Source organism: Symphodus melops (genome assembly GCF_947650265.1).
Source record: "Symphodus melops genome assembly, chromosome: 23".
Lineage (NCBI taxonomy): Eukaryota > Metazoa > Chordata > Actinopteri > Labriformes > Labridae > Symphodus > Symphodus melops.
Window position 1 is genome coordinate 7,132,894 of NC_136713.1, and position 121,896 is coordinate 7,254,789.

Sequence of the window (121,896 nt, forward strand, 5' to 3'; positions counted from 1 at the left end):
GCTACTGACGACAGCGGGAGGGGATATGGGGGAGAGGAGAAAGGGGTTGGAGGCATCCCAACCCCAAAAAGCAGCTGGTGATTCAACAGTTCCTATTGTCACATTCCATTACATCCCTTTGTCTCTGTTTTTCTCCGCCTCTGTTTCTCCGTGTGTCTCTCCTGTTTTGCTCTAATCAAGTTCTTCCCCTGTCTTCCTCACTTTCACTCAAAAAAAATGGGTGGTCAGCACAAGGCCTTTTTTTCTTTTTCTTTTTTTTCTTTTTTTCCCCGCTGAAGATGTTTTCTCTTTGGCTCCCGTCACACACAACTAATCCGATGCAGCGCTCAAAGACACACAGGGCGAGATGGAGGAGGAAATAAAGAGGTGGAAGTGAGGTTGAAAAACACAACGGGCAAGCAGAGACTAAAGGAGATGTCTTTGTCAGTGAGAGAGAGACATGAGAGGGCCGGCGCGCTAATCATCGATCGGATGATTAAGGCAGATGAGGAGGGCTTTTTCCCCCAGTGAAGGATCTGATTGTTGGTCTCCTCCTGCCTGGTGTCCAGGGAGCACGCCGGCGGCAGCAGCTCAGGATCAATACACTCAATCACGGCTGAGAGGGGCAGCGTCAGTCACGCTGTGCCAGACTATTAGGACCAAGTAGGCAGACAGTGAATAACTCCATGCTTCCCTGGTCCCACCTCACACCTCCAGGGGAGGCGATGTACTGGCTGGCTGGCTGGCTGGAATGTGTGCGTGCGTGTGACTGTGGATGAGTGTGCAGCTTGAAACACCTGCTGTAGTTTTTATTAAAGGAACAGGTCGACATGTGGGAGAAAGTAAAGGAAAAGTGTTATTATTCTGAGAGGTGACTCAAGCAGCAACCTCTGTTGTTTTAAAATGAAGCAATGTTTGTTTTAAGTTCTTTTTTCTCATGTCTGTACAGCACTTCGTCCAAGCTGTGGTTGCTTAAAGTGCTTTATAAATAAAGTTGAGTTGAATTAAGAAATGCAAAACTGTAACATGTTTACAGCCTGGTAAAAACTACTGAAGTCACCTTAGTTGGCTCCTGAACAGTTTCAGAAACCTCAAAGGTTAACGTCTATTATGTTCTATACAGTCTATGATCTTCATTTATGAAGCTACAGTTCAGAGATGGTTATAGTAAAGCTCATTCTTTATTCTTAGTCAAGCTAATCCAACCTGCAGCGACTGGTTGTAGCTTCAAATCATAAAAAAAAAAAAGGAGAAAGTAAGATTGGTATAAGTTCTTTGTGCGTGATGAAAAACAAACCTACAATGAGTCATTGTGAGAATGGACGCAACTTAGGATGCAGATATAAAGACCCTATCTTTCCGAGGACACTGAAGCGTTGCAAACAAACAACAGGTTGAACATTGATAAGAAAGACGCTCCACTATTTGTACAGTAGCTTTCGTCTTATCACAAAATTTCCTTGAGATTCTCAAGTCCCAACACTTGAAAATACAACATTGGAAATCCTTTCTGCTCTCGAGTAACCTATCGAAATAACTAAGTGTGAGTTTTCTAAAAAACATACATGTGCTACTTGGCACATCTTTATCTTTGTACTTGAAAATCTCCTCCTTCTCCTATAGATGACATCATCCCATGTTTCAAGTAAAGGCACCCACAACAATATGAGAAGGGAGACGCGAGGGGGGCACTTTTTAGACAGCTGTGTCCCTGACAGACAATGGATGGCCCAGGTCCATCTGGATGCAGCTGCCCTGGACCAACATGATGTATACATCTTTACTAGCCAACGGGTGCCATCAATCCCTCCTTCACCATGGTGACCGCCGATGACAGCAAGGCGAGATGCACAGCCTCTTTCTAACTATTATCAACCCATCTTAAGATTTCCACTGAGGATGTAAACAAATATATAACTCATTTATGAAAAGATCATTCTTGCACTATATTCTTTGTTAGTTTTTTCCCCTCCTTTTTTTTCCTCAATGTCATATTCAGTCCAAGTGAAACACTCAGACATGAAACACATGAGAATAAAGCGTAGAGGACATGTGGCAAGAAATCCAAAGGGAATTAAAAGAAAAAGCATTCTGTTCTCCAATATTAACTGTGTGACCTTCATTAAACTGAACAGGTGAAGTTAGGGACCGTCTCAAAAGAGTTAGCAAAAGCAAATTGATTTAAAAAAGTTTTTACATCAAAAAAATAAAATAAATCTTTTTATTCACCTACCTGTAAAATAAATGTTGAAGAAAAGTTAGTAGTTTTAAAATTCCCATACTGTATATAAGTTCACGTTGTCTCTATGTTGTAATAAAGCTAGTTGGGGGTTGTACAACACATTTCAAGACAGATGCTTTGTGTTGAACCTTTTATCTTGGTACAATGCATCCATCTACAATGAGCATGATTTCCCCCCCTTCAATTCAACATTATCCTTTAATCATACCCTGCTTTTGAGTTGAGTGTTTGCAGCATTTCTCTCTCTAATCTCCATCTTTGAAAAAAATAAAATAAAATAAAAAAAAATAACAGGCAACCTTGTCAGGCGAGCAGTGGAGATGCAAAGAGGGATTGGAGGAACGGCCTTGCTACAGGACCATTCTGAATATGTTAACAGCGCCGCTTCCCTTGAACTGTCACAACTTGAAAATCCACCGTGTTAAGAGCTTCACATGAATATCTGCCGTTTCCATAGACTTGGCCACAGAGGCTCTTAAAAAGCACTTGTTGTAATACATGACCAATTCCCTGGCAGCGAGTGCAGGGGAGTATTAACATCTCCTCAGCCTGGTTCGGTTTTAATGTGATGGAGATGTTATTAGAGCCATCACGGCCCAAATGAATGGCCAGTGGAAGCGCCACAGCGGGAGAGAGAGAGAGAGGGGGGAACACAGCGACCTTCGCCTTGCCAAGGACAAGGACACTTGTGCTCGTAAAAAGGGGAGGTCCAATTGTTCACAACAGCCATGGCTGCTGAACCAAGCCCAAGAGTCAGGCTTACATGTTCAATTTACACTTAGGGAGCTTGAAAATAACAGAATTTTCTTTTATTGAGAAGTTAAAGCATGCCGCTGCTTATTTATCATATTAGATCAATTTGGTTTTCAAATCTTCAATCCAGCATCTAATAATCACGGGTTTATAAAAGGCTGTTTTTCTTGTATAAATGCAGAAATAAACTGCAGAAATTCCCAGATAAAATGTGTAAAAACACTTTGAATCAATAAGTGATTCATATTTGAAAAGGACATCGGCCCTGATGAATGATTTGCTGATCATTCATAAGCGCATCAAATATAAATAACTATATGAAGGCCTTTGAAATCACATAACCTCATGATGACGGACAGGTGTACGGAGATGTTCATTAGTGCACGGCGCCCTGAGTGAAACTGACGCGGATTTAGCCCTGTAACACGTGCAGCAAAGACTTTCATATATCTGCAGTGCCTTCGATTAATATCGCCGTCGTGCATTGTTGTGCTAAGAAATCCTCGGCGTGACAAGAGGTGCTCTCGTCTTTGAACACTTCTGCTGCCTCCCCCTGCTCCTTTGAAGTATAATTATTTCGCTTTAATTAGAAGCGAATCGTGCTTAGTAAACACAAAAACACGGTCTCTCCAGATTAATAAGGCAGGGTAATGCGTTAGACACGAGGAGGCGCGTTTCAATGGGCTTTGGCTGGGCTCCAACTCGGGCAGGATTCTCATTGTGCGCCGGCTCCCAGGCTTGACGGGCTGACCGGTGACTCGCAGTCTGCACAGGAGGAGAGTGAAGATACAGCAGAGAGGCAGCACAAGCTTTATGTCCAACACTGAATCCTCCTATTGTTTCCGCGCAGAACATGCTGTTCTTTGTTGTCTGCGATTAATAATACATCGGCCATAATCTGTTAGTCAAATAGAGCAGAATTAGGCATGAGGATGAGGCACCTTGTTCAAAACCCTAACTGAGTGTTACATAACTCACGCTGTCACGAAAAATGACTGGAAGGGTCTGCTGAATGCACACTTTCTTCTTCTCCTCTAAACCCCTGCTTTTACCTCATACCTCCAATTCATTCACAGAAGAGGCCTCAGGTTTCATTCGGTGCAATCCTCCAAAATACTTGGTCGCCTGTTCAGCTGAGGAAAACTTTGGTTAGCTGAGCACTGACATAACCCACCTACACATTCGATTTCGTTCATGCCAAATGATCCTGAGATGAACTTAGATTACAGCAAATCTAACAAACGTAACACATTCAATTATGGTATCAAACTGAAAAGATAAAATGCTCTAATATTTACTTGCCAGTTTCAGCAGCAATGCCAAGGGAGGGAGAGGAAAGGGGGGGGGGGGGGGGGGGGGGGGGGGGTGTCGCTCTCCCAGCAACTAATTACTTAAGCAGTTGTCAAAGGTTTGAAGCTCGCTCTTGAATTCCAATGAACACTGTCCATGGACAGCGGTGGTTTTGCATATATTATGAATATTTCAGCTTCTCCCAGTAACCTTGGTGTCGTTTGGCAGATAGGGGCTGGCAGAGAGCCATTTAAAAGCTTCTCTGTTGCAGAAGGGAGGAGACAGGGTATTAAGCCTTATCTATACTTGACATTTCCAAGCATTTGTAATTAATTCATATTGGAAATTCTTCCAACCACCCCCCTCCTTAGTTCTCTAAATTAGCGGCCGTTAACCGTCCGCAGCAAAAGGTAACCGCTATTGTTTCGGGGAACGGACACCTGACACCGCCGTACAATAAAACTTCACATCCAATCAACTTCGATTGGATCGTCCGCGCTTAAATAGCCACACACGTTGGCTGGAAAATTCAAGGTAAGCGGTCAGAACGCAGCGCGAATGCAAATCTCAGAGGTTTAAGATTCAGAGTGTGAATGAAGATGTGCGTGTTAACGCGAAGGGGAAAAAAAGACGGTGGAAGTGCAGACAGATGGGAAAACTATAGACTGTCTGCATGTCACAACTCCTGGCAGGGAGCCAAAGACACAGGTGTGTGTGTGTGTGTGTGTGTGTGTGTGTGTGCATGTGTGTGCGCGTATGAAACATCTAATTAATTTTGATAAAGAAAATACCTTCAATATTTGAGCTATTTCTCCCAATATAAAGCGTCGCATTCTACAAAGTTGTGTAGACCGACTAAACCCAGATGAATGCCTTTCTATCTTCTATTTCTCTGTGTGGGTTTGGAGACTAAAAGGGCTGTGATGAAGAAGCACTTACTTAAGTTGGACCTTCGGGTAGCCTGAACATTCAGCCTTGGAAACAAAACATCTGCAGTTCTTTTCCTCTTCAACTGGCCACTGGCTCCCACTTGTATCCACCTTGAAGAGATAAAAGTGAGGCGCTATAGATAAGCATGTAATCACCATAAATGCGATCGCTTATTTTTTCACATTACATGTTGACAACCACTCGCATCAACTTGGGACTTTTAGGAATCTGGGAAAATAGCAGACGTCAGCTGGGATCGTCATCTGTCAGACGCTGCCGTGATCACATTCCTCATGTTATAATCAAACCACCTTGCATTGATTTAGGCTCCGGAGCCACCAGTTGAGAAGCACCGCTCTAAGACAACCACAAAACTGACCATTGCCAGGTCATTCTCTGTAATTATAACAAACAGCTGCATGTGCCCGACAGTAAGCCTGTTCAAAGTTTGATGCTTCAGAAGGCTTGCTGGCCTGCACTCGCATTACGTAAAAGAAAATGAATTCTTCACATAAGAAAGAGGGAACGTCTTCAAACTCCTCCTGCCTCTGGGATTCAACAAACACCATATTCTTAGTCTTCCTTGATGGGGGGGGGGGGGGGGGGTAATCTCTCTCTAGTAGCGCTGATATTCCCAGGAGCTCAACCTCTTACTTGGAGGTGATGTCAATCCACCGAGATGACTACGCAAGTGTAAAGACTTCAATCTGTGGGCTGAGCCTCAGCTAAAGCCGGACCCATCCACACCATTGTGTCTGCTTTCTAAAAGAGTGAGGGAGTTGGAGCAGTGTGGGGGTTGTGAGTGTGTTTGTGTGAGTGTGTGCGTTTGTTTGTGTGTGCGTGGGGAGAGCGTGCCTGTCCAAGAGGTTGCCAACTGGCATTAGGGGAATTTGAATCAGTGAGGGACCACCGCGGTGGTATCCAGTGGCGTAAGAGGAGTGCGCCCCCCCCCCCCCTACCTCCACCGCTGTGTTCTCTTTCACAAGCCGCCCCTGTCTCCTCCCCCACCCCCCACTCTTGTCCTTCGTTTCTGCCTCTAGCTTTAGCACTTCCTAGTTTAGTTCTGCCTGAGCGCCGAGCAGCTCTCTCACCAATTTAGTGAGTGGCAGGGAAGATGCGGACTGACACCACACTGATTCACAGGAGTGCGAGCGCGCATGTGTGTGTGTGTTAGGTAAAGCGCGTGTCTCGGTTTAGTGCAGGGCTAACAAACTGCACCGATTTAGAGCGTCTAAATCAAGATATACACAAATAAAAGTGTAAGGAAGAAAGGAGGCACACTCGCAGCTGAATGATATCTTGATTTCACCTCTATAATCTTTCTAAAATAATCACCAACGGTTACGACGTGACCCGCGCTTGTCTTTCTTAATTAGTATCCCATTCATGTAAGAGAAAAGAAGACAAAGGAGATTTTCAAAAAAAAAAAAAGGACCAAATCATATCTTCCATCAGCCGCGATGCCATCTCTGTAAATCCTATCTTTTTCAGAGTAAAGAGTGGTGTTTGCACAAGGTCTGTCGCCACGTGAAGCCTGTATGTGTAGAAAAGCTATAGCTCTCTATGAGAAGGCCAGCTCTTAGTCTTCAGGGTGCCATCCTGTGGCAACATCAGAAGAAATGTCAAAGATTTTGAAGGCTTGGTTAAATACGACTGGATTTCTTTGCCTTAAACCTTCAATGACATTTTTGGCTGTCGGAAAGGTCAGCGTGCAGCTCCTGTGAAATGCTAGCTCTTTTGGGGTGAACTTCAATACAGGATAATAAATCCCTTTCTCTATTTTTTTTCCCCCCTTCATACTTCAGCACTGGCCTTGCCACAATAGCCCGTCAACAAGTGAGAAAACATGCGCGGTTTGATGGATATTTTCAGGCGGTCTTTTGTGAGATAAATCGCCTCGTCCTGAAGCAATTATGATTTTTTTCTGAACTCCAGCACATGACAGTATAACTGGGATATTGAAGTCTGACAAGTCACTACACAAACAATACTGAGCATCTGTTTCGTTGACCACATTTACCTTTTGACCAGTGAACCCTGTCATCTGTAAGGGCAAGTGTAGGCTCGACAAATACATCCTCAATTCATTTATTTCAATTGAATTGACACGTGAGCGGCTCGGCTGTCGTTGTTCTAGTTCAGGGTTAACATGCACATTATCCTACATTGTCTTGTGTTGTCGTCTCTTTAGCTTACTTGCTTACAAATGGAGGCTGGTTTGTTGATAGAGCTCTGAATGTTAGCCAACACATTTCTGTTTAAGGTGCGTTGGGCACAGTTTAGCTAAATGGTTTTCAGATTAGATTTCAGATTTTTAATTGTTTTGAAATAAGCTTCATTACATGGTTTAACGTGCAGCGATTTGTTCCCTAGCTTGTTCTTCCGACTGGTTTCTCTATAAAGAGCGGAGCTGACTGGCATCTCCTATGGCTAAAGCCCTTATTATTGAGAAGTGCCACATACAACACCACTTCAAAAATAACTATCCCTTTAAAAAGAGCAGGAAAGTTTAGCATTTGCACCTTGGTTGTCCTTGAGATGGTTTCATGTTAGGAAGTTCAGAGCTTATTGTCTTGTGAGGACAGACCAGTTTATTGCAAATCTAAATAAACGTTTATTGTTGAAATTCAAAGAAATGTTTTACACCCTACAAACAGAAAAGCAGGGGAAGCGAGACGTGTGTCCAGTCACAAGTATCCTCATGTCATTTCACTAGTCAAAAACAGTGGATGGCCTTTGTGTAACTCCAGCGCGAGGGGAAATCTGACATTACTTCACCTTCAACTTCTGGTATGGACAAACACAGTGCTAGTGAAGGAGCCGCATTGTGTTACTATCCACTGAGGTGTAATTAAACATTGATCAAGCAGTCACTGTTGATTAGTCGCAGTTGTTTTCACCGCTGTGGCTTCAACCACTGAGTCACAATCACTGCAAAAGAACATGAACCACATATTATAAAAAAGTCCATTCAGTGAAAAGGAGGAGGAAGACTCTTATTTTTAAAGGTAAATATATTCTATTTATATAGAATTAAGCTCTACAGCCTTAAGCTATGACCACAATTTTCTTACCCCTCACTTTACCAGAAGATTCTGCACTCCACCATCCACAGCGATGCACAATTACTCCTTCAATATGATGCCACACGAAGACGATTTGGAGCGATGGAGAACCTGATGAAAAGCATTGAACAGGAATTAAATCATGTTTTCCACACCATAGGTTCAGAAAATGGTGCTTGAGACACTGGAGAGCCCAGCGGCGGATTCCAATCTGCGGGCTGAAATTGGAAATGAACAGCGGCGCCGTCTCCATTCTGACAGCCTCGTGTCAATAAAAGTCAGCTTCCCTACATTGCTTCCCTTCGCTGACCACAAAGGGACTTTTGTCAGATACAGTGAAGAGCACAGCTAGGACGTCTAATATCTGGCTAACGCGGAAAGAAGAAAAAAAATTGCAAGCAGCAGTTAGATTTTGACGATTAATCTGCACATACTAGTAGACAGTAAGTGACAGATAGAGGAAAAACATTGTCTTTAACACCGCCACCTGTGCCCGTAAGTGCGGTTTTACACAGCAGTGAAATGGTCGATTTGTGCATTCAGAGTGAACAGCACTCACCATTTCACTGTGCAGAGGAGATCATAGAATGTGATTTATGGTTGTGGAGTGAATTATGGAAACACTGACCTTCCCTTTACATCCCATCAAACAGATAACTGGCCAGTAAGTTGCTGTTATGAAAGGAGGAGGGGGAGAACACTGTCACGGCCCGTTTACATGTTTTCTAATGCAGCCAAGTTGGGAATCGGATGAGATTTGTATCAGTCTTTTGCCTTTTATGTATGAATTTACGTCAAAGATTGGGCTGTTGGGAACCTGGAATCTGGCTCCATGTTGGGAGTGTGCCCACATGTTAGCCGCAATGCTACTAGCTCTGGCCTTGGTGTGACATAACGCCATTAAAAAGGTTGTATCTCACATTTTTCTCCCCCAACAGATTGTCGTGACAATACAATCCCTGAGATTTTCTTTCTTTTTTTTTTGGAGGGGGGGGGGGGGGGGGGGACAAACCCCTTCATCTCCCCCACCTTTGTTTGCACTTTCAATTTGCATATCAAAGAAATCCCATCGGGACCTGCTTTGCATATTTACATCTGATTAGTAACTTTAAATGAACATGTCAAAAATGGTCGAGTATTCTTTTTTGAATGTGCGAGGACTACCTAGCTTGTATAATTAGTGCCAGCACATGTAACATTAGCCCAAAAAACAAAACAAGCTGATTTCAAACAGCACAAGAGGCACCTTTTATATTGCCTTTCATTAGGCGTACTCAAATATTCCTGTCTCACCTTGGACCCCAACGCTTGCTAACTGATAACTCCCTGCGAATGATAAAGACAAAAATATGTACTGTATGTTTGTGGTAATATTTCTTTGCAATGACATTAGGTCTTGTAAATCCTATCAGCTTGCTTCTGATGGGAATATTTTTAGATGTACGGAGGAAGAGTTTGAAAAGAGAACGGCTGGGGTTCAAGGTCACTTAGTTCTGTGACAAAAACAATCTGTCTGCTTACCGTCATATAGTTCAAAGTCACAATAGGGTAAAGTGATATTCTGTCTTCTTGCCTGACAGCAGAGTATGTCTCAATGCTGACATGTTATTCCTCTCATTCTAGAGACCAGACGGGAGATCTAAAACCAAATTTAAACATTTTATTTTGCCTGTGTTTTGTCACATGTGGGAGGGACAGACTCAAGGGCCTGTGCTTTCTTATTTCCACAAAGTTGACATGTTTGACGCCTTGTGTGTGTGTGTGTGTGTGTGTGTGTGTGTGTGTACGAGAGTATGCTGGGAAGGTTTGCAACCAAACTTTTCCCCACAATAACTTCTGGAAAAATAAGCTCCTGCAGGCCAGTGTGCACCTTAAAAATCAGCTAACAATGTGATTATTAATTGGGGTCTATTTTGATTCAGTATTCCACGCTGCATATCGTCACGGGTCCTCGGTGGGATAGTGTCTGCGTAGCGGTGTGTTGGGGAGGGGGGGGGGAAGCAGTCTGGAAGGCTGTGCCGTTCGGAGCACAGCTCGCTTACCCGCACATCGGCATACCAATGAGTGGGGTTAAGAAGGCACGGCTCCTCGCGGAGACACCGTTCCTTCGGCAGACCCAATCCGCCAAGTCTCAACGGACCTATTTCCAAAAGCTGCTCCTAATGTGGGCCTGTGTCAATCACCCCCACAGACAGCTCCCCCTACACCCCCCGCTCCTGTCCATATGAAATAGTCATACATTAGGAACCAGGGGAGCGCACCTCGCTGTCTAGGAGTCCTCATGTATTCTAATGCTATTCAAAAAGCTATGGGTAGTTAAGTGGGAGACAGTTTCTGGTTGTTACACCCCACTCTTTGGAAACACTTCCTCCTCTTTTAGGGTTTTCAAAGAGTTTGAATTTCGACATGTAAGATATTCGGCTTTTGTCTCCGTCTTTTGTCTCTGTTTGTTTGTTTATGAAGAGTCATACTGTGCAGGCAAGGAGAGGATTTAACGGAGACGGCGGCGCTCTGTCAGCGGTTGGACGGGGGGCTCGATATTGGATCTCACACTGACATGTTTATGTGACAACATCATTTGACAGCTTTGACACTCCATAGACAAACATCTTCAAAAAGAGTCGGCTGTATGCACGCTCCAAAAATATAGGGATACCTTTTTGCTGCCAAATGTAAACCAAGTTGATGAGCTAATCAACTGAAAACAGATTCAGGAGTCCAGGTGTATTTCAAACAACATTAGGGTTACATTGGCCTTCAACTTAAAATGATGTTCGACTGACTGATAGAAGAAGCAGATGTTTGCAAGCTTTTCTTCGTACTCAGTATAAAAGTAGACGAGTTGACAACAAAGATCAGCAAATAGGATGGAATCACTTCTGCTGTTGTTCGAGTTTGATCAAGGACTACAATTTAGTTTTCTTTGTGGCTGGAAATAATACACATTTTATGATTTTGTAATTTAACCAATTTCAATACCTAAAAACTAATTAGTAATATATCATGATTAATAGAATAATAGTCAGACCAAGAGATTAACTGTTCACTTTATTTACCTGGTAAAGGTTCTTGATAAGTGACAAAAGATACAGGATTAGATTTCCTTTGTCAAAGAACAAAGATAAAATCAGACCCCTTTCTCCACAGAGGGATCTTTGGGTGTCAGTGTCTGGTTTTTTTTGCAGGTTGGAGTTTTATCACTACAACTAAAACATTATCCCACTGCCAGAAGTCGCACTGCGGTGCCACGGAGGCAGCCGCCGCTACGTTCCCCCATGGCCAAGGATCCAATCTCCGCTGGGGTCAAAGTACACAGGGTCCAATAGCACCATGCCTGGCTGAGTGCAGCCCATGCTGGGCCTGAGGTATAGTAGCAAGTCCACGGGACATGAGGTAGGATGAGCAAACCGCAGGGATCCGGGTGGATTTACTCTCCTGCTAGCATCCTTTTTAGCCGGTAGTGGAGCCATTGTGCGCGCTCAACACGTCGTAAGATACACAGAGATAAAGAGCAGGCTAAAGGAGACGAAAGATAAAGGCTGGAGGATGTTGCTCCAACAAGGACACCTTTTTGTTTCTATTTTCAAATTGGCTCTCTTTGATACAGAATTAAAAAAAATAATAATAATAAAGTTCACATTAGAAAAATAAGAACTGAAGGCCATTGAGCAGAAAAATGATCAGCACTTGAGGCTTGAGTTTTTTTAAGTTGTCGTTCAGGGATGTGGAACTTGCCTATGAACTTAATTTAACATATGAAAAGAAGTTGGCTCAATTAATTGTGAAGTTTGCAAGTAGAGAAAGTGGACTTCTTTTAAATAGATTAATTGAAGACAGAAATGTTGAAGGCTATCCACAGAGAACATAATTCTTCTCTGATAATTCATACTGTTTTGACCAGAAGGTACGTTTCAGTGCACTGGCAATGAAATAAAGCATTGAATTAGTGATCATTTATCTTGAAGTGTAGCAAACCTTCCTCAAGACAAGAGCGTTCGAGCATTTCGGATGAAATGGAAGAAGAAGGGTCACAGAAAGATTTTTGAAACGTCCCTTTGAAGAAACTGCTTTGAAAAGTCGCCGCGTTCCGCTGCCAAACGTTTTTGTGCAAACTGCTGCCCGCTCAATTCAACATTTCCAATAGCTGTTTGTTCCCGCTGCTTTTGTGTTCATTTGTTAGAAATCGTCTCACCTTCAACTACACAACTCGCCGTTAAATAAGATGATTTCCACCGAGCGTGTCAGAACTGTATTGCAACCACGAGTTCAGCTGACTTCCCGACCGGCTGAAGAAATTTTACAGAAAATACAACTTGAACTGTTTCAATTAGTTTATCATTACAAGTCTTAAAATATTTCATAACTGTATGCATTTTTTTTTTATATAAAAAAATACATCTTTCACGGCTGTCCCATTATAACGATGTTACATTTTAAACTTTTATACTCATTTTCATTCAGCCCCTAATGGTACAACTTTTTGTAATGTGTGCAGCACTTCCTAAACTCAATTTTAACTGAGAAAACCTTGAGTTTTGATGGATTTATAAAAACCTTACGTTCTTTCTACACATTATTTGAGCCTGTTACCATATGGCATAAAGCCCAATGGAGGAATTCATCATTACTGCCCGCGAAGCCTGATGGTATGTGTGCTTTTAAAATTAATGAGTGAAGCACTCTGACTTTTAGTCCATCTAAAAATTTCATTAAATTTCATTATTCAGCTGTCTCTGTGGCCCTGAATTAATAAACCTCAGGTATCATACCATGAATTCAGATTACATTTGAGACAGAAAGAGACACATTTTCTGCTTTTTCCCTCCCTCTCTTTACAATATCTTCAATACATGCAATTAAAAAGTCAGTTCAAAGCACTTTCTTCCAGGCAGAACTTTGGTCATTGACTTGTAAACAGACGGTGAAGTGAAGTCAGCGTTGTGGCCATTAAGGTGCTATTTTCGGAGCAGTTTGAATCAATCACTCCAACTTAAATCACTCAGCTGCCTGGGAGAAAAACGTCTCTTTGCACCAACACTGACAAATGAAGGGAACGTGTTAAAGATTTGTTTCTATCGTGGCCGAGAGAAATCTGTTTTCTTACAAACGACTGACGTGATATCAGCTCAGTTTCTCTTTACAGGAGTCTCCTAAAACTATTCAAAATGCTCTGTTTAATTCTTGTGACCATAATGGTTGACATGTTAAGAGTTTCACAATGCTTTAAAATAGTCAAAATGATTCATACAAAACGTCCGACGAGCAGCACCCAAAGTGAACTTATATTGTTTAAAATACAATTTTGGCTTCAGCTAATTTTCTTGATTAAAAAGTTTGTTGTTTTTTTTAAACACAAAATATTCATGCAGCTACAACTTTATCAGACATTTGCTTCTCTCTGACGGTTTCTGCAAGAATTCTAAAAACATCCAGCAATAACAAAAATGGACCATTTGCATGGAAGTCCATAAATTCTTTTAAGTTCTCTCACAATTACAATTTCCCGCACGCAGAACCAGTTTGTCAATAGAGGATTCCTGTGGTTCGTGTTTGTTTACCACAGGTGTGAAGGCACCGAGGTTAAAGCTACCTTAAGGCTCCAGAAAGAGCCGGCGCTGGAGGGCGGCGTGAACACCTGTTAATAGAGCGGCCCGGACTTGTTTCCCTTCAGCAAACTCTTCAAAATGAGATCTTGAAAGCAGCAGTGATTCTCCGCGCGTCGTTCTCTGGGCTCTGAACCCTCCACCTTGAAACTCAACGCAGTTATAGGATGTGAAGTGTGTGCAGCACGGCGTAACAAAGAGGATAAGAAAGAGGAAATTTTGTAGGCTATATGCTTTTACTTTGGGCTTCTTAAGACATAAACTCAGGAAACAGCTACAAACAGACTACAGGTGAGAGAAGTCATTTAAGTGCATTCAAAGATTCTCTTTCATCCGCTCCCTCTGGAAGTAAACCACTTCTTTGTTCCTGCTGGCCCAGGATACATTCCTGCTAGCTTGTTGTCTTCTTTATTCTAACTCTTTGTCTTGTTTGAATACAGGCTTAAAACTGACAGAGTGTCTATAGAAGTACATTCATACCAAAACACTGGATAGCAGCTCCGGTTGTGCTTCCATCTTCAGCAGAATAACAAACTAAGTGATACTATTTCAGAGACTTTTGAATTTTTTATGGAGGTATTTTCTTTAATCTTTATACTAAACTTTTACTTTAGTGTTATACCGTCATCTTTCTCTGAAGTAGTATTACTGTCTCAGTTGTCTGTTTTGTTTTCGTCGATTAGGGAGCCTTGAAGTGAAAACAGGCGCTCAGTTTTGCAACTACAACAACATTTGGGCCTCCCACCCTGAGCCTGACATCACAGCAACATGGCTGCTATTGACTGGGAAAGTGATAGCATATTTTTGTAGGCCAACCCGGAAGTAACTTCGCCTATGTCCCCACCAATGTCAAAATCAAACCTCGCCATCGAGGATGCAATAATTGAGATATAATTATCTTGTGTCTTTTCTAACCATCACACATACCAGTATGTTCTTTACCACTTTCATTAATGATGTGAATATGGCCAATCACTTGTCGCATTATTGTATGGAGTGGGATAACTTATTCTTTTTGATTTTATGAAGGGTAAGCAGTATTCACAATGAGTTCTGCAGCTGACCTGATCGACAGGTGTGCGCTGTGTACCGGTTTGTTAAGAGGCTCAAAACCCGCCTCAAGCGCCATCTCTCCGCCTGTAGTTCGGTTGACTGACAGTTAAGGTGCGACTGACACCATCCGTAAAGTTACCAAAGTGACGTTTGGTTTCTACTCATTTATTTAGTGTTGCCTGTTCCTGTTGTATTTCGTACTCACCCTTGTCTCTGTCTTCCAGATCCTGCTCCTCATGTCCATGCCTTGCGTGTCAGCTCTGCGCTGATTAGCCTCACCTGTGCCTCGTTATTCCCTGATTGCCTGTGCACACGTCCCTGTGTCTCCTTCCTCCTGTTGCCAGTTCGTAGTGTGCTCTTGTGTCACCTATTCTAGCATTTTTCCTTGTGAGTTTTTCGAGTGTTTTTGACCTTTTGCCTGCCTTTTCGTTCTGCTTTCTGCCTTCTCCTTTGGCTTGTTTGCCTTTCTGTGTACTGACCTGGATTGTATTAAACTCTGCCTTTACTTGGAATATCCTACTGTTTGAGTCTGAATTTTGGAGTGCTTGTTGTACCTGCTCTTGATAGCGACAGCATTTCAAGCAAGGCGACCGCCAACAATAGGACTCCAAAGCCCGCTGCAGTAACAGATGGATGGCGTCACTCATGCCAAATGCATTGTGGGTAAACTTGTAAAGGTTTATGCAAAACATGGAATCAAAACAGATGTGTTCATGGTTTAACAAGATTGATTGAGAGCGTTTTTACCTACAAACATTACTATGACAAAATTAAGAGAGCGGCTTAGTCATACGACATGTTTGAACTATGGATTATGAAAACGTTAAATTGTTGGGTTTCTCTGATAATATTGGGTTTTTTTAAAGATTCCTTTAGGTTTGTAAGGTTTTAGGAGGAGGTTGTCATCAGGGGTGTTTTTTTTTTCATAACAAAGGGAACTGATTTAAAGTCCCTTGAGAACATATTTATCTGTCAAACTAGCAGCATAAAGATCATCTTTAAGGATTAGAATCATCCTAAAAATATAAAAAAAAGCTGCAGTTCGATTAAAGGGAAAGAGCTGTCAGGAAGATAATGAGTGAACTGTTCAGCAGTTTATTCCTCAATAAAAATGGAAAAAAAATGGATCACAGTGGATAATCCATGTTGTAATTAGTGTTTAATTAGCTAATTCCTCTATAAGAATGAAAGATAGAAACATCAAAATTCTGTTGAAGAGGGCCATGTATGCTGCCAAGAGCAGGACAACCACGGAGACAGCGGAGACAAATGTAACTAATTGTCATATAACCTCAAATTGGGGGGCATGAAAGTGTCTAAATAATGGCAGCTAATTTGCCTTGTATTGTGCTTTCTTGATGGGTTTAAATTGAATGAGTCAGGATCCATTCTGGCGTAATGTGAAAGCCGGGGCCACTGGTTCACACCGGAGACATTCAAGGTCGAGCCACTCCAAATGACGAGGTGACGGAAGGAGGGGGGGGAGTGAAGAGATTTAAAGTAAGGCAGCTGAGTCAATGGACGGGCCCGGGTGCAGATTTGGCAGCGTATTCATGTAACCTTGAATTATTAGTTGTTTTTTTTCCGCATTGAAAGCTTTTCCACGAGAATATATCCTTTTTTTTGTCGCCCACATTAATGGCACAATCAGCCTGAAAAAATTGCAGCCACAAATTATTCATTGTAATCCTCCATTTGAGGACCCTAATGCCTCTAATTGGGCTTTTATGACTTACAAACTGTATCTTCCTCTCTTTTTTTTTTTCCTTTTTTTCCCCCTCTGGCGTTTGTTTTTCTTCCTTCCCGCCACGCTGCGGAGTGACATTGAGCCTCTCCCTGTCGGGGTGCTCTCTTGTCTCACACCAGTGCACATTTTCGCTGTCCCCTCTCCTCCTCCCCCAGACAATGAGCTTTTGACTGAATACATTATCTGAGCTGTTGTTCTGTTTGTTGTTGTTTTAGCATCCAAGAAAAGGAGATGAATTATTAATGATGACAGACAAAAAAGAAAGTGGAGACTGAGAAAAAAAGAAGAAGTAGTATTTGTATTTTAGGAAATGCTGCGGCTCCATCAAGAGGCCTGGAAATAAGCCTGGAAATGTAGCGCTTCATATAGCATCCTATGATAATGAGTTGAAGAGCCACGAATAATCAAATCAAAACTGATCAGACAGATAGTTCATCAACAAGTATTTGGACCACAGTTTAATCAATTGAGTCATTTTTCCAGGTGTTTCCAGCCAGTGAATATTTGCTGCTTCTCTTTGGGGTTTTTTTTTTCACAACATAAATGAAAAATCTTTGTTTGTTTATTGGACGAAATAAGGAATTTAAAGAGGTATTTTTAAATCCTGATGATAAAAATTAAGCATTGCATGAAAAAACAAATTCAATGCCGACCAGCTGAAAAATTGTAGTTGGTAGCTCTGCTGTATAAACCAGGTGCTAGTGAAGGATACTGATTAGTACTGCACCTGCAGCTTTCATGATAGAGTACTTTTATCAGAGGACAGAATAATACCATCAATGTGTCTCATACAGCAGAAAACACAAACACTCATGTGGCATCTTGCATTTCCATCAATGTATTGATCAGATATTGTCATTTATTAGCAGCAGGGAAAAAATCGACTCGTTTCCGTCGAAATCAGCTGCGATGTCGAGCGTGGGATGAAAAGAAAAAGATGGTGATGGATCGTCTTTGCGGGACGACAAAATTGAAATTAAAGAGGAGATAAAGGGATATATAAATGGCGTGATCTGACTGTTGATTGGTTACTTCAATTGATTCTCTTTTAATTTAATCTTCACCCCTGCCTAGATGTATACCTGTTTATTTTAAGATCACGTGTGCTTCGTTCTACTTCATATCCAGATGATACAATCTTCAGAAGCTTCCTTTGTTTCCTCTCTTTAAACCAACATTTTATTTTCACAATTACTTAACAAAGATTATTCATGTGTCCTCTGAAATCATTGTTCCTCCTGCGTTCCCTATTGTTCTTGTTTTCTCCTATTAAAGCCACAAAGTATGAAGTATTTTATTGATACAGTGGAATTACAGCTTGAATCCCAGGCTTTATTTTGAATTACACTAAGTATGGAGCTGTAAGGTCTGTGTTTGACAAATCAAACCAAAACTATGGGCTTCACTGCAGCCCAACAAAGCTCCTTAACTACAACACTGCCCATATAACAAGTTCATTCCAGCTGTTGGGATTAATTAATGGCATGACAAACGGGCTTACATCTCAATATCACCACCAAAGTCGATGCTTTTCTCCAGCTCGCTGTAATGTCACTGATCTGAAGCAGGGATTACTGTGCCCCCTCTTGGTTGTAAATCAGCACTGCATTATCACTCACCGCTCCACAGAGAGATGTCAGGGAGATGCATCTGGCGTGATTGTTTGAGGGATTGAGGTGCGTTACAGTCAAAGTCAAACTCTACTCAGGGCAGAAGAAGAGAAACACATTGTTTCTGCGTTACAGCGTTCGTTTGTTTGGAATCAGTCTGTGAGGATCACGGAAGCAGTCGCTGGTGACAAATTAACTGCAGGGATTGTGTTAGTTTGTCACAGCACTGAATCGAGCATTCATCCCAAACCAGAGCTGCATCCCCCTCCTCCTCCTCCTCCTCCTCCTCCTCTTTATTTCAGGATTCTGCGATGAGAATAAAGACAAATAAGAGATAGCGCTCATCTGTGATCGTTCGCAGAGCAACAGTCTGGCTTTAAACGTCTGTGTTGCTTTTGTCTTCTCCCTTTCACAGGGATTGTGGTCATGGCAGATTTTCTGTCCACCCCTGGGTCTGGTTCTTCTCGAGGTTTCTGCCTTGAACGGAGCTGTTTAAGGACTTCACCACTGGTGGATTATTATTTGGCTGCTTTTAAAAAAACAAATGAAGCAGAGAACAGTTTAGACCTGATCTTTATAGAGAGTCAAGAGAGCACTTAAGTTTTGATTTCTTTATAAATAAGAATTGATTGATTCCAGAGTTGGTTTGAAAATCTTTAAGAGGCAGCCGCAGCAGAAAAGACAGACCAGAGAAATTTAAGAGCATGCAGCTCCTTTTTGGACAGCTATTTCTTTTTTCTTCCTTGCGTTTGTATTTTTAGCGCCTCTTTAAGTCCGTCTTCCCTCAACTGGGGGAAAAAAAAGGCCTGCGTGTTTGGGCGTTTACAGGATCAAAGAAGAGGTAAAATATCATTTCCATAACATTTGAACCAGTTAACCACCAGCACAATGCAGATAAACACTACTGTAAGCGTCTGACAATGCCAATGAGGCAGGAACTCTGTGATTTGCCGCTCCGCCAAAGAGGAGGGAAGCGAGCGCAAACATGGAGGAGGCCAAAGGGTCAACTGTGCTCTCCCTGCATCCCTTTCCAAGCGGAGCCCTCGAGCGCTGGTGGTGTTTTAGGCAAGCGTACCTCACTTTGGGGGAGGCCTGATGGATGCCGTTCCCAAGGTGAATGGAAAGAATAGCATTAAGCTGCACCACACCGCCCGGAGAGAGCTACACCGCTTTGGGTGATTCATCTATTGATTATTTCTACCCAAGCATGGAGGTGCCATGTAAACACACATATATTAGTAGTCTACAATGCACATGTGCGCCCCGGACGCACATGTAGACACGGTGTATCCAGTGAAGCAAGCCCCAGGCCTACTCACTGTTTTATAATCAGATTCCGACTTCTTGCAGCTCGTGGGCATCTTCAAACCAGCGGGTGGATGAATCTGATGGAGAACTAAATAGAGATGAATGAAGAGATGAAGGAATAAATAAATGAGAAATGTGCATTACCGCTATTTGTGTGGGCCTTATTTGGCTATTGATTTAAGACAGTGTGTGTGTGTGTGTGTGTGTGTGTTTTTTTGTACATGTACTTGCAGAAGGTTTTAGTACTTGGGCCAAGAAATAAGATTCTAATTCTGTTTAACAAAAAAGGAGCAGAATTCAAATTTTTCTCAGCAGAATTTTTTTTTTTTTTTTTTTTTTAAAGAGGGATGTTCAGTGATTTTTTTTGTACGCCTTGTGATTCAAAGGAACGTATGAAATTTCAACTTCCATGAGTTTGACGTGAGGGAGCTCATGAAGCCGTTTCTTTTTAGACTAACTGTCGACGTTGTCTCAGGCTTGTGGTCATATATGATCGTGCTCTTCCTGTTTCACTTTGTTTTTCATTGTATGCTCGTGTGCCTCCTGTTCTCGTCTTATGTATCTGTTGTTGTGTTTGATGCATTTTAAAGGCCCACGAGAGCTGCGGCTCTAAATGCTGTTAAAAAAAATGGCAACGGTTGACTTACTCCGTACTTTTCTCTGAACAAATACACAACAGAAATAAGTGACTGGTAGTGGCATGCTCTGCAACAAATTAGGTGAAGGCAAATCCATAATTGAAATGATTGTTAAATAATGCTGAACTACTTAAAGTCTATGTTTGACATGCTTCATTGTTGTTTATATACCGAAGTCTTTCTTTTCCGTACGTTAGCTCCTCATTAGCATTCATTCCCATACAGCCTTTCTTTAGTCTGATTCAATATGGAGTCTCGAACTCTGCTTGTCCATTATTGTCAAAATATTCAAATATTCTCTCCAGTCAAATATCCTGTAAATCTTTCATACATACAATATATAGTATCTTTACTCTGCAGAGTGAACAGAGTGGATCTAGTGCTATTGTCAGTTTGCCTTAATCTCTTATTGATTTAATGCAACATTATTAATTTTATTCTAAGTTGTGTTGTTTTATATTGTACACTAGCAGTGGTAAGATTTAAGGTCTGTGAATAAAAAAAAAACAAACATTATACACATCTTACCTGGCTGTCTTAGATCATTTTTCTGCATGTTTATTTTAAGTATGCAACACAATCGGAGCACTAAACAAAACCCTCTGCTCTTGCATTCATGTCCATGAAGTAACACATGACATCGGTTTGGAAAACAGCTGTGAGCAGGTAGTGTTTGTTCAGGTGTGTATGTTTGCAGTGGTTAGTTTGTTTAAAGCACGGATGGGTTCATGTGACTGAAATGTCCTCCAGGATTTAAAAAAAACACTCTCAGCCCGTCTCCTGAGACTGTAAGCATCCAAACCTCTTCTGTTTTTTTGTTCAAAGGTTCACGTGTGCTGATAGCCTCTGGATTATAAATGTACATGACAGACTAGCATTTCATGTTACACCGGATTATGGATCTGGCGTTCTTTTGTCAGCATAATCAGGAACATCGCCGCTCAGGTTGAAATTCAACCTTTCATTGCTAAAAAAGGATAATGCCAAAGTTGTCACTAACGTTGGATATTATTGCTCGAGGCAGGAGAAGAGCTCCTCTCCTGCATGTTTCTTATTCCACAGACTTTTTTTTCTTTTTGGTTCTCCCTTAGGGGCGGTAATGGCATTCTCCATGACAACGGCAGTGTGACACGGCTGTGCCCTTGAGGGCCGGGCGCCCCCTCTGGGGGGAGCGCCGTGGAAACACGACAGGGTCAAGGGTCACCTCCCATCATCCACCAGCAACCCGTCCTCCTCTCTCTCTCTTTCTCTCTCTCTCACCTCAGGTGGAGAGAGAGAGAGAGAGAGAGAGAGACAGAAAGTCTTAAAGCGAGCCCACTCAGTCCAGGCCTGGCAAACATGGAGCTTTAGCCACAGGCGGTTCTGGCTAGGTCTCTAGCTCCTTGCTGTTCCTCCAAGGCCAGGGCTGGATCAATACATATAGTAGTGCGGATTCTTTTGGCACCCAAGTATAGCTATGCAGTATTGCCCTGAGGTATGGGTCCGTTAAAGACATAAGAGTGTGTGCATGTGAGCAAAGTGGACTGAGTTTATTCAGGAAGGTGTTGAGATGCTTGGCATAAAACTGATGCTTCCAACAAGGATTTTATTTTATTTTTTGCGTTTGTTTGTTTCTGCTTTAAATTCAGGAAATTCACATCTGCAATAATGTAATTTAGTTATTTAAAAATATGTTGCGCTAAGGAAGGCCTTTGGACTAATGAATTAGAATAATTCTTCATGTCAGTTAATTTCTGGTTCTCGAGTAAACACAAAATCATAATTACTGTTTTGTTAAACGTGACACTTGTGATAAATTCAGCTCAACTCATGCAGTGGAAAAGATCTAACAGATGACGTTAAGGGTTTTCATTTAGAAACAATACTCTACTGCCACCTGGTGGCGAGAAAGCATAAGAATCTGAAACGGAGTTCATTCGTTTTACTGCAGACTTCACATTTTACAGCATACAAAAAATGCACCAGGCACAAATATAGAATGAGAGTTATTATGTCTTTTGTTTCAAGCAAAGTTACACAAAAAGAAAAGTTCTGACGTCAGCGGTGTGTCCGCCTTGGCACATCTTGAATGAAAAGCCAAAAGGAAGTAAAGAAAAAACAGGACACTGTCAGTTCAACAATTTATGTCCTGTACATTTGGCGTCTTTGACAAACAGAAGTGTTTATGTTCAACCTGTGAACATTGGGCCAAACGTGAATGCGTCTTGAGAAATAAAGAGACAAGAAATAAAAACAGCAAGTCAACGCTTTGCTTCTCGTCAAGATTGATGCAGCTCTTTTTTTTTTTTTTTTTTTCCTTCCTGGGGGGGGAATTCGTCAGCTGAGCTTTTTTGATTTGAGCTACTTGAAGGTCACGTGCGCAGCCTGGTGTCCTTAATCCACTTTGAACCCTCACCCTAAAACAAAAAAAACGTCCATTCAGAGACGTGGGAGGAAGCCGGTCAGGCACCTGCAGCAGAGAGGAGAGGAAACAAACAAGAATGTTTACATCCAATCTTTCCTCTATAGGCAGGAATCCACAGAACCTTGCATGAACATAAATTCTTTGACAGGCAGACATCCAACATTGAGAAAAATACTTATCACACATACAGTGTCTCCATCTCAGATAGTTTTGTGCTAAAAAAGCCTTAAAAATTCTGGTTTAGTCTGCTGGTTTGCAGCATTCACTAATCATGCGTTTTGTCCTCGGGATACTGTGCATGGTGCAAAAGGCCAAATCAAATGACTTGATACATTTTGAATTTTCTTCATTTTCAAGTCTGCAAACTGAAAGCACATCACTTCAAGTGAAATAAAATAGGATTGCATCAGTAGCCATGATGCTACAGCTGATCTTTGTGTATTAAAATCGGGGGTCAGTGTTCCTCACCGTACTGGTATGTGGACCTGGGCGATGAGGGAAGAGTGCCGTTTGGACCACTGGGCGCCTGAGGGCCTAAACGGTTCCCATGACTCTGGATGCGGGACCTCTGCACCGCCAACGCCACCGCCTGCGCAAACCTGGACGGGACAGCGCCGGTCTCGTCCACGGGTCCCTGCGCAGCTGCGTGCATGTAAGGCGAGGATGGAGTGGGCACACTTTGATGCTCCTCACTGGGTGGATTTATTTGTCCGTTCGAGATGGGATTCGACGGTGAAGAGGAGTTTGTAGCGTCTTTTTTGTCCGCTTCCGAGTCTTCATTGAAGTAAACGGGTGGAGGAGGAGGAGGGAAACAGTCCTCCTCTTCCTCCTCAGCGCCCTCCTCATTGGTGTTTGAACCACAATGGTCTGAGTCGGATCTCATGGACTCGGCACTCGGGCGTAGAAGTAGTTCCCCCTCATCCTCAGGCTCAATCTGAGCTTCACCGGGAAGTTCTTCTGCCGCTTGTTGCACCTCCGACGTCACTTCGGGTGTCTCTTCTTCCACGAGTTCAAAAGTCTCTCCAACCTCAGACGGAGTCGAGCTTTGACGACCCAGATTTTGGTCTAAATCGAGCGGATTTGGAGGAGAGTTACACGTGTCAGAAGCCTCCCGAGAGGAGCGTCCTGGACTCGACGAAGACGTCCTGCGGCCTGCCTCCTCTTTCTCAGCTAGATCCTCGATAACCTCACGAGACGCTGCACTCTGCGGGGCTTCTTCCGACGTCATCTGCTCTGTCACGGCCATTCCTCCATCTGTCGACCTCTGTTTCCTGGATGGAACCACTTTAAACGTGGTCAGCAGCCTCCTCTGAATCGGATCCTCCCATTCAGGCTCAGCGGTGAGGTCAGAGGTTAAAACAGGTCCCAGCGCTACGCAGTCTGCAACGTTATCCGAGCGTCTCTGAGGCATTGGAATAAAGGCGGAGCTACCGTTGGACTTCGGGAACGTGGAAGAGCTACTGAAGCGTTTTATCAGCGCTCCTTTGCTAATAGAGGACGTCAACACTTTGGCGAGAGCGCAGCGGGCTTCCGATAGGTCTCTCCCTCGAAATGAAGGCAGGCGCTCGCCCATGTCGTGGAGATGAGAAAGCGATGGTCGTGAGAAGGATGAGGATGAGCGCGAGTGTGATGGTAGGGGTGAGGAAGATGAGGAGAACGAGAGGGTTACAGAGTCTGACTCGTCACTTTCTCCCAGCTCAGCCGACGGACGCAGGGAGTCAAGAATCCCTGGAGAAACAGGAGAGATTTAGTGGCATGGAAACTGATCGGAGAGGTTTAAAAAAAAAAAAAAAATAAATAAAAAAACTACAAAATTTAAACATCGATCCCAAACATCCAAAAATCCTCTAAACTCAGTTGTTAACTAACTTCTCTCAATGTGATGTTCAAATATTTCTTAAAGAAAAGATCAGGAACTAAAGTTGACATAGTTATTCACTTTTTTTATTCGAATAAGAAAAATGCTGATTAATAAAAGAAAATAAAAACTGAAATAACAAAGAAACCAAATAATAGGGGCCCCAAATCAAACACACACAAAAAAAGGAAAAACATGTATATAAAACAGGCAGAACAGTGAAGCAGGTAAAGAAACAAACACAAACAACAGACAAATATTGAAGTTTAAAAAAAAAAAAAAAAAAAAAAAAAAAAAAAAGATTGCTTGAACCTCGTCAAATGTCAAACAGTTATTTTCATGCCTTTTACGCATTACTTTTGGTTTCTATTCTGAATAAAAAAGGCACCAGAAAAAAGTTCACAAAGTCAAATTATGTTTCAGGAAACAAACATTAAAACGAGATAAAAAACTTGGGACAAGGTGAGAAAGTTACAGGATTCACAGCAGAATACAGGACAAAACAACGAGATAAATAAATAGTGTTGAAGTGCAGCAGGCGACAGGGACACATAGATCCATGAAAAGCCACTAAGACGGGATAGGAGGAAGAAGAGGCCAACGCAGGAGGAGGACGGAGAGGAGGAAGAGGGGCCGATTAAGGAGGAGAGGAAAAAGACAGCAGCAGCAGCAGCAGCAGCCCTTCACTCACTCCCCCCTTCAGGTAACACAGAGTCTGTAAGCAGGGAGGAGAAACAGAAAGCAGCCATTTTCAGTCTACAGGCGGTAAAAACACAACACCGATGTCCTGCGAGGCTGTAAATGTGCTCAGAACTAAACTGCTTCAGACTCTTCTGATGGCAGGAAGCTCTTTTTGCAAAAATCTCCCGCCATGTTGGATGTAGTCCATGCAAAAGAGCAACACATAAATATTTGAAAAGGCAGGCTTTCTTGCATGTGTGAAGGGGGCTTTAAAGGTTACAGGAGCAATCTTAAAGCTAGTTTGGTGGGTTGATTATGTAGAGCGGGAGTACGGGATGCAGAGGAAGGGAGGGGTTGTTTTCCAACGCTAGGAATGATACAGACTCAGCAGATGTTTTAACAGCTAAAGAAAGCACATGGAGTGAATTTAGGAGGCATTTTTTTATATAAGAGGATTCGAACACTTTAATGTTTCTTTTTATGTCGTCTCTGTCCTCTTCTCGCAGTAATAACCTTTGTCTCTTCACAGAATGGTCATTGTCCGTTAAAGTCTATGAAAGCAGATCCAAAAAAAAAAAAAAAGAAAAGAAAAAAGAGCCGTGTGCCAGGTGGTGAAAGCAAATCAGACAGACTAATACAAAGGATGAAAGCTGGGACAATAGAGGGATTTATCTCCTGAGCAGACGAAAGCCAATATGTTCCATGAACGAGGCCCTCCGGGTCACTTTAATTGCCCTGGACAGGGTTAAATTGCTCTGACTGATAAAAGCAGAGTTTTTTTGTGTGCTGGATTTAACTGCTAAATCGCACATTTGATGGTATTCCCTGTGACATTTTAATCTTGATTTAACTTCAATCTCTCTTGACCTCGCACGGCTCCGACTGAAGCCGTGACGATTTGGCAGACACAAGAATTCACCCCACTTTAAGCTCTTTTTGATTTCTATTGATATGCTGTGAAAGGTCGATTGGGATTGTGTCCGAGCGTCTTTCATTTGTTCCTGCGCTTTTATTAACGCTGCATCACTCACCACCACTAGATGGCAACAGAAAGAGGAACAGGCTCAGTTTTGCTGACTAGAAAGGAAAATGTCTCTTTTCGTTGATCATCTCAGAGGACACGATCTTTATCATCTTTATTCAAATGTCTGGCACAGAATCGAGCCTCTCTTCTTCTCAAAGCGTCTTCATCACTAAGTGTAAAGGTTATCAATCATCATGCCTTTTTACCTTTGACCTCGGTGTGTGCCTGCAGCTCCTGGTGGTTGCTTGTACAGGGAGGGGGAGGGGCCCTCCTCTTGGTGCTCCTTAATGTGGACTCTGCAGACCTCTGCAGAGATACAAGATAATGACATCACTGCTAGATGTTTGTCCTCCCTCATTTCCTTCATCAGGGTTGTTAGTCTTTAACATTTAAAAGACACAGAATCGACAATTCCTCATCTTGAATCAGTGCCTGCATTCAATCAGATGATGGTATTCACAGATATCTTTATGTTGGAAGATAGTTATGAACAAATGAGGAAGGAGGACACAAGACAGCGATGGAAAAAAAACAGGGTAAAGGTGGAAATAAAGAAGGAGATCAAAAAGACAGGGAGAGCAGGAGGGGAAAGAAGATTGGAGAAAAAAGTAGTAAGAAGAAAATAATAAGGACGGAAGATTCAATTCACTAAAATGAAGCAAGCAGAAGTAAAGAATAGAAGAAGAAAAAAAATAGGAAAGATGCAAGTGTGATAAATAGAAATGAGGAAGAAGAAACGGGAAGAAGTGGAAAGAATGAACACGCAGCAGAATAAGGTGATTAGAGAAGAAAAAGGAGAAGTGAAAGAAGTCGTCTACACATTGGGAAGCCAATGGAGAAGAAGAGGTGTTTTCCCCACCGGCCCACCTGTGCTCCTCTGAGATGACAGGTGGCGAGGTTGTTGGGGATGCTCTGTGACGCGCCAATAGGAGGCTGGGGGGCGCGTCTCTTCTTGGGCATGTCCGTCGTCAGGGTGTTAAAAGAAGAAGAAGATGCGCTCTGGACATTGGCGCTGACTCCCACTTTGAGGCCAGGAGAAGCCGGGGCACTCACCGTCCCTTCCTGCGACGAGGGAAGCGAACATTTAGGTTCAAGAAAAACATTTTTTCGCATGTACAGAACAATTACTCACATCACATGCTGATTCATCACTGTACCGTTTGAGGCTTTTTCTTCCTCCTTCTGAATAAACTGAGAAAGCCGTTATTCTCCTTCTGCTTCTTCTCCGTCTTTGGAAGGTCTACACCTAGAAAAAAAAAATCACTCTTGATTATCAAATGATCTGACATACAACAAAGGTCGAGGCTGACACTTTGTATTAGCGTGTTTACGCGTTACCTTGTAGCAGAGGCGGTGTGATGACCTCTGCTGGCGTGACAGCTGTTTCAGACAGAGAAGGAGAACAATTAGCATTAATGTCGGAACACAGCGTCTTATTTTTAGATTGGCTTTGTTTACAATAACAAGGAAGAAGATGGGTGTTATGCGTCTTCAGGGACTATTGCAGCTAGCATGGAGTGGACACATGTTTTACTCTCTTGCATTGGCTTAGATGTTTCATAACAGTCTTTTTATTTCGAAGCTTTTACTCGAACGCGTACCAGTTTCCGGCGTCTTCGATCGATGTTGATGCTCGACGGCGGCGTCTTTGGCGAAAACCTCCCTTAAACTGTGGTCGTCTAAACTCTTGGTCAAATCCAGAGGCTCTTTGGACTGCGAGTCTCTCAGCAACACGGTTGTTGCCACCTGAAACTCGCACTTGTCACACACCACGGGCATCAGCAACTCAAGGGGCACTTTGGGATTCACACGCACCACGGCCTTGTGGGACTTATTGTAGTTGATCAACAGACGCACAGAAGGCTACAAAGAGAAACAGACATGTCCTTTTCCTATTAGTTATTGCTTAGATTTTTGTGATGTATAATTGTCCGACAGGTAATAAATAGTGTAGTCAAGAATAAAACTTCGGTTCTCAACTTTTTTTTTTCCTACCTCAGGCATGTACGGCCTCCTGATCTTTTCTTCTGTGCCTTTAGGCTTCAGCACAATCTTCTCGGCTTCCAGTGAGCCGATGGGAGAGTTCGGTTTGAAGCGGATGTTGTTCTTGTTGGGCGAGAGAACCTCGACCGTGTAGTCAGACGGATTCAGGTGGTAACTCGCACAGAGGGTCACCAATAGGTCCATCACTGGTTTGCTATGAAGAGGAGGAAAAGTGAAAGAAAACAAATGACCCTTAAACAGCTGTAAAGTCCCACGGCTTCTAATCGCTGTATGCAGGTGAACCATAAAAGTACAACTTTCTGTGGAGCAAATTAGACCTTTAGCAGAAAATATCTGTTAGCATAGAAGTACTTACATAGCACCTTGCAATACCTCAGTGCACCTTTAATATATTAATGTTCGTTTTGCTCGGACACTTGCACAATATCGATGAAAACACAGCTCCTAGTATCTATGGCTCACCTTCCATGCACCGTGGCGTGCTTCTCCAGTCCACCTGGCAGAACCACGGACAGGGAGTGGTCTCTGTCCAACGGATTCACCTGCTCATCCATCTCACAGAGACTTCAAACCAATGCAGAAGCTTCTCCAGATCAGATGCTGGTCCTGACGTCAGGTAAACCCCCTTAAAAAAAACAGAAACGTTGCATTCAGTCGGTGGGATTATTTGCATGGTGGTGACAAAGCAGGAGCAGAAATAGAGTCAGTGACAGTTATTCCCTCTTGCCAGTGTGAAATGTCTCAGAGCTGCTCAAAATAAATTCATGATCCAGAGATGAAGGCCCCCAGACTACATCTTAAACATCTTTTATACACAGCATGATTAATAAAATATCCAATAAAATATCCTTTTTAGTTAATTTACCTGGAGGATGGAGAAAACAAGATTTTTTTTGTTCCAAAAATATCCATCAGAATTATTTATTATTCAGTGTGAGTAATCCAATTGTTTTGTCCAATTTAACTGTTTTAGCAACTACAATATACTTTGCTATAATGCAGCCTTTTTATTTCTTTACAAATACAGATTTATCTTTATTTATCATCATTACAGTTTGATTTCATCTAACAGCACCGATACACATAAATCTGTAAATGTCACTAATTTGAAAGGCAAGCTTTTTCATTAATCCGCGTTGAAGTCTACAAACATGCCAAACCTCAAGTGGTTGAACCGTGGTTACCTGAAAAGACTCTTCTTCAAACGGGAACCATGTAAAATAAATGTCAAATAAAAAATAAAGCGTTTCCAACATAAAAGCCAAACAGTTTCCAAACTGTCCTTGAAACTTTCATTTAAAGCAGAAACTCCAAATGTTTTTTTTTGTTTGTGTTTGGAAGAAAAAACACTGAGCAACTTCCACTAGTTGACGACGCTGTTTGGGTTTAATTAAATCTCTTCTCCGCCTCCCTCCAGGAATGTCACCTCTCTGTGTATGAACTTTGACCCCGTGTGGTTCAGCCTCTTTAAACAGTTTGATTCAAGTCTACGCCCTCAGTGTATTTCGAGCGAGCAGTTTACTGGAGCGTGCCAACAAAACAGCTGTGCGTATCTGTTCATCAGCACGTGCGTGCGTCGAGGACGCTGCTCCCTTCCGTCAGCGCGTGAGCACAGACGCGCGTTTAGTCACAGAGGTTATTGAGTACAGTGGGAAGCAAATACAAATTTGACGTAAAAAATCGAAAAATAAATAAATTTTCTTTTTTCCTTTTTTTTTTGTTTTGTTTTGGTTTTTTTTGCATATATTAGCTAGTACATAATCAACAAATGTTTCTTGTAATAATGTTTGAATTTATGGTGCCATAATATAATTTAGCATGTATCCACTTTAAAAAAATTTTTTGTTGTGTATGTATTCCTCAAAATAAGCATTATATCTTATATTGTATCTTATGATTATGAATGAATATAAGCTATACATACATATATATATAAATATATATATATAGCAGCAGTTAAGGCAAAAAGATTGTTCTCCATGGTTACAGTTATACCTGAGTACAGCAGCACATGTGTGTTTGGTTTTGCAGTGGAAGAAAGTGCAAAAAGGTATTTTTTCAAGGCTGAGTCTACTGTAGGCCTAAAGTGGTTAGTTTCCATTCATATTGCAAAGACACAACATGTTCACCTCATCCAACTATAATGCAACATAACAAACTACATAAAGCCTCCGAAAACAGTTTCAGCCATGCTGTTCAAGCAGTAATACTTAGTTCTAAATAAGCTTACACTGTTTCTCCTGTAAGAAGGATTAGTGCTCTTAACAGGCCATGTCGCAGCATGCTCCCATATTCAAAAACACTTCAATTGCATCCAATACATACTTGCATCCGTTGTGATTTACACGTACCTCTGTCCACAGATTCGTGCCATTCTCTTTCAGCTCTCTCTTCTGTGTTATTAGGTCGTAGGAGGAGAGAAATTGAGGAAGGCAGAAAAGGGTTCCTTCCCCTGTAATCCCTGTTTAGCAGACTCGCCTACCACACCTACAGGCCCTGCCCAGTCATGTGACATCACTTTGCATGTTTGTGTTTGTGTGGACAGTGTGTATGCTTTGTGGGAAGTGGTGGTGATGAAGGAGGGGTGAATTCACAGCATGGTAACTTTGCGAACCAGTTCTTCTTGAACCATAAAAAATATACCAGGCCTCTAATCCACATAACTCAGCCTCTCAAGAGGATTTTGGTTGAAGTCCAAAAGTAAACGCAGCTGTAATTATTAGACCTTTGAATAGGACTGTTTCGCTCACCTCGAAAGTCCAAACTCTTTTGAATCTGTTCAGCTAACTCCTTCACTCTTCACCCTGCTGAAATACACAAGATCACATCAGTTCTCTCAGATCTCTCAGGCTCTTCAGGTATCTGTGCTAATTCACCGATTTAGTAGGAGTCATTTAGTTCAGTGAAGGGAGTGTGTTTATACAATAAAAACACTTGTCGACTCTCTTTAGTCATTGGCTCTGAATCGGCGGTTCTTGACCCTATAATGGGTCACAATATTCATTGAAGGGGTTGTGAGAGATGGCTAGTAAAATGAGCCTCCCAAAAAGCAAAATAAATGTCTTCCTCATCTACTCTTTTAAAGTCCTTCCCAAAGAAACTAAGTTTATAATAACACAAAAATTCAAAGGCAACATGAAATATGTGGAGTTTGGCGATGTTGAGCATGAACATAGTGAGCCTGGATGTGTTTGAATGTTTGTCCTAGCTGTTAGACCACGATCCTCTATATCATACAAAGCTCTTGATTAATCTGCATACAGAAGGTGAGCCCTAGCACTCAGTTATGTGGGAGTTTTAATCAAATTAAGCACAGGGAACACATGTCCCCGCAAACTGTAATCTTGTAATCTCATTGTGAAGTCTTTCAGCGGACTCTCAATGGGCCTCTGCAGTAAACAGATCACTGTGCTAATGAACTTCTTTTGATGACTAATGGATGAACAGAAAGCCTGTTAGTCACACCATCCAGTCTGTTTTTCTTTATCATCACTTATCATGTTGTGAAATGGAAGCAGGCCCGGAAATCACACTGCAGAGCTTGACAGAGAGAAAAACAGTGTTAACCACGTCAATTTGTTTCTATCTTGTTCCAATGTATGGCAGACTGAGTTAGATCAGACATGTAGCATAATTCTCACCACGGAGTAGCTATGTTTCATAAAATATGACTTGTGAAACTGACAGGCTTCACTTTCTTTCTGTTGAAGGAAATTTAAAAAGTATAGATTTGACATCTCTTGTGCTTGATTCTCCTGTGCTGATATTCAGTACATAATGTGATAATGCTCAAGTCCTTCTTAACATTTCAATATGTAGTCCTTGCTTCTCTGTAGGCGTTCCCAAACTCATTTGTTATGTCTATTTTTCTTAAAAATGTGCAGCATTAGCTAACAAGATTAAAATCAGAGGGGCTTACAGAACAACAAAGGTAAGTGTTGACATGCTACAACCTCATTCTGACATCTCTGTGTTTGAATGTGAGCGTCCACATTTAGCACTCTGCTTCTAATGAAAACCCACGGCAAAGTCTCAACAAGCTGCCAGGAATGACAACTGTGAGCTCATCTTTGGAAACACTGTTCACAACAGGGTAGCTCTTGTATGCAAGGAAGCTCTCTGTGTTTTTATTTGAATTTGAATTCAGCTTGAAAAGAGAAACAGAAAGAAAAAGAGGGCCTCAGATGTCTTCATCTCAGATCGAAGATAGCTGTCAGTTTAGCATGGTATGGGTGGGAATATTGCAAGAACACTGATTCTCAAAACAATTGTGTGTGAAGGCTTCATTTGCTTAAATTTGCATAAAATTACAATGAAAGTCTTATTTATAGTTAAATTACTAATGTTGCACCTTCATATGTTTGAACAAATTACGTTTCCTGTACTAAATAATTCAGGATATTAGACAATTTGATTGCATGGGATGAAACAAATCTCAATAAAGCCTGCATGTAAAAGTGTGTCTAAAGGAGTCGTCACTTGTGTTCACATGGTTGAGCGAAACAGTGTGCCCCCATATGTCAGATTGCCATGCTAAATGCAGCTGAAGGGTGTGTTCATTTTTTTCCTTTTTTGGACTCTGTGAGGAATGTCAGACATTCAAAGGATGGAACTGAAAGGGAAAAAAAACAACATTTTTTTTATTTATCATCTTCTGTTTTTTTTTTTTGTTTTTTTTGGCACCTTGATAGGAAATTGATGAAGTTTTAAATGAGGACATCAAACTAAGTTTTTATGTTCACATGGAGAAGTGAAACTCCATGCACCTATGTGAGAGTGTCATGCAACATGGAGCTGAAGGGTGTGTCTCTGTCAGCTGCAGACAGACCCTGGAGGGATGGAGTTTCCCTTTTTTTTCATTTCCAAACAGAATCTACCAACCTATTGAAATCAAGGGTTAGGGTTCAAACAATGCACTTTAATTTAAGTTCATTGTTTGTCCATCTTTGTCAAACCGGTCATATTCATTTGGGAGCTCCACTTTACTCTCAAATACAGAGGAAAACAAACATTGTCTCTTAATGAAGTTATTATGCAACCGAGTGGAGCTGTTATGCCATAGACTGTCCAGCAGGTGGCATAAATTCACAAGAGAAATGCAAGGCGAGTGATGTTTAAGCTTATATCTCCACCTCAACGTCCTTACAACTTGACACCTTCCTGACACCTCTGTCTCCGCCCCACCTTCAGCAAAAAAATCGTCAGTTGTCTATAAATTAAACTTTTGGTGATAAAAATAGCTGTAACTGCAGTCTTTAACCATTTGACACAATTAATGGGCTGCAAGAAGTTGACAATATATTTTTTTATGATGCATTTATGTAAATGGAAATAATCACATTGGCCAAAATGAACATGACCCAGCCCTTTAAAACTTATTTAAAATTTATTAGCAGTATAAATAGCTGGTTACCTCGTGACTAATAGATTTATGTATCATTTCACATTATTTTCGTCACTTCTGACATCATATGTAACAACAGGTTGCCGTTGCTCTGACTTTGATTTTTTTTTTTCTCCTATTAGTGCACATTCAGGTCATTTTGCGACAGTCACAGCTTTGAGGATCTTCATTCCCAGTCTGTGATGCCTAACCAACCGGAAGCGCGGATTGATTTCTACACGACGAGCGACTAAGGGCGGCTAAAAATCAAAGGAGCGTTTCTTAAATGATAATCCACCAACCCTTGGATTCAAGAAACAGAGATCAGTGGTTTATTCAAGTGAAATTGACAGTGCTATCCGCTTAAATAGAAGGATTATTCTTTCGGAGATGGGAGCTACCTTCAGGGTCCACACCTGCTGGGCACCGTAATTTGTGGTGAGTATCTAGATCTTTAAAAAAGGCTCTCAGCCTATGTCACGCTTCAAGTTACTTCAACTGTTTACAAGTCAGTATGAAATTGAGCTAGATCAATTGTTTGTCGACTATTAATACATATATGGACGGAAAACTAAGATACACGCAGGTCTACTCGTATTTTGAATGTATATATTTTTTATTCATTAAAGGTGTTCTTCCGCGATTTTTGCGTGTGACACGCCCATCATTTAAAAGTCCCCCCCTTTCCTTATATTGTTTTAATCACGAAGAAATCGATAAAACAATATCAACCTCCCGACTTACTGGGAGGAAAGCCCCCTGTAGCTGCAGGCCCCTTTGGTGTGAACATGTCTCCTCCATGCATGATAAGCCTTAGGAGGTTTATGTCATTGCCTATAAAAGCTACAAACCGAAGTAGAGAAAACAAGGGTCTATGTTAATTGTTGGTTGCTCTCTCTGTAGGTGAAATGATTGCAGGCAATAGACACATCTGACAAGGACACGCCCAGACTCATTCATGGTAGCCTATTGTAAACATGAGCTGAGCTGAATATCCTACACTCCTGTTTATCTTGTGCTGTACAGTAGTAGAGAATATGAAAGTTTGGAGAAAGAAAAAGTTTAGTTTCAACAGAGAATTGTGAAATGAGCTGTTCATGAGCTGCTTGTTCCCTTTGGAGCCGTTTCAACCACAGTTCACGGACCCCCAGGTGGCCCTCGGACCCTAGTTTGTTCAGCTCTTGGTTTCCAGGGGGTTCTGATGGGAGCTTGTCGCCTTTGAAAGCATCAACCTCGGTCGCTCTCTCATCGGCGTCTCCTCCGTTCTCGTTTTTTCTATCTTGTTTTTGGTGTCGCCATAACGCCGGTGGCATTTCTTCTTCTTCTTCAGAGGAGGAGGAGAAGGAGAAGGAGAAGGGGAAGACAATATGGCTGCGGCTAATTCGACAATCTCTCTCCCGTGTCATATTCAGAAAGTGTCGTTTTTCGGAGTCCAGGAGATAATAACGAGGAGACATCATCAACATGGCGACAGCTGCGGCCGTCCCCTCTGCTCGTTTCGAAACCGCGACAATTAAGGTATCGTCTGGCACGCGCTCAATTTATTTTTCATTTTAATTAGCCTTAACAAGCACATACTTTCATGCAAGTCTCTCTCTGTTGTTCAGAATTGTATATAAAATCAATACAATGGTGGTAAGATAATAAAGGGTACTATTAGAAATGTCTGCTACATTTAGCCTGTAACAGGTATGCTACCAAAGGTGAAAACGTCCTTTAAGTACTTAAATGTCGTGATACTCGGCAGCATACTTGAAAATAACCTACATTTGTTGTTTTTTGTAGCTAAATAACTCAAAAGCATTTTTTTTCCCTGATGCTGTCAGTACCATGAAGAGCAGCGCCCTTTTTGACACGACGTCCGCTGACATTTTAGTCATTCCGAGAAAAAAAAAAAAAGTGTATAGCTGAAGCGAGCAGAGAGCAAATGTGCAGCTCAAGAAGCCTCCACAGGTGCTGCTTTTTTGTTGTTTGACTAAAATATGTCACACAATGAGACGGGTTCCCACTTGCTTGTTTGTTCTTTGGGGTCAGCTGCTCTCTCTCTCTCTCTCTCTCGATGTTTAGCACCATAGACAGCGAAACATCTGTGCATGGGAAAAATAGAGCAAGTGTTTAGCTCAAGGGCACTCAATGCATTGATGCCGATATGACAAGTGCCCTTTAAAGGACGGGTTTGCAGATTCCCATTAGGCTAGGTAAATTGGAAACAGCTGTTGGGAGCTGTAGTTTTCTAGAGTTTGATTTAGCTTTGTGCTCTCCCAGACAAATTCATTTCTGTGCCCTTGGTGATTAGATACTAAGAATAGACTTTTTTTTTTTTTTTTTTTTTTTTTTTTTTACTTTAACAAATAATAACGTCATTGTAGTTTTTATGCACTTGCACAAAGATTTGGGTATATTCTATCCATTTCCAAAAGTTTTAGGTAGGGAAAAAATAGCAGCATTTAGCAGCTTTTACACCATCTTTGACTTTTTCTGTTGTTTTTTTTGTTGTTTTTTTTTAACTGATATGACTTTTAATGTACTTAGAATATTGGTTTAATATGGAAACATGGCATGCTTTACTAGGTAGACAATAAAGTAATATGCATTCTATCCCCTGAAAAAATACATTTTCCGTTGATTATTGGCTGATTGATATAGCTTTCGGGCTTCAACAGAAAACTCTTGATCCAGTAGATTGTTTTTAATCCATATGCTTTACTGAAAGCTGTCCGTGTTTGAACAAGCTTACTTCTGATTCTTATACCTTGTGATTCCTTCTTGTGCCAGCACACATAAGTGCAGAGCTGTCTGCTATCCCTGCATGTTTCCACTCTGTCATATTACATGTGACTCCAGGGATGACCACATTGATAGCTGGGCTCAGAGAAGGGTGTGGGTGATAGACCTACAGGGGTCGAGATCAGGCCCTCACAATAACGCCACCACTGACAAGCAAATCATGCCAGACCAGCTGTCACTGTCAGGCCACATGTCACAACTCTGGGTCCCGTGGCAGTCTTTAAGACACAAGCAGATGTGTTTCACGAGATGCCCCGATGAGAGAGGCTGTAATTAATTCCCAGTTTATGCCGGATGAGTTCTAAAAAAACACAATATTTACTGGCTCCTTCTAATAAGCCTGCACTCCAGTGTTAATGGATGCTCTGCTTAGCTGATCAGTGATTAGGAGCCATTTGACTCGTGTTTTCATCCACTTCTATTCTGAGAAATGATTGAAATTGAACATTTTATTCTGTGCATAATGGCATAAGAATACAATTGTTCTCACCATTTCATCAGCAGGCAGAGTTTGTTCAGATGTCGCGCAAATGTAGATGATCCAACTGTCTCGTACTCGAATCTAATAAGTTTTATTTTTCAATAATTACGGCCTTCATTTGCTGCTGTTTGATAAGAAAGCTCAAGAGAGACGGCAAACGCAGGAACAAGAGCCGGATTGACACGCAGCAAAGGCCACAGTGAGATGGAACGTCTCCAAAGGGCGCTGCTGTCCATGGTGCTGAAAGGTAGATCATTCAAGTGAGGGCATTCTTTTCTCTGTTAACCTTTCTCCTGACTCAAGTCTTTTCCTGTGTTAATGCAAAGCTCGACTAACCACCAGATGGCTTTAACATAATATTTATGATGCAGACAGAAAGGCAGTTTCATATCCAACTATAACTCAGACAGTGAAGTGTATTAAGCATGTAAAGCAATAATTCATTCTGCTCAAGTCTACATGTTATAACAAGCCTATATCAGCCTATTGACATTTGAAACAGAAGTTTGAATTTAGTTTTTTAGTACATTGGCAACATGAGAGTTGGACATTTGTGGCATGTCGACCAAGTGGAGCAATGCATAAGCTGCAGGGAGGATCGAAGGCTGGCAGTGCTAGCACTGCTATGATAGCAAGTTAGCCGCACTTGGCCAACCAAATTCCATTTTTACCCGCAGACAATTTATATAGCTTTTGTCCAATTAGACTGTTTTCGTAGTGTTTTCTTACCATTAAGGCTATTCTGTTAATCTAATCTAATCTAGTTTGGTTTAACCGACTCAGGAACATCCCTATAAATGATGTAAGATTTTCCTTCAGGTCACAATCAGCCACAGGTTAAAAGTTCAAAAGAGATTGAAATTAGCTCTCACTCTGCCTTTGCTTTTTTGGAATCGTAACAGTAGTTAGTTTGAGCAGTCTCTGTTCCTCCATTTCTGGTCGAAAGACACATCCCTCTCAGTGTCTGCCAGAGGGGGAAAGCTCCTGTTTTCTGGGCCTGTCCCGAGTCCCTCAAGGATCAGCATCCACCAGACTGCAGAGCTGATAATGGCTCACTGGGGCTTTTATTCAGGAAGGACTTGTTTGTGTTATTTCCTATGGGAGCAGGATGGGCTTGGGGGTGTGACGGTTGGTAGCTGGTTTTTATGGGAAAGCTAGGGTTTGCTACTCAGAAAACAAAACAAAAGGAACATTATTAACAAAAGATCTATTTTGAAAACAGTCTGTTTTAGTAATTTGAAGCTTTTCAGCACTAAAAAGGGAAGTACTTCCTCTCGTTCTCTTGAAACAATGTTCTTCCAGCAGTAAATGGTTCACACAGAACTACAAAGAGGCACATTTGGAGAGATTGTGTTTCCCCCCAGAGAGCCGTGTGCTCGTCTCTTTATCACGCTGACCGTGTCACTCTATGTTGGATATTTGTGCTTGCCTATGAATCAGCTGACCTCTTATTTATGGCCTTACTAAAGCACCCTCAGCGCTACCCGTGAGCTCCCACTGCCTTTGATTGAAGCACCAGCGGACGGCGTGACATGCAGCAGCCTTTATTCTGAAAGGAACACTGAGACGAACTAGACAGGGGTGATCAAACACAGGTGAGACTAACAGTACACAGGTGAGGACAATCAGGGCCAATCAGCAGGAGGGAAACGGACGGAGGCAACACAGGGGACTGCGTCATCTAAATCGTGAAACAAAAGAACTGAAGAGTGTAACAAAACATGAAGAGAAGTGATTACAAAATAAGACTGAACAATAAACACTAGATTGATGGTAAGGCAATACCAAATAAGACAGGAAGCCAGGGAAGACCGAGAAATTAAAGGAAATCTGAACTCTGAAAAAATAAACCAGTCAAGACTAAATCATGACAGGTGCACATTTTAGTGACTCAGAGGCACTTGCATGTGAAATGTGTTTTCTGTTGTGTTATTTTTCCTCCTGCAGCCAGCTCTGTATTTCCTCCTCAGTACTCGTCCACAAAGGGAAATATACCATTGTTCCTCTATAAATAGATAGAAAGGCCGTTCATGGCGCTCAGACTTCTTTATCACTCTATGTAAAAGCTATGGCAATTAAACATGTCTGAGTCACTCGAATGTGGAAGTCACATCAGCAGGCTCGCTCCGTTGGTCCTTGTAGCATTTCAGTAACACCTCCGAGAGTCTGGATTTGATGTCTGGGAATGAATGTGAAGGCTGCAGCAAGACATATTAAAGGTGCCGTGTCAGCCTGATTGGGATTTCTGTATCAATATCTCGCCTTGTTTCATCTCCAACAGTCAAAGAAAACATTATGCCTTCAGGCGTCTTCCATCTGTGATCATTGTGTCTCAAAAATCCACAACTTGTACACATTTATAAAGGAGGTGAATCTTTTTCTGAGTACTGTCTTTGTTTGAACTTGGAAGAAGAGCTACATTTCTGATTAAGAAAATTGAAACTGACTTTTTTTTATCATCATAGGGTCCCCAGCTCACTTTCAGCATGATCTCAGAGGATAACCTCCATAGCTGAATGCATGACCTTGACCCCTGACAACCCGCCCCTCCCCTTTTCGTTGCAGCTCTCTGCCCCAGCTGAGCCCCTCGCTGCCCTCTGAAGGAGCAGGATGACAAGATGGCACAGCTGCTTGTACCGCCCGGACCTGACAGCTTCCGCCCCTTCGTCCCCGAGTCGCTTGCCGCCATCGAGAGGCGCATCGCCGAGGAGGAGGCTCGGAGACCACGGGTGGAGCGCCGCAACGACAACGACGATGAGAATGGGCCCAAGCCCAACAGCGACCTGGAGGCGGGGAAGTCTCTCCCCTTCATCTACGGGGACACCCCTCCCCACCTGGTGTCCACCCCTCTGGAGGACCTGGACACTTACTACAGCAATCAGAAGGTTTGACATTCTCCTTCCCGCTAGATTTAGACAGAGCGGCATCATTAGCATTTAGCATTAACGTGTCACATTGACGCTGTCAGCCAAGTCAGAGCCTTTTCAAAGCACGCGCCAACTGAGGTGTTAAACGCTAATCGGAGATGATGTGCCAGGTGAGCTGCGGCGCCAACGTGTCCTGGCTGGCGTTGACTTTTCCAGCTACACCATGACAACCACAGATCTGAGAAGAGGTCACTTAAGCCTCTCTGCTTCTGTAGCGAACGAAACATTCGCATTGAAGGGTGTCAACAGCAGCGACGATGAAGAAAGGACAGTTTATGTCTCCTCTGGGTGCTACGTCTCTTAAAGGGACAATAAAAAGCATTCCTAACGCATGTTCTCTTGTTTCTCTTTCAGACCTTCATAGTATTGAATCGCGGGAAGGCAATTTTCCGTTTCAACGCCACTCCTGCCTTGTACATCTTAAACCCCTTCAACCCTCTGAGGAGGGTAGCTATTCGAGTTTTAGTACACTCATATCCTTTGACTGCGTGATTTGGATTGAAGGGTTCATCAGACAGGAGGACTGACATGTGCTATGAAGAGAAAATAGGAAGTGTTAGTTTTGATGCTTAATGACAGAAAATTGTGCTGAAAACTCGAAACGTTCCGTGTATTCCTTGACTTTCTCTCTACGATGTTCAGCATGTTGATCATGTTCACCATCCTGACCAACTGTGCTTTCATGACCCTCAGTCATCCCCCAGAATGGGCAAAGAATGTAGAGTAAGTCCCACTTCTTTCTCTCTGTGTGTCTGTGTTAGGTGTGACTGATGCATTTTTGTTTCCTAATATCCTTAATCTCAGCCAAACGTGTAATCAACAAAGAGGAGAAAGGCCTTATCATTTTCTCATGTATCACTCTGATGACATTACTAAGAAGCAAAACTTTTCCTTTAACAGGCCATTCTCCAAATCCAATGTAGAAAATCCAATGAAGGAAGTCTGACACCTTTCCTCTGTGCAATAGAGCAGTAAACCAACCTCTCACCTCACACTTCCTCACCTCCTCTTTTTTTTTTTTTTTGAAACCAGGTACACATTCACAGGGATTTACACCTTCGAGTCTCTTATAAAGATCCTGGCCAGGGGCTTCTGCGTGGGGAAGTTCACTTTCCTCCGGGACCCGTGGAACTGGCTGGATTTCAGTGTTATCTCTATGGCGTAAGTATTGTGACAAACAGAGTTAGGATCGGCTTAACGTGATCTGGCGGAGATGAAGAGGGCGCCAAATGCTTTTAATGCTAATCAGGCTGGCAGCTTGTTACTGAACGTGAGGAGAGGAGCAGGGAGAATGAAGAGCGGGCGGGATAATCTGAGGCTTACGGCCAAAAGTCTCAATTCTAGTCTGTTTTAATGGATGTAAGCCCCTAAAGCATGGAGTTTCACAGCCCGTATTTGTTGCACGCTACTTGAGCTACTTGTCCTCCAACAACGTTTTTTTGTTATTAAATTACAATAAGATGATTGTCTGAAAGATTCCTGTATTTAAACATGCTCTTATCAGAGGTGGTTTAATTCCTCAGATGTGTCTCTCTACACGTTTCATGGATTTCTGTCTGTAGTAACTGTGCATTTGATCCTGCAGGTATATAACAGAGTTTGTAAACCTAGGCAATGTTTCAGCTCTGCGCACGTTCAGAGTATTGCGAGCTTTGAAAACTATCTCAGTTATACCAGGTAAGGCCGCCTGCTGCCAGCACTCCTGCCATTTGTCCTCCGTGTGTGACCGTTTGCCGTTCCCTCCTCTCCCCCTCCCATTCCCCCTCCTGTCCAAATCCTTTTGTCTTGTCCTTTAATGTGTGTGCGTGCCTGATCTGTGTGCGTGCGTGTATGCTCTTTCCAAATACCCGCTCCTCCCTCCCTCCCTCCTCCTCCTCCTCCTCCTCCCTTCCCTTACAGATATGTCACAGAGTTTGTGGACCTGGGCAATGTCTCAGCCCTGCGAACCTTCAGGGTTCTGCGAGCCCTGAAAACTATATCAGTCATCCCAGGTGAGAGAGCCATCCAGGCCCATAGAGTTACCCAAATGCTAACGGCTAACTGGCTAACATCCCAGCCCATCGCCGTCCTCTCATGCTGCCTTCGTCCCAAGGCCAGTAAAAGCTGGAATCTGGCTCCAATCTGCAGAGATTGACAGGATTCGTAGCTTTTAGATGCATCCTTTAAGGCAGAATTCCTTTTGGTTGAAATCTATTCTTGCCTTGGGAGACTTACGGGTAGATTTTGTGCTTGTTTTTTTCCATTTTGCATGAGACATTGCAAAATCTATTTTTCTGGTGGCAAGCGTGTAGGGTTCCTCCTTACCTCGTCTTCCTGTGCATGTCTTTGTTCAGTGTTGTGTGTTTTTTGTTGATTCTGTGATATGTTGAGTGGTGGTCGGGTTTGACACTATTACAAAAACTCACATAGCAAGGTCATCTGGGGAAAGTCATCATTGGCTATTCATTTGAAAGGACCATCTTTTTCCACAACATGTATTACTTTAGTCACATCTGTGCATGTGCAAACAAGCATTTCCAGACACGTTAGACACGACCTTTTCACATTTTCTTACAAACTCATATTCTTAAATGTTCAGCTAATCTATTGTTGTTGATCACACATAATGGGTACAAAAGTAACAATCAGCATTTTCAAAGAAAACTGAAGTAACCTACTGACTTTCTAAATTGCCATCTGCACTTTTGAATATTCTAAAGAGGCTCACCTGAAGTTCTTCTATATTCTGGCGCTCATTTTGCCACAACCCAGCGTGGCTATTTTAGTAGCAACATCGCTAGTTAACATGTAGTTCAAAAAAAACATTTGCACAGAGAAACAAAGTTTTCTCCTGCGCACGATTAGCGGTGATCTGTGTTAGCGTGGTTCCTATATGAAAGCTAACTGTTCATACAAGACACCGCTCACAGATCCGCTGGCTGCTTGCTCCTGTTAGCTTCTTCTTTTAACAAGCTTGCTGCTGTAACTCGATAACAGTAATTATTCTGCAATGTCCCCCCCCCCCCCCCCGAACCTTCACCCTCTCCCCCGTCCAGGCCTGAAGACCATCGTCGGCGCTCTGATCCAGTCGGTCAAAAAGCTGTCAGACGTCATGATCCTCACTGTGTTCTGCCTCAGCGTCTTCGCCCTCATCGGCCTGCAGCTCTTCATGGGTAACCTGAGGCAGAAGTGCGTGCGTGTGCCAATCATCAGCAACGCCACCAACAGCAGCAACCTCACCGACAGCGACTTCACGTTCTTCAACAACGACTTGACGGAGATCAACGCCACCTTTGTCCAGAACTCGGTGGAGAGCGCCTTCAACTGGACGGAGTACATCAGCGACAAGAGTAAGAGGAGCGTCAAAGTGCTTCGTTAAACAGGGTCAGGTTAGCGTCCTGAAGCAGACGCCATAAGTCAGATACTCGCAGCTTTACATGTAGAGGTGGGTCATGGTGGTGGCGGTAGTGGTAGAGCGAGGGAGGTCAGACGTGTGGCGTGCTGTCGTGATGAGAAGTGACAGCAATGGCTGCGAGCCTGGCACATGCTCCATAACAAGGGCCGGTGGGGGGAACGCGGCAAATGTGGCAGATAATCGCCTCAACAATGATAGCCTCCTCTTTTACCCCCTCACTACCCGCCATCATCCTCTCAGAGCCCATCAGTGTGGCATGAGCAGCTCTAAGTGCAGTCTGAGGGTGAGTCACTGACCGTCAGCAGGATGTGGAGGAGACGTGGAGCAGCTTCACGACAAGCTGATGCCAGAGAGAGAGAGAGAGAGAGAGAGAGAGACAGGTTGGATTGGATAGAAGTTATAATTAAATCTGGCATTTAATTGTTATCAATGATTGTTTGTCTGGCAGCCTGTGTAAGAAGGAAAAAAAAAAAAGCAATATTGACGTAATTCACCGGTTTCTCACCATACTGCCATTTTTAGAGCTACAAATGGAAATGTTTTCCTGGTTCGTGAACATTGGTTATGCACTCCTTTTTCAAATGCATTGTGGGATACCTCTAGTCTACTACATAGTGAAAAATACTTTTTGTTCCCAACTCCAAATACAGCAAACATGACATGATTTCAGACACTATTAAAAGTCTTTCCTGTTTCCAGACTTCCAGATTTTATGAGTGACACCCTCCTCTGCACACAAGATGAGGATGTTTCAGGGATATTTATGGCGTTGGTCTCGTCCTGCCTCGGTCTCGATCCCTAACTGTATTTGTCTTGACAACAACACTACCCACCTGTAATTGACAAGTTGCTGAAATCAAACAAGTTTCTTGACGTCCAAAAATTGTCACTCTCTGCTAAGAGAAAACTAAACGTATATGGCGAGAGGTTGAAGACTGAATTTTAGGCGATAAAAGCCAGTTAGTCACAGTAAGTTGGTGAATAACAACAGAGCAGTGGTTGTTTCAGCGATCACCAACAGGATGATGAACACAGCTGGGTGTTATCACAAAAAGAAGGGATCTCTACTTTCCTCCCATTCACACCTGTTGCACTGACCGTTCTCTGTTTCCCCTCTCCTCTAGGTAATTACTATTCCATCCCTGGCCGTAGGGATGCTCTCCTCTGCGGGAATGGAAGTGGCGCCGGGTAAGGCTTGGCATGTTTTATTTATGTGGCCAATTAAACCCTCCACAAAGCTGAGCATCGACAATTAGTGCCGACACTCTCCACCATGTTGAGACATCACGGGGGGGCGTCTAAACTGCTGGTTAACTGTGGGTGCATTTCTTTTAATGTGTTTTAGAAATGATAACACCCTTTTTTGTGTAACCGTCCGATCATCTTCCAACGTAAAAAACAGGATTTGAAAGGCAGCGTCAGAAGGTGACTGGACTTGCCATTACTCCAACATGAGACTGTAAACCACGGCTGCGTTCCAATTCCCTCAACAAGCACCACAGCTCCTTTTGCGCTGTATGTTGTGCCCTGTTTTTTAAGAGGGGGGGAATTGGTCGAGAAGTGGTCATAATGAGGTCCTCCACATGGCACAGAATGCAGGCTTTAAAAAAATCCTGCAAAATATTCAATTATTTTATCAACTTCTGTTTAGGATTATCCATCCTTAGTCTTTGAAACGGCAGTTTAGGCTTGCTGCTGTTAATCCCCTCAGCTGAAACTTGCCCTGTCTTTTGTATTTTTTCAAGATGACGCAGAGCGAGCTGTTTAGTGGTCGTACTTGATTTAAAACTGTCCGTCCCTGTCCCAACTTCTGGAGGCGTCCAGTGGGCTCACTTAACCAAATCCAACTTTTTGTCCCATGACAGGCTGTGTCCAGAGGGCTTTATCTGTGTCAAAGCTGGCAGCAATCCAGACTACGGCTACACCAGCTTCGACACCTTCAGCTGGGCCTTCCTCTCCCTGTTCCGACTCATGACCCAGGACTACTGGGAAAACCTGTACCAGCAGGTTGGTAAAACATTATTTGCATATCTTTCAGTATATTTATAATGTGCTCACAAAGGTTAGTAACACTGATCTACACAAAACGTCAACTCTTGATGCTTTGTAAATACATTAGTCAATTTTAAGCATGGCATGAAAACAGTGTATTTGATAATAAAGCTTTATTTTGACATTTAGTCGGTGAATTCATCCAGGAGCAAACATTCGCCGGTTGTTAAAAAAGGGGTCTTTCGAAAGGGTGCGCCCCTTCTGTAATTATAGACTGAGCCAGTTATGTAAGCTGTTGTTGTGTTTTATTTGGTACTGCAGCATAACAATGCAGCAGCTTCACATGTGCAAAGTTACCAAACAGTGTGAACACTTAACATCGTGTGACTCTCCTGCGCCGTTGTTTCTCTCACACAACAACGTGTTCTCCGCTCGCTGTTTTTTTTTTTTCTTCTTCTCCTGCAGACTCTGCGCGCGGCCGGAAAACCCTACATGGTCTTCTTCGTCCTCGTCATCTTCCTGGGCTCCTTCTACCTGGTCAACCTGATCCTGGCCGTGGTAGCCATGGCGTATGACGAGCAGAACCAGGCCACCATCGAGGAGGCTCAGCAGAAGGAGGAGGAGTTCCAGGCCATGCTGGAGCAGCTGAAGAGGCAGCAGGAGGAGGCACAGGCACGACATTAACCTTCTGTTTCAGCTCAAGTTAGAACTGACTCGTCTGCATCGGAGTAATCGTCTCAAACTTCATTTTTGATTAATTTGTAGGAAGACACAAGGTTCATTGACCAGTCCATTTCAGGTGAAAATGAGTTTAAGGATTTATCTATCTTAGGGGAATCCTCCTCTGCTGCTCCCTCAGGGGTTGTAAATCAACCTTACAAAAAGCAGATAAGCAGGGAGCGTGTGTTTGAATGCAGGATAAATACAGCTCTTTTCAGCTGGGACTGTTTGCTTCATTATCGGCACGTCATCTATTTAAGGCTCGTCATTAAAAGACAGCGATACCTTGTGTGCCTGCAACGCCAACCGCAGGGAAAGTTTACGGCCCCGACATGGCTGAGTGCAATACGTTCTCATTATCACATGAGCTCTACACAAATTGGTCTTATTAGATTCACCAGTGTGTATGGACACAAGGCGATACAAGGGGAAGAACAGAGTCATTGAAAGCCACAGTTGCAGAGGTTCCATGTGTCCCTGTAATGTTTTTAACAATATACTTACAAATGTGTATAAAAGTTGAAGATAATTCACAGGCTGTATTTATTTTCCTTCTAGATTTCAGATAATTGTAAATACAACATCGTCCCATCTCATAGGAAGACGTTGCATCCTTTATTTGTGTTTTCATCCTTACTCTTAATTTCAATAGCTGCCATGCTCAGCCCCGTCAGGCTCGTGCACATTTGGACTGTTGTTTGTTGCTGCAGTGGTTGCCATGACAGGCGGTTAAATCCTCTTGATGGTTACAGTGTTGTATGTTTTTTGGGAATCTTTGAGAGTCGGTTCCATTTGGCGATGATTATTTGGATCTTCTTTTATTCCGAGATGCATTTCCTCAAGATATTAAAGCACACTGAAGTGGAAAAATGAAAACCCTGATACAAAGCAGTGTGTTTTGATACATGTGTGGTGGTTATGTATATTCTGTAGGGGCCTCTTTTTTTTTCATACACACTGATTTGGTGCCTGGCTTCTCAGAGAACAGTTCTCTACTTGTTTTTCAAAAGAAAAAGATGCGTACCTAACCTCAAATCCTCACAGTTTGGCTCTTACTTTAAGTTTATTAAAAATGCAAGAATGTTGTTTTGTTTTGGTTTGCATGAAAACATTCAGGCGTCCATTTTTAGAAGGTGTCTGAGGCTTATTCTGCTGCTGCCAGGCTTTTTCCTCAACTCCAGTCCGCCAGAGCCTTTGAGACGGGCACTGGGTCGCCATGACAACTGTGTTTGTGCTCCCATTGGTTGGCAGGTTGCCGCGGCAGCAGCCACAGAGAGCGGAGAGTACAGCGGGAGAGGCGACCCCACCTCGGAGTCCTCCTCGGGGACGTCAAAGCTGAGCTCCAAAAGTGCAAAGGAGCGACGCAACAGGCGGAAGAAGAGGAAGCAGAGGGAGGAGGAGGAGGAGAGGGGGACCCGAGACAAGTTCCACAAGTCTGAGTCTGAGGGCAGCATCAAAAGATCCAGCTTCCGCTTCTCAATCGATGCCAACAGGCTGTCTTATGAGAAGAGATGCTCCTCACCCAACCAGGTGGACACTTCCTTCCTGATACTGAGGATGTTAGCTGATGGCTCACACCAAACTGATGTTTTACAAAATGTCAGCATGCCATTAAAAAATATACAATTAAAAAAAAAAAGTCAAATCAGTGGAATGAAACTTTGCTTAAGCCTAAACCATTTTGTTGCACTTATAAGATTAAGTTCACCATTGACTCCAACTTCCCCTCGTCTCTGATCCTTATGCTAGGCTAACTGGCGGCGTTGCGTCGACGCCGTAGCTACAGTGGCCGTATGCGCGCCTCCAAAAAACCCTGACTACACGTCGCATTTCTGGTCACAACGGAAATAGTGGCGAAGAAATCAGCTGATTGACATTAGAAAGTAGCGAAAATACATCTCTTCATCCAGGTTCCTCAGAAGGCTAACTGGTGTGTTAAATTCACCCGTTTTCAGCCTCGATTGATTTAGTTGTTGTAGGCACGTCGTCGACGCGACGCAGAAGAATTAACTAGACTAACTGATGATGTTGATTAACAGCGTTCCTGTTTTGCCTCTGATCCTTCCACGAACCCTCACTCCTCTTCTCTCCGTGTATCAGTCTCTCCTCAGTATCCGTGGATCCCTTTTCTCGCCTCGGAGGAACAGCCGCGCCAGCCTGTTCAGCTTCCGAGACCGGGCGCGCGACATGGGCTCCGAGAACGACTTTGCCGATGACGAGCACAGCACCTTCGAGGAGAGCGACAGCCGTCGGGGCTCCCTGTTCCTGCCACGTCGACTCGAAAGACGCTGCAGCGCCGTCAGCCAGACGAGCCTCGGGGCGCCGCGGATCATGCTGCCAGCCAACGGCAAGATGCACTGCGCCGTAGACTGCAACGGTGTGGTGTCGTTGGTCGGTGGAACTTCTGCAACAACTTCTCCTGTAGGTCTCCTGATGCCTGAGGTGACTGTTGGTTTCATGCTTCCTTTTGCCTTCATTTCATTCCCGTCACTTCATCGTCATGTGGCCTAATTAATCATTCATAAGCTATTGTGGCGTATATTCTTTCATCACTGAGTGAAGAGGACATCGTTTCCCCATGGGAAAAAAAGTCAGCGGTGTGTTGCATGTTGGTAGATTTTGTTGTAAATGTTGGCTCATTAAAAAGGTAAGTTTGCCAATGTTTCATGATTCTTTGTCAACAAATCTTGTGAGAACATCATAACCAACACATCTTAAGTTCATCTCTTAACACTTTACCACATTGTTGAGGGAGCTGAGGTTCACTGCCCAAACCTGATTGGTTGAAACTACGGGCTTCGTTCTTATCCTTTCTTTCCTGTAGACTGGTGGAGGAGTGTAAAATGTAATATTCAGTTATTATATTATTATATTATATTCAACTATTGGATTGTTAGAAATCTCAGTCAATAAAGCTGAAAAAGAAAAAAATCGATCCATCTTTATCCACAAACAAAAAACACTTAAACTGTTGGTTTGATCCTTTTCATGGGGTTTGTTGACGTAAGAAAAATCCAGGATATCACCACTCTCATCCTTTTCAAGTGCTGCTCACGCTGCCTCAGGTGTTTTCACATATTCAGTTAAGTTCGAAACATACACCCTGTAGTGCTTTCTGAAATTTTTACATGATTTGTTTTTCACGGTTTTTTTTTTGTTTGTTTTTTTAAAAGGGGACAACGACAGATACTGAGTTTAAGAAGCGCAGGTCAATTTTTCGCAAGCCATCTATGGATTATTTAGACGAACCTGGGAGTAGGCCGAGAGCCATGAGTGTGGCCAGTATCCTCACCAACACTATGGAAGGTAAAGATCAGGTCACAGACTTTAATCCATTTCAAAACGTGAACTAACCTAATTGTTTTTGACATAATGGAATTTGCTAATTGTACTTTTTTTTCAGAGCTTGAAGAATCTAGACAGAAGTGCCCCCCCTGCTGGTATCGATTTGCCAACACCTGCCTGATCTGGGATTGTTGCCCGCAATGGCTGAAAATCAAAGAGGTCGTCTGCACGGTGGTCATGGACCCTTTTGTGGATCTCGCCATCACAATTTGCATCGTCCTCAACACCCTTTTCATGGCCATGGAGCATTACCCCATGACGAAAGAATTCGATAACGTCCTCTCGGTTGGAAACCTGGTAAATATTGTGCTGCTCATGGACTTTGAGTAAATCTCTTAAGGCCAAATGAAGCGTGGACTGAATGTTTTGCCCGTGTTTGTCATTAGGTGTTTACAGGCATTTTCACAGCAGAGATGTGCTTCAAGATCATCGCCCTACATCCGTACTACTACTTCCAGGAGGGCTGGAACATCTTTGATGGCATCATCGTTAGCCTGAGTCTGATGGAGCTCGGTTTGGCCAACGTCGAAGGCCTCTCTGTGCTCAGGTCCTTCAGATTGGTAAGAGCACGTCATTTACCTGCTCTTAAGATGGCACAAGTTGATAAGTGCTCGTACTTCTAGGCTCACAACACGATGGCTTTCTTGATAACACTGATGGCGTTCGCGAGGTAGTGATGTAATAAGAGCTTTTGTGCAATACATGAAAGGCTGCACTGAGAGTCATTGTGGACTTTGGAGCACTGTGTTTTTTTTCTAGTCGCCATATTAGCTTTCTACTGCTGTTAGAAAGTCAGTGATTTATTATTTTGAACCTGTACTCCCAAAGTCTCCCAAGCTGAAGCCACAATACTGAAGCACACTTATAATGTAAATGTTAGCCCTGGCCCTTTGCTGCATGTAATCCCTCGTTCTCTTCTCCAAACATTTCCTGTTTCTCTTCAGCTCTCCTACCTAATGAAATGACCAAAATCTAGGACATTAAATAATGTGTTTGAACTTCTTTTCAAACAGCTGAGGGTCTTCAAGCTAGCCAAGTCCTGGCCCACTTTGAACATGCTGATCAAGATCATTGGGAACTCAGTGGGTGCTCTGGGTAACCTGACTCTGGTGCTGGCCATCATCGTCTTCATCTTCGCCGTGGTGGGCATGCAGCTGTTTGGAAAGAACTACAAGGAGTGTGTGTGCAAGATTTCCGACAAGTGTAAGCTACCACGCTGGCACATGCATGACTTCTTCCACTCCTTCCTCATCGTGTTCCGGGTGCTGTGCGGGGAGTGGATCGAGACCATGTGGGACTGCATGGAGGTGGCTGGACAGTCCATGTGCCTGATTGTCTTCATGATGGTCATGGTCATTGGAAACCTGGTGGTATGGGATTCTTTCCTTCAAATCTTTATATAATTGGACGAGGTATTACCAATACTACATTGGCCTGAAATGCTATATTTCATATGCCATGTCAATGCATTGATTAGTTAGTTCTGTATGTAAAGGTCTGTAAATAGTTTTTTTCCCACCAATATTATGTGATATTTTGTTGTACTGGTATTGGACAGCTACTGGACGTTGTAGTTTATTATAATGTAGCTTGGATTTTAAGTTTTGTACTATTTTATCTGGTTATAAATTCATGTTCGAAATTGGATTTCTATCAATAAGGATTCACTTTCCTTGCCCGATCTACATCTTCCCAGGTTTTAAATCTGTTCCTGGCTCTCTTACTGAGCTCATTCAGCGCCGACAACTTAGCAGCAACCGACGATGACAGCGAAATGAACAACCTGCAGATCGCCGTGGGCCGAATCCAGAGGGGCATCGCGTTCATCAAATCCACCATCCGACAGTTCCTGCGCAGCCTCTGCTTTGGCGGATCCGGTAAGGGCTCCGGTTTGGCAGAGGAGAGCAAACCCCTGGATGAACTGCACAGCAACGGCAAGGGCAACTGCATCTCCAACCACACATCAGTGGAGATCACCAAAGACCCAAGTGGGGTGTACGTAACCGAGGGCAACGGACGGCCTGGAGGAGGGCTGGTGGTCGGGGTCGGGGTTGGTGGGGACACAACAGGGAATTACCAAATGGAGGAATGTGACTACATGTCATTTATTCATAACCCCAGCCTGACAGTCACCGTGCCTATCGCTGTTGGCGAGTCGGACTTCGAGAACGTGAACACGGAAGATTTTAGCAGCGACTCGTCGGATGTTGAGGGCAGCAAAGAGGTAAGATCAAAGAGAGTTGTTCGTAAGAAAATGTTTTGAAGGGTGTACTCACACTGGGAAATCCATACCGTGCCGAAACATGCTTCACCCTTAAAGTCCAGTTTGTTTGCTTAAGCTCGGGACACTTCCTTAACCCCGGGAGCGCTTGGGTCAGTATCCACATAGTCAGTAAAGCAGCTGTCATGCTTTCTGTGTTCTTCTCTGATGCAGACCTCGAACGTGCATCCCTTTTTATTATATTTTAACTTTTATTTTCAAGTCTTGTTAAACTAAGCACGCTTCATAATTACTTCAGTCCTGCTTAAGCACGGAACGGGTGAACTTTGCAGGTGTGAGTGCACCCTCAGTCAGGTTTTATTTTTGTTTATTAATTAGCTCCTTTTTATGCATAAAAGTGAAAACCCAAAGCAAGTCTGTATATGTATGAAAATGTCCAGATTTGGAAAATAATAATGACCTTTTTAGATTTCTTTTTTTTTTTTTTTTTTTGTTCAACAGACAAGCAGTTTAAAACATGATTACATGATGAGGATTGTTTTCTTCATGTTTTGCTACGAAGGGAAACATTGATTGCTGAGTCATCGTATTTAAAACGAAAGAACAGCTCCATTGTTTATTCTCCCAGGACAAATGTCTGGTTTAAGCGTTTGCCAGGCTGACACAGTATTGGGACTCTGCACCCTGGTGATGTCAACCTGACACTGTGGGTGTGGTGCCAATTCTCTGTGATTCAAAACAACCCTGGAGACTATTTCTAGCTCTGGCACCACACGCTCCATATCTGGATCAGGCTGTGCTCTGTCACGTCAGTACATCTCCTCACACCGGGCAGCCAGTGGCTGGTGTATTGTAATAATTGAGCACAGGATATTTGACATTTTTCCTTAACCACTGTGTCACTGAGTGTAATGAAATGACAGATATTAGATGCTAACTTTATGAAACGTATCCCACTCTTCTGCATTGAATTGATAAAGAAATGTGCTTCCAGGGAGCTAAATAGTGAAATCAAACTTGTGTGCTCGCGTTTGGTGTGTTTGACTCACTTTGTTTAACCCCCCCATTTGTTATTGCAGCTGTGTCACAGACGCTCTCAAGGTTTTCAGTGAGAGGAGACTTGTAAGACCACTTTATTGTACCATAGCACTAACCATGAGGACTGCCTATGCCATTTACAGACAAACATGTTTTTTTGTTTTGTTTGTTTGTTTTTTTTTTTCAACGGATTGCCCATTTTCGCTCTTTGCCTGGTCTGCCCTCCGCCCCCTCCCCCCCACACCTCCCTGCCATGCCCTCTTTGATTTTCGCCCTCCCACCTCCCAATACAGCAGCACACTCAATGCTGTAGTCCTCCAGTTTTCCCTTTACCCCTCTCCCCCAACCCTTTCACAACTTATCTCCAAACATCAGGCTGCATTGCAGCTACAAACCATTAGGAATGAGCGACGCCACCTTTCTTCATTGATAGTCAAACTCATCCAACATGGTCTTTGCTTTTGATTTCATTGCTTGGTTTTGACTTGGTTTTGGGACTTGATTCGATTGGCATCCGACACTCTTCATCCAGCTTGAGAATGAAGGAAGAGATGAGGTGGAGGAGGGGAGGAAAAAGAGAGAGATGGGATTGAGGAATGAATTTTGCTGTAGTTTTGACAAAATTCATTTGTCTGGTTCACAGCCCATGCATTCACACATTAAATACTTGGATGTACTTGTTTTCTGTGACACTCAAATAATAGTGGAACGATTAAAGATTCTTTATTTGTTTGCCAGGAGGAAATTGTGAAAGACAAATGAAGCTTTTCTGATTTTTGCAGGGTGGCAAAACAGATGACACATAAGTAGCACTTAGTATTTTACCAGATGTATTTATGATGATGCACTGTGATGCACTCAATATGTCTTAATTTTCTGTAAATATAATGTGCTAAAAGCTATATCCCAAATTACAGTAAATACTACCACATTAGGTGAACTACTGTAACTGATAAGTCCCGAGTGACTAATTATCTGTGTGTTATCAATTTTTGGTCCACTGCAACTATCTTGATTAAAAAAAAATAAAAAAAACGAACTCACCAACAAAATCTACCAGCTAAAACGTTGATAGAATGAGAATAACAGCCTCACAATCCACATCCAGAGGATGTAAAAGTTTTTTTTTGCTGAAGGAGAGAAAGAGAAACCAGACGGAAAACGCTTCTCCAGAAAACGATGTGATTACGAGTAGCATGCTTCCGTCATTCCCATGCCATATTAGCTGGGTCCCACGGCAATCAGAGCTGCTGCACTGTCTAGGATGACATGTTCCTTCATCACACGTCAGGCAGGTCAGACATGAGGCCACATAACACCAGATTAGAAAGAAAACGGACAGAAAGCCTTAAAACAATAATAAAAAACACTATATGCAGATAACATTGTAGTGTATATGCCTGTAAATACAGAGATCTGTGGTCTAAGGGTGTCTAAGGAGCTGTGCTAGGATTCAAAATTCAGAGTTAGCAAGAATAAAAACAAACTGGTAAATGGTAGAATCACTAGTCCTTACATGTGTTTCGCATATTGCTGAGAAGTAGGATCAAACTGGATGAGTTCCACACTCAGTCCGGTGCATGGGACCCAATCAAGCACATTTTGAAAAGTAGGAACAATAAGACCACATGCTGTCTTATTAACAGTGCACAGTACTGGTTTTTTGCTCGTAAGCTAATGTGGTTATCCGTCTACTTCAACACCAACAGAAGAAGCTTGTACACTGCTTTCAAGGAATGGAATTAATGTGTTTTCATGACACTGACAAAAAATGTCCAGCAGTCTTTCTTTGGGTGGGCTCTTCGGGGGAAATGATTATTCAAAGAAGAATTTTTCAATATGGGGATGGATGAAAGATAAATTTGGAGCATTTTTCAGTGGACATGAAAACACTTGAACACACACGTTCTGCTTGGTTCGATTTCGGGCTTGGATTGATAATGCACTGGAATACTGCATGCACTCTTCCTCGAAACTGAGGTAACATCAAACGTACCCACAGAGCACTTTCCGTAATCCCAACCTCCCCGTTCCATGTGCTGCCACATAATCTGATTTGAGCCATAAGATAAAACTAATAACGCCTGTAGGTACATTTGATTGATGCTGCATGTGACGATAAAATGACATTGAAGAGCCCAACTCTGTGAGCTATTCCAGTGCCTAGTCTCCACACTAAGGTATGCAGTTGTGGCACTGGAGTCCATGTGAATGAAGAATCACAACAATAACAAGCTCAGAAGGTTGGCTCCTGTAACCGCTGAGCTTCCGCCACTTCAGGAGTTGCGGTTTAACTTTCTACTCTCATCTTCTTCGTCGCCCACGCAGAAGCTCGACATAGAGCCCAAGCATCCGAGCTCATCGGAGGGGAGCACAGTGGATATTCGCCCCCCAGGAGACGGGGTGGATTCAGTGGAGCTGGAGCCAGAGGAGTCGCTGGACCCAGAGGCCTGCTTCACGGAGGGTGAGGAGGAGGAGGAGGAGGAGGGGGAGGGGGGATTTGGGAAAGTGGGACAAAGCAAGAAAGGTGGGAGTGGAAGTACCTCCCACAGCACATTTGGAGAGGTAGAGTAGATCGCAACTGCGTGTGCTCGGCCCCCAGTTTGTTACACTCACACTTGAGTGACAACAAATTCAATTGCTCAGCAAAAGAGAAAGGGGAATTAGTCTGGGGCATAGTCCTGGCTTATAATGTAACCTGACATCTAGTCTGACGCACCTCCAGAGCAATCCTGAATCTGCAAATACAAACTCAGCCTCATATAGAAAATATAGAAAAACAAATATGCTGAATAAAGAGCTGAGATTTCAAAATACAGTTGTTTTAAAACCTGCACATACAGAGACCTTGCTCTTCTTTTGTCCTTTGCCTTTAGGCTGTGTGAGCAGGTTCCCGTGCTGCCAGATCAACGAGGAGGGAGAACATTTTAAGAATTGGTGGACGCTCAGGAAAACCTGCTTTATCATCGTGGAGCACAACTGGTTCGAGTCCTTCATCATATTTATGATCCTGCTGAGCAGCGGAGCGCTGGTAAGCAGCTGCTTTTGGGTCTTGCTTTAAATCCCATCGGGTCCGGTTTTTTTGCTCTTAACTGATCATTTCATTTTTTCTCCTCTCTGCACAGGCGTTTGAGGACGTTTACATCGAACAGCGGAGGACCATCAAAACAGTGCTGGAGTATGCAGACAAGGTCTTTACCTACATCTTCATCCTGGAAATGCTGTTGAAGTGGGTGGCATACGGCTTTTCCAAGTACTTCACTAACGCCTGGTGCTGGCTCGACTTCCTCATTGTAGACGTATGTATATTCAGCCCTTCCTTCTTGCAGAGAGTTTGAAAAGATGATTGACGCCACACCGTGTCATAAGTGCTCGGGCAGGTTTTTAATCAGCCTTGTGAAGCAGGTGGAAAACAGCGAGCGAAAACAGTATAATGGATCATCCAATGCCAGGTCTACTTGGCACAACTCCACAGCAACTAAACAAAGGAGCTCTGGAGCTAAACAAACACCACAGTTATCCCCATACTACTTCATATTTAATCATGTTTACTTCTTTTTTACACTTTAACTATGTGCAGAATCCTCATTAAAACCTCACTCATCGTCTTCAAACACTCCGACTGGCACTTCTGGAGAGGAGCCTCTCTGATTCTTCACCTTTCACCCTGCTCGTCTCTCTTATCTTCTCCCAGGTGTCTCTGGTCAGTCTGGTGGCCAATGCTCTGGGCTACTCTGAGCTCACAGCCATCAAATCTCTGAGGACGCTGCGAGCCCTCCGGCCCCTGAGGGCCCTGTCTCGGTTTGAGGGTATGAGGGTAAGGACAGATCTGGAACTGCAGCAACGAAGACGCGACTTGCACAATGTGGCTGTTTGTGGGCAAGCTGAAAGCGAGCATGTCTGCATGTTTGAAAAATCGTTGACATCTCTGGTTTAGAATAATCATCCTCTGCATCCTCAGAGATTATGAACTTAGCATTGTAAGCTAAGCGAGGCTGTGCTAAGCTAGCAAGCGCCTGTTTTCAACCTCACATTCATTTATGTTATCCAGCTCTAAGAACTAAAACAGATGAATGTATCGTCTTGTACAGCTGCAATTGAAAATATGCAAAGTTTCTGAAGCTGCGAGCTGCTTTCAGCGACCTCCTAAACAACAAGCAATTGTTAGCTGCGTCATGTTTATTTGAGTTGCCTGTTTAAAGCCACAGAGACACGTGCTAGTCCTCTGCATGGTGTTTTATGCTTCAGTAGGATTTATTTGTACATTTATAGAGCTCTGATCCGTCTGACAGCTGATTGTTGGATGTCAGTTAATGGTTCAAGCTTGTTGTCAGGGCGCATGAATGTAAGTCTGCATGCCGACAACTTCTCTAACGATCGTCTCCACTACTTCTTCTTTCTGCATGAGCTCGCTCACATCGTGTCAGCCGCAGATGACTGTGATTACTCTAGCCTTGTTCTCTGACGTTGCTTGTGTGGTGCCTTCGACCTGTAATTTTTTTCTTTGTTGTGTGTCTTTTTTCATTTACAGTCAAACAAAATGTTGTGACTTCATCCCGCCTCTCTAAGGTTTTTTTCTGTTTTGCTTTTTTACCTATCAAATGTTAGCTTTTTTTCACCTGTCCACCTTCCTCTTTCCAACTGTGATGTTGTTAAATTCTCTTTGTAGATTTTTAATGTATGCAGCCGATATGTATGAAATAATAATGCAGGACTGCATTTTTAAAAAAAATGGCTCTGGAGGCCGTAGCTTTTACAGCTCAATCAACTCAGCACAAGTGATTTAAATGATTGACACCAAAAATCAGGCTGACTATTTTTGGGTGGTGCGCGCTGAGCGTGTGCATGTGCTCCGCCCTCCCCAGGTCGTGGTGAACGCTCTGCTCGGGGCCATCCCCTCCATCATGAACGTGCTGCTGGTCTGCCTCATCTTCTGGCTCATCTTCAGCATCATGGGCGTCAACCTGTTCGCGGGGAAGTACTACTACTGCGTCAACACCACCACAGACGTGATCCTCCCCACCGACATCGTCAACAACAAGTCCGACTGCTTGAACTTAGTCAACGACAGCGCCCGCTGGAAGAATGTCAAGATAAACTTTGACAACGTCGGGGCCGGCTATCTGGCTCTGTTGCAAGTGGTGAGTTTAGTTTCAAAGACAGCAGGCCCGTCCTCGTCGATGTTTGCTTGTACTTTGCTAAATATTTTCAAGGATCAGTCGTTTCATCTGTGAAAAAATGATGACTTTTAAACATGAGGCCACATGAACAGTACAAAAGATATTATTCATGGTCCTTTAGTAACACTAGTGCAGAGTGATGAAGGTTGTTTGGCCCCTTCCACTCCTCACACTAACCCCTCTCATGTCTTCCCAGGCAACATTCAAGGGTTGGATGGACATCATGTATGCAGCCGTGGACTCCAGAAACGTACGTTGATATTCTCACCAATCAGCTCGGCTCTTTTCTGTATGACCATGATCCAGTAAGGTTGTGTCTTGTTGCTCTGTCCTACGCGTTTCCAGCTTGAAGAGCAGCCGGACTATGAGGTGAACCTGTACATGTACCTCTACTTTGTCATCTTCATCATCTTCGGCTCCTTCTTCACCCTCAACCTGTTCATCGGTGTCATCATCGACAACTTCAACCAGCAGAAGAAGAAGATGAGTTGCTTAAAATAACACGTAGTCAATAAAAAAAAAAAAAGTTTCTGTTTCAAAAACAGGTCGATTCCCAGTTATATGGTCCATCCTTCTGTCTGTAATACATGTTGAAGCTGCACTGTGTTGTGTTGTGCAATCCAACACACAACAGGTGCCAGTCCTGTGTCACACCGTGCCAACTACATGTGAAGTCTGGCTACAAAGAGACTGAAGCGTGTTTAGCCAAATCAGACCCACAGCTGCGTTAAAGGAAGTACTCAGCCACAAAATAATGGTTATCTGTAGGTTGGTGCCAAGATTTACTGAGGGGGGGAGGGGGGGGACTTCCTTCACACACATGCAGAGTTACAGTCCAGTCAACCAAGTAGAATTGGCATCACCCTAAAAAGAGAGAGAGGAGGGGGCGAGACACTGTACATCAGTCCGTGTGGCTCAGCAGCCACAGCGTCACACACACAGATGGGTGTTCAGTGTTGACACCAGTCATCCCTCCAGACACGCGTCACGCTCAGTGAGCACCGACTGCGACATGTGAGTCGCAGATGACGTAGCGAGGAGGAGGGATTCGTTTCTTTGACTGCATTGAGTGAAATTTGATCAGTAAACAAGAAGCACCTGATGCGACCTTTTCAAGAGCAGTATTTATCCTCTGACTTCGATCGACGAAGGTGGTTGTAACCAAGTGTTGTTGCCGTGTCTTTACTTTGGAGGTCAGGACATCTTCATGACAGAAGAGCAGAAGAAATACTACAACGCCATGAAGAAGCTTGGCTCCAAGAAACCACAAAAACCGATACCGCGACCAACAGTAAGACTCCCCAAGTGCACAGACCGCAGACTGCACTCAATTTAAGCATTACTAACGGGCCATAAAACACAAGTGTAAAAATAATTGTCCTTTATCCTTGTCTGCCCCCAGAATGCATTTCAAGGCTGCGTGTTTGACTGCATCACAAAGCAGGCCTTCGACATTGTGATCATGATCCTCATCTGCCTCAATATGGTGACGATGATGGTGGAGACGGACGACCAGACGCCGGAAATGGACAAGATCCTCTACCGGATCAACCTGGTGTTCATTGTGCTCTTCACTGGGGAGTGTGTGCTGAAGATGATCTCCCTGCGGCACTATTACTTCACTATCGGTTGGAATATCTTCGACTTTGTGGTGGTGATCTTGTCCATCGTAGGTAAGGGGATCGTCGTCGTTTGTGCAATCCCAGTCGACTTTGAGGGAAGTTGTTTACTGAGCGATGTTTTATCCTTCCAGGTATGTTTCTGTCGGAAGTTATCGAAAAGTACTTTGTGTCTCCAACACTGTTCCGAGTGATCCGTCTTGCCAGGATTGGTCGCATCCTTCGCCTTATCAAAGGTGCCAAAGGCATCCGGACGCTTCTCTTTGCCTTGATGATGTCCCTCCCCGCCCTCTTCAATATCGGCCTCCTCCTCTTCCTGGTCATGTTCATCTATGCCATCTTTGGCATGTCCAACTTTGCCTATGTTAAGCGTGAGGCAGGAATCGACGACATGTTCAATTTCGAGACTTTTGGGAACAGTATGATTTGTTTGTTTCAGATCACCACATCAGCTGGGTGGGACGGTCTGCTGGCGCCGATACTGAACAAAAGAGAACCGGACTGTGACAGCCAAATGGAGCACCCGGGGAATAATTACAAAGGTGACTGTGGCAACCCTTCAGTGGGCATCTTCTTCTTCGTCAGCTACATCATCATCTGTTTCCTCATCGTGGTCAACATGTACATCGCCGTCATCTTGGAGAACTTCAGCGTGGCGACAGAAGAGAGCGCCGAACCACTGAGCGAGGACGACTTTGAGATGTTCTACGAAGTGTGGGAGCGCTTCGATCCCGACGCCACTCAGTTCATGGAGTACAGCAAGCTGTCCGACTTTGCCGACGCCCTCGATCCACCGCTTCGAATGCAAAAGCCGAACATGATCCAACTCATCTCGATGGACCTGCCGATGGTGAGTGGCGAGCGCATCCACTGCCTCGACATCCTGTTCGCCTTCACTAAACGGGTCTTGGGCGAAGGGGGCGAGATGGACGTGCTACGCGGGCAGATGGAAGAGCGCTTCATGGCCTCGAACCCTTCGAAGGTGTCTTACGAACCAATCACCACCACCCTCCGCCGCAAACAGGAAGACATGTCGGCCACAATTATCCAACGAGCCTTCCGTCGCCACATGATCCGCCTGGCCATGAAGAAGGCGTCCGCCCTCTACAAGGAGCGGCTGAAGGAGGGAATCCGCGACCCGGACAAGGACGTGATGGTCATCTGCAAATTCAGCGAGAACTCCACATCGGATAAAACACAGATGACCCCGTCCACAGCGTCCCCGCCCTCTTACAACAGTGTGACCAAATCGCACAAGGACAAATATGAGAACGAGAATAGTGAAAAGGAAAACAAAGGGAAAGACTTGAAAGACCGAAAGAAATAGTCTTTAAAAAAGGGAACAAAATTCAAATAAACCAGAGACATGAAATAAATTTGTTTACAGCTTCAAACAAGGGTAGTTAGACGTACGCTTGTGTGTTGATTGTCCAGAGATGAGAAATGCAATGCCTCATGGGCCTAAAATGGGAGTGTGGTAATGTCTTATGTGAATTCATGGGGTCTCCTCAGAGTAGAAACAAATGGCCCAGCAGACGCTGCCAGAGATTGACTGGAACACAGAAAAGCCTCTCTGCAAAACGCTTGTGATTTTCCTATTGGTTGTTGTTACTATCTGACACACTTGAGTGTACTGTTAAGTTGTCTGTAGCTAGTGCTGCTACTATAAATCCAGTGTCTTGAATTTAACAATTGCTGTATCACTTAACAAGTACTCTGCATTACTAAAGTTTTTTTGTTTTTTTTAAGTTTAAAGTTTAAAGGTTACTTTGTTTTTTAATGAGAACGAATGTTTTCTACTTTATTGTCTCATTATCGTGAGAATGTGTCCGCACTGTTAAAATCACCAAGGGCAGAAGGAGTCAATGCTGGGAACAACTACAGAACTAGTACCACGCAGGGTCAGTGCCAGAATACTTTGTTTTGGTACACTACACCACGGTGAGACAAAAAGCATACTGTAGAAGTGCAACGGACAAACACATTGTATTCACTGGGCTGCCGTCAGTGAATGTTCAAATCTATATTTTGCTTCTGTCTGGATTGCCATTTCCCCTTTTCATCAGAAAAAAAAAGTCTCTGTCCAGAGAAGCTGAATGTATGCAAGGAATGAAAAACATTTAAAGAAGATGTTGACGTTTTTTTTTTTGGGAAACAGTCTTGTTTTTTTTTGCCAAGTGTTATATGAGAAGATTGACACCACTCGAGGTCTGCTATGAAACTATAAGCTGGAGCCTAACGACTGGAAACGCAGAAACCAGCTCGCCCTGCTCTCTCCAAAGTTCCAACAAGGCGGCTGCAAATACACCTCCAGCTTTTAATGACACGAGAACATTAGATAGTGTTCTTTATATCCCAACAATTCAATTCATCTTCTATATGTTGGCCCACAAGGATTTCAGTACTTTTATTGGCTCATCAACATGGTATCTGATGAACAGTCTCCAATAAACAGGTGCTATAATGAATGGCAAATTGTTATATATAAAATGGTCCCTGTCCATTTGTGAAAGAAATATCCGACATGTTTGCTTCTCCAGGTCGTAGCTCCATATTTAGCGAACACACAGACCGGTCAATGGTATTAAACTTCTTATCTACTTCTTGGCAAAAACAGAAAAAAAAAAAGTCTGAGTTATTTTTTTTTTTAACGTCATACATCTCATTTAACCACAGTCATATTGCAGTGTCTCCAAGTCCTATCAAATGTTTTCCTCCCCACATCTTCATCAGGTCCTGTAAAACAACTGAAGTAAAGCAACATACTCAAAAGAAAAAATGTCAATCTTTCTAGATTTCAGTCTAGGACATGACAATATATCCCTTCTAAAGGTTATATTATCACAAATGTTTGTGTGACTTTTCATGTTTCTTGGTTCTGAATCGAGAGGTAAGTGGTTTTTAATGTAGTGCTTTGGTTTTTAAATAATATAGCTATTTGGGCCCACAGTATGCATCACACTTACATTTTATGTAAGAGCACTTTTTATTCTCACTGCTATGTAATACCACATGTGGCGGTCATTCATGTAAGTGTGTGTGTGTGTGTATGAGGGACAGTTAAAGTGTGTGTGTATGTATGTGTATGTCTTATATGTAGATTTGTAAAAACAAAGGAGAGAATGTAGGCGTCTGTGTTTGTGCGAGCGAGTGTTTGCTGTGTGCATCTCGGCTCTGCAGGTTGCTTACATTCCTGAGATTATGAGAAAACATTTTTACTGTAGAAAAGTGCATTTTTTTCAGTCATCGGATTTGTTTTGCATCTTTTCTCGAGCATTTTTTTTTTCTGTTTCTGCAATGTAACGCGTGATGAAACACATGTATGGTCCCCGTTTCTGTAGATTCAAACCACGAAGTAATCAGTAGCCATCTCTCATTGCGCTTGTAGTGTTTTGGTGAACTGCATGCCAGAAGTGACTACTGTCCGCTCTAGGGTCATATGATTTTAAAGCCAAAAGAATAAAGGACATATTTTTTTGTACACGCTTGTTTATTTTTGTTCAGTTTCAGGACCTTTTTTTCCGGCGCTGGTCTGTGAAGTTTTTCTAAGTGGCGCCCGCTTTTGGACGAACCTGAAGTGTGATTGCTTTCCATGAAGATCTGGTTGAACAGGATCATCCATGTGGTTCAAGTACATGTGACACTTAAACTCTGTATCAATTTGCAAAATGTGAGAAGTGAGTTTTTTTTTTGTCATAACCAAAGATGTGGCAACAAAACACAAAATCTAGATTTCCAGAATAAAACGTATTTTGGGAAGCACATTCTGCATAAAGCTGGACTCATTGTGAGGTCAAAAGACATTGTGGAGGGCGGTGAGAGGCTCGACATTTTCTGATGTACAGTAGTTGAAATGGATACTAAACAAGATTAGGTTCTGTTTTAAGCCTCAGGCTAAGGTGTTGTAGATTGGCAGAAAACATTCCCATGGAGTGTGAGGTGAAGCGACACTCATTTTTTGCTTTGTGCTTTTTCTTGCTGGAAAAACAAACTTGACAATTCAAAATTATTTCCTACATAGGCTTCTTTGAGGATTTCCACAGGCCCCCCTGACCATAAGAAAACCAAACCATACCTGAAACCTGAGCAACCTTTTTTTTCCCCTGAGGAAGGCTGCAAGATATGAGAGCTCAAGGGGGAGACGGTAAGTAGACTACTACACATACTCCGATTTGGATGCAGTAAGAGGACAGAGGGAATCCTGGTTAAAAATGAGTCAGAATGATCGTAAATATTTGTCTGTTTGAAAAGCTGTCCTTTCAGCTCTTGTTTGAGAAGAGACAGACAAACATGTTGGATGGAGAGGGTGGTGCTACAGTGGATGAGGAAGGGGAGAAGGATGTGAGAAGCTGAGACCACCCCCACCCAGCAGGCCCCTCAAAACACTGTGCTGCTTCTCCCGTCCTGTTGCCTGGCAACCTATCGTCACAGCTCCACTGCCTCCTGTGATTGATCAGCAGCGTGTCTGAGGTTTTCTTACCCAGAATACCTTGCTTGCCCCACACACACTCACAGAAGCGAGAGATGACCTTGAGTTCCCAATGAAATAGTGTTTATCTGACATGTGCATCAAGGTTAAGGGATCATAAAGGACCAATGGACGTTTGTTTAAAATACCTGCTGCTGAGTACCTGTAAGTAATGAGCCGTTATATTTTTCTATACATGAATAGGCTGGGAAATGAGATAGAAACACAATAGCGTAAAGGCAGTAATATTAACTCAGCAGCACCCTCAAGCGGCCGAAACACGCAACGACCCCCGACCGGTGAGCGCAGGTGAAACAGCCTTGACAAATTATCTCAACAGGAAAGGTGTTATTTGATGTAGAAATGTTCCCAAATACTGTTTTTTATTTATTTTTATTTTATTTTACTAGAAAAAAAACAATTTGATTATTTATTTATATATATATATCTCTGATAGAGAACAGATGTTCCAAGCAAAACCAAAGTCACAATTTGTCCTCAGGCAAAGTACTTATCATGAAATATACTGACGTCTCAAAGAATGATTTAAACCCCTGATGGAAGAGTTAAAAGAAGGATGGATGACATAAGTAAATGGCGCCATCTAATGGTAGAACAGTAGAATACGCTTTGCTTACATTTACGAGTTGTGAATGAAGCATCCACTCCTAAATGTGACCACCAACAAAACAGATACACCTTAAAATGTATATGGAAGTCAAAATCATGTTTTAATAGTGTCTTAAATTAAATTAGAATTCACCCAAAGTTTTGGAGGTACAGAAAAAAAGCTGCTTTAAAACTCATGTCTACAAAATATTTAACGCTGCTAAATGCTCCACTATGGTCAAGCTAGTGGACCTTGCTCTTAACTTTGTCTACAGTTTGAAATGATAGGTAGTGTAGTGCAGGTTTATCAGCAGATGTTTGCAATGACAGATGCTTGCTGTTGATGCCAACAAAGGCAATGGGGTCAGGAACACCAGCTGAACATGCTGAAATGCAACAGGAGCTCCTCTATGAGCTGAGGACTAGAGCTGTACCTCTCTGATTTTCAAACCTGTAGTAATATAAACTGTAGTGTGTCTTAATGTGGCTGATTATATCCGCTTTGAAATATGACCAAAGTGAAGAAATGCTCCAGGGAGTTCAGAAAACAGTTGCTGAAGTGTTTAGAATAAAGACATACTGCTAGTAAGGTCAAACGTTGAACGCACACACACACAAAAAAGAAGCTATTGTAGGAATTTTCTTGACGTGTTTTATCATTGTACAGTCTGTGTTGATCTGGAAACATCTTAGGTCAACTGAACACATGCTATACAGACAGCCATTAAAGAACAGTTAGCAGCAATGTTGAGACACCAACCGGTACAGTGAAAAAAAGTGAAACAACACAAGCACCTCAAAATATGGATTTGTCATAGATGCCAGTCACAGCCACAACACATGCTGTAATGATGAAATACTTTATAACAGGTCATAAATTACACAAATCATGTACAGAAACATTGTTGTTGAGTTTTATTTTGAATCATCTGTATTTTTTTTTAATGCAAACCAATGGCCTTAGAATGGTTCAAAGACAAATGGAGCTAAAATGATTGCGTCTTTCAGCTTTCTGTGTCAAAATCAGACCCATCCTGTCTTTGGAGGTGCACTAAACCAGAATAAATCAAACCGATGGGTTGAACACAATGCTTGAATATAGATTGCCACGTAATAACTGAACCCTCTCAACGTGAAGAATTTGACTCATCAGGTACTCTGTGAGCACGACGAGCTTGTTATGTGACCAGCATCCCCCCGCAGTCCTGGTTGCGTCAGCTCCCTTATTCCCTCACCTGTTTGCTCCAAAGACCCAGTCGGAGCCTCAGTCTGTGAGTCACGACGGTCTGGATTGTTCTGGAGGTCTGTCAAATGCGGCAGTTCTTCGCTTGTACCAGCAGGGGCAGTGTTCCTCTCACGGGTTTCTACATGTGAGCAAGTTTGGAGAGTTAGGGAGTCTGTGGGGTCGGGGAAATGGCAGGGGATGCTCTGCAGCTCTGTTTGGTTGCAGATGTCTGTCTTTATTTTAGATTCTAACACGGCCTCGACTGTGGGGAGTGTTTGGGTGACGCTGGCATTTTCTGTGACAAAATGATGGTTGTCGTTAGCGGAGCTGTCTGTTTGATAATGCATGGAGGGAGAGCTGTGGAAGGGGTTACCGAGACTCAGGAGTGTGTTGTTAGAGTAACTCAGCACAGAGGGAAGTGGAACCGAGTAAGGTGGAGGACCTTGCAAGGAGCAACCCCAGTCTCCCTCGTCATCCTCGTCTTCCTCCCCGTCATCATCCTCATCTTCCTCATCCTCCTCCTCTTCTTCCTCTTCCTCTTCCTCCTCTTGGTCGATTGTTTCTAAGCTGTGTGTGCTGCAGTCCGAAAGCCCACTACAAACACTACTCCCGTCCTCGTCTTCCTCGTACGCCTCATCATCCTCTTCGTCGTCGTCCTCTTCCTCCTCTTCGTCGTCCTCATCGTCGTCCTCCTCTTCATCTAGATGTAATTCTGTGTCGCCTGTGTTCTGGAGGTTCATTATGGGAATGTGCGGCGTGCCACTCATCAGTGGGAACTGCAGGTTCGGCTGCTGCTGCTGCTGCTGCTGCTGCTGCTGGACCAAGGAGGAGTCACCATGGTAACCGTTGCCATTGGTTACAAGCTGCTGCTCCGGCTGCTGCTGATGCTGATGCTGATGCTGCTGCTCCTCCCGGCTCTTCTCCAGCTCCAGCTTCATGATGGTGTGCAGGAAGTGGGTGCGCACTCGGACCGGGTTGAACTCCAGACGTCCCGTGTTGTTGCTGCAGCCTTCTTTGGTGCAGCCGCAAGGGAAGGACATACGGTCCACCTGAGGAAAGAGAATACACGTCACAATGGGTGATGTATGTGTAAAATAATAATACCCCTTTTTGCAGTAGAACGTCACGAAATATGTCATTGATATTAATGCAAGCCTCAAGCAGACATACAGTTGATTTCTCTTCGTCTTCATGTTATCATGAATACATTTCAGTTGCTTTTCAAGATCTCCAATTATTTTTCTCTCTGGGCAACGCTGGTGTTCGCTGGACTTTGCTACTAAAGCAATGCACCAAAAGGCTTGAGGAGCAACGTTTACTGTTTTATGAAGTGCAAGAATTTGCCTTTTAATTGCAAAAAAAAAAAAATGGAATGTTGTCCATCGACTTTTAACACAAGCCTTGCTCGTTAGCAGCTGCCATTAGCAGTTGTCAAAGCTAAAGGATGACTTGAAAAAAAATGTTATGACTAAAAAAAATGGGAATTTGCATTTGCTGGATTTAAGATACTTTTTAATCTATTTTTAAGTTTAGGCAGTACAATAACCAATCACAGTTTGACTTTGACATGTCGCCATAGATTGTCCTTCGATTGGAATCACAGCTTTCAGCAATTAAGACAACAATATGAAGTCTTTCTTCTTTCTGAGCAACAGTTTGATTTGATTGCAGTTGATTTTTTTAGTTTTGCTGCACATAGAAACATTAACAACACTTGAGTATTTTAGATGGGCCTCACCACAGTTCCATTTACCTGGCACTTAATGCCGGCCAGGCTGCAAGCACAGGTCTCCGGGTCGCATATCCCCCGGCAGCGGCACCCACACTCCTCTCGGGACATGCGGAGGGAACGTAGCTCGTTCTTCTCCTCCACGTCGATGCGTCGGACCCCCGAGGAACGCAGGAGTGAGCGCCGCCGTCTGGTCGTCAGAGGCTGCAGGAAGAAGTAATCGTCCACCTCTGTGTTGTCCACGTCCAGGTCGTCTTCGGAGATGTCATCCAGCGTCAGGGTGTCCGCCTCCATGGATGACACAGTGCCATTCTTAGTCAGCTGCAGGGCAGAAAAAAAGTGAGTCAATATAATGATGCATGGTGAATGTATTCCTGCTCAAAAATGAAATCCCTCAGGATGATTATAAAAATGTATTGAGCCATCCGACTGACTTTGAGTTTGATGGCATTGAGTTTCTCCTCTTTAAGATGATCCCTCAGCATATTCCGGTGGCTCTGCTTCTGCTCCATGGCGAACTCTCTGAGGGTGAAGCGCTTGACCCCGCTGTGACGTGGAGACATCCCGAGGGTGCTGCCGCCCTGGGTGGGCACGCTGGTGAAGCCCTGGCGCCTGTTGAAGTAGTAGACGGTCACGCTTTCGAAGTGGACGTTGCGGCCCCGCAGTCGTTTCGACTGCTGCTGGAGAGAGGCTGAGGTTGAGACAGAAAAGATGGAGACTCAGGGTGTTTCTATGTGCAGGAATAAAAAGGAGCGGCAACCAAAGTCCAACAAAGTGAGGAAAAGCTTCATTATAATGTATGATAATGTAAAAGTATTATTTTAATGTTTCATCTTCTCAGTGTTCTGGCTCATTCTAAAACTATAGAGACGTTGTTTATATGTGACCTGAGCTTTTTCCTATTTTAAAAAATAAATAATAAAAACACGAGCTGGAGATGCTGACATGAGCAGTGTTGTAATGTGATCTTACAGTCCAGCAGTCCAGAGGGGACGGGATGGTTGAGACTATCGCTGCTGTTGCCGCTGTCGCTGCAGGAAACGTCGTCGTCAGAGCCCGGCAGGGACAGGTACGGGCTCGGGCCCTCCTCCAGCTTCCTCTTCAGGATCCCACTCATTGTGTGGCACTTCCTACTGGGAGCAAGGGACAGAGTTTAAAGTGGTCTATGTTAGCTTTCATAAATGTGGTGAATAATAGTTATTAGTGTTAATCGCATAGGACTACTCTTTACTCAATGCACGACTTCGTAAAATAAAATCTGACCTTCTTTGTCACGTCAAAGAAAATAATTGTTGCCTATTCGCTAACATGAGGATGTTTTGTCCCCGATGTTAACAAAGTCCCCAGATTGGACCAAATTGTTTTATCAATTTCTTGATTTTCTTCCTTTTTTTCTCAATCGCCTCGGGAGACGATCCATTCTGTTTCAGGTGTGCAAAACAATACAGGCTTGTTTTGTAACAGTGTTCAGCCTTCTGAACATCTGCAGGAATACTTCATTAGCAACAAAGGAGGGTTTTTTTTTTTTTTCCTCCTTGTTGATTTTGTCACATGCATGTGTAAGTAGTGTTTTTCAACCGCAACACAAATCTCAGCTTGCTGTCTTTAGCAGTCAATCCCATCACTGACTGAAAAGTGAGCCTGCTGTTTATCACTTCGTCTGCTACCATCAGCTGTTTCGGGCATCAATAATGACAATGAAGGCATCGTCTGTATTGTCAGTAATGATCTTGTTTGCTTTGTTAAATCATAAAGAGACATCAGTGTTCATTTTTTGTCGGTTTTATAACCAGTAAAAAAAACCTCCTCACTGGAGCTTTAAACATAAAATATTCTACAAAGTACAACAATAAAAATTAAAAAAAAGCTCTGCACGACAAGATTAAACGGGGATTATATTAGAAGTTGCATTTTAATGCTCGTCTCCTCTCAATGACTGTTGCTAAACTTTGCGCTGCTACAAAAGACCCATAAAGAGTTGTGCTCACCATTATTTTGAAAAGCTGATATTTTGTGATCTCACTGGATGCTTTTGTGGGAAATTGAGAAGCACTTCTGATACGCAACAATTTGCACACATGGAGGGATCTGTTGCACACTGTGTTGAACAGCCCTGTTAACAGTAAGTGTAAGCCAGCCCTCGCTTTTCTATCGATACTTACATTTCACATTTTATAAAAAGTGTGGAGTTGAGTGCTTGGACTGCTGGAGGATTACATCATATGCAGCAGAGCTGGATGCTGGGCCAAGCTTCTCCTCTCTTAGGCTTTTGTCTCCTCTCTCCTGCTACCTTCTGCAAAATGACTTCTCCTCTGTCACGTCGTTTGCATTTTATCTTCATCTCCAATCCTTAATCTACTTATTTATCACCCTTATTTCTAATCCTATGTCCTTGTATCCTCCCTTCTCTGTACTATCACTTATATATTTTTTTTGCTCCAGCTCAGTGGTGGAAAAAAACCCCTGTAAAACCAGAGAAATGTGTAGTCGAAGATACATTAAACACACCATTGCATCCTCCAGTGTATGTGATGTCATAGAAGGTGTTGCAGTTTTCCTTGCAGCCAAAAGGGGTTCCTGTGTTTCTCTTTCCCCTAAACGTCCCCAGTCAGGCTTTTTTAACCGGTGCCATTTAGAGCACCAAATCTGCACACACACACACACTTGCTCACGTGTCTGCATTCAGACGCAACCTCCCACTCCCCATGCATGTCCACATCCTTCACACTAAACAGGAGATTTCTTATTGACCAATGTTCATTAGCATCATCCTGTGAGGCCGGCGTTTTTGCATGCACGAGTCCTGCATGTGAGCGTGTTTTTGACCGCCACTGACCTCTTTCCTTGTCTTGCCTTTGGTTTTCCAGGAAGTCCTCGACTCTCTCCTCTGCATCACCAGCAGCGGCCGAACATCCCCATGTGTCGTGATGATGCAGTGAGCGCTGCCATGATGCCCGCTTTCTCCCTCTCTCCCTCTCTCTTTCTCTCTCTCTCTCTCTCTCTCTCTCTCTCTCTCTCTCTCTCCTTCTCCAGCCGCCTCTGGCACTGTTTCACAGCACTGGAGCACCTCTGCCTCTGTCTCTTTCTCCTGCGCTCTTCCTCTGCACCCTCTCGCTGTCAACTCTCTCTCACTGTCTGATTCTCGCCTGCTCTGCACCCCCTCCTCTCTCTCTCTCTCTCTCTCTCTCTCTCTTGCTATTCACAAAGACTTGTTAGCTCGATGCTGCTGCCGGCTGAAGCGCTGGAGCTTGACTGAGGTGAAGCAAGCCCTTGGAGATCATAGGGGGGAAAAAAAGCGTGGGGGGGGGGGTGGGGGTGGGGTGGGGGGGTGTAGATGTGGTGGTGGGTTTGATGGGGTGGGGGTTGGAAAGTGTAGATTCTGCTGTGTGAAGTACCTCTTTTGCACAGTGTGCAGGAGGACTACTAACAAACATATGAGCACTGTTTACAATCATTATTAGAAAAATGAGAAGTTGACACATTGAGTTTCTCCATCTTCTCATAATTTCACATTCATCTGTTGATGTCACATTTTTAACCATTTGGCGTGTATAATTGGCGCTGCTTTTTTTTTTTTTTTTTGCTTTGTGTTCGTTTGATTCGGCTCATTTGACATTTTGATGAATATCTGGGACAATTTGATGAGAGTAAACAGAGACGATGACCGGGAAGTCGTTTATTTTTCACTGTGCCTTTACACAGAGGAAATATGCTGAATTAGGCAAGTTTATGGATATTTACGAAAGGGAAAAATGCTAATAAAATCAGCTAAAAGGGATGAAAAAGGTTTTACACTAGCCAGTAAACTATATAGACTGTATAACTATTGACATAGCCCATCCTAATTTAAAATTGTCTGTTAAAAGTAGTTCGTTTTTTTCTTGTTTTAGCTTTCACATGTATTAGTTTCCTCTATTTTGACAGATATCAGTGTGTTAATTCACAGGATTGTCAGTAAATTGGAAGATAACACATTTGTCAGTCAAAACATTAACAATGGTTTACTTCACTTTGCTATTTAATCATGAATAACGTCCAATAAGAATTAGAATGTTATTCCAGTGAGCCTCCCCTTGATGAAAAAGCTAAAAATAGAATTAACGAAATAAAATATATGATTTAAACCAAATTGTAAATAGTAGATGGAATTTATTAGGAGGAGTATTATCACTATAAAAGCATTTCTTTGGAAATAGTCATTAGCAGCCCAACCCCCACCATCACACCGAGCCCTTAAACATTGTTGCTATAGCAATGCTAGGCACAGAATTTGTCTCTCTTCCTTTTTAAAGCTTGAAAATATTGGAGATACAGCAAGCTAGGACTGTAGCCTTGAGTTTCTAACATACTGCACAGAGAGAGAGAGAGAGAGAGAGAGAGAGAGAGAGAGAGAGAGAGAGAGAGAGAGAGAGAGTGTTGCAGTGCCTCATCTGTTTCCTTTTTCTTTTTTTTTCCAGTCCTGCACAGAGGCATTGGGAAATAAAAAAAAACAGCAACATTGAAAGACAAACAAAGGTATCATTAAAAATCACCTCATTATGTTGTAGTTTCTCAAATAACAGACACGATATATGTATTTGAAAGGTTTTATAAACATGTGGAACATACTGTGCTGCCTCAACATCTGGCACAGATTGTTCTCGTTTCACTTTGTTGAAGGATCTCCTTTTCTGGCTGTTTGCTTTTTGGGATGAAACTACGAAAAGTTGTTCATTAGAATTCTTTTTACGAAAAGTGTCAGCAATTAATAAGAAAATGATGAAATGAAATGTTACGCTTTAAAACGCACGAGTGCTGAAAACAAGTCGCTATCTTCCACTCACGGAGGCTTTTTGGTTTTGCTCTGAATTGCAGTGATTTTTCCTGGCAGAGTTGGAGCGGCACTGTGCTGGAGAGACGGACTGATCCTACCAATCAGCTTCCATGGCAACGGGCCACGAGAGGGAGGGGTGGAAGGTAGGTGGTGGAGTGGTGGGGGGGGTGGGGGGGTGGGCAGAGGGAGTCGGAGGATGAAGAGAGGGAGGAGGAGGGGTCGGGGGGAGGTGGGGGCTGGGATGTGGCAGCTCCTAACGCTGAAACATGAGGGGAAAGCTGGAGGTGGTTTTCACAGCGAGAGACGGAGAGAACAGCGCGTGTACACAGAGAAAAAAAAGAGCAATAGAGCTGAAAAGATAAGCCATTAAAATATGCATCCTTTTAGACCATTCTTGTCTATTTATTTATGCAGGATACTTCATGATTGGAATCAGATAAAAGGAGTATAACTACCAAACGAGCTGCGTTTAATGGGAGTTCTCTCTAAATAGTCTGGACACACCCTTCTTTGTAGGTAAAGGTTTCCAACACAAGAGACCCTGTAAACCCACAGTTCAGCATCTGATAATCAATCAATCAAACTTTATTTGTGTCACACTTTTTATACAAAGATGCATCCCAAAGTGCTTTACATCATAGTAAATAAAACAGCAACAACACAACTCCCTCCCCCCACCCCACAATTCAAAAAGGAAGGTAAAATAAGTTGATTAAAAACAGGTACTGACAGACCCAGGAAACGCTATCAGTAATTCTTCAATGAAGAAACACTGGTGGTTAAAAATGTGTTTAAAGCCACTGAGATAAAATGAGGTTCAGTTAAAAGTCAGACTGAAAACGAAGGTCTTGAGTGTGTGTTTCAAACTGTTTACATGGTGTTCTGCCCTCAGGTCTCCAGGTAAACTGTTCCGACCCTGTAGGTTTTATTTTGGACATTTGGAACAACTAAAAGACCACTTCCAGAAGACCTGAGAGCTCTTGTAGCCTCATAAGTTAAAAGCAAATGGGATAAATAAGGCGGGAGCAAGAGCATTAAAAGCTTTAAATAACCAATAAAAAAATCTTAAAATCAATTTTAAATAAATCTTTAAGCTCACTGTTTTCTGGCTTCTCTGGCTTGTTCAACAAAATGGCTGCCATTCGGATATTAGCGTTGTTCTATTGAGATGTTCAAATGTGTCCAATAAGGGTGGGATTTATAGTTGTTTTTTTTTTTACTGCAGATGTACAAACTCATTACTGAAATAGTTTAGCAAGAGAACTTAAATGAGGTAATTCTGTTGTCTTCTGATATCGTTTCCATCGGTGTGAATGACAAGCAGGAGTGCGAGGCTCTCGCTCTGTGACAACACCCCTCCACTGTAAGTTTGAGCTTCAACTTGAGCCATGAGCCCATCATTAATTCCCATCCCCTGTCCGGCTCGGCTGCCTTGGCGGGTGTAATTGTTTCCCAAGGGATCCAGATAAATGGCTCAGCTGTCTAGCTCCTCCGTGATCCACAGATCCGTGTGTGTGTGTGTGTGTGTGTGTGTGTGTGTGTGTGTGTGTGTGGGGATGATGTGGTGTGAGCGCAAGAGACAGAAAGCGAGAGAGAAGGATGGGCTTCTTCGCCTCAGGGGAACAAATAATAGCCTGTATAACATCACTTTAACTTCGTGGGTTGTATTCAAATCTCAGACGAAGGCACGCTTTTAAACAGCTGATATAATATTTTAAATCAAACAGGAGCCGTTTAATTGTTATTATTTTTTAAATAGAGTTTAATCCTAACAAGGACAACTGCATGCAAGGATGTAGTATATCTTGTCTCCTTTGTAGTCTTAAATGTCTCTTTAATACCAGTCATCTGGTCCAACTACACGAGGCAGATTGCTGTACTTGGCAAGTTGATTTCCCCACCTCTAACTCTCTCTGAAACCATCTTTTCCCATGTGTTAAACGTGGAGATTAAAGGGATACTTCACCCATTTACATGAAGCTGTGTATCATTAGAAACATGGTAGTAGTGTTGAATGGTCGTGAATCCAGCCCTCATTCTGCCCTGAGACTGATACTACCATGTTTCTAATGATACAAAGCTTCATGCAAATGGGTGAAGTATCCCTTTAATGGATTGTCTTTCAGCAGCTGCACTCACCTGGTGTCGCAGGACTAAATCAGACCCCCTCTAATTAGCTTGAAAGGAAAATGAACAGAAGCCTGAGTCATAGATTTAAAAAAACGGTACCCAACGAGAAAGACGCAGAGCTACAAATGTCCTTAATTGTTTGTGAAACACGGTTAAAGACGGTGATTAATTTGTCCCATTTGATGAACAGTTCTCCATCCATTATCCTAATTCTGTTAGAAATTCATCATCCATCAAGTTGAATGAAATTCCAACTAATAGGAAAGTGACTAAGACTTGACAACGCTCTGCGCCTCCACGTAAACCTTCCCCTTGGTTAAAACTGAGCTCTGGGAGAGCATTTCAAAGTGCACATGAAACAGACGTTTTTATAGTTTGCAGCTTCAACGAAAGCTGTCATGAATTTCAATGAGAGCATGACGTCACCCCGTGTAATAAAAAAAAAAATACAAAGTGTGTTTCCATAATATGGCCACCAGAGGGCAGGCTTGGCTAAGTAAACAGATAACAGGCACATGATGGAGGTAATAAAAAGCTAGGGAGCTCCAGTGCCATAAAGGGAACCCTAAAGAGTCTCCTTGTTGGGTTAATACACAAATAAGCTCATCCTAAAGTGCACTTTTATTTTATGTTACCAAACAGTCACTTTAACAGTACAGGCCGTATTAAATGAGTGGTAAACCTATAATGGATGAATTTACTGGTTTACTAGTTGTTTTGTTGTTGTCATCAGACCCCTAAATGTTGCCTTGACCTTACTTTGGAAACCCCATAAAAAGCTATGTATACAAGGCTACCTTGTTATACTGAATGAGATATTTTCCCTATAAAAACCACAAGGTGAATGAGATTTTTTTTTTTTTTAAAGAGTGTCTGCCCAGCGGTCCACTAACGGACCAATGCAACCCTGCAGTTTCTCCACAGTGCATCTACCTTTATATCACACTGCTGCTCCATATTTTACAATGGTTTATTGCTCTCTTTAAAGCATGGGAGTAACGTTGCAGCCAGCTGTGATGAATGTGAACTAGGCGAGACAGTCCAATTTTTTCCTCCTCAGAAGAGGAGGAGATGGTGGAGAGCTGGTCAGGAGAGCAGATGGTATCTCCGTCTGTCTGGTCTGTTTGGAAGAACACTGCAGGCGAAGCCCCAAGTCTAACAAGCCAACGACTCGGGACTGGATGATCTCAGAGCTTCTGCTCCTGCTTTCCATCCCGACAACATCAAGATTTAATCCCTTTCTCTGAAACTGATGCAGTGTCACAGATTCAGCAGACTGTTCTTTGAATGATCTCGTTTGTTACACTGATCTCTCCCACAGCACAAACTATTCATTCCCTAAACACCGAGCATGACAGTGTTGAACCCTGAGGTCTCCACATTTGAACATTGCTTCACCTTAAAAGACTCCTGAGCTCTGTTTTCACCACAATTTGACCAGACCTATTACTACTATTACAATCCTGTGGACCTATCAGGTGACCTGCAGTGATATAATGAAGCTGAGGGAGGAAGTAAACCCCCAGTAACTGGAGTAGTGTAACTGTCATCTGATCCCTGCTGGCTCCTGTTTCTACTCATGTGCCTAGAAAGTGTGCAGGAAGTATTACAGTGTGAGTAAAGAGGAGTACACGACATTAATTTGAATGGCTGTAATAAACACAAGGAATCCTGAGGAGGTTTTGGATAGATGGACGCTGCTGCCTCTCTAGTTTATATTTGATAAACCCAAACAAAATGTGCAATTAACCTATAAGCAATTCAAATTATACCCACACAAAACTAAAATAAAAGCTTCGCAACATTTGAAATGACGCCAAAATGTAAAGGCTCTCTGAGCATATTTAAATGTTTACAGATGTATTTTCTTGCTTCTTTTGATTATTTTAGGAGTTTAAAGATCAGAGTAAAAATGACCAATAGAAGCCAATAGCTGTTTCTCAATAACATCAATTTACCAGTGTAAACGTTACGATTTAGTTGAGGTTATGACACCATTACTTGTCCAGTAAACCTTTTGTTTTACTAACTGGCTCTGGCGCCATTAACGTGCAGAGAGATACATAAACCTCAAGCCTCCACACACTCCTGTGAAAGCCGTTTTAATGAAGGGAATAAATAGCTCAAGTTTCGGAGGTAAGCTGAGGATAAACCACTTGCCAAAAAAAAAAAAAAAAGCAAATTGCTTCTCCTTATCATAAACATTGTGTTTCCATGGGGAGATTTTTCATTTAAGGGAGATAATAAGATGAATCTTTATTGATCCTCGCTGAGAAATTACATCACTGAGGCATCAAGCTAATAGAGAACAGACAAGACGAATAGAGGGACATAAAAACCTAACGCAGAAAATCATTAACCATTAAAAGACCAAACAATGAAGCCGTGAAATACAGTGTTTACAATAACAGGGTGCTGATAAACTAGTCATTGTTCAGGTAATGTGTACGCTGTTAAGTTTAGGGAAGTTAATTTAGAGTGTGCGACTCAAAAGTAATGATAATGAAAAAGCTGCATTAAAAGATATTAGCCGATAGATGCTAAATGCTGCGTATCTCATGGAAACAAACTGTAAGCTCTATCTGTGGGTTGCTTTTTTAAACCGACCTCTTTCATCAGTTCAGATGAATTATTTTGCAACTTGTCCAAACAAGTAATGATCTATTGAGGGAAGCTCGGTCTAAATGTCATCTCTGGCTGAATAAAAGCGGAATAGAGAAATTGCAGCACTCGTTTCAACATAAACAAACCAACAGGGATGAAGTATGTGTGGTGAGCTGTGACACATTTTCCTGGCTGGAGTTTAAAACTGAATCCATGTCAGGACTGTGAGATGTTTTTATATGCTTTTTTTTTCTGTATTTCCAGACATTTTCTTGGGAACCATAAGGACCTTTTGGCTCTGTTAGTAGATACCAAGCTAAACTATGTGAAGTGGAGGTATTTAGAGACTGTCTTTTAATGGTTAGTGGATCATTTGACATCTGTTTTCTTTCTGACTCAGTAGACAAAACAAAATAAGGACATTTACATCGTATCTTGTCTGAGGGTTTTTGTTTCAGTCTGTCCTCCAAATAATGAAGTCTAGAGCCCAAGGCCATGAATTCAGTATGGGAGCCAGCACAGAACCTGCAACATATTTTATTTAACAGAAGCCGACAGAGTTTTTACTCGGGCAAATCTTCACGAGAAAGTCTCTGTGAAGCCCCACCAGGGCTGAAATATTGTCTGCTAGTATTAAAGAAAAGCTGCTCTGGCGCTCTGAGTAAGGGGGTATTATGTTTGCTTTCATACTGAATTCCACTCAGCCCTGCACTTTAAACAGTCTGTGTGAGCTCGTGTGTGTGTGTGTATCTGTTTTCGCCCGTGCAACAAATCAAGATGCATATCACAGAAAATCTTTACTACTCCGTGAATACAGGAAACGTCCTCGGCGTCTCAATTCCCTCTCAAAACTTGACCTTTTGCAGTTGCGGAAATGAAATAACATTGAATAATAAATATCGTCGAAATTCAGAAAGTGCCTCAAAGACATAAAAATTGTATTTTTCCTCATGTAAGTAAGTAACTCGTGCGAGCTGAGTGGCCTTAATGGACACAGGATCCAGCTGAAAGTGACACACGTACCTCTGGCCCTGTCTGAATAATGTATCCGCCGCAAGGATAAATGGAGTGATACCGTGTCCTCTGAAGTACTATCAGATGCATATATCATGACTGCTTGTTCATTAAGACTGGATTATCTAGATCGCTTATCAACTCCTTTCTCTCTCTCCCCTTGTATTGATGTGTCTTTTGTGAATCTGACTGACTGTTTCAGCCTTGTAACTCTGCCGTCTTTGTTTCTACACCATCCTTTAACTAAGCTGTCAGTCTCTCTGGGCTTCCTCTTACACTCAAGTCCATCATTTGACCCCTGCTCCTCTTCTCTTTCTTTTTTTTTTAAGCTCACGAAACATTTTCAATCCCTCTCTCTCTTTCTCCGGAAAAAGCAACAGCACGATAGAGTTTGAATACCTCTTTAAACATGGCAGAATACAAGAGGAAGAGCTGAGGTGTGAGTCAACGTGTTAGTTTCCCTTTTCCGTTGCCAGGTCCAAAAGCAGGAAAAAACCCTCCCTGAGAAAAGCTGGTGTGGCTGGTGAAAAGTGAACAATAATAGCCCTCCCTCATCGTGGCTGCGGGAGAAAGCACAGCAGGGTTAGCTGTTGTGGACCTTCCTTGATTTGTTCTGTTATAATGAGCTTTCCCATCCACCCCAGACCTGGTGTTAAATGCAGGATGGGTGAGGCGCAAAGCTGCTAATCTGTTTCCTGGAAACCGAGCAGATGTTCCCCTGTGACCAGCTGATGGAAGAGCAAAGCAAATATCATCATTTCTGACTTCAGTTAGAAGTGGCTCAATGTTTGGGGGTCCTTCACTTCATAATGCTATGATTCAATAATATCAGTTTTTTAGAAGTTATTTAGAAAAGTAAGTTATTTTAAAGGTGCCTGTAAGCCACATAAATACACTTTATAAAGTCCACATCATGGATAGACTGTACAGTCTTTTGGAGCCTGCCTTAAGTTTTTCAATTCTGCATTGGTTTTATTTTTCAACATTGGAGGTTGCTACTTACTTTATGCACTTATATGTGAATTAGTAAGATGTCAGATATATTTTGTGTAAACAGGAAAGCGACAGATGTCGCTAATATCTCTATGGAGGACAGTGGCCTGAGTAAACCAGCAGTACGCATCTCAGATCAGAACTGAAGCACTCCATGTATTTTCTTTGTATGGATTTGTGTGGAAAATGTTAAAATCCCCTTAAATATCTTCGTTTTGAGTCCTGAGACAGATGCAGAAAACATACAGAACCATTGGTTTGAAACAATATGAAGCTGGGCCTTCCATGTAAAGAAGCATAGGCTCACTCCTTTGGCCTGCTTACACAGCTCATATCTCAATTTGCTTTTCTGAGCCTGCATGCTAGTTTACATAGGCTTCTGTGTATGTAAGAGTAATTACAGGGCACGGCAGAGAGGGAGGAAAAAACTTTCCCTGTGCACTTTTTCTTCTCTCCTCCTCTTTTTTTTTTTTTTCCCAGCCACTCGTCGTGCCTGCGAAACCCAGAGAGTCCTCCAGACTGAAAGAAACCCCAGCAACTTCTGCATCACCATCTTTACCTCTCACTCCCCCCTTTAAAAAAAAAAAAAACTCCAACACTTCCTCACCCCTCCTAAATCCACCTCTTACAATAGACTTCCCCTATAAGCACAAAGCCTGGAGGGAAAAGAGTGGGGAGAGAGATACGGTTTCTGTGCAACAATGGAAATTCAATCAGGAAATGGAGAGGAGGTGGCGAGCGCAGTGTCGGCGACCTCGGGCTGCGTTTCCTGGAGTCCCTGTGGGTCGCAGGTAGAGGCATCTGAAGATCCAGTGATCAGAGAGGACCTGCAGGCTGCTAAGAGGATTGAGAGGTTTCACATCCCACTTGATAGCCTAAAGAGGATGTTTGAGAAGCCTGCCGGGGCAAACACAGTAAGTACTACCCACTGTGCTTTTTATTATTTTACTTTCAGAGTGAAGTGTACTAGTTTTTTTTTTTTTTTGAGCAATGCAATTCCACTTTTCTCGAGGTAAATTGCTGTTGCATAACTGCCATGGTTTGCACTTTGTGCTGGATGTGTCAGAGAGATGGATGGGTTTGATGCAGCTTGCTTTTTAACAAAATCGAAAAAGCTTTTTGCAACCTTCAAAGATACTTGAAATTGTAAAGTAAATAGTGGTGATGCAGATCCTGTTTCCAAGTGGTTAAACTGTCTATTGTGTAGTTTTCACTATTGAAAGCTGTAGTTTGCTGTATGTAGTGACTGTAAAGGACAATATAATGACACTACAAGTAACTTGGATAGAATGAGAACCCAGAGTAAACAAAGCAGAAAGTTCAGTGCTCAGTGTTTGCATTGATTTGATTTGAATGACTCTGGTGAAAAACTGCTGAGGGTAAACGTCTCCTCGCTGGAGAGGAGGGTGGCCCTCTCTTTTCCTGCTTTGTTTTTTTTTTTCCATCCCGGCTGGCTTCTTTGAGAGGAAAAACTAAGTCTGTTGGAAGTGAGGCGAGTCATTATGAGAGAGCCTCCGGTTTACCAAACAGCTCACGATGGGACATAAAGGCCTGAGTGACCTACTTTTTTGAATGCCAAATGTGGTTGTGACATCAGACTAACCCAATGAAAAAATCGATTGGCCAGTGAGCTCAATGCAAGTGCTTGGAAACCCAAGTTGTTGTTTTTTTTATAGGATTCAAACACAGCAAGTGCCAATGCATTATGGGAAATGTAGCTTTCAGTGTGTGCCAGTGCTGACTGATAACCAGCTGTTTCTACGCAGTGCCACTTGGTTGCTGATATTCGACACCCTGTTATTTAAGAACTATTTTAAGGAGCCTCACGGTTCAGAGGGATTTTCAAAATAACCCTCTAATTGGTGTGTCGGCTGTAGCTGGAAGCGGAGCAAAAGTATCTCCATCAGGCCACAGGCAGAAGAGAGGGATCTGTTCGAATCACATCACATCTGGCTCCTGAGATGAAAACAGTTTCCCGATTACTCTGGTTAATGAGCCACATAAATAAAGACAAGAGTCAAAGATGGCATCTTTAGACGGTTCCTTTTCTTTGGAGCACAGCTGGTGAAGCTTGTATGTCCTTATTTTGTCCCCAGGCTCGTGTGTTTGGACACTCGGAGAGATAAGAAGCTCCTCTTTGGTCGGCCACATGTGGAGCGTTACCTGCAGTGTAACCTTATCCATGTTAGGCAAATCAATCTGTGTTTACCTGTTCAGTTCCTTTTCTGATGTGAACGATTCAGCATCCTCGCATGTTGTTTCGGTTCACGTCTGAATCAGATCGTGTCCCTGGTTGTGGAGATTTGTATTCGATCGTCTTGTGAAGGCCGTCTCCTGAACACGAGCGAGCTGTAGGCACGTACCAGCAAGTTAAATAGACACAAACTGTCTTTCATATCTGCCTCCATTAAATTACAAACATGTACTTTTGAAACTTGTTTTCCTGTCTGCAGCCGGCGCGACGAAGAGCCGGGGAAGAAACACGTTCCGAGTGAAGGACAGTGAACACACTTTGACCGTCTGTGTGACATTGAAAATCCTTTCCCACTGCTAACTTTGTGGCTCTTTGTCAACGTCACGTTGTTTCCTCGGTGGCTCCACATAGACGCCAGTCATAGTGTCATCTTTCAGGAGGGCTTTGACGATTGGAAATGTCAGCGCGAGGCCTTTGCTAAATGATTGATGCTGTTGTTTTCGCAGGGAGCACAGTCTCAATCTGCACTTGGTTTCATATCTCTTTGTGAAAGATAACTAGTTTATATTGAGTCCACATTGAAATTTAACGGATACTGCATATTGTTTGTCGACCCATCTCACCTCATAATGACTTAGTTAATCACCACATTTACTTTCCTTCTACTTTCAAATGAAGCCCTCGATTTTGCACCCAGGGGAGAGTATGCTTTTTAGGATTAGGTCTGTGTGTGCATGCTTTCATGAGTGCTTCTAGTCTGTTCCTATCTTCTCCTGAAAAAAACACCAAAAAACAGCCTGTAGTCAGTGTTAATGGAGCATGTGGGCAGTGTTCCCAGATTCCCAGAGAGAGGACAGGAGCAGAGCTGTCTCTGCAGCCGGCTGCTTATAAAACATGACCTCGTCTGCAGCTCGTCTGTAATGCCGAGCTTAATATTTGATGATGCACTGTATTATTTTTTTTCCCCCTGCCCCGTTTCATTTATTTAAACGCCAGCGTTGTCATTGGACGGCGGGCCGTAACAATGACTGATGGATTCCCAGGTGGCCGCTCAACCGAGGCCAAATTCCTCAGCGGTGGGCGAGGACAGTCCGCAGGATGAGCCTCGACTGTGATGTGATGCAATGGTTTATCGTGAGTGCAAAGACCGTGTTTTTTTCCGCCTGTGATCCTCGAGGGACGCTGGCTTGTGTTTACAGCATCTGTCTGACCTTCTGGTCATGACTGTGCGCACGGGGCTGGGCACACACACAGATATGCACATGCGTGTGACAGATCAGAGTCATGCTCGAGCTGCACGGTGCAAACATGCGACAGAGCAGGCCACTCATCGAGAGTGGTGCACATTTGCTCTCTATCACTCTGCAATAGCTCATTAACATGTTTGCACATAAATTAAGCGTTGCATAACTTGCATGTTCCTCATACTCATGACCTCACTTGGCATTCAGCCCGTGTTGTAATGGCAGCTGATGACCAGCAGGTGGCAGCGTGACATCTGTGAGGCTGACGACAGTGCTCCGACGTTCATAACTGGAGAAAGCAAAGTTTATGAGCACTACGGTTAATGATGTGTTCTTAATCAGGAGTTTATCACTGCGAGACAATGACTAATCACCTGGTGTTAATTAGAGTTCATGCTTGATACCTTGAGGTGTCTTTAAATGGCTTTCCTCTTCTTTCTAAGGCTGTCAGATTATCAGGATTTGCATAATTGGAGGGGGTGGGGCAGTATCTAATCCTGATATGTAAGGTACATTTAACACGACACAGAAGAGTTAAAAAGGGATTTCATACTTTGGGATATGAGCTCGTCACGGCGGGTTAACACGTGTACGCCCTCTGAGGTGTCAACAGGAATGTAGACAGGATCTGGAGGAGTGCAGTTTGGGTGGATTTTCATGACTCTGTCCTGTCTGTTTCTACTGGAGGTATTTTTTTTCATTAGCGTCCATAAAAAGTGTTTGACAGATGGTTTATAAGGTAGTATTCAATATACAGTATGGACTAAATGGAGCAATGCATAAGACTTTTCATATAGCTGTTTCTATGGTTACACTTTTCTGCAGCTTTTAAGCCAAGAATGTCATTTTTGTCATGCTGCCATGCTGATAAATGGCACTTAAACATGACAAATGACACGCTGATGGATGTGAATGAGACAGCCTTTTGGCTAATGGTGAACTATTCCCCCCCCCAACAAAAAAAAAAGAAAAATCAATATGCATCGCCGTCCGTCCCTAAACGCACTTAATTAAATCTTAAATGAAGTAAAAGCTACAATGTGTCTGCGATAAATTGATCTGGACTTGATGAGGACACCGACGTTCCCCGTCCCCGTCAAGTCCATTGAGCTCGTAAAAATTCCATTAACTTTTACCAGGCATCTCTTTGGTCTCACTTTCACAGATTCAAATCTTTTAATGGAGCTGGCAGCCGAGCCTTGCCCATGTGTGTGTGTGTGTGTGTGTGTGTGTGTGTGAGACGCTGAAACGATGCTGGTGTGTTGTGTGTGATGACGACTTGTTGCTCTCAGCCTTGGCTCGGAGAGTAGTCGTTCTGTTGCGTCGCCTGCCAAACACAGCTCTGAAACCCCCCCCCGCTTCATCGAACTCATCCGACTCGTTTGCCTACCTGGCGTTTGTTTGTGTGCGGATTTGGCGAGTTGAAACATTCATAAAAGTCAGCTCTGTGTTTCTGTTTGCTGCCTTTTTCGTTCATAGCTCGCTAATGAATGCATACCTCCGAGCTCTTTTCCATACGAATCGCTGCGTGACTCAGACCGTCTCTCCTCTAACACAGTTTGACACCCACGCTGCCACGAGAGCATATGTGTTCAATAATTAGCCAACGACCTCAGGCTTATTTTCCCAATCAGTTATTTATAATGACACGGTGTCACCGCGAGGGCAGCAACACATCATCATCCCTCACGTCCTGGTTGCCATAACAAAAACTCAGGAAGTCCAAAGAAAAGATTTGTGACTTATCTTTTTTGTGGAAGATTTCAATCATCAAACTTTACGACTGCGGCAGCAAAATACATGCAACAACATTTAGAACAATAATGTCTGGTTTAACATGCTAATACTCTACTGCCACTCCAGGAAGTCAAAGCCAACACGTGAAGAAGTTAACAGCCTTCCTTAGACTAAGTCACAGCAGCTACTCGAAGCTAATGCTAGCATTTTCACAGTGATTAGGAACGCTCAAGCTCCTTTCTGTCCTTTTAAAACATTGTATAAACTGGATCCAGGAGAAGCACTGCGCCTCTGTTTTGATCTTCACCTCGTGATCATGAAATCGTGATCGTCTGTGCGCTTGTGCTTTGCATTCTTGGTCGAGATTGGTCTCCGTTGTTTTCGTTTCAGAAAAGGTCTGGAGGTCAAAATCATGGAGTCCACTTTTTTCTTTTAGACACAGCGTCATGCGTACATCACTTGGAAACTTGTGAACATTTGGGGGGGGGGGGGACACATGAACGCACAATTTTCATGGCCGTCTTTGTAAGAACCGCTGAGGCACACAGCGATCCACCGTCCAGGTCGCATTTGGTTTAATATTTGAGCCAGTATGCCCAAGGTGACGCGTAGCCCGTCCACATGCATGATCTCGTGTTACACATTTGCACATTTATAGACTTAAATCCCCCAGAATATCAAGCAGGCATGCAGCGTGTCAGCCGATGTCATTGCCCAGCTTCGGTGTATATTTGGAGAGCCGGATCCCGAGCCACTTTGGAGTCGCCGTGTATAAATAGTAGTGCCTGGTGATGTTGGCGTTGCTCACTGAACATTAAGCGAGACTGATGAAAGAGACTGAAATATGGCTTCACATTCAGCGAGCACACAAGGCCCATTGTGAAAGAGAGGAGTGAGAAAGCAAATGGGCGGAGAAGGCGAGAGAGGAGCGGAAGATGAAGATTGATAGGGAGTGAAAGACCCTCGGAGTGAATCAGCAGGGGCCGTCGAGAGCGAGAAAATCCAAAAATGAGGAGCGAGTTCATATTTTAGCAGGTACGGCAGGTCAGTGTCTGATTAACAAATTATATTCATGTTTCAGTCGTGATTAGCTTCATCGGGGCGCCACTTCACCGATTCTCACACTGACAGTTTCTCTCACCCTCTCCTCAGTTTTCCCACGGCTTTCTCTCCCCGGAGACGAGCACATGTCTGTCGGGGTTCAGCGCTGGTTCAAGGCGCTGGTAATCAGCGGAGGAAGGCCCTGGAATTCAGAATGAGGAGATCTGCTCCAGGCCATGAGATACAGACTCTAAATGTGTCCCATTTGTACACAGGTTATTTCAGGAAACGTTCAGAGTGGATAGATGACGTCAGCGTTAAATACATAACAACGCATGTGAAATCTATGGATGTTTGAATATAAGCTGATGAGCAATAGAAGGCGTAATATCAATCTGAATTTGGCTCCACATCTGCAGCCATATGTGTTTTACAAATGCCATCGTCTCTGGCACAAATGCCTCACATTTTAATTGAGTTACAAAAAAAAACGCTGCACGTATCATCTTCCTCTTTGAAGCTCAGCAAGCAGCTCCAGTCCGCTTTAATGGCTTGCTAATGCTCCAGCAGTCGATACGCGCGGGGAGTTTCTGCCAGCCTTAAAAAAAAACAAAAAACTCCAAATCACTGGACGTCGGTCAAGCTTTAATTTATCTGCCGCTCGCTACATCTGGGTCAAGTTTGTCATTTGCAAATGGAGCCAGTTTGGGCACGCTGAATTAATCTTCTCTCCTCTCAACAGCTTCCACCTTGAAGTGTACCCCGGGCAAGTCGCTTAACCCTGAAGGGATGTAGAGTCAGGAACGAAACCACGTCTGCAAATTGAGAAATATCTCAACTTCGACGTGTGGTTTTTGGGAGCGAGATAGTCTGGTGGTGTTGTGAAGCAGCGTGGGGTCATTGGAGGTGTCTTCATGAAACAACCTAGCGTTTCCGCTTATGAAACATGTGATGTGATTTGCAGGATCGTTTTTTTTTTGTTTTTGTTTTTTTTATAGCGACATCTCGCTAATTTTTCTAGTTTTGCCACATTTTTTGAATGTGTCGTTTTGTGTTTCCAGAGTTTTCCAAAAACTAGACCAAAATAAAAACTCCCCAACACTGAAGAAGAGAGATGAAAAAATAAGGAAGCACCTGATTGACGCTAATAAACAATTTGCAGGTTACATTTGATTTGAATTGGTGTGAGAAATCATTCACACGATATGATAATGGACTTGCTCTCTGACCTGCTGCGTGTAGCTTTAATATTACTCATGCAGGTCGCAGTGCAGCCATTATGTCCTGAGATACAGTATCTAACTCATACCATGCTGATACACTTTCTGTTACAGCTCCCTTCTTGAACCAATCCAAGTCCAAAGATTTTAATGATTTTTTTGTTTGTTTGTTTTTCAAGCAGCTCCATTTCAACCAGATCCAACTTTTCACAGTAAATCTTCCTGACTGAATCATCTCTTTTTGTGAAAAAAAAAAAAAAAAAAGAAAGGGAATAAATATCCATGTGGCCTATAAAGGCCCTTACTGGACTACCCTCTGGCTTTAGCAAAGCTCTCCCATGAGGAGGGCTCGCAATGCTAAAAATAGCAGCAGGTTTAGTCACAACCTCCAGCTGCTCCGGTGAAGCTGAACAGTGACCAGCAGTAGACAGCTGTGTCTGGAAGTCTCACTCTGCAGGGTTTGCTCTACGATGCCTGTTTTGTGGAAAATGTCACATCCAGCCACAAAAAAAAAAGAAAAAAAGAAAAAAAAAGTGAATGTCAAATGTCCATCATGAAAGGTCGTTTGTTTAAATAATAAACTGATATAGCGGTGGGCGATCACACATGCAGATAGATAATAGCACTATGAAGACATGTCTAAGGCAATCTCTGATAGTTTTTTTTCTTTAATGGAAGCTAAAAAATGAAAAGAAAATGTGGGAGAGTGAGGTAGTCAAGTTGTGCTAATGTGCTAATTATATTTTGCTGCAGTACATTCTTGTTGTGCCGTGGCTTCTAAAGCAGCCGCTGTCACAATCTAAAACGGTCAGGGTCAAAACATTCACAGAAGAATATTTCACCCCATGTTTTCCTTTTTCTCCATGGGACAGAAGCTTACAAAATGAAAGTATGAAAGGCAAAAAAAAACAAAAAAAAAAACACTGCAGAGTTCGTCGAGTAGGATTCTGACAGGACAGCACCACAAAATGCAGCTTAGGGAAGCCTCTGACTAGATGTTGCATCATGTACCAAAAAAAAAAAAATAATCCTTTTTTTGCAGCCATACGATGAGGCATGAAAAAAGAAACATGACACAGGTTTACATGTTTTTCCTAAATCTGCGAGGGAGGGAAACAAAGCATGAGCTGTGACCATCGCAGCCATACGTGAGCCTTCAGCTCATACATCATGACGGGTTTCTGCGCTGCAGAGCCTCACTATGGAAATAGCCCATCTGTTGTAGCTCTGTTTGCCTGTCACCATAAATGTGAATCATATATCCTCGTGGGCTTTGTCCTGGCTTTACATAAATCTGCCGACTCTTTCTTGTTTTTGTTTTTGTTGCTGTTCATTTCCTTGGCTTGTCCCTCTGCGTTGCTGCTGTCCGCCTCCTAGCTTTTTTTTTTCGCTCTGTTTGGATGTTTGGCCTTCAGTTAATCCTTTTTGTCCTGGCTGGCCTCTGCAGAGAAACTTACATAGCAGACTCCACCTCCTCCTTTTTTTTTTTTTTTTTTTAGCTCTCCATCATTCTTTCAGCTCATCAGATTTGTTTCCTCCTGTGCGACTCAAAAAAAACCCCTACACATCGCCTCTCTCCATCTGTTCTTCGTCTTTTCCACGCAGACTTATTTTTCTTTGTAACTTCCTTCTTGGCCTCTGGCTCGTCTCTCTCTCTCTCTCTCTCTCTCTCTCTCTCTCTCTCCTCCCTCTCTGTTTCTGGCCCCGTCTTTCTTTTGTGCCAGTATTTGCCCATGAGTGCTTGAAATATTAATGTGTCTCTGTTTGTTCGTAATGAGGACAGTCGATTGAGGATTCAAAACGCAGAAGAAAAAAAAAAAAGGTACATATTTCTGCCGGATTGCAGAAAAATAACGCTTATGGCAACAAGGCACAAAGAAAGAAGCGGCTTCCAAAGAGTACAAAAGAGAGTAAGAAAGCAGTGATGACCTTCAAATGAGAAATGCACATAGTCGCAAAACACCAACAAAAAAAGAGGCGACAGAAGATTAAAACCATTAACTAACATTTGCTCTATACTTCAGGTTTTGTTTTTTCCATACTGTCAACCAATGGAGTTGCACAAAAGTTATATAACTTATCAGTGTTGTGTTAAAGATCTTGCTGATGTTAAATGACGAGCACATGAAGATAAATTATGCTTTTTATTATTTGAATAGTTCAGACATCTTGACTGATGAAAAAAAAGATTCATTCAACAATCCGCAGCTGATTGAAGAGCTTCTCCAAACAAGGACAGCAAGGGAAATAAAAGAGCGGGAGAATACTGAATAATTGGCGTCATTAAATAGTCGGCATGTCGTTCGCAGCTTCTGTTTCTGCATCACCACTTCTTTGTTCTCCAAACCATCAGATGCCACATCTTTGTCCTGGCTTTGTTGTTCTACACTGAAACCTTTTAGCCTCTGACTTTTGAGGACTTTAATAAAGCTGCAGAGCCTTGTTAGTCAGCTGAAGCTGTAGATTTGTGCTCACATACAAATCTGAAAGGTACACCCGTCCGGACGTACCACACACCCCACGGACAATTCCAGAATATTTTTTTAAAAAAAAGTGCTGCTGCAGCTCTGCCGGAGTATTTTTAGTCATGCTGGCAGCGTGGCCCCGGGGCCTGGCGATTGCCGGTCGGTCGGTTCGTTGGCTCAACTCATCGGCCCAGTCTGAGATCTCCTAGATTGGCGAGTATTCCTGTGGCTCACCTTGAAGTTCTGAGGCCATTACGTGTTAACCCTGTCAGCTCCCAAACATAACACCCAGAACTTAAGTTAATGGTTAACTTCTGACCTGCAGAAAAAAGGACATTCCCATTTCCTTCTTGAGACAGTAAAGCCAGTCTCAGCCTTTATTGTGCTAATAAATATGCAAGACACAAAACAGAAGAAGAAAGCATTGTTAGGATTTTACAGCATTTAGCTTCACTTAGCCTGATTGACCTGTTAGCATGGCTGTAGGCTCATCGTGTTCAGTAGGGTGCTTTGATTTGTCTATGAGCTGACACCTGATAAGTTCACAGCAGGTAAAAGGTTGGAGTAAGCATTTTTTTTTTTCCCGCAGCATATTGGTGTTTTGTTTTTTTTCTTCTTGCGCTTTAATGAGTGAAACAGTCTGAAGTCACTTCGCCTGTTGAAAAGTAAAAGATGTGACTCTTTGAGTACAGCCGGCGTTCGAGGATAACGATGACTTCGCACTGCAAGGCGAGCAAACTCAGCAGGAAGAAAAGTTGAATATCAGACTTGTTTGCCAAAAAGGCTTCAAATCAGTCAGCGCTCCCTGCTGAGCTGGATATTATCTTAGTTTGTCTGCAGAGTATAATTGGAGCTTTTTATTCACTACTGTACAGCACAAAGCAATCTGTCACAGGGAACAACACTGAGCTGTAAAGGGAAACTTTAATGTGAAATTCAATTATTATGTCATCATTGAATATTCACTTTCCCTCTGCTCACTATTAATCACCTTCGCACATGGCAGAAAACATAGTCTCTGTGGAAGTTATCCCTGAAGGAGAAGCTGCCTTAAAGAATTAATCCTCATATCCATCTTTTGAAAAAGCCTTTAAGCAGCTGATTAACATGAATATGGAAACGACTGGGTAAACAGGAAGTGCATGTAGGCGGAGGTCAGTCGAACTCTTTGTCTTTTCTCCCAACTGGCTGCTTCCGTCAAGACGACAGTTACCTGGTTTAATGAAGGCAGCTTTAGGGCGTGGCGATGTGTTACCACGTCAACCTGTCAGTCAAGGTACAGGCTCGTCAATGCTTCAGCTTTTTGTCAAGATGTGGTCACTTCTGGACCCCAAAAACAACAAAACCTTGAGGCCCTAAATTGTGTACTTGAGGCTCCGAAGCAGCGAGACTTTTGACTCTCAGAATTCATGATTCAGCTGTTTTTAAAAAATGACCTGATCCAAACCCTTTATTTTCTCTCACTCTCTCTGGTATTCCTGACTGTGTACGTCTTTGCACCCTCACTTCATGTCAGCAGTGCAGAAAAAATCTTTGGCAACATTTTCAACATCAATTTTTGGACTGAGAGATAAAGAGACCGTCCAAGACTCGAGGAAACGATCCACATATTTTTAGCTCAATCGCTTCAATTATTTCTTATTGTTTTCCAAAAACTTTTCTGTTTTTGGCAAGGAGAAACTGTGCGACCTGCTCTGAGCCTTCTTCGTGACCTTTTCCACTTCGGGAACTTCACAACTGGAAACTTGAGGCGGAGAGCTTGAAGCAGCAGGATGTGTTTTTGATGGTATGATCCAAAGAGAGAGAGAGAGAGAGAGTCAGGGGTTCTGTTCTCCTGTTCAGTCTTTGTGCGGCTTCTGTCAACTCCCTACTGCCGCTACTCTATTAATCTAACAATGTCGAGGTGAAAAAATAGTCGTCAAAAGAATTGTATTTTAATCCCACATTAAGGAGTTCTTGTCTGGCTTATAATTTACCGTACATTTCCTAAAGGTCTTTTCTGTGGGGTGTCATCTAACGAGTCCCTGAATAGCTACACTCCTATTTTGGTTTCTCTTTTAATAACAAGTCAAATTAACTCAACAGATGTCTGATTTTTTATTTAATTTTTTTTATTAAAAATGTTTTTCTTTCTGAAGGATTCCAACAGTGTTCGCACGAAGTGACGGATGATACAGCCGGAGTTAGATCGTCTTTTTTTTGGAAAGAAAAGAAAAGCTCCGAGAAGCCTGCTTTCTCAGAGAATGAAATCAATTCAAGACGTTTTGCGTTCACAATCTCTTCTCACTTGTTTTGCCTAAATGCGCTTCTTGGAGTTGAAGAGTGCTCTGCTTAATCGGCACGATTGTACTAAAGCACGCCCTTTTATTCCTGTGACATTGCACAAAAAATACCGTAAAGCAGTATATCAGTGAGGCTCCAAGAAAGAAGCTCCTGTATCTATGGTCTCTAAGATTTACAAGCATGTCTGAGACGAACTGCAAGTTGGGAAAAAAACCCCCATAAAATGACATTTTTCTGAGCCTCCTTCTTTGAAATGCCCGCTCACACCTTTGGCTCCCTGCATGCCGAGGTCAGACATGTTTAGGGACATAATACGCAACTGGTTGCCTTTTGGTCAGCCCACTATTTTGTTGACTGTGGCACACTCTCATGAGTCACTCTTCGAGAGCAGCCACTTGTGCGTTATGCCAGCAAACCAATAAGGCTGCTTTCACAGCCAGCAGCACTCGGGCCAAGAGCTGTCAGGGGGAGCGTGCATGCGGCCGCACTGTGACTTTGTGTCCACATGCGCCGAGTCACTAATGTACGCGCCATTTGCCAACAAAAAGGAACACTGTCATTTCAAATGAAGTACCCAAACAGTGAGTTACGTGTGAGCGACTCGCTTTCTTGGCAGGCCTCGTCACTGGCTGTGCACCAGCTAGAACTTTAGTGCTGCTGCAGAAAGGCACAGCCCTGTATGCAAAATGAAAAGAGTATGTTTGGAATGCTTCTCCCTGAAGACTGAGCAGGAGGAAATTAGTAGAGGTGTTGTAAAAATAGATTTCATTTAAGAATGAATTTGGAGTGACTCCCTGTGCCCATTTCTTTTGAAGTTTAAGTATCTCCTGATCATATAGGTCAGAGGATCCCCGCCCCCCCTGACGGCATGACCCGGCACACATCCCCCCACAAGACAATCAGTGACTTGAAGCCAGCAGAGGAGCCGTCTCATCTCAAGAAAGATGAAGGGAGGAAAAAGCCGAGAGAAAAACGGAGGAGACGTGGGTGTTCAAACGTGAACGTTAAAGGAACAGAGAGCGATCCGAAAATAAGATCTGCTGAAAGTGTTTTTTTTTTAGGAGAACATCCCCGTCGAGGTGGTGCGCCCTCTCGCCACCAAAATGTCAAGTCTGATATCGAGCCAGCGGCCCTCATCGATTTGAACTGCTTCTGCGGCTTCACCAGCTCCAGCAAAATCACTCGGAGCAATTTCTGAGCTGCTAGAGTCCAACGCAGCCTGCCACAAAGAGATACAGCTCTTGGAGTACATCCATTCTCACAGGATCATTTTCTATTAAAATGAGCTTTTATGAACAGCAACTAACTATAGATAATTCAGATTTGTCTGACAGAGGGAAAAGTGGGGAACGACGTCGGACATGCATGATTCTTCTGTATCCTCAAAACAGCAATTTAGAATAATTTCATGTTGCTTGTGATTGTTTTCACTGCAAGCTGGCAGCCGTCTTAAACTTCACCCAGCATGAAGAATTAAAGGAAAATCTGATGGGTTTTTTTTGTTGTTTTTTTTAAATGCAGAAAGTCAAACAATCGCATATTTTACAATCTTTAAATCGGGCTGACCGACTTAGCTGGCCGCCTCACAGTGAGGACGAGACTTCCTTTGTAGAGATTAAAGAATCGCAGGCCTAAGCGCTGCTGTAGGCGCGTTTAGTTACTTTAAGAACAGAGCGAGACGGCCCGTTTCCAGTCTTTGCTACGATAAGATAAGCTCTCTGGCTGCTAGCTATTAAGATGTGCGGGTGGGTTTCAATCTACACAAACACTTTGTTTGAAGGGTACTTATACCTGACAGCCCCCTGATCCTTGATTCACCAAACTCCAAATGATCCCTTATTGATCTTACTCACATTCTCTTTCCTTGTCACCCCATGTAGGACATTTTTATATCCTTCACCCAGCCAGCGCTTATCTTTTTTGGAGGCTGAAAAGACTCAGTTCTTGACTAATTGACTTATTAAGACTGACATTTTTAAAAAGAGGATGACCCAGGAGGGGAGAGGGGGAGGACAGATGGAGAACATTTGAGAAGAGGGAGGCGGACAGCTCTCTTCAGAGACCCTCCATGCGCCATGTCACGTCATTAGAGTCCTTTTCCAGGAGCAGAAGAATTGCTTGTTAGAGGAACGAAAATGTCAACAGCTGACACGAGACAATCGGCGTAAAATGGTGAAATCCCTACACCTACAGCGGGAGCTAACAGCTTCCTGGATATGCCTAGGCTTTAGTGATGTCTCCCTCTAATAGGCACCAAAACTGGAGGTGCCGGGTGTCACCGTGTCACCTCCCCGGGCCAGCAATGCTCGTATGACTCCATGGTTGCCATGGTTTCCCCGTCACAGCTTTGACTCGCCCCTCTTGCGTCTGTCACACGTGAAACGGTCCCAGATGGCGAGCACTGATTTCATTAGCTGAAGATCCAGTTATGTGTTTTGTATTTTTTGGGGCTTTTTTTTCCCGCAGGGATTATCTCAAACGAGAGGCCAGCAGCGTTTAGATAGATTTCACGAAGCACTGTCCCTTATTAACTCAGTCAGTCTGTTGGAGATGCACAGAAACAACCACTACCCCCCCCCCCCCCACCACCACCACCACCACCACCACCACCACCCCCCACCTCTTCCTCCTTCCACTGTGGCAGCCTGCGCCAAAGAGACCATATGGCGAGGACTCAAAGCTAGATAGCACTTGGTGTGATGCTTCCATGAGACATTAAGCTTTGGCCCTGCTGCTGTTCATCCTGTTACTGTATTTTATAAAATTTAACTTTCAATTTGTAGAGGCAAATAAGATATATTAGGTGCATGTATTTGTTAAACATCAGTATTGGCTGATATTAACCAATAAGAGCCTGTTGGAAAAATGTGCCTAGCACCAATGCCAGTAGCCAATCTGAACCTGTGGTGTTGAATTCATTAAATGCTGGCAAGCAAGGATACTGAGACCTTAATCAGAAAAAAATACTTTTTAATGAGCAGGAGATACCTTCATTTTTAAAATAATAAGCATAAAATAATACTTAAAAATTCATTTAAACAGTAGTGTTGCTATAATACTTCGGGGATAGTTATTAAGCTGCTGCATTAATCACACAATTTTCTTTCTGGCCAGTAAATTGCTTGTAAAACTCAACCCATTTGTACTGTGTACTTTCTTCTGCGAGATTCAAAGTCATATCCGACTGCAAAAATATCTATTAATGTACAGAGAAAATCTTTCAAAATGGGTTCAAACCCACACGCCGCATGTACTCGATGCATAATTTACCGCAGTCATTCGCTTTAAGGGAAGTGTAAACAAGCCCACCAGACAACCAAAGAGAGATAAATGTTTGAATCCCTTAAATGGCTCTCATTCAGCGACTTTCACTTCTCTAACCAGCGGAAATGAACCACCGCAATAGAAGTCCCTCACACGCACACATTTTTTCACACACTAAAACATCCTAACCGCTTGTGCACTTAATCATCCCCTGAGCGACGCAACAGCCCGTTGTAGACAAAATACTCTGTTTAATATAAGCAGTGAAACACAGAGCACTTGGGAGCTGTGGTTTGGGCCGTGCTTTTGCTCTTTGCAGCTCACTGATTTGAGCTTCATTCGATGTGAGTGCCGCTTCAGCATGAGGGAGAGGGAGAACGACAGTGATAGAAAGAGAGCGATTATTTTTGCATCCTTGTTTTGCCATAGTTTGTGTGTTGTTGTGTGTGTGTGTGTGTGATACTGTAGGAAAGAATGCAAATTACAGAGCATGTCTCTCAGGGATTCACTAAGTGGGACTTTTGAGGACAAGTTTTCGTTTTTTTCCTGTGGTGCATTTCTGAAATTATGGTTGACACCTTCAGCGGGGGAGAAGGAAGCCTGGCTAGACAGATACACATTTGTTTGTTTGTGCCGCATGGTGAGTGCCTGTGTGTGTTTGCAGTCACTCTGTGTTGAAGCCCGGCAAGACACTGTTGGAAAAAAAAAAGACGCTATTGGGAATACATTTGATTTGCAAATGGAAAAAAAAAAAAAAAAAAAAAACTTGCACATTTGCAAAGACACACACACACACACACAGGTGTGTTTGTTCCTCCCGCGGGGATGATTTGCAACTGAATAGGCGTGTTGCACTGGCTGACTTCTAAGTTTTGACAAAATGCTTCAAGGGGAAAAACAAGCCTGTATGCACCAAGGACATGCCATTTACTAATGTTGTTCCTTTTATCAAAAGCAGCCTGTGAAAACATCTTTAGTTGCAGCTCGAGTGGCTCTATTAAAATTCAACCAAGTGCTGTTTGCTCTGACTTTCCAGTCAATGCCTACTGTTAACATTGTGTTCAAGGTCGTCCTCTCTTAACACTCACAGATAGTGTGTGCGTGCGCGGACACGTGTTCATGCGCGGAACAGACGACAGCAACAAAGTTTCACTGGAATCCAGAGTTTGAATGTCACCGGACGCTTGACTGTATCGTTTTTCACGCTCGAGGTGCAAGAGAATCCTCTGTGTGTGACAGCGTGTGTGTCCATGTAAGGGTAAGGGTGCACACACGATTTAGGCACAGGCGACTGGAATACTCAGCTCTGTATCTTCCTGTTCGAAAAGTGCAGGTGTTTTGTTTGTTTTTTTTTCCTCTGATAACCCTCTCTCTTTTTTTCTCAACCAGGAAGTAACAACCGCCCACACCTCCCTGTCTAAAAGAGGGACGCCCAGTAGTCTCGCACACGCTCACCCGCCAACAGATCAGACCATGGACTCACCTGCGGACTCTTCTCTTTGTGAGTACTTTCTCCTTTATCCATAGGAAGCTTGATTTTTAACAGTAAAAGTTACTTCCCTGCAACTTCAGATCCTTTATAACATGACAGCAGGCCTGTCTCTGTGATTGCATCACTGTTGCACGGGTCTGTCAAACAAACAGCCGAGCTGCAGGTTGGTTGTTCCATTTGTCCTATAAGATAAACATTTGGCAGAAAGCAGGTTTTGAAAATGGTTCATTGCCAGATAAGGCTGCCTCCCTGGCAGCTTTTTTTAATGGGCGAGCTGCTGGCTCGCTAGATACTGTGCTTCCATTACTGTGATAGCGACGCCGAGCTGGCTACCTCTAGTTTGTTCTCCACTGATGCTGATAGCGGTGTACACACAGATGGAGCTTACAGTGAAAGGTACAGTCCTTTTTTTTTTTTTTCACTCTGCCGGGATCAACAGTAAACGAGAACAACGTGTTCGAACACATTGACCGCTGAGGTACCATGTAAGTTCAGCTTGCCAAAATGCTTAAAATGTCCAAATAAAAAGAAAAATGTCCGCAGTCAAACTACCAGCTCTGTGGGTAACTGCTCGAGCACTGCTGAAAAAAAAAAGACCAAGAGAGAGGCGGTGAGTGGTGAGAGTGATGGTCTAAGTGATAAACTGTTGACAGACCTGAAGGTGGTATCAAGGTGTTAAGCACACACACTCATATACTCATCCATGCATGCTCAGAGTCAACATAAGCTCACACTAGCTGACCCCCCCCCCCCCCCCCCCCCCAACATCTACCTGAGATCAGTCAGGATTTTGTGTCGCTTGGCGAGTCTCTAAATCTCAGCGCCGGCTCTAAAATTGGAGCTTCTTGACAATCCCGCGTTCCTCTTGTCTTGACTGAGCGACGGCTTCTGTCTCTGCTGACAAGTCGTCACGCAAAGCGCTGCATTGTCTGCCGGGCCAGATGACTGACAGAGGGGTCTACGGGAGCTGCTCTGTGCAAAGCCACGATGTTTAAATAAAGCACGGTGACGGAGTGACTGCGCTTTAAACAGATGCAAAGCTCACCTCTAAATCTCCATGCTGCTGCTCTTTCAAAACAGGCATCCTTGTTTACTTCTCTTCTCTGGCAATACAGCCGACTCACACACCGTACAACCGTAACTGGCTTTGTGGCACAAACAATAGGTGGCATGTTCTTTGTTATATTACTAAAAGTTGTGTATTTATATCTGTCTGAGCATGATTAAACATGTCAGACACACTTGGCCCTTGAGAATTTCTCAGTGTGTAAATGCTGCCAGTTGGAACCGGATTTGCCAAAAGACTGCTTTTGTTTTAATTAATCTCCTCTCAGGTTTGGATGCCAAATGTTGATGTCTTTATAATGTAATCTTTAGGAAAACATAGATTTTTCTCCCTGTCACTTGCAGATCTGCCACTATCTCCCTCATGTGGAGTTAAGGGACACAAATAAGCACTAACGCCATGATTGATGTGTGCAAATTTAAAATTGACGTTTTGTCATATTGCATATTGATATGAGGCTGCTGTGTGCTCCCCCAGGGTGAGTCAATATCATTAATATACATACTACCCTGATGTCCTGCAGTTTTTTTTACTTCTGCATTGGCTTCATTTTTCAACACCGAGGTTATATATATATATACATACTTTCAGTATATACTTACATATGTATGTGTCATTTTTTTAAAATTTATTACTAACCTCAATTGCCAAATATGACACAGAAGAAGGAAGTGCACCCTGACATACTCAAAGTGAATTTTTTTGTGATTGGGAACGTCCAGATGTTATGTTCTCACTGACAATGCGGGATGAAGTACTCATTCAGGCATAAGCTTGGACTTCACAATCTCTACCAAATAAACAGCACTAGACTAGGTTTATAATCTCTTTTTTTGATGATTCAATAACACAAATAAACATTCATCACATTTAGCACTTCACTCCCTGAAAGTTAATTTTACTTTTTGAATGTGGGTTTACTTTGGACTTAGGTACAGGGATTTTCTCAGGCCCCTTCATTAGGTATTCTCCCAAAGTATGTTTATTTTCTACTTTAGGAACAGGAAATCCATGTGCAATTTCAGCAGGATTATCAGCAGAGTGCAGCTCCTCCACAAGCCTGATAGCCACGCTCTCCTCCAGTCGATGTGCTGCCAACGGTGCCTCACGGGGTGGGCTCCCTGAGAACACCTTGTGTTTCATGTGTGGGGTTGGTAAACAGTCATGATCACAGCTACTAATATGGAGGGAACGGGAATCAATGATTTCCTGCAGGGTTATAGTAAGCCCGATTCTCCCTCCTCCATTGCCGTGAAGGATGAAGAAAACAATGCATGAAAGGCCCTGGGAGGATCAGACTCAAGCATAAGGTCACTGATTTCAAAGAGAACCTTTGCCATTGCTTAAGGGGAACGTATATCTGAAAAAATAGAAGACAAGATGGCAGAAAGGAGGTCAGAAAGAAAGTAAAAAGAAAGAAAGGATAACACTATGGTTTCCTATCTTCCACTGATGACCTTCTTGATTGTGTCTCGACTGTTAAAGGTTTCCAGCACAGTTCTCTTGGGCGACACACAGCAGGCTCGACATTGAATTTTTACCACTTAGCTGTGGTTGAAGTACCGCAGTGTCCGTGTGAAGAGCTGTCTAAAAAGGTTCAAAGGCTTCTTGAAGGAAAGAATTAAGCAGGAGAAGTGAGCGAAGGTTTTACCCAGAAAGGTACACTCAACTCGACTCATACGAGAAGACATTTTGAACAAAGTTTCCTGTTCAAATGATTCCTGTGAGGAAGTATTGATCTTCAGGCAGTTTTAACGTAATGCTCTCCACACAATTCAATAATCAATAATAAACACATAGAAGCAGGGTTATGTATGAGGGAGGTGTGTAAGTATGACCTGGGCAAGTCAATTTCATCCCCAGCCATTTATTTTCAGCCCAGGGTTTGACATTTCTGGATATATGCTCACTAGTTTTGGAATAAAGGATCAATATCCATTTAATGTCTGTATGCCAAACACAGAGTAAAGAACAGCAATGGATTAGCCTAGCTTAGCATAAGGACTTAAAGCAACCATCACAGCCATCCTTGGTGACTTTCAAATTGAAATAGATTTTGTAATAGCGCGAGTTATGTACAGGAACTGTTTCTTTATTGATTGGAGTTGACCCTTTGTTTGTTTGTCTTTTTTAGCAGCTGATTAGCTTAGCTTAGCATAGAGGCTTGACGTATAGAACAAACGTCTTTCTCATCTATAAGTTTGTACTTTGGAAAAAGCCATTGGGGGACTCCTGTTCTGGACTGTTATTGCAGATGATTCACTTTGCCTTCACTTCGTCAGTCTGGTCAAAGTTTAAATAAAAGATTGTAGATGTACTTTTAATACTGGAACGCTGGACAATGCTAGTTTTGCTTCTGGTGCTGATGCTAAGCTAGACTGGCTTTATTTCTATGTTTAGCATGTAGACATGATCAGATAAGCATACTTCTAAAAATGTAGAACAGTTTAAGAGAACCCGTTGGGAAAAAAATCTTTTGTTTTGACATAGCTAATTGGAGGGGGGGGGGGGGGGGACAGCGGGTGTGTATTGTAACTAATGTCTTGTGTCCTGCCTGTCTGTATACTGCTACTGGATGCCTTGAATTTCCCTCGGGATCAATAAAGTATCTATCTATCTATCTATCTATCTATCTAGCTTAACGTCGCATGTGGTGCAACGTTATAAGCCATTTTCCTTCCAAAGTGTGTGTTTGTTGTTGTGTATGTACAGTATATATTGTACCAGTCTCCTGTGTGTGAGCTGAATCATGAAATGCCATGATATTTACCATGCATACAAGCACTGATTCTAAATGCCACATGCTCTTTGCTGGTTAAATGAAGGATGAACTAAAGTCCCAGTGTGGGACGTGTGTGTCCATAAGCCTGCTGTGACATAAGGTTAAGGGCATGTTGGGTACCTCGATATTTGATACTGAAAAAAAAGTCAACCCACATCCACTTACTCAACCCATGTACTCTCCCCCCCGGTCACTCCTATTTTTTACGAAGGGGTGCGTCTAAAATAAAATCAGCTGTCACTGGATGCCTGGGCCTCACTGATCTAAGAGAGCACACTGCTGGAGCTGGTCTCCTAGCCTCACTGCCCGTCTCTGCCCAGGATTTTGCTTTCAGTGTCGGGTTAAAACTGAGCGACTAAGCGCTATTGATATTCCTGGAGGTCCAAGGCCTTTTTTTATTCTGTTGGATTCTATTGTTGTTTGACGTTCAGAGCAACCTACACAGTTAAAGAAGGTAAGAGATGTAGAAAGACTCTCAACATTTGAAGGCTGACTCTTGTATAAGAAGAAGCCTCAGCTCTACTGAAGTGATTTTCCTCTGAAGCACAAGTAGAAGGAGATAGATTGGAAAAAGTGGAAGAGATTTTCGCAGATAATAAATCGGTTTGATGTGTCCAAGCAGAGGGACCATCAGTACAAAATTGGAGTTAAGATAAAGGGAAGCATCAGGTGCTGGGGCTTAGGAAAAAAAAAAAAAAAGATATTGGAGTTTTTTCCTGCAATTCCACCCGGATTTGTGCACCGTCATAAAACATGCATGGGGCCCGTCCTGCTTCCTTCCACCAGACACAACCAGCGGGGATCTGATCCGGAATATTCTGAAAGCATGGCAAATCGGAGACAAAGTGCTTAGCCTAGCATAAGGAAGCGCCCGAGGGCACTCCCGTCTCCACGCAAAGAAGTTATGTTGATAGATTTGACAGCTCAATTATTGTGCCTGTTTTGCTTTGGTCGGTAAAGGAAGAAATCGCCCTCCACGGCTGACATTTCAATTAGTGGAGCTCGATTTGGCTCTCCTGTCAAACCCTCGCCAGCAGAAAAGCTTTGGTCAGTAAGTAATGAACAGAAAATTGGGTTGCTTAAGGCTCCTGTTGTGAGGGGAGGGAAGAGAGGGTGGGTGACACCTCTGTGATTAGCGGACGGCCTCGGCTTGACTCAGATCTATGAGGCCTGGATTTAGCTTTGAGCTACAGCGCGACACTGTTTTCACCCTCGCCCTTCAACTTCTGAAATGACTCTGTTCCCTTTCTCTCTCTTTCAAGAACAAATTCTCCTCTGTCATCTCTTAGCCCGAACACCCCATGTCGCCCTCCCCCTCCTCACGTCTTCTTGCGAGCTCGCGGCACAGTTCCTCACCTCTCCCAGCTTTAGCACAGGCAGCGGCAAAGAGCCAGTGACAGGGAGGTCAATGCCCCTCAGCTCTGCTTGATATAGCAGCAGCGTGGACCTTCCTTGTCCAGCCTGCTCAGACTTCCATTACTACCCCTGCCTGGTGCCATCCCTTCTGAGGCATTGAAGAGATAAGAAGCTCATACTCTCAGAGGAAGAAAAAAATATCAGTGCGAGGGCAAATAAGACTCAATTCAATATTCTTTCGATCAAAAGCAGAAAATACAGGTGATAAATGTAAGGCTGTGAGAGAGTTTTCTGATCTGCACCGAGGCCTGGCCCTCAAAGTGTTTGGGCATTATAAGCAACGAGACAGTGTTTGATCGCTTGTTTTTATGCTAATGAGGTGCCCGTTGGTGCCACTTGTAATTAGTGGAAGCAGTGGGAGACGGGGAAACGACTTTTACAATCTTTGAAAATATAACCTCGTTGGAAGTGCTTCAATTTTCTCTCTTTTTCTCTCCCTCCCTCTCTCTACCCCCCCCCCCCCCCCCCCCCCCCCCTCTCGATCACACTTCCACTCTATAAATCTAACTGTCACTAGGGGAACATGACGCTGCAGACAGAGGTGGTTTAAAAAAAGGATAGGCTGATTTCTCTTCCCTCCCGCAGTTACCTCAGCCCCATGTTATGGCAGCTTTGCATACGACATACTGTTCTGGGAAGCCGGAGATATCCAAAGCGCTGTTGTCACCGCTCTTGGGCTCCATAACCCCCCTGCAGCTCTGCCTCTCTGACAGCTCCAGACTATGACTTCAACATTTTTCTCGGGTGATAAATGAGGGCATTATCCTTGTGTTTCTGTCATCGGGTGGGTATTAAGTTACACCGCAGCCTCAGGTGTTGGATTTCTGACCCATATTTATAGGATGTTAAAAACCCCTGTTTATTTTCAGAAGCTCAGGCTGTCTATTTCTCCATGCCGGGTTATTGGTTACACTAACATGCCAGATAGCAGAGAGCTAAATTTGGTGGGATGAGCAGGGCATGCTCTTATCACATGGCGTCTGTATTAAAGCTCACTCACCAGTATGATGCATAAACACACTTTACTGTGTGCAGTACAAAAAATATTTGGAAAGCAGAAGACTGGCGACTCAAGGATTTTTATTCCTTACTAATCCTGCCCTCCTGTGCTGTGACTGGCTGGTCTGTGTTTAAAGCTGTCTTTTGGTTTTATATTTCATCCCCCCCTTTCCAAAAAAAGAAGAAAAAAAAAAGCACTGCTGATTTTAAGTTGAAAATGTATTTTATGCAAAGCAACAATGTTTTTGGTTTTCTTTGCAACTTTTTTTTAACTTTTACTGTACATGAGTAGGAAATAAAACAGACTTGAAACTGAGACTTCCTCGGAGTAGCTTTAAAGGCATATTTCACCCATTTACATGAAGCTTTGTATCATTAGAAACATGGTAGTAGTGTTGAATGGTAGCACTGGAATGGTGGAATGCAATATGATTCTTTTTGCATCACATGAAGAAAACTTTCAAGCAAAGAAAAACACATTTTTCTCGTCTCAGGGCAAAATGAGGGTTGGATTCACGACCATTCAACACTACTACCATGTTTCTAATGATACACAGCTTCATGTAAATGGGTGAAGTATCCCTTTAAGGAACCAGAAGGACGTGGAAGGTTTGTTTGTCGTCCTATAGTTACTTTGAGTAGGCTGAGAGAAGCTTTAACAGAGCCTGCTATTCATATAAGCTTGACCGGTATATCATGAAGCACTAAATCTGCAACTAATCTCCATCCTACTATAGAAACATCTCTATGCATTTAAGAAGCAGCTGCTTTCAACTTTTCAAATAAACTCATCCTGACCTCTACTTTGCACTCAAAGTTTCACAAGTAAACATACATGTGCAGAAAATATGGACACTCACAGGGTAAAAAAAAAACACAACAAGGAGGAGGAATTTTCAAAAAAAAAAAAAAAAAAAAAATCAGGAGGTTACAGAGTGAGCACATAATGAGAGCGAATAATTTCTATTTAGGGTCTTCTTTCATCCCACGGTGCTGTTGCCTGGAGAAGGAGAGCGAACATGCCAGGAGCTAAAAGGTCCAGTGTGGGAGTGAGCCGGGCTCTAATGCAGCCTTCTCTGTTGCCTAATGATGCTTTGTAGCGCGGAGAAGTCAGACGTAAAATCAGTAGTCGTCTCTTAATTGGCTGTCCACAGGGATGTGTCGGGCGATATGAGGCTTCATAAAGTAGTGACTCCTGATTGATGAGTATCTCGCTGCAGTTTTTCGTGTCAACATTTGTTCCGGATTCTTTGCCTCGGGCCACTTCTGGATAAAAATATCGACCGTATCAGGAACTATGTGGATGTATTTGTCAACGTTAATCTGAAAAAATGAGGAGAAGGGAGAAGCTTTCATATTTCAGGATTCAAAGGCCACCTGGCAATGTTTTATTCCTCATTTTCATAGGCAACTACAATGCGTTAATATTGAACAAAAAGAGTTTCATCCAATCATTCTTGGGCTTCAGACTTTTCCACAAGCTCACAAAGGTGAATTCATTTTGTGTTTGTGTTTATGCAGCTGCAGGCGGCGCAGGCAGATCCAGGTCAGGACGTCCCGAGGACCCGGAGGCCGAGCCGGTGTCAGTGAAAGATCGGCTGGCGATGTATCAGGCGGCCGTGTCCAAGAAGGAAACCAGCGGCTCCTCGGCTGCTGCGGTAAGACGATACTTCCACGTGGATGTAAAGAGAGACAGCAGGCAGCATATGTGGGTGGTGAGAGAGACAGCAGGTGCTCCTTTCCAATAACAGCTAACTAATCATACGACGATTTTAGTTTTTATGACCACGTTTCTCTTGTTTTATTCTCTAAAATCTAAATCTGCTGACACTGAACACTGTCCTGCTTGTAGGCTGATTTGTTGGACAGGGACCTCGGGGATGGGTGCCACAGACAGGGCCCTGCTCGGCTGGCAGCATTATTTGTCAAAGCGTCCTCCAGCTCAGCACTAGACAGAAACCTCTCCAGGGGAAATAGACGTCCAGTGGAATCGTGTTGCGGTCCTGGCACATTGTGCTGCTGTTCTGCTTCTGAACATAAAGTTAGCAAAACACGCTCAGTGCTAAAGTTACTCCATTCATTAACTGAAGAAGTGAACTTTAGGATCACTCAGATTTCTCTGAGTCAAAAAAACAAAACAAAACCCTGAGTGTGGATGATTCGCATGTATCATGTATTTGCCACTACTTTTCAGTGAAGACCTCTAGTGGTTGTTGTAATTACAAGGAGACATTAGTTTATGTTCAATGTGTAAATAAAAAGTCAACATTAATTCAAAATAAAACCAAATCAAGCAAAAGGCCTGATCTTTAAAACTACTTTTTATTTTATTTTTCTAAAATATGAAGCGTGCACGTCACATATTTGCCCCTAATGTGTCCCTGGTGTTCTCAGGAGTCAATTTGCAAATCCTTGGTCATTCACTGATTTGGATTTAGGGTATGCCGTGCTGTTTCTCACACAAGTAAAAGCTGTGTATCTACGTTGGGGGTCCACGACAAGTTGTGACATCCAACATGCTGTGTATGTTATTCATTGTGATAAGGGAAATACAGCACTAGAGCGTGAATCAGTCGTATTTCCCCCAGTGTGATTGAATCAGATGACCTACATACATAGTCTAAAAAAGGCTGAGCATACCTGAAGTTTGTTTGTGTCAAAGCTGGAGCGATAGCGTGCCATTGTTGACTTTGCTCAGTCCAAACAGACAAGTGTATCCACCGGGATAGGCAGGGGGGTAGCTGCTCACACTTTTTGTCACAAAGCGTGACATTTAAAAAAAAACAACCACCAATAACCATGTTAGCTTCTGCAGAGCAAAAAAAAATCAAAACCTCTGCAGATGAGCCCACACAGGCAGCTCACTGGCGGCCTTCACACATTACAACTCCTTTGATAAAACACAAAAAAACATTTCTGAATATCCTCAAGTCATTAGTCATCACCAAGGACCAAAAAGCTTCAGCGGCTTTGAAGAGCCTGCTTGCACTTTATAAACCCAATAATTCAGCGAGTGTGCGCAGCGAGTCATCCAAGGCCGTTAGAGGAGTCGATTCAGTATCTAAAAAACAGCTCCAAATACAGGAGCAGGACAACAGAACATTATGCAACGGAAATATCTCTTATAAGAGTGTGTATCTGTTTTACAGCGACTTCAAAAAGCATGTGTCTTGATTTGAAATCTTATGAAATGAGGAGCTGGCTGAGGTGTCGGGGAAACGACTGAAATCAAAGGGGTCAGGCTAATCGTGTCAGGACAAGGCTTCTACATGTATCTTTGTTGCCCCGTGGTCGGATGATAGCCTATCTGTAAAGAATCATAAATATTGTAATGAATCTTCTTTTTCTATTTGATTCTGATTGGCCAATCACGCACAGCGACGGTCTGCTATATCCGTCAGTGCATCACTGTTTCGGTCATTAAGAAAAGCAGATGGTTGCTACGGATGCAGCTCTAATCACAGACTCTGAGGACGAGCAGATGCTGCCCTGATTCCCTCCTACCTGTTTGCATAGTTTCACTTCACTCCTCAGAGCACGCTCTGCCGGCCTCATGGATGCAGACTGAATGTAAACAATGAAACACGGAAGCTGAATCAGAGATCAGTGTTTGAGTTGAAAAGTAATCGTCAAAAGTGATAGCTGACTGCTTTTGTGCTCTGTGCAGCATTACGTCTTGTTCCCATCTGAAGGTGTGATTGTCAGGAAGTGTGTTACCTGGAAGCTGGCTGCAGGTCTGCGTGGCAACAAGCCACTTTCTGCAGAGCTTTACAGCCAGCTGAGATCAGATGAGAGGTGACGTCAACATGACGCAGAGGTCTTTTCTTCCCACACTCAACAGCTCCTCAACTTTTTATGAACAGCTTTAACACACAATTCAGACATCAAGTCACGAGAAGTGCAACAATTGAATCAGCATTTCACCAGAAGCCTGCTCACAGCAATGCATTAGCATAACCGTCAGCTTCAAGAGGACTCACTTAATGATCCTCTCACACTTCGGTTCATTCCCCCTGAAGCCTTGTGTGGTGGCTTTGGACAGCTGACTGTGTGGGTGCGTAAGAGAAGTGTGGGGGGGGGGGCACAAGACAGAGGGGAGGCGAGACGCCAGAGGGAATCATCGCAGGAATCTTGTTTTTCCTCAATACCTTTGCAGCTGTTGTCCGCATGTTCACACGGCAGTGACAAGGTGTTAAAGATAGCAGAGCGGATGATGGACACCGTTCAGTCCGGTTTGTCTTCCACTCCCCCCGACGACCTCAAACGCGCAACAGCAGATGTGTTTTGGACATTATAAAATGCTACTTTGATCGCTTGTTCTGTCATATTAAAGAGGAAAGTTTGAAGTCATCTGCTGCTCCGTTTGTTAATATGGAGGAGGCGGAGCTTATCACTGACACTGCAGCCAGTCAGTAGGGGGAGCCCCAGATGATTTTCTTCACAAGCTATCATGTCACACACTTTTTTTTTTTTTTTTTTTTTAAGACAGTATCCCTCTCCTGACTTTTTCAAGTTCTCTCTTGCCGTGGCGGTGAAATGTTAGTGCTCTGTAAATCAAAGTGGTTTGAGAGAGTGGTGCGACATCTGCTGGACTTCTACTCTGAAAGTCACCTCTTCTACCTTCAATCAAACAGCTGTACGTAAGAGACTTTGTGCAATCAAGCGGGCAAGACCGACAGGAAGAGGACCCCACATGTTGAGTCTTTGACATTCTAATCCAGAGATCGTTGTTTCCTTGTCGTATCCGTGGAGCTGTTGTACCCTCAGGTAGTAAAATATTGATAACACGGTGTCATGCCAGGAAATGTCTCTGCCCTCCACTTCCTCCACAATATCATGCAAATTACATTGTACGCCTAATTTGCATGAAAAAAAGAGAAGGTTACAGCAGGTGTGCGGGTTCAACATACACTCCCACACACATATCTAACACGCACACACACATGGCAGCCAGCTTGGAAATACAAGCTGCAGTTTCCAAGGCTATGTGTCTATAAGCACAAGCGTCCATATAAATGTTTTATACGGAACATAATTGACAATTATGTTATGTTATCGGAATAGGAATTTACTTTATCAAATAGTCTGTGTGTTTCTTGCCCACAATGCATTGGGTGAGGAGTGCATTCTTCATACTAATGAGAAAAAAAGCCACCCCCCCTTTCTTCTCCTCCCCGCTCTCTGCAAAGAAACCAGGCCGTTTTGTATTTTGTCAGTCTTAAAGCATAATTCCTTCCGTAGCTCAATAAAAAAAAAAGTATTGAAAGAGCTTTTTTGTTCCATTAAACGGACTCATCTAAAATCCTCAAATGTCTATTGATGTCTCTCTCTCTCTCTCTCTCTCTCTCTCTCTCTCTCTCTCCCTCTCTCTTTCTCTCTGCTGCAGAATAGATGTGGAAAAAGTGAATCAACTTAAATTGGGTGTCTGCCATCCTTGCTATTTGGGAAATTTCTGCCAGATATAAACTCCAAAAGTGACTCGGTTGCTTTGATTCAGATTTTTTTTCCTTTTAGAAAGAAAGCGTATCTCTGTTGGTTGTTTTTTTTCTTCCCTTTTCACTTTTGACTTTGATGATTTCTTGCAGCTATGCCAGAATTAAATAGTCAATCTTCAGGATTTGTAAAGACACAATCTTATCTTCATTGTCATTTTATTCAAATTCCAAATCTTTCATACTGTGTTTCAAAGAAAATCTTCAGATACTTCTCAAAGCCTTAGCATTTACACCCTTATAGCAACTTGCATATTAGCACAAGTGAATATAAAGTGTATTGATAATCAATAAAAACAGAGACACGTTCACCAAGGTCAAATCCAGTTCCTTGAATCTTGTAAGAACTTCACGTTTACATTTTGTGAGTGTGTGTAATCTATACACAAGTGTTTTTTTTTTCTTTTTTTCTGTTTGCTGATAGATGATGGAGGAGTCGGAGGCGTGCTCGCTGCCCGGTGGTCTGGCCAGCGTGAAGAAACAGTTCGAGAACCAGGAGTTCTCATCGTCTTCTCAGTCCAGTGTCACCCAGTTTCATTTTGAGCAGCGATCCGTCCAGGTGAGAACGTGATCATGCTCTGAAGACCTGCTGAGCGGGTGAATCGATAACACTGAGCACGTTCATCAGGTGTCACCTGATAACTTCTGAACCAATCAGAAAACAGCACAAACTACTGACTAGTGTCTCACCTAAATTTAAACTAGTAAATGAGATAATATTTAAATATTTTCCAATATGTCAAACACCTTTCTTAAGGGAGATTTATTTCTGAGAAATTTTCATAATAATAATAATGATGGATAATGAGGATGCCGTACTGTATAAAAGAGACTCCTCTTCCTACTCAGACAAAGGGATTCAGTCGTCCTCTTCTTTCAGCTCTGCGTTAAATGAGAAGCCACAGATTTACGCCGTGCTGCAGCTCGTTACTGGACAGCTCCGCCGCTATTACCGCCACTCCGATGAGTTCTTGTAGGTCGAATCAAAGAATGCGACTTGAACTTTGCTTCCCTGTGCTTCGTTGTCATCCGGGGGGCGAGGGAATCGCAAGAGCATGTAAGCAACCGGAGACCGAGGCCCGGTCTCCGAGCCGTGAGGTCACATTCATCCTCTCCATGCACGCTCCCCATCTGCTTGTTCAGGCGGGAAGCAGAGTGGATTCATCGAGCGCACGAGGGTCTTAATTCATTTTACATAGAGGTTTGTGATGGGGGGGGAAAGTGTCTCTTAGATCCAGTTATTGCGTCTGTACTACAATAGGAAACCACTCTCTACACTCTTCACAGGTGTAATAACCAAGCTCTGTCTTAAAACCCGGTCATACATCTGGAAAGATGTAATTATTCTGACATAAGTGGTTTCCAGAGTACAGCGCACCCCTTCCCTCCATGTATCTTTTATGTTAGCAGCAGAGGATACAAGCTCAAATATTATATTTCTCTTTCATCTCCTTTCAAATTGCATGAATCTCACTGGAGGAAAACGGCTGATTCGGTTTTGTACAGTTTTTGTAATCTATCGCTCTTCTCCTCCAACACTGAGTTTCTCCTTTAGTGGAATTAAACTCCGTAGTTCCCTCGGAAGCAGTGTAGTCATAAAAAAAACATTTGTTGCCCGCCACCAAGGGCTTTTATTAAGTTTTCTGACATCAAAATGACTTCCTCTCCCGCCGTGTCTTACAGCTCAAACTCACAGGGGTAAAGCTGTGTCATGTCTGTGTCTCTTTGTTTGTGCAGCCGTTTGTCTGCACCCCTCGGTGATGGGGGGGGGGCCCTCATTCTCATTTGTCTGTGTTTGACAGGAGGTGTCAAGCTCCTCGGAGGTAACAGTGAGAAGCAGTGTCAGAGAGGTCGTCCCCTCCACGAGCATCTTTCACAATCAACAAGAGGTACTACCTGTTGAACTCACAACTCAACTGACTCTTTCTTTTGTTGCATCAGAACCTCTTTTCGCTTTCCAGCCGCATGTCATGCCGCTTGTGCAGCTCCAGTTCTCTAATGATTTCCCACCATCTTTATACAGGTGATCCAAGATGAACGAGTGCACCAGAACAATGTGGCGGCAGGTTACGGGAGCCATTACAATGAAACAGGTTATTCTGCTCATGCCTTTTTTATTGTAATTTGCACATTTTTTATCACAGCACTGCTTGTGTCCTGTATATTAATGATTGTTCCCACCGCTGCTGAATAAAGGATGAGCTATGAAAAGGCCCGCAGATGATTTTCTATTCAGTGCATAGCAGCAAATCTAATCAGGGCAGAGTCAGGAAGGTAAAATATTAGAAAGTGGAAATTGGACAATCACTGCTGCATGGTTTCAGAAAATGAAAACTACTCAGGTTTTTTAATGAAATGATTTATTTCTCTTTCCAATCCCCCTGAGCTTCCTCACTGCGAATGACTTAATGAGGCAGCCTTCTTCTTGTGTCTAATTCAGTTATGCTCGTCGGAGGAGAGGACCTACCAAAGGTTTCCACTCAGGCTTTGAAGCAGCAGTACGAGAAAACTATTGAGGAGGCTGCACCAGCCAAGGAAATTAAGGTAATGATGCTGTCTGTTTACCTAAACAGATGATAGTCATATCAGTATGAAGATGACGCCACATCAAGAAACCATCAAAGGGAAGTTGCGTATGCCATGAGTTTATGGGAAATAAATTGGCATGGAGGAAAGACCTCATGTCATTTCAGTCAAACTTGTAAAGTTTTTTTTTTCTCCAGAGCGGTGGAAAAAAAACAAAAACAAAACTACATTAAAGCTCGGATTCAAATTACTGTCTTCTGTTAAAGTGATGTTCAGTGAACTTTCAAATAAGTAATTAGAGACGTCTGTCAAACTGAGACTGTCTCAGTTTGACAGACCTGGGATTTGTGCATTTACATCTAAAGCTGTGTTTCAAACTGAAATACCCAGGACTTTTTATGAATGAATTCCCAAGGGATTTCAAGGTTCCCCCAGCCTATCATTGTCTATGTTTCCACCCAAAACTTAAGCCCCGTGAAATGAATAGAGTTGGTGTTTATATGTAGAAAGGTCTTGTGGATGCTGCAGGTACTACATTGATTTAAAATGTTCAGGGCGGAAAGTGCTAAAAGTACTATTTCTGTAGCAGGAACCTTTTGAATCGTTGATTAAATGGTATGAACTATTATCTAAGCTTTCTTACTTTATCTTAACTGTCACTTTCCTTCTTTCCTCAACCGCAACACTTAACAATCTACAGGTTGATGTGGATATCAACCAATTTCAATGGGCACCAGTAAATCAGTCCTCTAAAATTTCCGCCACGACTTACTATGACAGCTCCTCCACCATAAAGACAGCTGCTGCCTCCTCAGCAGCTTATGCGATAACAGACAATTTCCCTCCCCCACCAGCAAACCTGTTGCAGGAAATGCCCTCCCAGCATCAGGAGCAGACCTTCCAGCAAAAGCACAGTGTCAATAGGGAGCAGTATTTCAAACAGAAGAGCATGGCTGAACTAAAGCGCCTTTACAAGCACATTCACCCTGAAGTCCGCAAGAACATAGAAGCAGACTTCCTGAGTCATCTCACTGAAGCTGAAAAGAAGGATTTGGAAGAAGTGGAAATGGTTGGAGATGTTCAGCAGGCTTGCTATATGTTTGAAAATGAAGGCAACGACTCAAGTCGGGGTTCAAGCCCTGACAGAGAGTCTGTGGAGTGGGATGAGATTCTTAAAGGTGAGGTACAGTCCATGCGCTGGATGTTCGAGAACAAGCCACTGGATACCATAAAAGATGAAACTCCTGATGAGAATGAGGAGAGGAATATCGCCCAACAGGAAATCATTGCTGGAAAAGATGTCAGATACACAGCTTGGATGTTTGAGACTCAACCAATGGATGCGCTTGGTACTGAGACAACTGATTCCACCGAGCAGTCAGAAAAATCAACAGATCTGGCGAGAGGAGATGTTCGCACCGCTACTTGGCTTTTTGAGACACAGCCACTCGACTATCTGAATAAGATTTACCAAGAAGACGAGCAGGAGATGGAGGTCGTGGTCTCCAAAGACATCACAGGCGGTGATGTGAAAACAGCCAGATATCTCTTTGAGACCCAGCATTTGGACTCCCTGGGTAAAACAGAAACCATTGAAGAAAGCCACTTTTTGAACCTGAAGTCCGAGCTGGAAGAGATTAAAGGGGACGTGAAGACAACAACTCGCATGTTTGAGACGCAGCCCATGTGTGTGATCAGGGGGGATTCAGGAGAAATGCTGGAGATCACTACCATCCGCAGGGAGGAGACAGAAAAAGGAGACGTCAAGACATCACGCTGGATGTTTGAAACTCAACCTCTGGACATTATCAACAAAGATCCTGCAAAGGTGAAGCTCATTTGTGGAATTTCCATGGAGGACAACGTTCAATGCGGTGTCAATAAAGGTAGGTGGCTGTTTGAGACAAAGACTCTTGACTCCATTAAGGACGAGGAATGGGAGAGTTCCAGGAAGCAAAAGGAAGAAGTAATTGGCGCTGATGTGAGACGGCATTGTCTTGTATTTGAGACTCAGCCAATGGACACTTTGAAGGACAACACCAACGCAAGACTGTTACCTTCAGAGGAGATTGTAGGAGGGGATGTTCAAACGGCGAAACATTTGTTTGAAACAGTACCAATAGAAAATCTGAAGGAACTGCTGGAGGTGGGAAAACTTAAGAAAACAGTTGCATCCGAAGAGGAGAAGGGTGACGTGAGGCATCAAAAGTGGGTCTTTGAAAGCCAGCCACTCGAGAATATAAGGGAAGAAAAGAAGGAAATTACAAAAACTGTGAATGTTGAAGCTCTCGACAAAGGAGATGTGACAAACTATAAAGAAAGGTTTGAAAGTATGGATTTGAGCAAGTGCGAAGGAACACAAAAAATACAAGTTGAAGGTGTCACAAGTGGATCAGTCAAATGTAACAGAGTTCTTTTTGAGTCCTCTCCGATGTACGCCATGCAAGACAGCTCGGGTCATTACCATGAGGTGAAGACCGTGAGGCGCGAGGAGATTGTCAAGGGAGACGTGCGCAGTTGCAGATGGATGTTTGAAACGCGTCCTATTGACGAGTTTGACGAAAGCATCAATCGGTTTCAGATCATTAAAGGTATATCCAAACAGGAGATCGAGTCCGGGGATGTCAAAACAGCCAAGTGGTTGTTTGAAACTCAGCAGCTTGATGCTATTAAAGCATTCAGTAATGTTGAAGATGAAGAACATAAAACCAAGGAAGATATTGAAATAGAAAAAGGCGATGTTAAGACCTGTAAGTGGTTATTTGAGACCCAACCAATGGATGTTCTGTATGAAAAGGTGGAAAAGACAGAGGCCAACGTTGAGGAAGTGCAAAAAGGTGACGTCAAAACGTGCACTTGGCTCTTTGAAACCCAAACCCTCGACAACATACGTGATCATACAGAGTCCGAGTCTGAGACCATCCTGAAAACATGCACTGTGAAGCAAGAGGACATCCAAGGAAAAGACGTGCGACTGGCCCGCTTCCTGTTTGAAACGGAGAACCTTGAAAATCTCACAGGCGAGGACAGCAGTTCTTTCAGGAGGGTTACGGAAATCGATGTCCAATCCGGCGATGTTTCCAGGATGAAGTACATCTTTGAGAATCGTTCCTTGGACATCATGAGCTCCACCTCTGAGGAAACGATGCAGAGGTTGAAGACCCAGCAGACGGAGGACATCCAGAAGGGAAACGTGGTCAACTGTACTTGGATGTTTGAGAATCAGCCAATTGATGAGATCCGTGACGAGGCTAGGGAGATACGCACTGTGAGTGATGTTCAGGGGGGCAACGTTGACAAGGGTCGCTTCATTTTTGAGACCTACTCTCTGGATAAAATTAAAGAAGAGTCCACTGAGACTGACATTTCGAAGCTTACTAGCATCTTTAGGGATCAGATAGAGAGGGGGGATGTGAAAAACTACACTATGATGTTTGAGACTCAACCACTGTACGCCATCCGTGACAAAGAAGGCCATTACCATGAAGTAACTACTGTGACTAAAGAAGAAATAGTAAGTGGAGATGTGGTGGGGGCTCGATGGCTGTTCGAGACAAAGCCCCTGGATTCAATTAGAGATTCAGAGGAGGTCTATGTTATTAAATCTGTGACTGAGGAGGGGATCAATAAAGGAGACGTTAACTCCGCAAGGTGGAGGTTTGAAACGCAACCTATTGATGAAATAACTGAGGAAATAAAAGTGAGGTCAAAAACAGTCGCAGATATCCAGGGTGGCGATGTGAAAACAAACAAGCAGTGGTTTGAGACTGATCAAATGTCTCAGAAGTACATCAGAACAGTGAGCGTGAGTGAAATCCAAAAGGGCGACGTACGATCGGCCACGTGGATGTTTGAAACGCGCACAATTGATGAGATCCACGGCGAAGGCGCTGAGTATGACAACATGGAGAGAGTGACAAAAGAGGAAGTGATGAAAGGGGATGTCAAACAGTCCGTGTGGCTCTTTGAGAAGCAGCCCCTCGACAGTATCAAAGAGATGGATGGCACAGAGTGCGTCGTCACAAAGGAAGCAATCCCACAGGCCGATGTGAAGTCAACAACATGGCTATTTGAATCAACTCCATTCCATGAATTCAATGAGAGCAGAACAGAAATGAAAGAAATAATAGGAAAAAGCATTAAAGAGACACTGGAGGAGCTTTATTCCCGGAAAATGGTGGACTCGCAAGGTATTCTAATAGAAGCAGATGAGATTGGCGATGTCCGCATGGCGAAATTCCAACTCATGAATCAGGAGGCTCCAGAGATCCAAAAAGAAGAAATCATCCGAGGGGATCTGAGCAACATAATGATGAACCTTCTAAACCGCAGAGAGACCACTGAAAGAGGAATAACTATTGATGAGGAGGAGCGGGGAAATATCAACACAATAGTGAAGCAGCTATTCAACCAGGAGAAGGGAATTAATGTAGACAAAGAGCAAATTATCCATGGTGATATTCAAGAGGCCATAAACAATCTGCTCAAGAATGAGGGCTCATCGAAGCGTGGCATTCTTATTCAAGAGGATGAGAAAGGTGACGTCAGAATGACTATCTACTCCCTGTTGAATAAAGGAGAGAGGGCTAGTTTGGAAAAAGAAGATATAATTCAGGGTAACGTCAGCAAGACCCTTCATCGTCTTCTCTCGAACTCTGGGGAAGAAGAGTCTAAAAAAATAACTATCAAAGAAGCAGAGAGGGGCAACGTCAGCTTTTATTCCACATGCATCGAGTCTGGAGCCCTTGATTACCTGAAGCAGCTCCAATATGGACCGGATGACACCCAGGAAAGGGTGGAGAAGGAGCGTATCATCGGCGGTGACATTGAAGAGACCAAAATAATGCTGCGGAAGAAGCAGCAGATTGGTCGCACAGTGGCTGAGGATGATATCGTTCCTGGTGATGTGCATCATACTGTGGAAGTCTTTATGACGGAGCCGACTGCCACCTACAGAAACCTTGAGAAAAAGGACATTGTCAAAGGTGACCTCAATGCAGCTCTTGATTCACTGACCCAAGCCATGAATCAGAAGGTTGTAATCGAGAAAGAGGAGGTGGTTAAAGGAGACATACCCACCACTTTGAGGTCTCTACAGGAGGCCCAGAATCAAGCCAAAGAAATGGAAAAGCCAGAAATTGTACGGGGAGACATAAGAGGTGCTCTTGAATCTCTTGAAAAATCTGCAACTACCAATACAGAAGTGACTGTTGAAGATTTAGTACCAGGTGATATCAAAGGGACACTGAAGTCCCTGGAGGAGGCGAAGCAAGCTGTGAAAGAAGTCGACAAAGAGGAGATCATCAAAGGAGACATCCATACTGCCATGCAAAGTTTGCATGAGGCGACAAACGAGAAGAAGATATACCAGCATCAGGTCAGCGAACAGGGGGACATTAAGGCAACCATCCAGCTCTTGCTTGAGCCGACGACTTCTCCGAAATTGCAGCGCAGGGGAAGCATCGAAGGAGACGTGAAAACATCCATACTGAGTCTCTATGAAGGACAGGAGTCGACACAAGTTGAAAAAGAGGAGGTCCTGAAAGGGGACGTTCAAGGGACGATAAAGTGTCTCATGCAGCGTAAACAATATTCGAATACTAAACGCATGTACCCTTCAAAGAAAGCAAAAGTGCCCGTGAAAAATCCATCAACTGTAAAGCAGGCAGAGCTTGAATGTCAGCATGAGGCTAAGAGTGAGAGTGCAGCAGTCAATCCTGCCCCCGCTGTGAAAAACCTCTCCAGGAGCAGTGAGTCACAGAAGCATGCACAGAGGCACCACGAAAGCAAATCAGTGAAAACACAGGTAATAACCCAAGAGGACCACTCTTCTACTGTAGCCAAAACAGATAATACATCTGGGGCCTCTCAGCAGAAGAGCATGAAAGAACAGAAGCAGAAAGCCCTGCCCCCTCAGAAAATACAAGCTCCTAAGCCTGTTATGATAAAGAATAAACAAATGGCTACTAATGCTCAAACAGAGACTAAATCTGCTGACGTGAACGTGATGAAAGAGGTGCAAAACACATCACAGGCAAATATTTCCAACAAGCAAACATGTGAAACAAAGACAGTCAAACAGGTGCAGACAGCAGTGATGGAGAAAACTGTCATTCAGAAGCAAAATGTGACAGTATCGGAGCAAACGTTGACGTCTCTGAAGCACACAGAGAACAAGGCGCTCGCGCAAAAGCCTCATGTAAAGAATTTGAAGAGTGATCAACGTAGCCTTGATTTCAAAGGGAAAGGCGCGATCAAAAAGGCAAAGCCTGAGATTCACTTCCCTCCTCCCCCTTCCTCACCACCTCCACCCTCAGAGTCAGAGCTCTCCCTCCCTCCACCACCATCGCCTGTGCTGGAGAGTCCAGCATATCCAACATGCAGGCCTAACATCATGAGGCAGGACAGCGACCTTCCACCTCCACCTCCACCGCCTCCGATGGAAAGCATAAAATCTGAGCCAGAGTTCTTTCCTCCTCCTCCACCGCCGCCAACTCTAACCTCTGCGAGCGGACACGATTTCCTCCCTCCGCCTCCCTCGCAACAAGAGCTAAACGCCATGCCTCAGCCTCCCCTTACGAAGCTGGTAAAACCCATCGGTAAGCCTTTATTCAAGATTCCCAAGCAACCCGAGGCGCCAAAGCAGCCGATAAAAGTCAAACCTAAATGGCAGAAAAAGGAGCCAACTCCTCCACCTCCTCCAGCGCCAGCTCAGCTACCTGCCAGTCAAGAAACAACAGTATCAGTGGGGCATAAAGAAGAAGCAAAAGTTCAGGAAGTAAAAAGGGAAACATCAGAACAGATGGAAACAAGCAAGCAGATTCAGTCTGAATCAACAACAATGTCAAGAACAAAAATACCTAGCATCCCAGCTGTGAAGCCAACGCAAAAGGAAAGCCCACAACCACCTAAAAAAGTGTTCATCCCTCCGATGAAACTGCCTCCGACACCAGAACCCACCCCAGCGCCAAAGTCGAGACCTTATGCACGCAAATTTAAAACCCCTCTCATGCTTGCAGAAGAGCGCTTTCGTCTACAAAGGGAGGAGAAAGATGAAATAGAAAGGAGTAAAGTCACAACTCCTACTTCTACCCGACCTTCCTCTGCTGCCAGCGTTGAGCTTCCAGAAGTCCAGAAAACTGATAAAAAAGTCACCACAGAGGTGAAAGAAGTAAAAAGCGAAGAGACGAAGACTGCATCCAAAGAAGTGATAATGGTACAAGACTCTCCTGCCAAGAAAACACCATCCCAGATCCCTTTGAGCAAGCCTTCCATTTCAGGAATAAATAAGAAATCTGCCTCTGGATCTTCAAATGTTTCCCTTGATATGAAACATGTTGCAAGTGAAATCTCCTCAGAAAGAAATCTTGCCTCAGCGGATGTGTTTAAAAAGAGTCAAACACCACCCAAGAGTCAGACTTTTTCCGTGTCTAAGGCTCATCAAGAGGCCCCAAATATTGACGTCAAGTCGTGCTCCAATATGGTCACTTCGTCGTCGGTCACGGAGCAGCAGCAGGTTATGAAGAAATCCAGCACCAAGTCTATCACAACCACACAGATGGCTGTTCAGGAAAGTGTAAATCTTCAAAGCCAGGCTGCGGTCACATTGAAAGCTGAAGATGTAAAGAATATTAATGTGCCTCTGACACAGGAGGGAAAAATGAGTCCCTCTATGCCCACTAAAATTCCAAAAGTGGCTCCAAGTTTCAAGGTGAAAACGTTTAAGATGCCACCCGAGAAGAAGGAGGAGAAGTCTGACAATGTCGGACGCAAGGAGGTAATGAAAAGTGACGTGCATTTACAGCAGGAGAAAAGCAACGTGTCGGGGCGAAGTGAAAGCAAAGTGAAAGAAAGCACACAGGTGACGTCAGAGATCAAAACTGAGATGACAGCACAGGAGAAAAAAAGCCAGATGACGCTGCCTTTAAAGGATGTGGAGGTTGCAATGAAAACAGGGAAACAGGTGCAAAAGAATGAGACTGAAGTAAAGCTGTCACCATCAGTTACTGTTTTAATACCTAAGGTGGCAAAGATAACATCTGCAGCAACCCATCAAGGACAAGGCCATGTATCTGTCTCCCACAGCCAGCAGAGCGTGAAGGCGGAGCGCACTCAAAGACACGAGGAGGTTTTCGTGAAGGAGAATGTGGTACAGCAGAGCCTTCAAAAGCAAGAGGTTGTACAAATACAAAAGCAGCAAATGAAGGTACAAGCAGCAGAAACAAATAAAGTGCAGATAAAGGCGGTAAAGTCCAAAGGTGAGTCGAGGGAAGTATCAGTGAAAGGGACAGGAAAAATGGGCCTAAAAGAGTCAAATTCAGAAGCGATGACAGATTCAGAGAAATGTAATATAATGCAGAAGCTGCTCGCTCAAATAAAAGAGCTTGAGGGCACGCCAAGCAAAATAGACTCCAACGCTGTCGGGACCATTATAAATGAACTCCCTGACTGGATGACGGGCTCGGAGGAGAAAAAGAATTTGGCTCTAATTGCCAAACAGCAGAGTAAGAAAAAGTTGAAAGAGATGATGGTTTACGTGAGGAATATTGTTCAAGCAAAGCTCACATTTTTGGAAGTCAATTTGACAGCCGTGGAAAAGCAGGAAAAGCAGAAAGAAGAAGCAGCTGCACCCGCGCCACCGCCACCACCACCGCCACCAACGGTGCCTCCGAAACCAGAGAAGAGCGTCATTAGTGGAGCAACTACGAAGATATCGAAGATTAGCATCGGCTCGTCCAAAACTGAGAAGAAAGTTGTGGTGGAGAAAAAAAAGAAGACACTTCAAGAAAGCAAATTGCAACAGGACTTGAGTGAGGTCGCAGATCAGAGAATGTCCTCTCCATCGCCCTCTTTTATCAGCATCGAATCAAGACGAGTAGATTCCCCGCTGAGAGTAACCCCTTCTCCGCCACCCTACAAATCAGTCGGGACGCCTCCACCTCCTCCTCGCAAGTTATTTACCCCAACGTCCACCTTCAGCCGGGCCACCCCGTCCCCCACCCTGAGCCGCTCGGAGAAACTCGTGAAGCTGCGAGATACCACCTCAAAACTTTCCCACAGCATGACCCCTCCACCGCCAATGCCAGTCACAGAGTTCTTCACTGTTGAAAGAGAGCAGCCATCCCCCTTTAGTGATCGGGAGACTCCTGAAGGAAGACATGAGCAGGGATTGGTGGAGGTCACAGAAATGGGTGACTCCATGATGACCGTCAGAGACAAGAAGTCTTTCTTTGAGGAGGCGCAGAAGGCTGAGATGAACAGGGCGTACTTTCGGAAGGATCCCATCGATATCCCTGAACGTTTGACCGCTGATGCAGAGGAGGGAACCGAGACTGTCAATATCGACCTTTTAAAGGAGGATCTACCAAGAGTTGACATGTCCAAACTTGTTAACAGGTTTGAATCCCCACAACCGAAAGTGTACCCAAGAAAAGAGCCCATTGTTATTGCTGAGAGACTTGAAAGTGACAACGAAGACGCAGAGGCTGAAACGCATCACCAAAGAACAGAAGAGATCCCGACTTTAAATGTTAAAGCCATTAAGGACGTGTTTGAGACAGGAGAACACAGTTCTCAAGCTGCCAGAGAGCTGCGAGAACAAATAGAAAGAAGAGAATCTGAAACCGCATCCTCCGAGCCCGTTGGACACTCTGAGACGACGGCGGTCACCGAGCAATTCTGCAGCATCGACGACTTTGGGAACATGACAAGAGAGACGAGGAGCGAGATGCATTCTGGGAGCTCGCTGACCCGCGGCAGCCCTCCGTCATATGCCGACGTGGTGCGAGGCGCACTTCCGACTGTTACCGTGCCGACCGGTGCCTCAACCGAGGAGCTGCTGCGAAGCTTCCAGCAGTCGTGGGCCGAGAGTCAAGGAGTGTTCCAGAACCTCGGTTTCAGTGTCACAGAGCAGAGGACCTCGCAGATCACAAGGCACCAGCAGGAGACTGTCGTGACGGGTAAACCCTGCTGTGCAGCATGAGGATACTAAACAGGCGTGACGGTGTGTTTAACATGCTCTGTGTGGAGTATTAACATTCAGGTCACTTGTTTGCTTTGATGTGTTTTTCCTCTCTCTGTAACACTTACATTTAAGCGTGGAGCAGTTTGTCAGTTTCACACGTTTCAATAATCACAGGTTACACTTTGTCCTGTTTTTTCATGCCTCTGATGTGCGAAGCCGGCAATGATGCTAACATATTGAACAAATACTCCTCTCGCCTCGGTGTGTGAGGCATTTTTCACAGCAGAAGAACTACTCGCAAAAGTCTCCAGCAATGAAAAAAAGAATACAGCTTATTCGAACATTTCCAAAGTACTCCATTAGTTTACTTCAAATCCTCCAATGACGAGCTCATTTTAGAACACTTTATTGTGGTGTTTATGTTGCCCCTTTTTTTTGCCCCTCACTGAAGATAAATTTACACAGTTAAGTGCAGGATGTGATGTCATCCCTCATAGTTCACTTCAAGTGTTTCTGTTCTTATGTAAGCATTTTGCTTTTATAATCCGTTTTGGTTTTTTCAGAGAAAGTTCCCTGAAAAGAGCCGTGTCGTTTGATACAAATTACAGATTTAGCCAAAGTTATAATTAGTCAGTAGTCAGTAATTATTTAGAAAATTAAATAATTTAAGCTTATGAAAAAGTAAAAGCAAGTTTTTTCTTTGCATATTTAAGCTTGGCTTTTTTTTTTTCTCTTTCAAGATTACTGCAAAGGGCAGGAACCCTTTCTCAGTTTGTAGGCACCATGAGGTTCTGCAGATTCATTCATGGTAACCTTTCAAACAGACTTTCTTGACTACGCGTGCTTTTCTGACGACGCTTCACAGATAACAGACGATCTCTGAGGGGAAACAAGCAGCTCAATCCACCTTTTTTTTTTTCAGCAGAGTGAACAACTGGATGATTCATTGGACCTGTGCAAACTAAACTCTGATCATTTTTAACATGACTTGTACAACATTGCATCGTGATTTTTTGGTGTTTTTGGTGTCGGAAACAAAACGCTTACTGTGTCTTCTTCTTTTTTTTTGCAGAGAATTCGAGTTCCAGAGTCCGAACTGTGCAGGGTGTGTCGGAAGAGGGTGTACCCCATGGAGTCGCTGATAGCAGACAATCAAAACTTCCATAAAAGCTGCTTTCGCTGTGAACACTGCAGAGGCAAACTAAGGTGACTGAATATCAATGAGCAACAGCAACCTTCAATATTTCCCTTTGCACTCCTTTAACCTCTTTATTCTCCTTTTCTTTTTTTTTTCAAACAGCCTCGGCAACTACGCCTCTCTCCATGGACGAATGTACTGCAAGCCACACTACAAGCAACTGTTCAAGTCCAAAGGAAATTATGATGAGGGATTTGGACAGAAACCACACAAAGAACTTTGGAGTAATAAGAACCAGGAGAGTTCTCCTGAAAAAACAAGAGTCAAATCACCATCACCTGAGAAGAAAGCCATGGATTCCAGATTTTCCGCTGCTCAGAGCTCAACAGTGACAGCTGATGATAAAATAAACAATGAAAACAAAAAGCCAACGAGTAAGATTGCTGTTGTTTGGCCTCCTCAACCAGACTCTCTGAAGAAATCCTTTGCTGTAGAGGAGGAGCTGAAGTTGGTTAAGCCATCATGGCCCCCTAGGGAGCTCTCAGCTCAGGAAAATGAACACCTAAATCAACAGCCCTCATTAAAAGAGACTAATATCCCAGCGGCTGGAGTGCAAAATGGACCCCGGGAAGATGCCAAGGAGCAGGAGGGTTACAATTTAACGGAGAATGAGAAAAGGCCTGAAGAGGCTCCAACAGAGTCTGAAGCTCAG

The 121,896-nt window shown here is 43.3% G+C and overlaps 4 protein-coding genes and 1 long non-coding RNA gene across 15 annotated transcripts; 2 read left to right on the forward strand and 3 right to left on the reverse strand.

Moving 5' to 3' along the window:
* Positions 1-7,824: 7,824 nt before the first annotated feature.
* On the reverse strand, positions 7,825-15,496 carry LOC306818687. The gene is made up of 3 exons (XR_013778343.1): positions 15,121-15,496; positions 8,269-8,370; positions 7,825-8,125 (listed from the first exon to the last, which is right to left on the reverse strand). It is a non-coding gene; the product is annotated as an uncharacterized lncRNA (long non-coding RNA).
* A 6,628-nt stretch (positions 15,497-22,124) lies between these two features.
* LOC306818550 (uncharacterized protein) lies at positions 22,125-30,632 on the reverse strand. 4 transcript variants are annotated; one of them, XM_079336203.1, is made up of 10 exons: positions 30,541-30,632; positions 28,652-28,814; positions 28,181-28,382; positions 27,787-28,048; positions 27,524-27,565; positions 27,343-27,431; positions 27,053-27,247; positions 26,392-26,491; positions 23,091-24,350; positions 22,125-22,667 (listed from the first exon to the last, which is right to left on the reverse strand). In XM_079336203.1, exons 2-10 carry the CDS (start codon positions 28,741-28,743, stop codon positions 22,660-22,662), a joined length of 2,250 nt encoding a protein of 749 aa, XP_079192329.1. In that variant the 5' UTR covers positions 28,744-28,814; positions 30,541-30,632; the 3' UTR covers positions 22,125-22,659. The 4 variants fall into 4 exon arrangements, with proteins under 4 accessions (XP_079192329.1, XP_079192328.1, XP_079192330.1 ...); XM_079336202.1 differs by lacking the exon at positions 30,541-30,632 and adding an exon at positions 29,374-29,402; XM_079336204.1 differs by lacking the exon at positions 30,541-30,632 and having other exon boundaries at positions 22,125-22,614; positions 28,652-28,815.
* A 3,100-nt stretch (positions 30,633-33,732) lies between these two features.
* On the forward strand, positions 33,733-62,757 carry LOC306818543 (sodium channel protein type 2 subunit alpha-like). Of its 5 annotated transcripts, none has more exons than XM_079336182.1 (28): positions 33,733-34,010; positions 34,985-35,090; positions 39,406-39,725; positions 40,122-40,239; positions 40,400-40,490; positions 40,800-40,928; positions 41,353-41,444; positions 42,803-43,096; positions 44,286-44,349; positions 45,027-45,168; positions 45,619-45,825; positions 47,125-47,403; positions 47,974-48,315; positions 49,047-49,179; positions 49,277-49,515; positions 49,605-49,778; positions 50,232-50,588; positions 50,915-51,442; positions 54,806-54,941; positions 55,354-55,508; positions 55,603-55,776; positions 56,172-56,294; positions 57,343-57,618; positions 57,854-57,907; positions 58,003-58,140; positions 58,844-58,948; positions 59,060-59,330; positions 59,411-62,757. In XM_079336182.1, the coding sequence occupies exons 3-28, from the start codon at positions 39,459-39,461 to the stop codon at positions 60,601-60,603; spliced, it is 6,081 nt and encodes a 2,026-aa protein (XP_079192308.1). In that variant the 5' UTR covers positions 33,733-34,010; positions 34,985-35,090; positions 39,406-39,458; the 3' UTR covers positions 60,604-62,757. The 5 variants fall into 5 exon arrangements, with proteins under 5 accessions (XP_079192308.1, XP_079192310.1, XP_079192309.1 ...); XM_079336184.1 differs by having other exon boundaries at positions 47,974-48,294; XM_079336183.1 differs by lacking the exon at positions 41,353-41,444 and adding an exon at positions 41,667-41,758.
* Positions 62,758-64,991: 2,234 nt separating this feature from the next.
* Positions 64,992-70,439, reverse strand: LOC306818552 (uncharacterized protein). Of its 3 annotated transcripts, none has more exons than XM_079336209.1 (5): positions 70,144-70,439; positions 68,280-68,440; positions 67,742-67,998; positions 67,317-67,628; positions 64,992-66,627 (listed from the first exon to the last, which is right to left on the reverse strand). In XM_079336209.1, the coding sequence occupies exons 2-5, from the start codon at positions 68,422-68,424 to the stop codon at positions 65,503-65,505; spliced, it is 1,839 nt and encodes a 612-aa protein (XP_079192335.1). In that variant the 5' UTR covers positions 68,425-68,440; positions 70,144-70,439; the 3' UTR covers positions 64,992-65,502. The 3 variants fall into 3 exon arrangements, with proteins under 3 accessions (XP_079192335.1, XP_079192336.1, XP_079192334.1); XM_079336210.1 differs by having other exon boundaries at positions 67,332-67,628; positions 68,280-68,437; positions 70,144-70,438; XM_079336208.1 differs by having other exon boundaries at positions 68,280-68,437; positions 70,144-70,438.
* A 58-nt stretch (positions 70,440-70,497) lies between these two features.
* xirp2a (xin actin binding repeat containing 2a) lies at positions 70,498-121,486 on the forward strand. 2 transcript variants are annotated; one of them, XM_079336180.1, is made up of 12 exons: positions 70,498-70,564; positions 72,162-72,263; positions 79,342-79,775; positions 95,699-95,810; positions 103,586-103,722; positions 107,981-108,115; positions 109,359-109,445; positions 109,580-109,649; positions 109,997-110,100; positions 110,783-120,041; positions 121,119-121,252; positions 121,347-121,486. In XM_079336180.1, the coding sequence occupies exons 3-11, from the start codon at positions 79,563-79,565 to the stop codon at positions 121,211-121,213; spliced, it is 10,212 nt and encodes a 3,403-aa protein (XP_079192306.1). In that variant the 5' UTR covers positions 70,498-70,564; positions 72,162-72,263; positions 79,342-79,562; the 3' UTR covers positions 121,214-121,252; positions 121,347-121,486. The 2 variants fall into 2 exon arrangements, with proteins under 2 accessions (XP_079192306.1, XP_079192307.1); XM_079336181.1 differs by lacking the exons at positions 70,498-70,564; positions 72,162-72,263; positions 79,342-79,775; positions 95,699-95,810 and adding an exon at positions 99,924-100,103.
* Positions 121,487-121,896: the final 410 nt, after the last annotated feature.

Bases quoted from the DNA above. Each gene is read 5' to 3' on its own strand.
- LOC306818550 (XM_079336203.1), bottom strand. From the start codon at position 28,743: ATGGATGAGCAGGTGAATCCGTTGGACAGAGACCACTCCCTGTCCGTG. The intron at 28,049-28,180 runs GTAGGAAAAAAA...TTCTCTTTGTAG, and splicing joins GGAGGCCGTACATGCCTGAG to CCTTCTGTGCGTCTGTTGAT. The intron at 24,351-26,391 runs GTAAAAAGGCAT...CTGTTTCTCCAG, and splicing joins GGCACACACCGAGGTCAAAG to GGATTCTTGACTCCCTGCGT.
- LOC306818543 (XM_079336182.1), top strand. From the start codon at position 39,459: ATGGCACAGCTGCTTGTACCGCCCGGACCTGACAGCTTCCGCCCCTTC. The intron at 47,404-47,973 runs GTGGACACTTCC...TCCGTGTATCAG, and splicing joins GATGCTCCTCACCCAACCAG to TCTCTCCTCAGTATCCGTGG. The intron at 58,141-58,843 runs ATGAGTTGCTTA...CCGTGTCTTTAC, and splicing joins TCAACCAGCAGAAGAAGAAG to TTTGGAGGTCAGGACATCTT.
- LOC306818552 (XM_079336209.1), bottom strand. From the start codon at position 68,424: ATGAGTGGGATCCTGAAGAGGAAGCTGGAGGAGGGCCCGAGCCCGTAC. The intron at 67,629-67,741 runs GTCAGTCGGATG...TCTGCCCTGCAG, and splicing joins TCAATGCCATCAAACTCAAA to CTGACTAAGAATGGCACTGT. The intron at 66,628-67,316 runs GTGAGGCCCATC...CTCTTTCCTCAG, and splicing joins GCCAGGTAAATGGAACTGTG to GTGGACCGTATGTCCTTCCC.
- xirp2a (XM_079336180.1), top strand. From the start codon at position 79,563: ATGGAAATTCAATCAGGAAATGGAGAGGAGGTGGCGAGCGCAGTGTCG. The intron at 79,776-95,698 runs GTAAGTACTACC...TTTCTCAACCAG, and splicing joins AGCCTGCCGGGGCAAACACA to GAAGTAACAACCGCCCACAC. The intron at 109,650-109,996 runs GTTATTCTGCTC...TGTCTAATTCAG, and splicing joins GAGCCATTACAATGAAACAG to TTATGCTCGTCGGAGGAGAG.